This window comes from Lampetra planeri, chromosome 42 (assembly GCF_965212315.1).
Source record: "Lampetra planeri chromosome 42, kcLamPlan1.2.h2, whole genome shotgun sequence".
Classification (NCBI taxonomy): Eukaryota; Metazoa; Chordata; class Hyperoartia; order Petromyzontiformes; family Petromyzontidae; genus Lampetra; species Lampetra planeri.
The window spans coordinates 469,064-610,591 of NC_136148.1; the positions used below are offsets into that span (position 1 = coordinate 469,064).

The 141,528-nt window shown below is 55.0% G+C and overlaps 6 protein-coding genes across 10 annotated transcripts in view; 2 read left to right on the plus strand and 4 right to left on the minus strand.

The window, feature by feature from the left end:
• Window positions 1-745, plus strand: part of LOC144732257 (protein-glutamine gamma-glutamyltransferase K-like) — a 16,850-nt gene extending 16,105 nt beyond the window's left edge. The window contains exon 15 of one of the 2 annotated variants that reach the window (XM_078613679.1): window positions 163-745. In XM_078613679.1, coding sequence (XP_078469805.1) covers window positions 163-175 — 13 coding nt within the window. In that variant the 3' untranslated portion in view covers window positions 176-745. Of the gene's footprint in view, window positions 1-149 lie in introns of both variants that reach the window. The other variant, XM_078613677.1, reaches the window with a different exon arrangement.
• Window positions 746-6,106: 5,361 nt separating this feature from the next.
• On the minus strand, window positions 6,107-23,774 carry CNDP2 (carnosine dipeptidase 2). Of its 2 annotated transcripts, XM_078613680.1 has the most exons (12): window positions 23,583-23,774; window positions 22,017-22,109; window positions 19,883-20,026; window positions 19,238-19,400; window positions 17,488-17,576; window positions 16,442-16,642; window positions 15,223-15,307; window positions 14,711-14,871; window positions 13,182-13,346; window positions 11,025-11,166; window positions 10,064-10,211; window positions 6,107-8,649 (listed from the first exon to the last, which is right to left on the minus strand). In XM_078613680.1, the coding sequence occupies exons 1-12, from the start codon at window positions 23,658-23,660 to the stop codon at window positions 8,574-8,576; spliced, it is 1,545 nt and encodes a 514-aa protein (XP_078469806.1). In that variant the 5' UTR covers window positions 23,661-23,774; the 3' UTR covers window positions 6,107-8,573. The 2 variants fall into 2 exon arrangements, with proteins under 2 accessions (XP_078469806.1, XP_078469807.1); XM_078613681.1 differs by lacking the exons at window positions 17,488-17,576; window positions 19,238-19,400; window positions 19,883-20,026; window positions 22,017-22,109; window positions 23,583-23,774 and having other exon boundaries at window positions 16,579-17,316.
• A 127-nt stretch (window positions 23,775-23,901) lies between these two features.
• LOC144732260 (sorting nexin-21-like) lies at window positions 23,902-30,824 on the plus strand. Of its 2 annotated transcripts, none has more exons than XM_078613682.1 (5): window positions 23,902-24,269; window positions 24,538-24,980; window positions 25,826-25,983; window positions 27,373-27,798; window positions 28,250-30,824. In XM_078613682.1, exons 2-5 carry the CDS (start codon window positions 24,599-24,601, stop codon window positions 28,673-28,675), a joined length of 1,392 nt encoding a protein of 463 aa, XP_078469808.1. In that variant the 5' UTR covers window positions 23,902-24,269; window positions 24,538-24,598; the 3' UTR covers window positions 28,676-30,824. The 2 variants fall into 2 exon arrangements, with proteins under 2 accessions (XP_078469808.1, XP_078469809.1); XM_078613683.1 differs by having other exon boundaries at window positions 23,902-24,258.
• A 3,546-nt stretch (window positions 30,825-34,370) lies between these two features.
• CARMIL1 (capping protein regulator and myosin 1 linker 1) lies at window positions 34,371-83,894 on the minus strand. Its single transcript, XM_078613685.1, has 38 exons — window positions 83,671-83,894; window positions 80,111-80,205; window positions 75,489-75,539; window positions 73,865-73,924; window positions 73,204-73,325; window positions 72,106-72,203; window positions 71,197-71,267; window positions 70,575-70,648; window positions 70,283-70,358; window positions 69,964-70,052; window positions 67,874-67,968; window positions 65,542-65,628; window positions 64,617-64,720; window positions 64,011-64,088; window positions 63,190-63,266; window positions 62,150-62,254; window positions 61,177-61,246; window positions 59,689-59,770; window positions 57,725-57,824; window positions 57,242-57,296; window positions 56,085-56,257; window positions 54,591-54,659; window positions 53,629-53,722; window positions 53,308-53,406; window positions 51,273-51,401; window positions 50,710-50,841; window positions 49,501-49,679; window positions 48,436-48,523; window positions 47,138-47,317; window positions 44,875-44,941; window positions 44,496-44,731; window positions 43,775-43,890; window positions 42,622-42,879; window positions 41,461-41,680; window positions 40,068-40,281; window positions 39,309-39,404; window positions 38,859-38,972; window positions 34,371-38,628 (listed from the first exon to the last, which is right to left on the minus strand). Exons 1-38 carry the CDS (start codon window positions 83,708-83,710, stop codon window positions 38,360-38,362), a joined length of 4,362 nt encoding a protein of 1,453 aa, XP_078469811.1. The 5' UTR covers window positions 83,711-83,894; the 3' UTR covers window positions 34,371-38,359.
• A 3,793-nt stretch (window positions 83,895-87,687) lies between these two features.
• LOC144732263 (rho family-interacting cell polarization regulator 2-like) lies at window positions 87,688-107,633 on the minus strand. 2 transcript variants are annotated; one of them, XM_078613687.1, is made up of 19 exons: window positions 107,520-107,633; window positions 103,548-103,645; window positions 102,171-102,314; window positions 101,324-101,402; window positions 100,653-100,676; window positions 100,129-100,182; window positions 99,406-99,555; window positions 98,672-98,735; window positions 97,920-97,963; window positions 96,538-96,663; window positions 95,934-96,082; window positions 95,502-95,637; window positions 94,190-94,675; window positions 93,470-93,591; window positions 92,972-93,155; window positions 92,598-92,736; window positions 91,866-92,015; window positions 91,004-91,156; window positions 87,688-89,308 (listed from the first exon to the last, which is right to left on the minus strand). In XM_078613687.1, the coding sequence occupies exons 2-19, from the start codon at window positions 103,637-103,639 to the stop codon at window positions 89,262-89,264; spliced, it is 2,343 nt and encodes a 780-aa protein (XP_078469813.1). In that variant the 5' UTR covers window positions 103,640-103,645; window positions 107,520-107,633; the 3' UTR covers window positions 87,688-89,261. The 2 variants fall into 2 exon arrangements, with proteins under 2 accessions (XP_078469813.1, XP_078469814.1); XM_078613688.1 differs by lacking the exon at window positions 107,520-107,633 and adding an exon at window positions 107,042-107,339.
• Window positions 107,634-123,726: 16,093 nt separating this feature from the next.
• The window catches only part of CYP24A1 (cytochrome P450 family 24 subfamily A member 1), a 25,121-nt gene continuing 7,319 nt past the window's right edge, over window positions 123,727-141,528 (minus strand). The window contains exons 4-11 of the mRNA XM_078613689.1: window positions 137,982-138,078; window positions 136,270-136,361; window positions 133,130-133,241; window positions 132,330-132,472; window positions 130,646-130,812; window positions 126,263-126,341; window positions 124,712-124,912; window positions 123,727-124,288 (exon numbers count right to left, since the gene is read on the minus strand). Coding sequence (XP_078469815.1) covers window positions 124,172-124,288; window positions 124,712-124,912; window positions 126,263-126,341; window positions 130,646-130,812; window positions 132,330-132,472; window positions 133,130-133,241; window positions 136,270-136,361; window positions 137,982-138,078 — 1,008 coding nt within the window. The 3' untranslated portion in view covers window positions 123,727-124,171. The remainder of the gene's footprint in view (window positions 124,289-124,711; window positions 124,913-126,262; window positions 126,342-130,645; window positions 130,813-132,329; window positions 132,473-133,129; window positions 133,242-136,269; window positions 136,362-137,981; window positions 138,079-141,528) is intronic.

The following is a 141,528-nucleotide window of genomic DNA, read 5'->3' on the forward strand; positions in this document are numbered from 1 at the left end:
CCTCGGCAGAAAGGCTCTCCCGTCGGCGGCGTCTCTCCGCGCGTTTCATTTCGGGCGGTGCCTTCCTCCGAGCTCCGCTTGACCCCCCGCCCACCCCCCTACCCTGCGCGTTTAATTTCGCTCACTCACTCACCGCCGCTGTTTTCCAGCGACATCCGAAAGGGAGAGACGGTGACAGTGCGGGAGCGGCTCACGCCCACCCGCCCGGGACTCCGCAAGCTCGTGGGCAGCATGGTGTGCAGGCAACTCACCCAGGTGCTGGGCGACACCGACCTCAACGTGCACTGAGCTGCGAGGTCACGGCCAGGGTCAAGGGGATGCCGCGGCCGGTGCCGTCGACGCTGCCCACGGCCCGACTCTGCCACCTTGGGGTGCTGCTGTGGCTGGGAGATGTTAACTGCCCCGCCTGGTACACAGGAGGTCCTGGGTCTGATCCCGAACCCGACGCCTGCTGTATATTTAGGGGTTTGCATGTCTCTCTCTCTCCCCGTGGTCGCGTGGATTTTCCCCTTCCACATTTATAAACGTGCATTTAGAGTATTTGGTTTCCATAAAATGTCCACCTGATGACAAGCTACTTCGTTGAGCTATCATTTGTGGCCAGGTCGCTCCTGAAAAAGAACAAACGTAGCTCAGTGGGCCTTACCTGGTGAAATAAAAAAAGTTTTTAGATTAGTGTCTGATGTTAATCCATTAATTGATGCTTCGTTACACCACAAACATATTAAACATCCTTTATATTCGGTTTTTGTTTTTATATATACTATGTGCATTTTGAGAGGTCGGTATGTTCTATGAGTTTAGGTCAATGTAAAGGTTTCTTCATGCCTGTAGCTCGCTCGCTCGCTCATCACTGCCGGCTGTGGGGCCACCTCTAAGAGAGACGGAGCACGGAGAGCTCCTGCCAGAGGCCTTTGGCCTGCTCTTCCACGCTGGGCCAGATGCCATAAACAAGCAGCCACCCACACTTGACCCCACCACACGCCGCAACCTCCCAGTCGTCGGTGTGGTGAACCCCTTTACACTGATGGGTGGACGGAGTCAGTGGGGGCTGAGGGGTTTTTAAAAACGCGTTTCAACTGTCGCGCCGGGAGGTCAAACCGGCGACCTCTGGATGGCAAATCCTCTGGATGGAAAATCTACTCGGACATCTGTGAAGAAAGAGCCATCATAGCTCATCGGATTCCTCCACGAAAAATACTGATTCTGGAATCCGGTGGCGCTGACGGTGATCCCACTGTGGCAGCATCTCTTGGCAGAAGTGAGGGCTAATGATCCCGCTTCCTCCGAGATTGAAAAGCCCGGCGATGGGAAAACAGAGACACGGGGAGGGGAGGGGGGTGGACGCACAGATGGGCGTACGGAGCAACGCCCCAGCCCGAAACTTGGCGGCAGGAAGCCCGTGATAAGCTGAGGGGTTTTATTTTGGACCACGGCTCTGTCTAAGAGCACCACTGCAACCCTCGGTCAATTCGGCAGGAAAATGTAATTACAGTGCAGGGGCACCGAAGCCGATCGGCGCGCCGTTGAGACCGCGGCGGCACTGGGTGCGTTACGGAGTCTCAATGTCACCCCCGACTGGTGTGACACGGTGACAGAGCCCCGTTGTGACGGCAACCCCAACCACGCCTGGTTGTGTTCTAGTCATGCTATTGCGGAGTTGTCCGCGTAGTAAAAAAAAAGCTTTCAGCTGTTCGTTGGTAATGATGATGGTGGGAGATTTGTTTTAAACTCCGCCGCTGTGCCTGGTTACCGCAAATAAAAAAAAGAATTATACGCATGGCTAAGAGCCACCTACAAAGTGGTACATATTTTAACAAACCCAGAGCGATGATGGGGTTGTCAACTCTCGGCCAGGAAACTCTCGGACCAGGGATTGAGGGCAAACTTCTGACGACGAATCGTTTTCTCCACTACAGTGGCACGTGGCTGGGTACGGGATGGAAAGTGTGACGATTTTTTAATTAAATATGACAATTATAATTTAAAAATGTCGCATACATAGTAACTTTACATCGTTAAATTTAGCCCATTACCCAGTGAATGTCACGTTACCAAGAGGAGGCCATTGTGCGCCAGCGTCACGCTCCGAATTGACGGAAAAAAATTAGACCGCAAATTCCGACAATTGAAATCTTCATAGCAAATAGTGCCCCTCTAGTACGATCAATGAGCTTACGATCAATCACTCTTTGGTTCTTTCGGTAAAGTCACGAAGAAAATAAAATCAAATAATCGAATTAGACGTTTGGGTTGCAACAAGCAACCATCATCAGGTAATAATGAACACACAGACACGGAAACAACATAGGCAGACACACGTGCAGAGAGAGACACACACAAAGACACACCGAGCGAGAAACACACCAAACTTCTGTTTGTCTTGGCCAATATCGAGTGCCGGGCATGTGGAAGAAAACGGGAGAATCTGGAGAAAAGCCACTCACGCGAGGGGACACTGCCTTCTTAGCCATCGCGCAGTCCCGTGCCAATTTACAGCGCCTGGCCCGTCCTGCAGGTCACCCGTTCAAGTAACACATTCCTGCGGAGGGAGCTGGTAGGAACGTTGGGTTGCTCGGTCAATTGCCAGGTCAACGGCGGCGTGGTGTATTCCGCAAATATAGCCGACTGTGAGGGCGGGCACAAGCCGGCGTGAGTAGGTTAAACGTTGAGTTTTATAAGGGCACCAGAGGGTGACCAGCCCCTCCCCACCCAGCCCCACCCCTCCCACCCCCCACCCAGCCCCACCCCTCCCACCCCCCACCCAGCCCCACCCTCCCCTCTCCATCCAGCCCCACCCCTCCCATTTTTGGATTCACGACGGACGGACGGAGACAATAATCCCCCGTGGGCTGGTGGGACCAGGTGGTTCCTACCAGTATTAACCAAGCTCAATTCTGCTAAGCCTGTCGATATCTGACGAGAACGGGCAATATTGAGGATGCTTTGGCCATCATCATGGACTCGTGCCATACTAGGTGCACTTTGAAGTCACGTGGAGTGGGAAATAATATCTTTGGCAGGAGTACACAGGACGGACCCAGATGTTGTGGATTAGCAGAATGGTGGTGGCTGGCAGATGCACTGCCTGCACTGCCCACCGTGCCCGCTCGCTGGGGCGTAGCCGCCCGATGTCGTCTCTCGTTCTGGGCGTCGCTTCTTCGCTCCCGTTGTTGCTGGAGGGGCGGCTGCCTGCTGCCGTCCACTGGGATTATTCAACTTTATCTTTGGCAGACTTGTCCCGCAGCCAAACTCCTCGTAAAACCACGACTCCCCACACGCATCCCAAGACAAAGACACCACCCCCCCCAACAACACACACTCCAACACAATAGCGACACACACAAGGCAAATGTGCATTTCCACACAAACACAACGCAGAAACTTCACATAACAAGTACGCACACAGCCCAATAAACAAACCCCTTCAACAACATAGCAAAGATCCCCCAAGTAGCCTGTTGGAACTTTGTGCTGTTAGCGAGCACCTTTGAAGGCCAGAATGGCACATGAGGGTTATGGGTGGCCAGCACCAGGTACTCATTTGAGGCTGAGTCGACCTAGGGGAGAGGCCCAGGCCTGGTTCAGATAATCGTCACCGGTGTTGGCCGTGAGCGGGAATCGAACTCGGGTTACACAGAGTTCACAGCGCAGCGCTCTAACTGCTGCACCGCCGCTCCCCACGTCCAATCCAACACATACACGGTCCACTTTGCGTGCACACACAAACACCCACACACACAAACGCACACACATACACACTCCCCCAGGAACACACACGCCGACACATCTCGATCGCGAACACATCCCAACACGCACGGACAATTCAGCAGCAGCAGCAGCGCGCTCACGCACCCACGACACGTCGTGTACGTTCAGCGAAGTAAATCCCTTAATTCACGCCCTCGGGGTGCCCGGGGAAACCGCGTGCTTGGGGAACTTTAAAGGGCTTGCAGGAGGAAGTCGACCTGCGGTGCAACTTCATCGGCATCGGCACGCGGGAGCTCCGTGACGTTGACGCGGTGCCACGGCCTCCTGCCGTGACGCTCGCCTCTTGTGTGGTTGGTGGATCACGCAAGGGATTGGACCATGGGCGACACTCGTGGCTGCCATGGGTAGGTAAACTAAACTGTTTTAAACTCATGTTTATGTTACCCGGTAAGGCCCACTGAGCTCTTGTTCAGGAGCTGCGGGCAATCAAGTACATCTACAAGTACATTCTCAAAGTATTCGACTGTGCCAACATCGCAATCACATCCACAGGACAACCGGAGCTGCGATACAACGAGATCACCAACTTCATCGATTGTCGATACATCAGCGCACCGGAAGCAATGTGGCGATTGCTGGAAAGCAAGATGCATGATCGATCACATGCAGTTATGCGACTACCGGTGCATCTTCCGAATCGGCAGCGCATCACATTCGAAGAAGGACACGAAGAGAAAGCTTTCGATGCAGCGACTACCGGACACACAAAGCTTGAGTCGTGGTTCCAACTGAACGAGCGAGATAAGGATGCACGACAGCTGCTGTACGACAGCTGCTGTACATCGATATTCCGCTCCACTACGTTTAAGTTCGAAACGACTGGCAAAAACGTCAACGAGGAGGCAACAAGATAGTGTCGCGCATGTACACCGTCACTTCAAAGACGAGAAGCGTTTGTGCATATTGCTACTTCACGTTCCCGGGGCAACGAGCTGAGTCATTAGGAACATTCAATAACGTCATTCACGCCACATTCAAAGAAGCCGCAGCAGCACGAGGCCTTCTGGAGTCTCAAGCAGAATGGGATCAATGATGCACGGAAGCAGCAACTTATCAGATGCCGAAGCAGTTGCGTTACACTTTTTCCTACATCTGTTGTTTCGCTCAGCTAACAAGTGCTCGGGAATTGTGGGACAAGTTTGCGACGATGTGACCCTCGACTACATGTGGCAATTTCCCGGAACACACAGCGGTCAACAAAGCTCTGCACGACATCAACGCAGTTCTAAAGCAGCACGGACTCTCGTGTGCCATCATAGGTTTACCAACACCGACTGGGAATCCAACAGAAGAGCAGCCTTTCGATCCAGTCGCTGAGAACGAGGAAGGAGACCGGCAAGTTGCCATGCTTTACGACAAGCAGTTGGATGCATTGACCAAGATCGTGGCTGCAGTCGACGACGAGGAAATTGATAATCGCTACTTCTATCTCGACGGACCTGGAGGATCAGGAAACACTTTTCTCTACAAAGCTTCGATGGCATTCATTCGAGGAAGAGAAGAGGCTGTGCTTCCTTTTGCCATATTTAATATCGGCAGCTTCACCCAAAATAATCTGCAGCCATAGATTGGTCCGCAAGAGGGCGTCGCGAGCCTGTGCAGTGGTCACCGCAGGGCCAGGCTCGAGCAAATGTGCTAGAGTCACTGTGCTGAGCTAGCGTCCCATATCTAACGGAGCGGGTTCCTGCCAATAACAATTGGCAGTTCACCAGTGTCGGTTCAAGCGAGTCTGACTGCTGATGAGATAACACTTCAGTGTCAAAGTCTGTCTCCAGGGAATTGCTTGCGTTGAATCGATGCCGCTGATGAGATGCGCTCCGGAAGGTCGTGCGGCTGACGTGATGAGTCGAGCCACTCGCATTGTTCGTGTGGAGAGGCGGCGATGCGTAGACTGTCGTTCCTGCGCTGATATTTCGTTCATTGCAAGGCAGCGGCTGTAGCTGTGCGTTTGTCCGCAAGAGGGCATTATGTGACTTGTGTAGATCCAAAAGTGCATCGATAGCCACCTCAACCCCAGTGCCGGATTAAGCTAATGCGGGGCCTGTAGCATTGTTATACAAATAAAACCCACAGACTGAGTGAGACCCGTAGGCCACTGAGTTCCATAGACTGAGATATTCACAGAATAAATTACTCGGTCTATACATTCCCATAAACTCACAGAGATATATATATACTATTAAACAGACCCACTGACTCGTACAGCCTCTTATACCAGTCTCGGACTCCAGATGCCCATAGATTCGTAAAAAGAGCCATAGACTCGAGACACCCATCGGGCATAAGTGTCACTCGCTCAAATGCATTAACTCGTAAAGAGACAGACTCGGGAATATCCCAAAAAAATACTCGGATCTTTAATTGTAAGTCGTCTTCTTTTTACACTTTTATTTAAATCACTCTTGTTTGTTGTGGTTGTTGTCATTGTTGTCGTTGTTGTCGCATCCTCAAATATTGTGGTATTGCCTCAAATCTTGTAACTCAATTTTAACCCACTTCCCAATGTGGTATCGACTGAAAACTTGGTATACTTATGTCATACTGATGACAATACTATATTCTATCATAAAAAAAATGTAAACCATCTTTTTTATGTTATGTTTCGTCTTGGGTCTAATTGTCCACGCTCAACTCACGTTGGCTGTAAATCACCACGCTCACGTTATGGCAAGCCTCGGGGCCACTTGCTGGAGTCGTGGAGTTCTGCCATTACTCGTACGGTACATTTCATTAAAGCGTGTTTAAAAAAACATTTTTAAATATTACTTAAGTGCGAACTTAAATACACAATTCAAATTGTAATAAGTATAACTCTCGTATGCTTTTTCCCACTTAAACACAAATGGGCACAAAAAAGCTTCAACATTGCATTTACTTGGAGAACTGGGTTGTGTTCAAGTAATGCCTAGTTAAGAAAGTACAATTTGCATGCAAAACAAGTTTTACTTACTCATCCCCTACGGGACATGACGCAACAGTGAGCTCTCTCCATCTCTCCTGTCCATGGCTGCATGCTGTGATTCTCTCCATCGCTCCTGTCCATGGCTGCATGCTGTGACTCTCTCCATCGCTCCTGTCCATGGCTGCATGCTGTGATTCTCTCCATCGCTCCTGTCCATGGCTGCATGCTGTGATTCTCTCCATCGCTCCTGTCCATGGCTGCATGCTGTGATTCTCTCCATCGCTCCTGTCCATGGCTGCATGCTGTGACTCTCTCCATCGCTCCTGTCCATGGCTGCATGCTGTGATTCTCTCCATCGCTCCTGTCCATGGCTGCATGCTGTGATTCTCTCCATCGCTCCTGTCCATGGCTGCATGCTGTGATTCTCTCCATCGCTCCTGTCCATGGCTGCATGCTGTGATTCTCTCCATCGCTCCTGTCCATGGCTGCATGCTGTGATTCTCTCCATCTCTCCTGTCCATGGCTGCATGCTGTGATTCTCTCCATCGCTCCTGTCCATGGCTGCATGCTGTGATTCTCTCCATCGCTCCTGTCCATGGCTGCATGTTGTGATTCTCTCCATCGCTCCTGTCCATGGCTGCATGCTGTGATTCTCTCCATCGCTCCTGTCCATGGCTGCATGCTGTGACTCTCTCCATCGCTCCTGTCCATGGCTGCATGTTGTGATTCTCTCCATCGCTCCTGTCCATGGCTGCATGCTGTGACTCTCTCCATGAGAGGTTCATCTGACCAAGCTCTTTGGTGACAGTTCTCTGCCAGGTGGTTTTTGGCCTCCCCGGTTTTCTTTTTGCCCGAAGGCGTCCATCTCAGGTAAATTTTAGGGATGTGGTTCTGCTCTAATCTTAGGACATGGCCCAGCCATCGCAGTCTTCGTTGTTTTATCTCCTTTGTGATGTTCCGGCTTCGGATTCTCGAGTACAATTAGTGATTGGAAATTCTGTTTGGTCAAAATATACGGCAAATGAGGCATCCATTGTTGAAGGCCTCATCCTTTTTCACGTCTGCTTTTACGATCCTCCAACATTCAGAGCCATATAGCAGGATGTACTTGACGTTGCTCTTGTATATTTGGAATTTGGTTTTCAGATTTTTTTGAAATCAACAAGGTTGCTGAATAAAGGTGTGTTCCATTGTAAGCACTGGCTCCCATTCCAGTAAGGATCCGGCTTTCTCCTTAAGAGTGCCATGGCAACACCATGTATAGGAGTTCTCATGTCCTGAGTACAGCACCATCGATCTGTCATTCATCACAAGACGGTCCAGAGCCGGTCCAGCGACATTCCCTTATCCCCAGTATATCGAGATTGCGCCTCTTCATCTCGCCGAGGACTTCCGCGGTCTTGGAGGTCTCGTACAAGATTCTGACATTCCATGTGCCAAGGCGGATCTTGGTTTTAGGCCCCAATAGGCCCTCTTTCACACTCCTGGTTTCCGGTTGGCTTTCATCAGGAGTGATCATACTGCCACTCGAGGGGCTCGAGTGGCAGTGTGATCACTCGAGTCTACCAAGGGCCTGCTGTCAATCGTTTCGTTCATTGTCATTTCTGCAACATTCCGTTTTTTATGGGGTGACGTTGTTAGCGCCACGCCCAACCCCCAACCTGGAGGGCCAGTGTGCTGGCCTTCATCTGGCCTCTCGCCTGAAACCTATCCGGTATGGTTAAACCTGCCAGGGGCCAGAAGCTCCCACCGACATCGCTTTCAGGGGCTTTGGGGCACACAAGCCTCTCCACCACAACAAGGTCCACAGCCATATTTAGTGTTCTATAACATTGTGATTGAATAAGCACGTGTGTACAAAGATGTCCAATGCTGGTGGACGTTTGAAGCTAAGTAGAATTCATTCCTTTGGCAAAACAAGTGATAATTCCTCCAGATAAGACGCCATCACTTTCATTCCGTTCATGTAGTTTGAGCTTCAAAACACAGATACAAACAACAAATGCAAAATCATTAGTATTACTTCCATGAAATTACTTCATAAAAATATTCAAACATGTAATTGCAATATGCTAAATTGCACTTAGCTGCACCAGGATGGATAATAAAACACATTTTAGGTAATCGAATCATTTGCATACTATATACTTTGAAAGATGTGATGTAATATATATAATGCATATGTACTTGAACATCATATAATGTGTACGTGTAAAACATGCAAAAAAAGTCTAAACGTTAGTGAAGGAGGAGGGGGAGATGGTGAGAAAGGGTAACCAGGGAGCGGTAGGTGGGGGGTAAGTGGGGCTGCATCCCCTTGGACCGACGAACACGACTACAGGACTCTACAGAATGCATACGGAAGTACTTTTCTATTTTTGTTTATCTGGCTGGGGTTTCCTATTCCTTTTGGTCCGTGCTTCTTAACCTGGGGTGCACGGGCATGTATGTACAACTAATTTGTTCCATCCAACCGATGTATTTATTAATATTATAAATAGAAAAATACGATTGAGAACCCAAGGGGTGCAGGCTGCAGTGAAGGATAAGAACCACGACTTTAGGCCAACCTTTCTGAAACCCACGGACCACTGTCAAAATCCTCAAAACAAATGTTGTGGACCACCGTGCACCAATAACCCCTTGAAGATTGCGGGTTTATCGTTCGCGGTTTGGACCTATCGCGGACGACCTCTCTGTATACCAATTTAGCTTCAGTGTGGGTTGGTTTTGACCTATCGCGGGTACCCTGCACCTGGAAGCACTGCATCACTGGCTGGTGCCGTGGTGCGGAGCGTTGTGGGGCAGGGTGAGGGATGCGAGACGGTCAGTGGCACGTCAACCTTTGCGTGCAAGCATCTCAATGACAAAGACCCCCATACAGTCTATCAACAGACTGTTGGGGCAAGTGCTGTTAGCGAGTAGCACCTATGAACGACGGCACACAAGGGGGTGGGGGTGGCCAGCACCACGCCCCGCCCCCTTTGTCTCCCGAGTGGTGACATTTACACATCGCACCAGGTACTCATTTGGGGCTGAGTCGAGCTAGTGGAGGGCCACGACCGGTTCACATAATTGTCACCGGTGTTGGGCATGAGCGGGAATCAAACTTGGGTTGCCAGGTTCGTAGCGCAGCGCGCCAACCATTGCACTACTGCTCCCCACTCGCGGACAAACGACAACACCCGCCGTTTGCTGCTAAGTGGCGGTGACGTCACCACAGCGCCTGTACCAGGCCAGGTATTCACCACCCCCCCCCCCAAGCAATATTCAAGGGTCTCCTGTACTCGACATCATCGTATCTGCAACATGTATGCACACTAGAAGTTGGAAACCACTGCTTCAGAGAGAACAGCCAAAAGGAATTCGTGGCGAGACGCGTTGGCTTACAGATTGAACTTCTCATTCTGCGAGTGGGCGCCGTCGTCACATGCACCCAGTGAGAGTAGCAGCACATTAAGCGCAGTGTGGCGAGCGAAGTCAAGTGTCACCGGGATGCTGCACCCGTCACGGATGAGGTTTGGCTCGACGCCAAACACTGCACGCACGGCCACAAACAAAAAAACAGAACATCCATAAGAGGGTGATTACCTTTTCCACGGACCAAAAATTGGACATGCAGTATTTCTCAGTCGGCCTAAGGGCTATCGAAAACTGCGCATGACACCACAATAAAGTTCAACACAATACCACCAGAGATCTCTGTACAGATAAATTCCTGCCACATGAACACAACCGCCAAACTCCAGGACAATCCAACAGTTCAAACTAAGACAGCAGATCGCAACCCAATCTACATAGGCATTATATAAAATAAAATAAATCACAAATGCAGCAATATATATGCTTTTTCATCATCTACAAAGATTGGGCACAAGGCATACAGTATTCCGTTGATCCGTTGATGATATAAAATAAAAACGTGGATTTCAGAACAAATACAGATTAGAGACATCCTATTGACTTGCTGAAGAAATTCAGTGGCAATGGGGCACATTGTTAGAATGTATGATGGGCAAAGGTCAAGAGTAATGACAGAATGGGAACTAAAATAAGGGAACAAGTTTGAGAGGATGACCGCTGCGGAGATGAAGTAATTTAATCAACGAGTGTGCAGAAGGTTGGTGAATCATTGCACCGTGAGACTGCAAAGAATGGCGATGACTTAGGAGAGTGATCCGGCAGTAAACGGCACACGGCTAATGATGAGATGTTACGATACATGCCGGATATTCATACAGATACCTACAAACAATTGTGGCAATGCTTCACACGACTGTGTCAAAATCCAGTGATCAGGGGGACACTGTCCGTGGAATGCGCACGCACGCAGTTTGTGTGCGTGGCATACCCCTCCGCATGGCATTGCGTCCGGCGGTGTAGTTGGGGTGGGTGGAGTCGGCCACCCAAGCCTGCGATCCCACGGGCATGGTGATCCGGAAGCGATTAGGGCTTCGCAGCTCAGAAAATGTCTGTGCGACATAATCTTTCACCTGTTACAATGGAAGGGTACGTACAATTATCCCAACAACAACAAGAATCACAAGTGACACACTGTCCAAAATACTGTTATGATCTGAAAAACTCTGGAACCTCCTCCATTCATGCTCGGCACTCACTAAATATCTCCCTTCCTCTCAGGTGTGAATATTTGCATTGATTTTGGCTCTTAGCAGGGAGATAAATAACCATGTCAGTTTTAAATAGCACAATAACTTTACATCTATGTGTCTAAAATTTCAATGTTATCTTAAAACCAAAAATTCACTCACGCTTTCTGCCCTGTTCAAATGTGAAGTCTCAGCCGCACTCATGTCTCCTCCCCTGGCAATGTTGTGTCTATCTGAACTGATCTCGACACAGGTGACACAGATAGGTCAAACCTTTCTCCCCACCACCACAGTGCCGCCGCCTTCATGGTGCCAGCCCGTATGGACATTGCAGACATCAAAGTACTCATCATACTGTACAACATTTTGGTACGAACAAAGTGTCAACCAGTTTGCGAACATTTAAGCACTCAACATCAGAACTACAAACGTGAACTTGCATTGAACCCCGTGGTACAGCTTTAGATCACCGCATCGCTACAACTATGCGCCCACAAGTTCACTAATATGTGTGATGTGTGGTCAAATGTCCTCCATAACCTGCATGGCATAGGTAGGCTCTCATTCAGCAGTGGATTGACAGAGGGCTGTACATGTATCCGACCATGTTTGCAGTACAGTTGATCATCGATAACACTGTTCCTGGGTAGTAAGTGTTATTTCCTAATTGCTTATGCCTCAAAAGTACAGAAAATGGCTATTATTCCCCACAAACTTTGCTTTTGTGATCAGGACAGTGATATTTTGAAATATACCTATTTTCAATGAGAAAACGTGGTGTGCATTTGTGTCTTTCGTTCACATAAAGTCCTGGTCACAAAAGCAAAGTTTGTGGAGAATAAAAACCATTTTCTATACTTTTTAGGCGTAAGCAATAAAAAAAATAACACTTAATACCCAGGAACAAAATCATTATCCGGTGCGCGATTATCCGGCTTCCAACATTATCCGGCGAAATGGGCAAAACCGCTCCAAATGCTGCAAACAGTCCGGCGATCGGCTCCGTGTAGCGTACCTAACAGGCCGCTATGCTTGATTTCAGTGCCAAATATTATATACAGTACATTATACGCTGCATACAACTTAAACAATGACAATGCTGCACGTATGTACATTGTTCATGACTACTGACTGCAGTGATAACAACAGAAAAGATACAGTGTGATCTGGTGACAAGTGTGCGTGTAATTCGGCGTACCGGTCTAAAGGCTGCATTGGTCCGGTGATCGTCAAGCACATGGTTGTTGAAACAAGAGCATAGCACTACGTACATTACCCCATGCAGAGTCTTCGAGATTGAAGTGGTAAGTACGGTACAGTAAATACAATAACTTTTTACAATAGGAAATAATTTTTGTCTATTTGTATGTTTATGTATGCCAATTTCATATTGTAAACAAATGTAAAACACTAAAAAGCATATACACAATACATAAAACATGTTATTCAAGAAAGTGGAAAAATAAGTTATTTCAAATAATGATGTAGTGATTGTCCGGCGTTTTAGAAAATCCGGCTACCCCCTTCCCTCCCCCAAAGCCACCGGGTAATCAATCATCTGCTGTATTTACTCTAAAGTTATTTCCATCGTACAAACATTAAAGAAGAGGTCAAGCATGTTGCAACGTCATTTAGAATAACAATGGTAAAGATGGTGAGAATTTTCAAGGACACCGTGTTAAAATCTAGATGAGAAACATGGTCTCATTTGTCAGTGCGACCTGGGTCATCCATATGAAAAAAAAACAACAATAACATGACAAGGAATACAACAATAAAACATTTATAATGGCGCAAAAACATGAACCAATATTACAACGTAGATTTCCTGGAAACTACATTTTGCACCGTCAAATTACTTTAAAAAAAAGAAAGTTAAATTAAGTTACAGATCTCACCTGCCTCTCTACCTCATCCGGTTCCATATCTGGGACGGTCCGAATTGAGAACTTTCCCACCACGCGGCTGGGGATGACCGTTTTCTGACCGAGCTCTGAGAATGCTCCCTCAATGCCATGGATGGAGAGCGATGGCAAGTGCCAGCGATGATTTAAAATGTCCTCCTTCAATAAACACAACGCACACACAATAATGATCACACGCTAGAAAACTACACGTAACAAGTTAGAGAATTAAAAAGGGGAAACAAACACTTCGAATTTCAATGAAATGTTTAACTGGCACTGCGGCGGACACGATTTTGCACGGATCAAACCTGGACATATTTCTCAGTCAGCCAAGGTCTATCGAAACTGTGCAGTAAACCTTAATGAAGTTAAAAACAATACCAGTACCAGATCTTGCTACAAAACAATTACTGCCACCAATTCCCAGACTGTCTGGGACAAACACAGACAGATGCATTTATATGTGTTTAGAGTTCTGTGGGGAGCGCTGATGTGGCGGTTAGTTTGCTGCACTACGAACCCGGCGACCAGAGTTCGATACCTGCTCACGACCAACACCAGGTGACGATTATCTGAACTGGTCCTGAGCCTCCCATCGGTCGACTCGGCCTCAAATGAGTACCTGGCGCTCTGTGTAAACAGTCCCACTCGGGAGACAAAGACGGCTAGGCGTGGCGCTGGCCACCCACCCCTTCTCGTGCCGTCCCGGCCTTCGTAGGTGCTTGCTAACATCATTTACCCTCTTGTCTTTTTAAGGCTATGTGGGGGATATCTATGGGACCTTTTTTGACCAGTACCAAGACCATTAAAAATGAACAGGCTTTACCATTTCAGGCAAGAGTACAGTGTGGTTGATGCAGACTTGATGCCACGTGATGGGTGTCTATTTGGCATTTGAACATCTTAGCACATGTACTCTTGCCGAAAGGGTTAAGCCCATTATTTTTTTCATCTTGATACTGGCAAAAAAGGGTCCAACAAATCAAACTGCTCAACCCAAGCTATTGGTTTGATATCTGCATTGTCTTTGTACCATGCACCCTTTGACATTCTTCGGTCTGATGTATGCATGTTGAACTTCTTCCGCACCATACGTAGCCAACCGTGCTAATCAAGAAGTGGGAGGACAAGAAACTAGACACAGACTCGTGGAACAAGGCCATGAAGGAGCCTGTAGGCCAATCAGTTTCAAGGACAATGCATATGTCAGGGTGTCATAAGCACCCTTAGCAAACAGAAGATAGCAGAGATGACACTTCACGTGGCCTTAAAGTGCACACAGCCTGGCACAAGCACCGTGGTGATGTCACTGCTACTTAGTGGCAAATGGCGGTTGTTGAGTTGGTGATTGGATGAATGGAGGAGTAGGGGAGGGCGTGGGTGAGTATCTTCCTTCTCTTGCTTGCTCCTTCCTGTTCCCTCTCGATTTTATCCTGGTAATTGTCTGTGTTTTGAGACAATTGTTACGTTATGGATGCATTACATTTGTAAGCAGCTGTTGTTCACGGTGCTGTCTGTGCCTTGGTATGCTGCTGGAGGGTTGTGGCCCCGATTTCCAGCCGGTATTCCTCAGGACTGAAGTCCACGTTGGCGCACAGCTGTGCCTCCATCTCCGAGAGCGGCTTCACAGATTCATAGATCCCTGGCACCAGGATCCTGCCACTGCTGTCCACTAACGATGCTTGAACACAAAGGCACACATATATAGATGTACACATACCACAAATGTAACATGAGCAATCGGTTAAAGTATTTCTGCATTTGTGTATGTGTTAACTGGATTCGTGTATGAATGCAACACCAGTAATTGCAAGTACTGGTGTTGCATTCCATGGGAAGTTGCTCCTTCTTGGTTTCGGCTCCTACTGTCTGGAATTCCATTTCTCTTGAACTTTCTGCTGTTGAGGCTCTGCCCCGTTTCAAGCCAAGATTCAGACCAATATCCTCCCCCCACCACCACCCCGTAAATCATCTGAACAAGTGACTGCATTAAATACTAATTAGCTGTAAATTGTATTGCATTGTGACCTACCCAGAATCCGCGTGAGATCTGTCATCGCCTCGTGTACAGAGCCACCGTAAACCCCTGAATGGAGGTCCTTCTGGGCACACTGGACCTGCAATTCACATTGAAAAAACACAACAATCACACTGCACCTGCACTCACACTGCACATATAACATGGATGTTACACAAACACGATATTCATGTCATAAAATGTTATACAATGTATAACGAAAACATTAGCATATCTTAATTTTATATAAACCAGTAAATATATCAGGGGTATATGTGCCTCGAGATATTGGAAAAATATACGTATTTATACTTCGTATTGAGTAAAAAATAGTTAAATGACAATAGGCTACAAATTATATAAAAAATGTAAGATTGGTCAACTGTCTCGCTGCATAAATCAGTGGCGGCTCGTGAGATTTCCACTAGGCGGGGCTGTTTTGAGTGACCTCTGAAAAGATGGTGTTCTAATTAAGAAAACCCCGTCGTGTTATTGACCTTCCCGTGAAAGTGATGTAACTGTCTTATCGACCAATGGTAGGCGTTTATAAACAATACGAAACAAAACAACAAAGCACTGAAATGCTGTCCCCATGACCCTCAAGTCCACACGACACAACTCCAGTGACGGTGCCCAAAGCCTAGAGCGTGTAGGCCGTGAGCTGCTCCTATATTTGCACGGGGCCACCTCGCGTTGTGACGTCGTCGTTACAGCCACGGGCGCCTTCTTCACCGCCCTGAATGGGTCTCGAACGGCGTGGCTACAATACTAGAAGCTCGTCGCAATGAATGAAGGAATATCTCTCACTCGGACGCCTTCACAGCTGCCCCGAGACCTCCCCGAGGCACAAATCAGAGTGCAGTGTTACAGCGGTTTCTAATATGAACAATTTAAAGCGCTATCTTCATTAGGCAAGTCACGTGAAAATTTTAAACACAGCAAAACAATTTATAGAAAAGTTTTTTTTTATTAGAAAATAATTTCTCATCTACAGCTGCTTGGTGGATCGGTGTCCCAACACCCCTAGTGGACGAACCGTGCCCGGCATAAATACACAAATACTGCTCGAGTTGAGGAGGGAAGACAAATAGGGAAAGGTGGGCATGCCTTGACAACGTACAGGATGTTGCTTGTGGAACCGTAAAGGCTGCCCCACCCACGGGATATATTTACAGAAACACAACGTTCACGTGCCATTGCGCAGTCCGAGAGGAAACACCGAGAGGGCTCTGACCTCAATTTCAAAGTAGCAGAGACCCCGCAGGCCAAATGTGAGGCACGGCGTCTGCGTTCCCAACCAGTAACTGTCGGAGATGCACACGCAGTCCACGTTTCCAAAGAAGGATTTGCCCCGCTCAGCAATCAGCTCACCGAGCCCAATGGAACCCGACTCTTCCATGCCTTCCAAACACAGCTTCACATTCACCGGCAGGGCCTGCAGTGATACTCACACATCCGCACATTTCACGGATACATTCCCATTTCCCACAATGATTTGTTTCCAAAGCTGAAGAGCTTCGTCAGTTTAACACGTAAGCCACAGAGCTTATTTATTTAGTGAATCTATTAGGCATCTATTAGGCACAGTTACATAAAAAGTGCGTATTAGTCTAGATTATAAAGAAAAAACCAAAACCCCCCTTTGGTCTCACAGATTTTAAGATTGATCAACTGATATTATTTTGTAAAAATAAAAATTTTACCTGGAAAATCTCTAGAGATGGAATCTCTCTTTTTACAAGGGTGTCCGTGGTGTCAATTACTGCACATAATGAAAGGTATACCAACATAAAAAAAAAATCTCCAACTCATCCAGTGTGCTTGCATGCATTGTCCGTGCGTTGAGCATCACACGTCACACCCGTCAATTCGGCAAACACGGACATAAATAACTTTTTACATAAATATATGGTGCAAATCACCATTTCATATATAACGCACCCTAGCTGTAAGTCACAAATGTTGTGAACATGCGTTTTAAATTAGATTTAAATTTAAATCTGAATTGAAAACTAATTTCTTTCGAACTGCTTTTCGTGTTAAGTTTGTTACCCTTCTCCCGCACCTCCAATTAGCCCGGCTCGCAATGTACGGTGCGAAAGAAGTTCAGCATAGATATACACACGTACATACAGACTTGCAGCATATGTTTGTGTGTCTGAGAGACAGCTCCGTGAGGAAGAGGCTCTCTGTCTGAATGAGAGTGCCGTTCATACATTTTATTCTTGGGACATTAAATGTTTCCCATGAGCTATTCACGATGGCTACTGGTCTCTGTACCTTACTGACAGCTTGAAACGACTCAATGCAGTTCAGCCAAGACAGTACAGGACCCTTGTCATCCGTTGCACCACGGCCATACATCTTTCCTGTGAAAATTAACCAATTCAGCAATTTACACGCATAAACATAAAGCATATCACCATAGCTCAATCAGCAATTGTCCATCAAATTGAAAGGCTTGTCAAAAGACTGCAATGTTTGAGGTACTACAATATTAGGAAGCCACTGGAGCTATGCACTTTTAAATCTAGATTGAAAATATTTGTTTTTTAAACTGCTTTTTTGTGTTTAGTTTGTTGTACGTCCCCTGCACCTCTAATGAGCATGGCTTGGTTACGTATGGTGCAAAAGAAGTTCAACGTACAGGCGACCCCTGCACCTACGACCTAATTGGTTGCTGTCGATCCGTAGTAAGTCGAACCCTCGTTTCCCATCGGTGCAATGTTGTAAATTGGGGTTCCGTTCCTGGCAACCCATTACATACCATAAAAATACCAAAATTGACCACGAAAATAACAAACATTTATTGTAACTTAACACAACTTTTACAAACATATATCAGGTAAAAACAAACACTTACATTTGAAAATCCTTAAGTAGTTTTCTGCATGTGCATCACATTTCCTATTCTCAGACGTAGCGAAAGGAATTTTTCTTATTTGAAGAAAATTTACAAAAAAGTGAAGAGTTTTGCGAAAGAGATGCGTTTCGCTCTAGGCGCAGCTGCAGACTGTCGTGCTATACTCTACATACGCATATGGCGGAAGAGCAAAGCAGCGCCATCAGTCTGAGTCTGGGCATGTCATGCCTGTCATGCGCAGACTCGTCGACAATGGACTCGGCGTCGGCAGCAGTCATAAAGCAGTCGTAGAGTCGAGTTGTGGTCGTTACAGTGGGGGGGGGGGTGTTACTGTAAGGTCGTAAAAGCGGGGGGTCGCAAGTCGAGCCGTCCTAAGTCGGGGGTCACCTGTACATGCGGAGAAAGTCGAACCCTCCCAATGAACAGGTGACAAGGCCTTTGTCGTTGCAGCGTCAACGTTTCAGAAGAACCTTGTTTCTTTGATTAACATCATAAATCTTCCTTAAAACAATATTCTGAAGCAAAATATGGGTACAACCGCATTTGCAAATGTGATTTGTAACTTTGATCCTTACCCATGTAGCAACAGTTACATTTTAATGCGCAATTTAATTTAGGGATTGTGTTCTCTTGGTGTGGCCTGGGACTTTTTTTGTTTTGCTGCCTTGCCCAAGATTGTATTTGGTGTAGAAAAAGCGGCAGGAATGGATGTACTTATCATCAATTGATGTACTTATCCTGTATATCGATAGTTCAATGTTAATGTGCCACTTGATTGAGGGACTACTGGGTGTTATCTTGGCGTGGTCTGGGACTGTTTTGTTGTTTTGCTGCCGTGCTCAATCTTGATAAATCGGACTTATATTATTGATTAATTCATTATATGCAGTGACTTGCTTACCATTTTAGACTCCCATAATTTGTTGTATTGTTTGTTGTTGGAACATTCTGACCCACCCCTACTGGACATGTGTGAAAAAAAGAGCGTCATAGCTTATCGGATTCCTCCTCCAGACTAAATAAATATTCTGATTCTGACAAATATTGAGCTGTCAACGTCGGGTAATGTAATACATGGCCCAGTGGTGGCATGTTCACTGCTTGTTGCAGGGGTTCAAATCAACCCATCACTCCACTCTATTCACAATGCGCACGCGATGCCCTCACCATTCCGATGCGTCAGCGTGAAGGGGTCACTATCCCAGCCATCCTCAAGCTGGGCAGGTTGGACGTCCAAGTGGCCATACACACAAACCGTCTTCTTGGCCGGATCCCTCCCAATCTCTGCGAGAATTACTGGCGGTAGAGCTAACTTGGAGCCATCTGCTAGCTGTCAAAAACACGTACAATCCAGCGAGACATTACGATTTTTGTATTCCAGTACTAAATTCTACCGCAGATTACAAAGGTACACCCCTGCAAAGAAAGTATCTACACTTTCCCCCCACCACACGAGACTTTAGGGGAGACAAATTGTGACATATCCACTTACACTTCTGGGTAGCCAGAGACAGTGGGGGATTAAGAAACTTGCACCATTTATATCAACAGCCACACCAGGAGATGGAGTTGAACTGGTGACCTCTAGATTACAGGTGTGCTAACCAATATACCACAGTGACTGCTTTCATTTTCCATTAAAGATAAACACGTTGCGATTATTGCTGTAGACATTTATGACTGGTAACAATTTTTTTAAATACAATTTTTGGTAATGAATTACCGGTAATGGAAAACAAAACAAATGTAACAACTATGCATACTCTCAATCCACACATGTAAATTAAGTTCAACGTTGGTAGCATGGCCTACCGTCTCCGTGCCAATGTCCACCATCTCCACAGCTCCTCCTAGGCGCTCGATGTGCTGTGCTGTCATCTGCACCATGCGCAACACTTCGCCGCGCAGTTCAGGCTGGCTTGACACACTGCGCACAGACACCCACTCAGCCAGCCTCTGTGCAGGCACACAACACACGCGTATCGGCAAACACGTTACTTACTGCCCACATGCAGCGCTTACAGAATGACAACAAAGCCAAAAGATGTCTGACAAAAAAATATGAAACACAATTGCTGAGTCCAGGACTGAAGGTCCAAAAAAATCCGGCAGCCAAAACAGTCTGGGAGTCCTCAACATGCTGAATATATTTTTTTGGCACTATAAACCAGAGTAGAGTAAATGGTGGTTAATGCCTGCATTTTCCAATTAGAAAGTCTGAAAAACAACCACACCTTGACACCGCTGTACACTATTACAATATCTTACAACTATACCAGATTTAGAAACATACGTTTAGAGTATTTTGGCTGCTATAAATTTCCACGTGATAAGCCACTTTGTTGAGATATCATTTATGGCCAGGTCGCTTCTGAATAAGAGCTATATAGTTCAGTGGGCCTTACCTGGTAAAATAAAATGTTCACAAAATACATTACAGTAAAACAAGGGTGTTTTATGGTAGAGTTGTGGAAATATGCCGGTATACGATAGTACACTCATAATGGCACTTCTCAAAACACAAACATTCGTGTACCAGCACTTTTCACAGCGATTATTTTCCTGTACCCGCAATGTTTACACGGATGGGAATTATTAATGAGCGTGGGCTGCAGGATGAATAGGCCTCATACCGGCACTTCTACATTTAAATTTCCACCACTGGTTTTGTAAAATAAACGGTATGGATATCCATTGTAATTTATATGAATACCTTAATCCCCCCGCTCCCCCAGGTAATTGGCTCACAAGTTACGATATCTTATTTACCCCCTCTATTTAAGGCTGAAACACGCGAGTATTTTTCCACAATCCTGCCTGTCGCTTGATGAGGCTGGTTGTAATTACCGGCGCATTGCAAATGCTGTGGGTTCACTCTCCAACACACCGGTGTGCTGAACAAGCAACGAGTTGGCACGTTTTGTTTACGTGACAAACCTTGGTAATTGGCTGTGTTGGGTGGTAGCAGGTTTAACGACACATTTATATTATCGCGATCTTATCTTATAAAAAGTTTATGGATAAACGGGTAGTATCTGCAACAGTTCTGCGGATAATTTCCCACGGTTTTGTGGGCCACTGGTGGCTCACGCACCACAGGATGGCAACCACTGCCGTACACTTGCACTAGGGATACGTTCCCGATTATTCAGATGAATCCGAAGTTGGGCCTAGAGATATAAATATAAACAAAAAAAAAGTTTTGCATTACAAAAAAAAAGCGACAATAGCAACAACTGTCATCGCTCCCATGCCATCACTTTCGTGCTATTCTCATCCAAGCGTGTCATGTAACGTCATGTTAATGACCCACGATTGTCACAAGCGTATAAACTTAGTTTAAAAAAAATCCAAAAATGCTAACATTAATGTTTCTTTTTTTCCGGTGGAACTTTATATAAAAATGTATAATTTGATTAATAGTTAGAATTGTTTTTACTCCAGTGACCCGGCTGCTGCTGCGGGGTCCACTTTCTGCCCCGCCTCCTTCCCCCCCCTTCTCTCTCCCCCCCTACTGCCGAGGCCTACTATACACTACACTATACACTACACTATACACTACACTATACACTACACTATATAACCTCGTGCCACGGCAGGTCTCTCGCCTACTTCAGCAGTCTCTTCTTGCTGTGGTTGTGCCACCTGATGACAATTGCTTGTGTTGCGATCGAAATGTCGTGATCTATTATTTTCTACCTACGTGACTTTACCGAAAGAACCAAAGAGTATGGATTCCTGCAGTCACGAAAGCTTCAAATCCAGAATATAAAAATTCTTAAAAAAAAATGTTTAAATATGAAATTAAATCAGACATTGGGCCTAGAAAACAAAAAATGTTACATTAAAAACAAACAAAAAACAGACTTTGATAAATGTCCAAGATCCATTAATATCACATTCATGTATTTAAACTCCGAGTCGACGAGGATAAATGTGATCATACCTTGACAAACAGCTGCTGGTTGTTCTCAATGTGCGTGAACACATCTTGGATGCTGGAAGTCATCCGTCTGACAAGGCCAAACCCTGTAAGCCACTGGGGCACACACCACACAGCATAGATATTTTTTGTCATTACCCAACGCTTGCATTTGTTGATAATCGATTATCTAGCTGCGGTCCCGGGCCGATACGCCGAAACTGCTCCAAAGGCCGGCGATTGGCACCATTGGCTTAACAAAAAAATATACATTAGGTGAAAATCTAGTTTTTCAATGAACACATTTTTTTATTTCCTCTTAAAAGTATAAAATCAATTATTTTGACCCCAGAACTAATCAAATTTGATGTGCTGAATAAAACTGGGTGGCTTGCATAAAACAATTTACTTATCGAAAGGAAACCACCCACTTTTATTCAGCTCATCAAATTGTATTACGGTAGTTCTTAGGTCAAAATAGTATATTTTATACTTTTAAGAGCAAATAAAAACTGCATGCATTGAAAAGCTAGATTTTCACCTACTTGTTCTACTTTTGAGTGCAAATAAAAGTGCGTGCATTGAATAAAATACCTTTTACCTAATTTATTTTAAATCTTGAATGAAAGCTTTCGTGACTGCAGGAATTAATGTTCTTTGGTTCTTTCGGTAAAGTCGCGTAGAACCAAAAAAAGTGTTCTACGTGACTTTACCGAAAGTCCCAAAGAATATAATGTATTTTAATGCTAATCTTGTAAAATAATTTGTATACGTACATATTCATTCTAAGATCTCTAACAATTGTCCTGATAATTAAAATATATTTGAAATAGTGCAAGACATTTTTTAAAGAAATAAACAAACCACTAAGAGGCCCAGGATCGACGGGACCTGGACCGGTTCTTTAAAATAAATCTTGAATTGTCACGCGAGACGACCACGTGTGTGTGTGTACAAGTCTGTGTGTGTACAAGTCTGTGTGTACAAGTCTGTGTGTACAAGTCTGTGTGTGTACAAGTCTGTGTGTGTACAAGTCTGTGTGTCTCTGTGTGTGTACAAGTCTGTGTGTACAAGTGTGTGTGTGTGTACAAGTCTCTGTGTGTACCATTCTGTGTGTGTACAAGTCTGTGTGTGTATAAGTGTGTGTGTGTACAAGTGTGTGTGTGTACAAGTCTGTGTGTGTGCAAGTCTGTGTGTGTACAAGTTCAGCTCGCTAGGCTGCGTAGATCCGAAGACATCACACCTGTCACCCCCTTATCAAGGACCAATTCAAACATTATCGGTCAACCCGTGCCCTTATAAATCTCAACGTTCATCCCACAAAGTCCCATCAAAAGGGGAGAAACACAAAAAAATAAGACAAAGACAACAATGTTGTTGATGTCCGTATTGAAACGTCTGTTCGCCGTATGGAGCTGAAAACTCAATATCCCTGCACAACGATACGGCGCAAACCCGTATGGGTTGGCAGCTTTTGGATATTAAGAGATTCCACAGAACATAAACAGACAAAACAGGGCAAGTTAAATAAAAGTGTGTAATAGTAATAATAATAACAATAATAAATAGATGAGGGCCGTGCTTCGCTACCTCGCCTCGGCCGCCTCCCCCAGCCGCCGAGGCCGCGACGCGCATCGCCCGGGCCGGGCCCCGCAGGAGGGCAGCCATGGGAGCGGCTGCCCGCAGCCTCCTCCTCCTTCTCCGCCTCCTTCTTCTCCTTCTCCTCCGCCTCCGCCTCGCTCCTGTCACCCCGAGACGCCAAGGGCACCACTGCCCAGCAGCGACCACCAAGGGCACCACGGCGCCCCCCCCCCAAGCCCCTCCCCAAGCCCCTCCCCTCAAGCCCCCCCCAAGCCCCTCCCCCCCGCTCCCACCACGCTCTCGACAGCGCCCGAGCAGCGCCAGGCGTCACGAAGCCCGCGTGTCCGCTGTGGGGAATACAAAAACGGGAACACGGCCGTTGTCGCCCAAGAGCTGTAGGGAATACAAACGGCAAGCGCGGGGTGGGGCCTATTCGCTGTAGGGAATACAAACGGCAAGCGCGGGGTGGGGCCTATTCGCTGTAGGGAATACAAACGGCAAGCGCGGTGTGGGGCCTATTCGCTGTAGGGAATACAATCGGCAAGCGCGGGGCGGGGCCTATTCGCTGTAGGGAATTCAACCCCGCGTGTCACCACCCCCCCCCTCACGCCGCCTTTGGTGGAGTCGCGATGCGACTCGAGGACCCCGCGACTCCCCCCCCGCATGAGTAGCGGCAGCAGCCACGGTAAGGCCACGGTAAGGCTACGGGTAAACTCACTGCTGCTGCTGTTGTTGCTGTTGTTGTTTAGCGAGGGCAGTACCGGAATTGGCCTCTGCGTGTTGACCGAGCAAGTGGCAGCCGTGATGCGACTCGTGGCGCTGCCTCTGGCGGCGGCCTTGCCGGTGGTGACAGTCCTTGCCGAGCCGGGGGCCAGACGGAGACCCCCTGGAGAAGGTGGAGACCTCTTAGCTGCGGTGCCACGAGTGACCGCCTCCTGCCACCCCCTCCCTTGTGTCCCGTCAGTGGCTCTCATCCCGTACATCCACCGCCGCCACCAGCCGGTGAGCTCCGCACCCCGACAACCATGGCCATGGCCTCCAGGATCATTCGCAAGCTCCGGGGCGGCAGCAAGAAGAGCCGTGGCCGGGGAGGGTCCCCCGGCCCGGAGTCGCGGCCGGGGGACGTCGCCCCGGGCCTGGAGGAGGAGGACGAGGAGGAGGAGGAGGCGTGCCGCGTGGCCGCGCGCCTCGGGGGCACCCTGAGCTTCGACTCGCCCGAGACGCCGCGAGATCCGTCGAGCGGCGACTCGGACGAGTCCGGGAGAGCGACGCCGGAGCACGCCGAGTGCGGGGGGCTCCCGGCGGAGGTGGAGCTCGCGGCGGGGGGAGGAGGAGGACGAGGAGGAGATGGACGAGGTGGAGATGGAGGAGGTGGAGATGGAGGAGGAGGAGGCGAGCAGGCGGCGGGTACGCGCGCGGTTTGAGCGCAGCTCCTGTTGCGCCCACGACACCAACTAGCCGACTTTAGCGCACGGGCACTCGGCTTCCTGCGAAGCGCGTCTCATCGGCAGCATTGGGTCAACGCAAGCGAGAGCCGTGCGTGGGCTGGTGTGGACATTCAGTGTCTCGCTAGCAGGGCACAGGCTGCCTTGAACCAACGCTGTTGAACTTACACGGCTGCCAGCCCGTACGGTTTACCCCGTAGTCGTGTACAGGGAAATAGAGTTTTCAGGTCCATGCGGCGTAGAGCCGTTTCAATGCGGACAATTTTTGTTTGTCTTTTTGTTTGTCTTTCTCCCTTGCGATGGGACTTTGTAGGATGAACAAGGGGCACGGGGTGACCAGTAAGGTCTGAATTGGTCTGTAATAAGGTAGGCACTGGTAAGGGGTTGACAGGTATGAACTAAGAGGTTTATAGATATGGTTTCTTGAGAATCGTCAAATACCCCATGAGTCTCCTGTCCCAGGAGAATCTCCTGACCCGCGCTATACAGCAGCAGATTGGCTCACCACGTAAAGGTTGCAAATTCAATTTGGGATTGGGAGTTTACTCAGCCCGCCATCCGTCCGTCCGTCCTCCGTCTATAAAAGAAGTACAAATTGGGAGAAGTCAACACTTGTTGTCCTATGGATAGACTTACCCTCGTCATAGGAATGTGGAATTTCTACCACTCATTCAGAGCCGTAAACATGAGATTGAGCGCTGCGCGAATGCTCATTTGAGCAGGAAATCAATTTTAAATGTGAACATTGCCCTGGGCATTGGAGTAGTACTTTTTGCCGACAGACATGCAAATGTGCGTCACGGACAGGAGACGGAGCAGATGACTCGACACGGCTCACCAGTGCCCTGCAGGCCTCGTTCCGGTGCAAGCGCGACCAGCAGCGGCGGCAGCAGCAGCGCGGCGACTCGCTCACCTTCGAGGTTGTGGCAGCGAACGTGGTGCAGGAGTCCGGCTCCAAATACGTGGTGCGCAATTATACGTGTCGTCCAAGCGGACACCCTCATTTGCACCAGTCACTCGCTCGCCAGCGTTCAGTAGCTTCCTTATCACTTCGATAATGTAACTACCCATGGTTATACTGTTCCCGTCAACTTCACACATCGAATCCTCCACCCGTGTTGAGAACTCGGTCTACGAGACTATTTTGTCCTGTCGGGACAGTGTTCAACCACCACACTGCAGATCGCCAAACTTCTCTCTCTGCTTGTTCCCCCACAGTGCTCCACTTTGGATACCCTCCCAGCGTCTCCTTTTCCAAAGCTCTTATATAACAACATCTCTCAATTCAAGACGCGTATTAACAACCTAATTATTTCAACTTTGGTAGGACTGTTTGTTGCTGGGTGCTTAATGTGTTGGGCCTTTGCGCCTGTTTTCAGCCAACTGCATTTTAGCAATGAATCACAAAGGCCTTTCCCAAAACATGGCACGTTGGGCCAACGGTTCCAAACACCTGCCATTGACCCAATTTAGCTTTTTTATTGGTAGACACCAGAATCCGAGCCGCAGTGGAGAATATGATTACAATGCAGCATATTGCACCCAAGGCAATTTTCCGCGGTGTTATTGGTTGGCACGCCTTGAACTCTGTCAAGTGCAAGTGAGGTAGGAATTGGGGGCTTCACCCCAGATATGACAACAGCAGGATTCCAACTTTGGCCGAATGTATGCTTTGTATAGCAGAAGTAATAATTGTGCTGTGCAATGTAATAATTGTTTGGCGTTAAACAAGCTATGGCACGGAAAAGAAAACCAAGCTTCTTCGATGCCTCCTTATGCAGATTAGTAATTTAGTAATACCCCAGTGTACGTGGGGGATGTGTTCCTGAAAGTTGCAACGAATATTAAAACGACATAAGTCAAAGCAATTTGTCTCTAAAAATGGGTTTCCTGCAGAAGTGTGCAGATGTACAACACGATTCAAGCTTTATTCGGTCCCAGTATTATTAAGCCATTCAAGATTAAACCACTCGGTAAATATTTTCTGTAGAAGTGACTGCTGTTGTTGATCACCAATACCGGTGCGTGTATGTGCGCGTGCAACTGTGGGAGCGGTAGAGTAGCGGTTAGCGCGCTGCGCAACAAACCCGGCGACCCGAGTTCAATTCCCGCTCACCGCCAACACCAGTGGCGATTATCTGAACCGGTCCTGGGCCTCCCCTAGGTCGACTCAGCCTCAAATGAGTACCTGGTGTGGTGTGTAAACATCACAACTGGGGAGACGAAGGCGGCCAGGCGTGGTGTTGGCCACCCACGCCCTCGTGTGCCATGCCGGCCTTCATAGGTGCTTACTAACAGCACTTGCCTCAACAGTCTGTTTAGGCTATATGGGGGCTCTTTGTCTTTGTTTGCAGCTGTACACTGTGCTCGTAGTAGCGAATGGCTGTCTCGATGACAAGAAGGCGTCCATCAACCGTCGGTACTCAGATTTCTCCCACCTGCACAAGGCCCTCCTCCGCTCTGCCCCTGCAAATGGCGACAAATCGGACGACAACGATGACAACAACACGCGCTACCGCCGCCAGTGCGCCAGACAACTCTCTTCGGTCTCGTTTCCCTCCAAGAAAATCGCCGGGAACTTCACGGCCGTGACGATAGCTCGGCGAAGTCGGGCATTCGAGCAATACCTGTCACACATCACGCAGATACCCTCCGTACGTGGCACCCCCAGCCTCTGGGCTTTCTTCTGCCTGCCGGATTTAAAAGCTGGACACAGTGCAATCCGCGGAGGGGATTACGATGGAGCCCTGCAGAGCCTCACCAATGCCTTGCATCTGCAGGTACTTTTTTTATGTTTAACACTCATTTTGGGTACATATGTTTCACAGACAAGAGTCTGCAGTAAGGGGTGGTGATGCTGGTATATGTGATCGCAATTAAATAATATACGGGTAATTTTTTAAATTCGGCATATTTGTACCATAATTCCGGTACACTGTGAAGCACACAGCGTGTAGTATTTTTTTGTGTTTAGTTATTGTGTCCTTGTTTTTTTTCCCTGCACCTCCGATGAGCACGGTTGGCTATGTGCGGTGCGAAATTTACCATAAAATACTACGCAAAGAAGTATTAACCACGGTGTCCTGCAACAAGATCAACCAACATGGAACTGCTGGGTCAGCAGTTCCATGTTGGGCCATTTGTAAAATAGTGTACATTTTGGAACGTACATTAAGAGGCATGAAACCTTACAATGCGATACTTTGTGACATTTTATTCTTTCCTGTGCAGGAAAAGATCATTCCTCCTTCATCACACAAGTGGGAGCTTCCTCCCACGCTGTCTGCACTGGCGGCGTGCTGTCAAGCACTGGGCAGACGAAACGAAGCGCAGGGACACTGCCAGCGAGCCCTCCAGGTCATGGGCTCCGCTGACGATGAGGACGATGACGACGAAGATGCCAACACGGCCGCCGAAGATCGGGGTGGCCCCGGCGTCGAGGGCTCGGGTGGAGTCGCATCGAGGAAGGCGAACGGCGGGCAGTGGGGCGACCTTCTTGTCGCTCTGCTAAGTGCAAACGTGCACCTGTCCTGGCAGTTGGGCTTGGACAAGAGGGAGAGCGAAGCGAGGCTGCAGCGACTGCAGGGGCGCCGAGGTGCGGGGTGCCGCAGCCCACTGTCTCTCAAAGAGTGGGTCATCCAACAACATCTCCAGTGAAAAGCCAACGTCGTCGTCGTTATAATGGCTGTGCAGAGAACCGTGGACACCCTGAGCAGCTGCGTCCATTCTCTGCAGGTTACAAAGATGTCGTAGATTTGTGCAAAAGGTGACCGAAACATTTATAGAGGGGTTGTTAAAGTAATGTTTGTTTTGCCGGTGGTAACCGCATGAAACTTAACCCAGTATTAACATCGGTTATCGGTGTGCTGCACATAGACAGTGTCTCTAGCAAAACAAAAACATGTAACATGTTTACCTCTTTAACTGAGAAAGGGAGCTGCCATGGTATAATGGTGAGTGGCACACCGGACTTGCAATCCATAGGTCACCGTTTTGATTCCATATCGTGGCGCAGCAGTTGAAATAATTGGGAAAGTTGATTAATTCCCTCACTCCAATGCCTGTCCCCCACTTGCTGTACTGTTTGTATGTTTGTGCATTTGAATCGGTGCGCATTCATGACTAAAATTCCACTGAAATTGTATGGCCGTCCCCGACTTTCAGAACCGGTAATTTTGACAACGGTTTGCGGGTTATCGTTTGTGACAACCCTAGTTTATGAAGGGACACCACGCTCTGGCCTGGAATGAGATATGTTACCATAGTTGCCTACTTGAGTGGCTTGGCCATTTATAGTACAGCCAAAGGATGAAACGAACACGTGTCATCCCTCGGCTGCCGCTCCATTCAACACCATCGGCCATCATCCCTTCTAGCCGTGATGCGTCCTGTCCACATCCATTTGTTTCCTTAAATGTTTGGACGTCATTGACATGTGTATGTTCTCAACCCTATGTGTCTCTGAATGTAATTCTAATCAGTGGAAAACATCTCTCTCTGTTGATTTCCTCTCTCAGGAACTCAAATAAGCGCTACTATTGTGTTTGCAGCACTGCTACATGTAGGAGTGTAATACAAAAGTTGACATCCTCAGTCCGTGTAAGTGAAATGTACCAATACGAGCAAAACAAAATCTGTCAGTGGTTTAATGATGCTGATCAATTGGTGATGAAGTATAAATAACATGCAAAGGGAGGTCTATAGTATTAGTTTGCACTTTTGTAAATGGATCAAATCTTAAACCACACGTTAACAGACTTGCTTTGAATTTCGTAAAAATGCTGATTTGGAGATTTTGTGCTGATGTCATTGTATACATGAAAACGTCTAGTACATCACTAGATAGTGCAATTCATACCTATAATGCATATCTTATCCTGTCGTATCCGTTATATCAATGATTAATTTTAGTTGTACATGCTGAACTTCTTTTGCACCATACATAGCCAATCGTGACATACAAATTCCACCTCAAAACGCTGTAGGAATTTGTAACGTGATTTATTTTTGCGCGTGGTGAACCACGAAGGGGGGCGGCAGCCAGGAACCGGCAGTCGCAATATCCGAAGCGCTTGTCCTATCTTGGGACGTTGGACCAACTTCATTCATGAGTGTTTATCAATTGACATTATTGTCTTACCCAGGACGTGATTGAAAATGACTCTTCTTGGTCTGTTGAGTTCTAAAATTGATACGAAAAAAAGGCTTGCTTGGCGAACATACCAATGGAGGAATTTACATGACGGTTCACAAACAAGTTTTAGGCCAAATCAAGCAGCCGGATAATTCCAAGGAAAAACTGACACGGCTAACTGACAACTGGTACACTTGTAGTTTGTCATCCACGTGCTGCACCTCCTGTGGCCGTGAAAAGGGAAGACGGTATTATATTAATTTTGATCTGCTTAAAGCTGGAAACTTGTGCACCTCGTGTCAGTATTTGGAGCTGGTTTACTGAGAAGAGATGATCGCACTTGAAACCAGGAACAGCATTATGCGAGAGCTCTTGCACATTTTTACGAGTAAACGGTTTGATTGCCTTAACACTCAACGGTGCCTTTTACTAACATGAAGAGGTTGATTTTTGTGTGTTTATCAAACAAGAATTAGCAATAAAATGCAATACAACACGGAAATAATGCTGCCATCAGCTCTGCACTGTTTGTGCAAGTCGTGACATTAAGCGTCAAGAGTGAAGTGCCTGTTGGAACGAGCAGTTGAAGGTTTTTTTTATGCTGATATTTTGATCTAAATCAATCATGCGAAATATTCTCATGATCAAAATAAAATATATATTAAAACATGAGTACTGTGACTTTAAGTTTTACTTGTTGAAGAATGTGCAAGACGGGTGCAGGTAAAGTGCATCAAAACAGGCAGCACGAAAGATTGCCTTTAAATATCTGCCAGCCACCAACTCTGGTTCAAGCAAACCGAACTGGGCGAGGAGACACTGAATCTCGAATGCGGATCAATCGCCTGCTTTGTGTTGAACCACTGCTGCCACTGAGACACACTCCAAGTAGCTGATTGGATGTGTAACAAATACCTCCTCTACGAGTTAGGTAGAGTGTCAGGACATGTGAACGAGGCGGATTGCTTATTTATTGTGTTACATTCCCCACTGATGTTAATCAGTTGTGTTGCACAGTAACATTTGTGGAGTTTGAGCAGTAGTCTTACATTGCATCCTGCTCCGAACAACTTGAAAGCAGCTTGCTCCCAGAGTGCTTCGAGTACATATTAACATCTCGCCACCGTGGTATTCGCGTGGGCGAGATGTTCACTGCCTCGCCAGGTATACAGGAGGTTGTGAGGTCAATCTCGACACAGACGCCGATATATTTGGAGCTTGCGTGTCTCTCCCCGTCGTTACGCGGATTTTTCTCCGGGTCCTCTGGTGTGTACCTCCACATTTGGAATAATGTGTTTCGAGTATTTGGCTGCGATACATTTCCACGTAAGCCACTTTGTTGAGCTATCATTTGCGACCAGGCCGCTTCTAAAAAAAGCTATATAGCTCAGTGGGCCTTACCTGGTAAAATGAAATAGTTTAGTAAAATAGTAATAACAATTTCCTCTGTGACGTTAATACTCATTTTGGACTTACAATACATATTTTCAGGGACATATATTTTTCGTATAGCAGTCCCCGACTTACGAACGGGTTCCGTCTAACTGCTCATAAGTCGGGAACAGCAATGTGCCGTATTTAAAGGCACGTGCGGTCACCGTGTTATAAAATGTTATGGTTCAACAAGGGGAAGCATTGTTAAACTTATAAGAAATATTGTAGATCAGTCATCCACTTTCGAACCGGATTAGTTATTTAGATCTATTCGTACGTCGAAACAAAAAAGCACTATTTAAATGCCCATACGGTTAGTGTTATGAAATGTTATGGTGCAACAAAAAGGGAAGCGTTATTAAACTACACAGAGACACACACCAACGACAGCGATCTCCCTCGTGGCCTGCACAGACTGTTGGGGCAAGTGCTGTGAGCGAGCAGCGCTTATAAAGGCTGGAACGGCACACGAGGGGGTGGGTGGCCAGCACCACGCCCGGCCGCCTTTGTCTCCCCAGTGGCGATGTTTACACACTGCACCAGGTACTCTTTTGAGGCCGAGCCGACCTAGGGGAGGCCCACCGGTGTTGGCCGTGAGCAGGAATCGAACTCGGGTGATCAGGTTGGTGGAACAGCACGCGAACCATTGCACTATCGCCCCCCCCCCCACACACGCGCATGCGCACACAGGAGCCCCAACTTGGCGATGCGACCCAGAAAGGGCATCAGAGATGAGTTGAGGCAGAGAACTGGGTGAGAGGATAGATGGCAAGAGGTAGAACATGGATAAGTAGTAGTGAGATTGAATGATGAGGAAGTGACACTGGCTAATGAGTAGAGCATCATAGAGGATATTTAGACAAACCCTTAAACCATTACATTCCTATAGACCTGCACAGAAACCCATAGACCATACAGTACCAACACATTCCTGCGGAGGGAGCTGGTAGGAACGTTGGGTTGCTTGGTCAATGGCCAGGGTCAACGGCGGTGTGGTGTATTCTGCAAATATGGCCGACTGTGAGGGCGGGCACCAGCCGGCATGAGTAGGTTAAACGTTGAGTTTTATAAGGGCACCACGGGGTGACCAGCCCCTCCCCACCCAGCCCTGTCCACCCAGCCCCACCCCTCCCATTTTTGGATGCACGACGGACGGACACAATAATCCCCTGTGGGCTGGTGTATCCAGGAGGTTCCTACCAGTATAAACTTACAGACTCTCTTGTCCTCAAATTCGAAGGTGACGGAACGTGCCGTGCTCTGCACTGCTGATTTAAGGCCTCGCCAAGCAATTATTATTTTTCACCCACAGCCAATGATCTCTTCTCGCCATGGAGAGTCCTGCCCATGGGCGGGGTTTGGGGGGGTACGGGGGGGGGAATGCCCCCCCCCTAAACTGGGCACCTTTAATAAATTGTTTTCAGTAGTTTACAATTAAGATAAAACAATACATTAATCATATTCCTAATGTAAGGGACAAAGCGAACCCCCCCCAAACTGGACACGTTATTATAAAAGTATTTATACATTTGTAATGAGCGACTTCCACGACACGTCGTGTAGAGGGTGCTCTTCTTTATTCCACGTACGGCACGGCCAAGGCCAACGTGATCGGCTTCCTCTCCAGGTACACACTTAGGTGTGACGTTCTACAGACTACACACACGGCCGGTCACACGGCGGCTTCCGCCCGTCCGCTCCCGGTCTCGCCGCTGGCTGACGGCGTGCCGGGGAGGGCGGTGGAGCTTCGCCGGAGATCCGCCACGTGGCCGAACGACAGAGAGAGACGACGGCGAACAGCGACGCAGTCCGGACCCAATGATCCCCACACCGACCCCGAGTCCTCCTCCGCTTATATTCTCCCAGGCGCGCCTAGGCCACGCCCTAGGCCACGCCTCCGGCCACGCCCTCTCGTGGAACTTTCCAGCCGGTTCTGGGAGTTTCTCGGCCGGACCCACTTTTGGTCCAGATACTTTCCCCTTTGGGGACCCGTGCTACCCCTTACCAACCAGTAGATGTCACCATCTCATTACACATTGATTTCCAGGTGTTTACAATTAAGATTTAAAATGTATTGTATGCACCCGTGATTCCTACTATGAGGGACAAAACGAACTCCTGCCTCCCCCCCCCCAAATGTAGAAGTCGAACTCCACCTGTGGTGCTTCCTGCCCTTAGCCTACTCTTCCTCACAGCGTGGGTGACGGCACCAACAGGTGTAGGGGCCTTCCAATCCACGCGTTTCTCCCTCCCCTGTCTCTCAATTTCATTTCAAGTATGCATCTTTCCACGCTTCTGTGTACTTTAAACATTTTTTTGGTTTGTATTCTTCATGGATGACCCGTGTTGTTTCTGAAGCGTACAGACCGGAGCGGGGTAGTGATCCAACGATGAACGACATTGTTATTATTGAGGCAAATCAGGAATGTTTCTTTTCACGATCAACTTCAGTAAAAAAAACACTCCGACGTGCTCTTGTCCACCCTCCTTATTACATCATTTCCACCCTGGTCACATTCTGACCCGGGCACGAGCATTATCCCGTGTTTTCTAGTTCGGTCTCTGTAATTCTGCCATAACGGCTTCGTGATTAGTTTTGCGAGACTTACATTTCTAAAATAAATAGAAAAACCTGTTACCCATTCGTGTGATTCGCAGTAATAGTGCACATTATCCACCAACAACGAGGACGTCACGGCACTCTCCATACGACACACATGGCAAACGACGGGCCGCTGTGCAAGTGCGCTAAAGCACGGAGCATCCAGCAAACAAACCAAGCACTCCCAAGTGTATACTTTTATTATTTTACACAAGTTAATACAAAAAAAGAAATAGACAAATATGGCAGGCGATTCTTGTGATTATTGTACATTGTAAATCAACAGCGCAAAGACTTATTTCCAGGCAAGTGAAAGGGCCAGGCTTCTCATTAAAAGCGTTGTTCGCTTCAGTCTGCGTGTTTTCCTTTGTTATAGCAAAAACATGTGCATTTGTCTCTACCATCAACCATGGGGCGAATCGCCACCCAGGGTGATTGATCAATGGGTTTTGGCCATCGCTCTCACGATAACGTGGCCTGGCCCAAAAGTGTCTGACCCCCCTGCTCAAGTGGACAAAGTAGCGGCACTCACAACTCCCCCTACCGCGTCTCGATGTACAAATGACACAAAGATCAGGCGTGATACACCCACCGACTCGGGTCAACCTTGAATCCACAAGCCTCGGTTAACTCTGAAAAATAAAAATGGTTAAGAATACGACTGTCATTGTCACGAGTGGCATTAGTGGCGGTAACACCCAACAATAATATTGCCTCTGGACACATTTCTCCAAGTCAGCCTCGGTCGACTATCAAAGTTGTGCGGTTTGCCGTGATGAAGTTCAACACGATTCCGGTACGAGATCTCGGAACAAATCAGCTCCTGCCACCCGGACACAGATGCCAATTCGTGGTCTGTCCGGATCAAACCAGGGCGCGTCTGACAACTCTTAACCGATAACATCAAACACGTTTGAGTGCACAATCACTCCCTCTAAGACGACCACGCATGCGTCACCATCTATACGCAGTGCCGGATTATCCTAGTAGCACAAGTAGTTACATATGTAGTAGCTACGGGCCCCGCACTTTCAAGGGGCCCGTGCTAAATGCTTTCAAGCTATCAATTCCGCTTCAGTAATTCTGCACTTGCTCTATTACTATAGTACTATACTGCCTCCAACTTTTATGAACGACTTGGTGTTTAAGGTTAGCGATTTGTCGTATTATCTGGCTGTATAGCAAATGAAAAAATACGATTACTTTTCTATGCAAGTTGAAAATCTGTGTTTTAAGATTTTTTTTTTTCATCCGGCACTGTCTACACGAAACCTACAAAATACCTCCATTCGTCTGTCAGTCACTCGCAAGGGCAATCTGCGTCGCACCGGGTTCGGCCAGGTCTCATTCTGACCACAAGAACCCCGGAGATCTTTGGTATTGAACTTGACGTGTGTACAACCTATGACCTCTCACCCTGGACCTCAGAAACGATCACCGGCGTGGCAATCGCGACGAGTGCTGTGCCGCCGTTGCACGTCGTAACGTCACGTGCGACGCAGAGTTGATGGAGGATCGTGTCACGGTGGAGCGGCGAGTCTGGTGCGTTTCATGCTCAGTGGAATCTGGTGAGTGGTGTCTGACGTCTGTGATGTTATCAGTGTCAGGTCAGCGTTTGGTGATTGTCAGGTGAGTGTAAGGTCACCCTGCCCACAGACTTCCCGTACAGATGGAACCATGAAGGCAGCCAGATTATTGGAAGCTACAGCTGCACTGGCAGCCTTCCTGTGCATCGAGATAGCTCGAAGTGCACGAAGTATCGGACGACATCTTGACAGCAGGGCACAGAGCAAAGTAAGCCACCTTGACTGCGCGACGGAGACACACTTGAGATGTTGATGCGGTAGAACTCGATCGACCAGACTGACCGTTCCATCCGATCCAAATTGCACGTCACGACAACCCACTCGCACACCCACTCACCCCCGCATTGCAGGCTATAACAAAGACAAAGATCCCCCGTATAGCCTTAACAGACTGTTGAGGCAAGTGCTGTTAGCGAGCACCTATGAAGGTCGGCATGACACACGAGGGGGTGGGTGGTCAACACCATGACCGGCCGCCTTTATCTCCCCAGCAGCTCCCCAGGCTACAACTCCACCCACCCACACACTCGCCCCACTCACCCAACTCACTCACCACACTCGCCCCACTCACCACGCTGTCGTTCACGACGCTTCTCTTTTTGCGTCTTCCCTCGTGAACTGCTCCACTTTGGAATTCCCTCCGGTTGGCACTTTTCCTAAACCATTGTAACAACTTCGCCCAATCCAAGACGCGTGTTCATTATTATCGTAAACTCTCGACGGTGCCATGTGTTGTTGTTGGTCGCTTGTCTTTGTGGACATTTGGCCTTGTGCTCGGCAACTATTCATAAACTTTGTACAAGGACTCCTCTACTTACGAACGTGTTAGGTTCCAGGGGTCTGTTCGTAAGTCGATTTGTTCTTAAGTCCGACTTTACTCCTGTCGATTCCAAACGTGTTGTTATGGCATGTACACTAAACAAGGAGAATGGCTTTAAAATTTGTATAATCTCCCGTAGATGTAGATGCCACTGGTACTTCACGTTCTACAGACGTTTGTTCGTATCTCTGAAAGTTCGTAAGTCGAATGCTCGTAAGTAGAGGAGTCCCTGTACACGTATGTTACTGTGTCTTAGCATAGTGGTGGTGTGTAGGTGGCGGTGTGTGGAGGCCTGGCATGTGAGATGTGTACTTGGGGTGCAAGGTCGTTGTGGTGTGAGGTGTCTGGGTAGTGTAGCATGGTGTCGAGTGGTGTGTAGGCAGGGTGGGTGGGGGTGTGGTGTTGGTAGGGTGTGGTGTGAGTGGGGTGTGGTGTAAATGGGATGTGGTGTAAATGGGGTGTGGTGTGGGTGTGGTGCTGTGTGGTATCTGGGTATTGTGAGGTGGATGGGAGTAATTTGGCAGTGTTAAGAATGCTGTAATAATGTTTTGGTAATTTCCCATAAAACCTATGAGACCAGGTATAATTAAATCCATATTCCAAGCAATCACCTACAGAGTTAGTACCGGAAATAAAAATACGAATGAAATCATATTTTACATCATCCCACACCTTATTTGAACCCTTGTAAAATGTCAATGATAAAAGTATGGGCCCTCTTGGTCAAATTAGTCATTAAGATTTATTTGCATGAATAATAATTCTAATTGGCAATATCATTATTTACAAACTGCTTACTGTTGAGTAGTTAGACTGCTCATCTCATTTACACTACAGACTTGTGCAGTAGTACAATGCACACGAACGTAAGCGCAAGACATTCAAATCGGGTCACCGCCTTTTCCCACGGTTGAACAAACCCAGCGATATTTCTCAATGAGCCTAAGGCCGATTATCAAAAACTGTGCCATACACATTGTAATAAAGTTCAATACAACTCTAGTACCAGCCAGACCTCGGTACAAATCATTTACCGGCGCGCAAACACAGACACCCGATTCCCGGACTGTTTGAGTAAAACCCGGACACAGGTGGCGACCCTGCACTGAATCCCCGAGCGAGACACAAAACAGCAAGGAACATGAACTGCAACATAAAAATCAACCACAGAACGAGCAAACGATGTCAACGACGACCAAACCCTGCAATTTGATTGGTGCCTTCCCCAAGAAATGCTCCACAGCATGCAGGCATCTCTCCACTTGGGCATCCCTGTGCTTTTCCCGCGTAAACGCAGACACGTGCCTCCGGCCTTGCGTTGTAGTGCCGGCAATGAGACTGCCGTGTGTCTGTCACCGGCGGTGGGAACGTGAGTGCAGAGGCGCTGGTGTGAATCCGACCCATTGCTGCTGCCCATTGATCACTACCGTTTCTCCTGTGCGGAAACATCGCGGCGCGGGAATAGGAAACGGTTCCGAAAAGTGTCAGAACACGCGTGTTTGGTGCTCCGGAAGCGCCGGTATGGCATACCGGCGTATACCGGCACATTTCCACCACCATTTGTCACGTATAAAAGGCGGAGTCTGAAATAGACAAGAGATTAAACGACTGCAGAGTAACAGCAGACTGGGCTTGGCACAGAATCCAGAGGATACAAATGGTCCAGTGACCTTAAACCACCTCGGGGCCACCGATCAGCGGGCCCTGACGTGAGCACGGCGGAGTCCCTTGTCCCACATCCATGGCGTCCTCTCTCGAGCGACGATCAGCCCTCGTCCGTCGAGTCGCTGGACTTGTCGCGGTGCGTGGGGCCCCCCGCCCCGGTGCCCATCATCGCCCCGTGCGGCGTGCCGCCCCCCGATCCGTCCTGGCTCGCCTTCCGCCGTTGTACCACCTTCTTCCTGGCGCGGGAGGCCGCTGCCAGCTCGTCGCCATCGCCGCCCGCCGCCTCGGAGTGGCCGCGGTGCGCGCCGCCGCCGCCGCTCAAAGCAAGTTCGGCGCCAGGGCCCGGCGCTCCCCGCTTCTCGTTCGTGCCTGCAGCGCACGCACGCGCACAGATGTCATTATTATTTTTCCGCCTGTGTACCCAGCAAAACCTCAACGAGTCTCAAGACCTTTTTCAGGAGGCTCCTGCTGAGTATATTGCAGTTGAGGGCCGACGAGCGCGTTGCGTTTCCCAGCCGAGTGATTTGCGAGTAATTTCTTTTTGGGGAATTTGACAAAAAGACTTAAGACCGTGGCACCGGTCCAACCGTGGGCCTTACCCGGCAGGGGAGCAAGCTGCTCGTGGGCTGGGTTGGTGAGGTTGTTGTTACGTTGGGACATCTGCTCGAGCTCGTTGTCGGTGTCCGTCCTCAGGTCGTCACCGGAGAGCTCACCTGCTCGGCACACAATGCGATGGACCAAGAAGTCAAGTGGCGATGCCGTTGCACCTGGCCTGCAATGTGCTTCTGGTGAATGCGCATATTTGCATGCAAATATATTTGTATCAGCGAGGTTGCGCATGGTTGCATGTGATTGTGTGTGGGTTGCATGTGATTGCGTGTGGGTTGCATGTGGTTGCGTGTGGGTTGCATGTGGTTGCGTGTGGGTTGCATGTGGTTGCGTGTGGGTTGCATGTGGTTGCGTGTGGGTTGCATGTGGTTGCGTGTGGGTTGCATGTGGTTGCGTGTGGGTTGCATGTGGTTGCGTGTGGGTTGCATGTGGCTGCGTGCCCTCGGGGGTGGCAGAGCGACTGCTGTGGCCCGGAGTGGCGCTGCTCTCCGATGGAGACCGTCCCTGGCCCAGGGACACGGAGTCCCCACTCTCCTCTAGAGATGCACAGAGGCACACAGGGACACGCATGGACAGGCAGGGACACACAGAGCAAAATAACGACATACAGGGACAGACGGCGACACACCAGGACACGCAGACATTACCCCACAGACAATACTACACAGGCATTACCTCCCATACAATACCGCACAGACAATACCCCACAGACAATACCCCACAGACAATACCCCACAGACAATACCCCACAGACAATACCCCACAGACAATACCCCACAGACAATACCCCACAGACAATACCCCACAGACAATACCCCACAGACAATACCCCACAGACAATACCCCACAGACAATACCATGTGCAGCAGAGGAAATAAAAATGTGTAACCCATGCAGACGAACGCAGGGACATGTGCATCGATCACAGTACTGAATACGCAGGCAAAGAGCCTCCTTCCCATATCTGTCCCTGCTAATAAAAGTATTTTTAACACATCCGATCAGCAACACGACCATCTCAGGAGTGCGTTACGTCAGCAGCATTCCTTCAACGCCGGCAAAAACTACTCCGAGCTGGTCTCCACCTGCAGCGTCTCGTCAGCAGTCAGGCTCTCCCGAATCACCGCTGACGAACTGCCAGACGCAAGTCGTGGCCAATCGTTTGGAGGCATCATTCCGCAAGCTCGGCAAAGCCTCACCCGAGGTCCAGCTGGGCTTGGGCCGTGGCGAGAAGGCCGGCTTGCCGAGGGGCGACGGCTTGCTTGGCGGCGTGGGCGACAGGGGCCCGCGGGGGCTGGTGGGCCCCACGGGACACGACGGCGTGACCTTGGCGGCGGCGGCGGCGGCGGCGGCGGCGTCGCGCGGGACGGCCACGCCGAGCCCCAGGCCCTCGGCCTCCGCTGACTTCTGGTTCTAGAAGGGACGAGAGGGCGGAGGAGGTGAGGGCGGAGGAGGTGAGGGCGGAGGAGGTGAGGGCGGAGGAGGTGAGGGCGGAGGAGGGGAGGGCGGAGGAGGGGAGGGCGGAGGAGGGGAGGGCGGAGGAGGGGAGGGCGGAGGAGGGGAGGGCGGAGGAGGGGAGGGCGGAGGAGGGGAGGGCGGAGGAGGGGAGGGCGGAGGAGGGGAGGGCGGAGGAGGGGAGGGCGGAGGAGGGGAGGGCAGAGGAGGGGAGGGCGTTCTCGAACGACGGGGACCGAGGACGCCGCGACCGCGACGGCCAACGAGGCGCAGGCAGCCGTGCCGCCAGCGACGGCGCGGTCGCGCGCCGAGCGGTGGAGCGAGCTCGCCGCTCGTTGCAGAGGTTCGCAGGTTGGATCCGGTTTGCATCCCGCAGGCCACCCCGGGCGCATTTAACTGTGAAATACTGCGTGGCGTCCGCATACCTGCCAACCCATACGGTTTACCCCGTATTCTTGTACAGGGAAATTGAGTTGACAGGTCCACACGGCGTACAGCCGTTTCGATACGAGCAAAAGAATGTGTCTATTTGTTTGTGTTTTCTTCCTTGTGATGGGACGTTGTAGGATGAACGTTGAGGTTTATAAGGGGCACGGGGTGACCAATAAGGTCTGAATTGGTCTGTAATACGGTAGGGCACTGATTAGGGGTTGACAGGTATGCGTCCGCTTCACGGTTGACTTTAAACATCGCATAATGCCAATCGTAGAAGTGTACGCCATTGTGTTCCAGGACAGTGGTCCAAATTTGCTGAATTTGAACGTGTACTGGATTGGAATAACGTTACCTTCCTTCTTTCACATTTCAAGGAGGCTCCTACCATAGCGGGACATTTAAGCATCGACAATCATCTCCTCAATGGGCAGCTGCAGAAGGACTGAGAGCTTGAGGGCACAGGCCCGAGTCAAAGTGATTGCCTTCGCAAATCACTTCTGCCTACGGCCCTGGTGGAAATTTCACATTCCTGCGGCTGTAGCAAGTTTTTGATCGTCCTCAAAAAGCGGTGCTCATTTTATCCACATCGGAGGAGATTGTGGGCCGATTCGACACCCAACCAAAAATGTGACCTCGTGACCTTCCGACCGCAAGCCGCCCGCCCGCCGAGCCATGAGGACGGGGGTCGCGACCCCACCTCACCCGCTGCTGGATGATGGCGCGTCTCTCCTGCTTGGCCTTCATCTCGGCCAGGAGGCTGCCCCCCATCACCGGGTAGCCTGGCGGGACACGTCGCGCTCCCGGGGGGCTTGGCTTGCTCGGCTCCGCCACCGCGGCGCCTTTGCCAGGCTCGATGGCCACTCCCCCGGCCCTGGCAGGCTCCGCGCTTCTCACGGCGTCCTCGGCGAACGGGTGCGGCGACCTGGGGAGGCAGGACGTGGAGGAATATCGACGCAGCCGACCGTGCTCTGCGGAGGGCTGTCCCCGTGTGCGAGAAGCGGAGCTGCAAATCTTAAGCGCGGCGCTACGGGGTCGGGACTGCGCCTCCTTTCGAGCGTTCGCCCAACGCGCCGCTCGCTGCCGCGATCGGTGCGTACAACCGCAGCACCGCGCGGGGGAGAGTTTTACGGGAGGAAATGCTCAATGCGCAGGAGCAGCCCAGAAAACCACACTTGGGCTTACACGAAGCTTTCTCTCGCTCCCAACAATTCACAGCTCCTCCACAAAGAACAGGATTTGGCCGAAGCTGGAAACCTGTTGCTGTATCTGGGGTGGAGTGACCCGGTTTGTACCACACTGCATGTGACAGGATTCAGCGTAAAGCAGCACTCACCTATTAAGCTCCAGCCACTCGTGGTCAGTCGCCTCCACATCGCTCGTCTATTGCTACTACCATGGTCACTGTTCCCGTTAACTTTACTTGTTAATTCCTCCACCCATGTTGAGGACTCGGTCTGGTAAATCACCGTTTCATCTTATTGACCCCACTGTGTTCAACCACCCCACTGCAGGTTACAACAAACACTCACCCCCACCCACTCACCCACTCACCCCCACCCACCCACTCACCCACTCACCCACTCACCCACTCACCCACTCACCCACTCACCCACTCACCCACTCACCCACTCACCCACTCACCCACTCACCACACTGCAGGTCACAATGATAATTATCTTTCCACTCCCATCACACGCTCTGCTCCACTGTGGAATTCCGCGCCATCACCCTCGTCCTCCGACCCCCAGGCCCTCATAATAAAAAAAATCGACTCCAGCCACGGCTGGAGTGGAGCGACAGCTGCGGAACGAAGGGGGGAGGGGGGGGGGGCCTCTGCCCCCGCGCGCGGCGCCCCTCTCTCACCGCTCTTCCTCCTCGGGCTTAGCGGCGCTTGGCGGCGCTTCCATCTCCGCGGCCTTCACCTCCGTCCTCGGGGCCTCCGCTGCGGGCTCCGCGGCCGGACCCGGGGCCGCGGCGCCGGCCGTGGGCCCGGGGCTGGGGGAGGCCTTGGAGCTGCCCCGTGGCCGCATGAACCCGAAGAAGCTCCCCTTCTTAGAGTCGCGCCGCTGCCTCTCGGAGGCATCGGCGTCCGTGGACTCGGCCCTCCGCAGCGAACCCCTCCTGCGGGGCCGCACGTCACCGGGGTTCAATCGTCGCGAGCGCTCTCCTTGAGAATACGTGGGGGCCGCAATACATTCTCGGCTACTACGCCCTTAAAATGATGCACTCCTGGGATGTCTCTGCCTGATGGGATGTGTGACAAAATAATGAGTTGTTTTGTTTATGTGCGGAGGGACAGATATGGGAAGGAGGCGTTTATTGTCAGCCTATTTATTTTGTAAATGAATCATCTTGTATTGGCGCCGTTGTCACAGCACAAGGCTGTGTGTGACGTGTGGTGTGGTGGCTGTGTGTGATGGATGTTGGGTGGTGTGTGGTGACTGTGTGTGATGTGCTGTGTGGTGACTGTGATGTGTGGGGGCTGTGTGTGATGGGTGGTGTGTGATGGGTGGTGTGTGATGGGTGGTGTGTGATGGGTGGTGTGGTGACTGTGTGTGATGTGCGGTGTGGTGACTGTGATGTGTGGTGGCTGTGTGTGATGGGTGGTGTGTGATGGGTGGTGTGTGATGGGTGGTGTGTGGTGGCTGGTGTGTGATGGGTGGTGTGTGATGGGTGGTGTGTGATGGCTGTGTGTGATGGGTGGTGTGTGATGGGTGGTGTGTGGTGGCTGTGTGTGATGGGTGGTGTGTGATGGGTGGTGTGTGATGGGTGGTGTGTGATGGGTGGTGTGTGATGGGTGGTGTGTGATGGGTGGTGTGTGGTGGGTGGTGTGTGATGGGTGGTGTGTGGTGGGTGGTGTGTGGTGGCTGTGTGATGGGTGGTGTGTGATGGGTGGTGTGTGGTGACTGTGTGTGATGGGTGGTGTGTGATGGGTGGTGTGTAGTGGCCGTGAGTAATGGTGCTGTGGGCGTTGTGCACGATGGGGGCTGTGCACCCGCTAGAGACGTAAACGCACTTGGAGGAGACTCGCGACACCTTCTTGGAGAAGAACTCATCGACTCCCTCGTCCACGCGTCCCATGATGCCGTTCTGCTCGCCCTCCTGAGACTCCGCGATGCCGCCCGTGCAGGACTGCGGCCACACACACACGCGCGTACACGCACACACACACACGCGCGTACACGCACACACACACACAACGCGCACACGCACGCACACACACACACATGCACACACACATGCACACATGCGCGTGCACGACGGCTCAACGACCACGTTGAGCCGGCACAGACACAACGCGTGTTCCGCACACAGCACAACTCCGGCAAGCATTTGCTCACATAGCCGGATCCCACTGGGTCGGCGGTGGAGGGGGGGGGGGGCACAGGCGGTGTTCCGTGCCGTGTCTACCGCTATCACAGAGAGGATCCAGAAATGGAGCTCGACCGGCCGGTGCAGTTGACCGCGTCCACTGTCACACCTTCCCCCCTCCATAGGACAGGCGGTGGAGACCGATGCCACAGGGGAATGCCAACCCCCGAACGAACGCTTGAAATCTGGGACTTGCCATTTGGTGACGACGCATCTGCCTGCCGAGTCGTCCCCGGAAAAAAAAGGCTTCTTAGCTCGGGGGGGAAAAAACTTCCGGTGGTTCCAATTCTGAGTGTGGACGCCTCGCACGTGACATTTCCCACCCATGTTGCTACGAGGGGGCGACGCGGGGAATTGCCGCTCACCGCCAGCCGCCCCAGCGGTTGCTTCTTGGCCCTGCGAGGCCGCCCCTTGGTCACGTGCTCCAGCTTGCGGCACTCCTCGGACGGTAGCTCGGCCAACGCGGCGTGAGGGCTGCGGTCCGCGCCGCTGCCGCCGCCGGGACTCTCCGGAGTCGCGGCCTCATCCAGGAGCGACGTCGGGGTCGGGGTCAGGGTCGTCTCCGTCGTGCTCGTCATGGCGACCGGGTCGATCTCAAACTCTGCGGAGAATCGAAAGTCGTTCGCGGGCGTTTCCACGCGGAGAGCACGGCTTCATTTGAACGCAAATCTTATTTTGTTATTCGGTGAAATATTTCATCACCGCGTTGCACCACCACATGCACCATCACCACGTTGCACCTACCAAATAACTTGGACACGGGGCGTAGTTTCCGGCTGTAGATGCTTTTCCGTTTACTTTTTGGGGTGAGCTGTGGCATGGACAGAGAGAGGGGAAGAACGTCATCACATGGCTTGCACAAGTCGTTAGGCAAGTGACGTTAGCAAACGCCTATGAAGGCCGGCATGGTGCATCAGGTGGGTGGTGTGGCCAGCCCCACAGCCGGCCACCTCTGTCTCGCAGCCCCTGATAATTACTGCGTAATGCATCAGGTACTGCAGTCATTTTAAGGTGGATTCAACTTAGGGAAGTGCAAAGGGTCAATGCAGATTTCCGCCACTAGGGTCTGGATCTTGTCCTGAGCAGACCAAACCCACGGTTCTCAGTCAGCCGAGGCCTATTGTCAAGACGGTACAGTTACAACTAAAATGAAGTTCAACACAATACCGGTACCATATCTTGGTACAAATTCATTATTTGCTGCGCCCAAAACACAGAGGGCGCCACGGTGGCGATGTGTTAACTACCTCGCCTGGTATACAGGAGGTTGTGGGTTCGATCCCAACCCTGACATCTGTATACTGTTTGCATGTCGCTCTCCCCGTGGTCGTGTGGATTTTTCTCCGGGTTCTCTGGTTTTCCCCCCTCCACATTTAGAATGAACATCACGCGTTTACAGCATTCGGCTGCTATAAATTTCCACGTGATGTTAAGCCACTGCGTTGGACTGCCATTTGTGATAGGACGCTTCTGAATAAGAGCTATAACATAGCTCAGTGGGCCTTACCTGGGGAAAAAATACCAATTCCTGGACTTGTCCCAAGTCAAACCAAGACAGACGGCCACCCTGTTCACCACTGATTTTGGCTGTCCCTGGGAACCAAACTCACCAGGCTCATAGCACAGTGGCACTAACCACTACCACTACTGCACATTTACACAAACAGCGGTCGTACCAGCCGAGGTGCACTTTGAGGCTACCACGTGAATTGTGCAAGGCGACGCTGGTAGGAGGTCACGGGACAGAGCCGGGTGGTGCCATGGGTTGATTGAGGACTGGCAGATGCACCACCAGTGCTGCCCACTGTGCCAGCTTGCTGTGTTTTAGCCACCCGGGGCTCAGATCGTCGCGAGCAGTGTTGAGTCAATCACAGTAACACGTGCACACTGCTTATGGACATGCAAGGTCTCAGAATAAAGCGGCTGAAGTTACTTACACTCGGGCAACAGAGCGTCTTCAGTGCCGAGTGTGACAGGGAAGCAGTGAGAAGAGGGAAAGAGAAAGAGACACGGCAACACAACACCGTCCCCTTACAGAAGAGTTAGACCAGGACAGTGCCGGCATCCACCCTCAAACATAGTCATCATCGGCATAATTCAACAATTCAGAATGTGCAGCGTGCGTAGTTGTTTTTTTCACTCTCACGAGACACAGAACGACGATTCAGAAGCGCGGGACAACCCACAGGCAAACGGGAAAGCAGCCAGAACCCGGCACCGTCCATTTTGGGCGTGTGGTCAAACTCCATTTGCTTCTGCGTGCAACTGCACGTCATTAAAAGTGCCGAGGCCTGGCAAGCTTACGTGTCTACGATAATCGAAAAGCATCATCTGGCTTCCCATGTAATATTGCAATTGGACGGCGTTGATCATAAATTGGCAATGAGCGACCACGGCACTGGGCGCTTTGATGGCGCCGTCTTTACATGAGCTCTGACGACACTTGGCTCGACTGGCGTAGGGGTTTAGCGCGAGATTTACGGTGAGGGCCTCGCATAGGGTGAGGGTTAGGGTGAGGTTAGGGGCTATGTCTGGGTTCAGAAAGAAGTGTGGTGAGGGTTAGGGTGAGGTTAGGGGCGATGTCTGGGTTCAGAGAGAAGTGTGGTGAGGGTTAGGGTGAGGTTAGGGGCGATGTCTGGGTTCAGAGAGAAGTGTGGTGAGGGTTAGGGTGAGGTTAGGGGCAATGTCTGGGTTCAGAGAGAAGTGTGGTGAGGGTTAGGGTGAGGTTAGGGGCTACGTCTGGGTTCAGAGAGAAGTGTGGTGAGGGTTAGGGTGAGGTTAGGGGCGATGTCTGGGTTCAGATAGAAGTGTGGTGAGGGTTAGGGTGAGGTTAGGGGCTACGTCTGGGTTCAGATAGAAGTGTGGTGAGGGTTAGGGTGAGGTTAGGGGCTACGTCTGGGTTCAGATAGAAGTGTGGTGAGGGTTAGGGTGAGGTTAGGGGCTACGTCTGGGTTCAGATAGAAGTGTGGTGAGAGTTCCTGTGACTGTTGGGTGAGGGTTCGGGCACCGTGCAGCTGTCCGCGTCCTCATGCCGCTCGGCATCGTGCGTCCCCGTGGCCTCGTCGCCGCGCCGCTCTCTCTCGTCGCCGCGACGCTCGCGCGCTCCCTCCTCCGGCGCGTCGAGCTCCTCCGAGTCTCGCCGCTGGGCGCGGGGGACGGGGCGTCCCGAGCGGTGCACGTGCTCACCCTGACGCACGCACGCACAGACACGCGCAGGGACAGATACATCGGTGAGGCTGTGCACCGCAGCGCGAGCCGGTCACCCCACCTCTCCCCCCGTCGTGTTTTCTGGGCTCCCCCACCACAAAGACCTCAAAGAAATGTTCATAAACTGCAAACCTCTTCCTTGGGGAATCGGAGGTCACGTCACAATCCCTTGCGGATGGCGATGAGGTGCGGTTGCTGCAAGTTACCGTCTTGATGGAATTGAAGAATGATTTGTAAATTTAGCTTTGGTCGCCGAGACCAGGCGATGTTGTGCTTGAATGGGGTTTCTTTGGTGGATGTCTGCCATCAGTGGAAGACACTGTTCCCTCGGGACCTCCGACACGAGCATGGTTTGGTGTTCCCGCTGTAGTTTTGTGGTGAATGAGTTTAACGGTGGAGAGGTTCCAAGCCCCCCCCCCCCCCCATACCTGTCCAGCATCCCATTAGCCACCGATGTGGCTGTGAGTGCCCTGAGGTTACGAGCTGATGAGCATCGGTCTTTCAGCTTTCTCCCCCCAAATATCACTTGCTCTCAATACACCACTGTTGCCATCTTAGACCATCAAGGAGGCGGGAGTTATTTTGTTATAGGTGAGGGCTGTTTTGATGCCCACACACTAAAATGAACTAAATTGTTTTTATTTTACTCCTTCAGAAGCGACTTGGCCACAAATGATGGATCAACGAAGTGGCTTATCACGTGAAAATTTACTGCAGACAAATACCCTAAACGTACGTTTCTAAAATGTGGAGGACCCGGAGAAAATCCACACGACCACGGGGAGAGAGACGTGCAAACTCCAAATATACAGCAGCAGGCGTCAGGGTCGGGACCGAACCCACAACCTCCTGTATACCAGGCGAGGTAGTTAACATCTCGCCATCCGTGGCACCCATGCACAGCGACGCATGGCGGCCAAGAGAGACGACGGCCGATGCTCGAGACGGCGAGAGACATTCAGGCGAAGGAGCGAACACGCCAGGAAGGACGCCCCGCCGCGGAGACGGAGCGACGAGGTGGATGGAGACGCGGGGAGGCCCCCGCATCCAGCGGGCAAACAGAGAACGGCTGCCGACGTCACGCGAAGAAGAACTCACCAGCCGATGCTGCGAGGTGGAGAGGCTGCCCAGGATCTCGTCCATGAGACGGTCGGAGAGGTGCGACGCCGTGGCGAGTTTCACCTCGCTGAGCGCGCACGGCAACAAGGACAAGGATCACCCGCGTGCCACCTTAACAAGCGGTTGGGGCAAGTGCTGTTGGCGAGCAGTACCTATGAACGCCAGCACGGCACATGTCATGTGCGCCATGTGCTTAGTTGAATCAGAATCTGAATATTTATCCTGGAGGAATCCGATGAGCTATAGAGCTCTTTTTCACGGTTGTCCAGTTGGGGCACGGGGTAAGAACGTTACAACAACAAACAGTACACAAACACGATAGAAGTGTGAAGTACAAGAAAGGTGATCCAATCACCCAAAGGACAGGGTGCCCTCGAGGACAATAAAGTCTCGGAGTACGCAAGCTCATTGCACGCGACTCGCTCGTACGCGACCGACCCCGATTCATACTCACACTTTGACTCGTACTTTTGCTACACGCACGGGGCGGGAAGCGAGGAGTCAAATCACCGCCGCCATCGTGAACGTGCATTTGACGGAGTGTAACTCATACCTGTCAACCCATGTAGTTTACCCCGTATTCTTGTACAGTTAAATCGAGTTTTCAGGTCCATACGGTGTACAGCCGTTTCATTACGGGCAATTTTTTTGTATATTTGTTTGTGTTTCCCCCTTGTGATGGGACTTTGTAGGATGGACGTTGAGATTTATAAGGGGCACGGGGTGACCAGTCAGGTCTGAATTGATCTATAATAAGGTAGGGCACAGATTAGGGGTTGACAGGTATTGCAAACACATACAAATAAAGCTAAACCATCGCCATCCTACCAGGACAAGCCCACTTTGAGTCTGGGTCGAACTATGCTAGGGTCAGGGAAAGCACAGGGCCGAGTTCAGACAATCGTCACCGGTGTTGGCCTTGAGCAGGAATCGAACTCGGCTCGCTGGGTTCGTGGCGCAGCGCGCTAACCGCTGCACTACCGCTCCCCAGCACCACGCACGCACGGACACGCACGTGGTCAATCGTGACAAAGTGCGGGATACCTGATTTTATTGAGGATGTCGGCGGCGGCCTGCGTGAGGAGGACCTTGCGGACGAAGTCTTGCGGCACGGAGACCTTCCCGGCGCTGGACGCGCGTAGCTCCTCGCGCATCTCCCCGCCCGGCCTCATCACGTGGGGGCACAGCGCCTGGGCCGCGTCCAGCATCGAGTCCAGCAGCGTCTACCGGGCAGCCCCGCAATCACGCCAATCGTGCCGGCCAATCAGGGCAATCTCAGAAATCGATGAGCGCAATCTTGGCAATCAATCAGGACAATCTCGGCAATCGATGAGGACAATCTCGGATATTCAATCAGGGGAAATCAATTAGGGCAATCACGGCAATCACACAAATCATGCCAATCACATCAGGTCTCTGGGTTCGTAGCGCAGTGGGCCAACTACTGTGCCACCACTCCCCACATGAACTCGCGCACACACACGCACCGATACACATGCGCACACACACGCACCGATACACATGCGCACACACACGCACCGACACACATGCACACACACACGCACCGACACACATGCGCACACACACGCACCGACACACATGCGCACACACACGCACCGATACACGTGTCAGGACACCAAAGGAGGATGCTCGGTTATTAGGGCTGGCGCTCTCGCGGAGTAATTAGCCGACTCTGCTGTTTGAATACATCGCTGGGAGCCTGCTGCTACCTCGGCTGTGAGCCAGGCGAGCTCTGATTGGCCGATTTGTCAGCATATTTGAATAGCGAAAGGTGGGAGGATTCGATTCTGCCGAATGGCCGAGGGAAGATTGTGTGCGTCCACGTCATCTCAGACAATGCCCACCTGTGTCTGATGAAGACATTAACCACCTCGTCATGGCCCTATACACAATGTACATGTACATTGTTGCGTGCTGTGCTGTGGGGCTTAGTGGTGTGCTACGTGGTGTGTCTTGCATTGTGTGCTGTGGGCTTAGTGGTGTGCTACGTGGTGTGTCTTGCATTGTGCTGTGGGGCTAAGTGGTGTGCTGCGTGGTGTGCTGCGTGGTGTGCTGCGTGGGGCTGCGGGGCTGCGTGGTGTGCTGCGTGGTGTGCTGCGTGGTGTGCTGCGTTGTGTGCTGTGGGGCTTAGTGGTGTGCTATGTGGTGTGCCGCGTGGTGTGCCGCGTGGTGTGCCGCGTGGTGTGCCGCGTGGTGTGCCGCGTGGGGCTGCGGTGGAGAATCCCGCGTCACCTCCAGCTGCTTCTCGACAACCACGGTGAGCTCTCCGGCCATGAGCTCCAGCTTGGCCTGAATGGGCGACCCGCGGGCGCCGCTCTCTCCGTACCACGCCTCGGCACCCACGTGGTACAGGTTGGGCAGCAACTACGGGGGAGGGGGGGGGCGAGACACGCACGGCGTCGCGACGTGAGCGATCGCTACGCGGCAGACGCACGCGAAACGGAGCGGCGATCGCCGTTGTGGGGTCCGTGGGCCCGCGGTATCCGGCTTTGTTGTGGCAGTAGAGAATGGAGCAAGTCTTCCGTTGACTCCCCCCACAAAGAGGGGTTGGGTTTGCGCGTGCCCCGGCATTGCCGTGATTGGTGGAGATTTCCTGCCGCTCGAGTGGGCACCAAGATGGTGGTCACCTGTTCGCAGCCCTGAGCCAATGGTGGAAATTCCTCATTCCTATGGCGGGGGGTGGGGGAGATTAATCCGTACGACAACCAACGACCGAGGCGATAACCTCAGCAGGCGAGTGACGGCCGGGAGACTTGTGCCGGGCGGGCGATGAGGGGGGGGGGGGGTGAACTGACCGTGCGCGCGTTCTTGGCGTCGCGCACCAGAGACTCGGCGGTCCTGACGTCATCCCGAGCGCTCTCCGCCTGAACGCTGCGCAGGGAGTTGAGGTGATCTCTCACCTTGACGCACATGCGGTCCACCATCTGTGAGCCAACACCACGGCACGCGGGGGGGGGGGGGGCATGGCAGGGTTGTGCGCAGCGTCCACGTGTGTGTGCGTGTGTGTCATAGGTGCTGCCGCTTGCTAACAGCACTCGTCCCCAACAGTCTGCTTAGGCTATATGGGGCATCTTTGTTTTTGGCATTTACACTCGCGCGGACACGCGGACACGCGTGTCCGCGTGGAAACGTTTCCACACGCGTGTGCGCGTGGAAACGTTTCCACACGCGTGTGCGCGTGGAAACGTTTCCACACGCGTGTGCAGATCCGCGGGGGCGAGCGGGCGCGGAACTCGGCCACGCGCGTCGCGGGCGGCGATTGTGGCCGGGCGGGGGCCGCTGTTCGCGGGCCGCCCATTAGTGTTTGTGTTTCTGTTTTCATTAAACTTTTACAACACAATGGCCGAGCACGGGCTGAAAGGTCCGAAACATCGAATTTGCAACAGGAAACGAGTCAAGGTGGTGGTGTTTTATTGCGTGAGGGTACCGATTTATGAGACTGGGATAAAGAGACAGCGGATGGGGATTTTCCCATACTGCGGCGGTGCGATTAAACCATGGGAATCAGAATATTCATTGGGGGAATCCGATGAACCAAGAATCTCTCCGTGTTTTTTTTACGGATGCCCGAGTATTTTCACAGACGTCCTCTCTGCGTCCAACCGTGAACGCCGTCTACTTCCGAGTGGATGTTCAAGATCCCGAGACGTAATTCGTGAGGATTGGAGGCAACCCACGTGCCGGCGTCACGGTCCGAGGTGACGAAAATAAAGTTTCATTTACCTGGTAAATACACGACAATAGCGGAGACGTTGCATCGTAGTGCAGCGTCATGCGCGCAAGCGGCCATCTCGCACCGTTGCTGCAGTTTGCGGCACGCGCAGGGATTTTTGCACAGAGGTGCGGGGGGAAAACGACAGCGCCAGCGAGAAGGAAGGCAACCAGAAGCGGTACCAACAATTGCCCAAGCTCTGCGGTCCTACATTGGGTTGCAAGGCCAACTCCGTCAGTGAGCGCTCGTGCTCTCAATGTGCAGCGCACTGGCGGCGGCTTCCCTCGCGACAGCCTCGCGCCGTCGTTCTCGCGGCCAATCCGTGAACAGCGCCGACGGCACCGTTTGGGAATCAGGGAATTGTGATGCGGCGGACTCCGTTCCAACGGGACGAGCGACGCGGCGCACGGACAACAACCGCCGAGAGCAAGGGAGCTGAAGACGCGGTGAACATTGCCGAGAAACCAAGGGAGCTGCCACACAATCTCGGGTTAGCACAGTCGGCTACGCACGGCGCGAAAGAAGTTGGACGCACGCAGAGGTGTAACCGTCAGGAGCGCGCCGGACTTGCAATCCAGATGTAGCCGTTTCGATTCCATCTCCCGGTGCGGCAGGTGAAACAATGGGGCCACATTTTCATGAATCGACCCCAGCCACCCTCTCTCCACCCAGCGGTAGAGACGGTCAACAACCACAGTTGAGCCGATTGGCAGGTCGCGAGTTGTGGGGCAAATTGTGGCGACGGCCACCCCCCTCCCAAGCCGCATCACGTGGAGAGCAATCACCCCCCAGGTGGCGGCCGCTCTCCCCGGCGGCGGTGTGAGCGAGACATTGCAGGGGCCCGCGCGCCTTTAACCTCTCAGCCGAGACACGAGGGCCAAACGCACCACGACGCGGTCACCGTGCGGCTTGGCACGTTCGCGCGAGCCAGTCGGTTGCGTGCATTCGCTGCGACACCGCACTGGAATCGGTTACCGCTTCCTGGCCTTGGGAACCGGTAACCGATTTCCCAGGTTGCGGGTTGCGGTCGAACGCCGCCGCCGCTGCCGCCGGTGACGGTGAAGCCGGAGGAGAGGAGTGTGACGATGGCGAGGAAGGGGGGGCGGGGGGGGGGCGACCTGCTGCGACGTGCTCGTCACGATGCCCTGCTGCAGCCGGTACGCTTGCTCGGGGGAGAAGCGCCGACTCTCGTGGTTCCGCAGCAACACGTTCTCGATCTGCACAGACGCAAGCGCACACACACACACAAGTACATACACACACACGCACACACACGCACAAGTACATACACACACGAACTCGGGTCGCCGCCGGGTTCGTAGCGCTAGGTAGCGCTAGGTAGCGCGAGGTAGCGCCAGGTAGCGCTACCTGGCGCTAGGTAGCGCCAGGTAGCGCCAGGTAGCACCAGGTAGCGCTTGGTAGCGCCACCGCTAACCCACCTTCTGGAGGGCCTCTTCCGTTTTCTCGGGATTCGCTTTCAGGGCCACGGAGGCGTCATTCACCGGGGTCGGCATGTACCGCAGCGTGTAGTTCCTGCTCACATGCATGACGCGTGTACGCACACACACGTGGACACGCGCACAACAAAGACAAAGATCCGCCATATAGCATGAACAGCCTGTTCGGGCAAGTGTGGTTTGCGAGCACCTATGAAGGCCGGCACGGCACACGAGGGTGTGGGTGACCAGTACCACGCCCGGCCGCCTTTGTCTCCCTCTAGTAGCTTTATGCATCGCACCAGGTACTCATTTGAAGCTGAGTCAACCGAGGGGAGGCCCAGAACCGGTTCAGATAATCGTCACTGGTGTTGGCTACCGCTCATCACACACACGCGCGCGCATGGGCACACAAGTGCGCACGTACGTACGCACACGCATGCACACACGCATGCACACACGCATGCACACACGCATGCACACACGCATGCACACACGCATGCACAGACGCATGCACGCAAAGAGAGATCCCCCCTTATGACCCTACCAAGACTGTTTGCGAGCAGCAGCTACGAACGTGGACTTCCCCCCACTGGGAAGTGTGAGCACCGATGCCTCATTGCTCAAATGGCAGCGGCAGGATCTCGTGTTGGCGACGCACGGTGCACGGACATCGCGAGAGTGGCGGCAGAGTGGGGCTTGTGCAGGAGGGGGCCGGATGTGACACGGGCAGGGGGGGTCAGGACACGGATGTGACACGGGCAGGGGGGGACAGGACACGGATGTGACACGCACAGAGAAGACAGGACACGGATGTGACACGCACAGAGGAGACAGGACACGGATGTGACACGCACAGAGGAGACAGGACACGGATGTGACACGCACAGAGGAGACAGGACACGGATGTGACACGCACAGAGAGGGCACAGGACACGGATGTGGTACGGACAGAGGAGACGTACTTCTCCAGGGCTCCCGCCACATCCTGGAAGCCTTGTGCGGTCGTGTTGTTTTTATCCCAGATCACAGTCCTGCGCACAGGGCGACAGCGGAGCGAGGGTGAGCGCACCTCAACAGCAGCGGCACACTCGGTGGCAGAGTGGCAGGGCCCGAGTCACTCTCCGTGGGTTCTATCCATCGGTGGAAAATGTCAACGGAGAAGTTCCGGTATGAATTCGGCATCGAGTTTTGGGTTAGGCCACGTAAATGATCCGACCAAATTTGTGTCGTTAATACCCTCCACCACCCGACATGGTCAAACAAATTAAATGGGCAGGCAGTGAACAAGCGTTTGACAATTCGCCGATTATTATTTTTCCAGCTCAGTCACTCACTTAGTCACTTGCCTACTGACTAAAGTCATTCACTCACTCACTGTGGGAGAGTTGGAGAACAATCTTCACAAATAAATTTAGCAGCGGATTAGATTCGTGACGTTTTGCTTGAACCCGAATCAAACATGCTCAGGGAAATATCCAGGAAGTCAGAATAACCGTGTCACCTAACCCGGCTTTTTCACAGCAGGAATCACGAGCTCACATGAACAACCAATCACATTTAAACGGGACAATAATCCATTCTAATTAATAAACACCCAACGATACTGATTAGGACTCGTCGGTGTTACTGGTCTGTAGGACGGCGTCATTAAGTTTGACCGAATCTCAATAAACGAAGTGAGTGAAACCGATTGGTCCAGCGGCTCGCGCTTGCTGCCATTTTTTCCCCATCTGCAGAAAAAACATCTCGGTGCAGGGATCGGAACCACCCAGAAAAGTGTGCCGGTACGCACCCGTGGTGTTTTGGAAACGCCGGCACGGCGAACCAGCCGATCAAAGATGTCCGTTGCCAATGCCGCCAGGATTGAGTCTGTTTGGCACTAGAGCGGGAGACTGTTTTGCGAGTAGCAGGCAATGTCGGTTTGGCGCAGGCCGCGAGATGGCCAGAAGAGGGGGCAGCAAAGCAGCGGATTCTTGAATCTGTGTGGAGCTTTACTAAAAAAAATCAAACTAAACCATTTTTATTTGACCAGGTAAGGCCCACTGAGCTACGTGGCTCTTTTTCAGAAGCGACCAGGCCACAAACGATAGCTCAACGAAGTGGCTTATCATCGTGTGGATATTTATAGCAGCCAAATACTCGAAACGCATGATGTTGATTCTAAATGTGAAGGGAAGAACCCACATGACCACGGGGCGAACGTGTAAACTCCAAACATACAGACGTCAGGGTCAGGATCGAACCCACGACTTCCTGTATACCAGGCGAGGTAGCAAACATCTCGGCGCCACGCCCGCTTGTGAGTGTCGCCCCCCGCCCCCGCCCCCTGCCATGCGTGGTGGGGTTCCTCCGGGGCACCGTCGCATCGCGGCACATTCCCGCCACTGGCCGTAGGAAGAGCGGACGGACGCAAGGGGAGAAGGGGGACGCGCCGGCAAGCGCGCGAGAGAACGGGCCTCAGCTTGGTGTTGATCTGCAGGGCCTTGGCCAGCATCTTGGCCCCGATGTCGCCCATGCTGTTCCCGCTGAGGTCGACGCGCGTCAGCGACGTGTTACTTCCCAGGGCGTTGATCACGATGGTGAGGTCCGCCTTGAGCTTCGAATCCGCCAAGGACAACGACTGCAGAGGCTGCGGACGGCACCGAGCCGCAGCAGCAGCAGCAGCAGTAGTAGTAGCAGCAGCAGTAGCAGCAGTAGTAGTAGTAGCAGCAGTAGTAGTAGTAGCAGCAGTAGTAGTAGCAGCAGCAGCAGTAGTAGTAGCAGTAGCAGCAGCAGCAGTAGTAGTAGTAGCAGCAGCAGTAGCAGCAGCAGTAGTAGTAGCAGCAGCAGTAGCAGCAGCAGTAGTAGTAGTAGCAGCAGTAGCAGCAGCAGTAGCAGCAGCGGACAAAGGCAGCGATCGCCCGTGTCGCCTCAACAGGCGGCCGAGGCAGGTGCTGCTAGCAAGCACCTTTGAAGGGCCGGCACGGCGCACGAGCGGGTGGTGTGGCCAGCGCCACACCCCGGCCACCTTTTGTCTCATCATTACCGATGTTTACGCAGTGCACCGGGTACTCGTGTAAGGCTGAGTAGACATAGAGGAGGACCAAAACTGGTTCAGACATCCATCACTGATATCCAGGAGTGAGGATAAAAAATCGAAAGAGGCTCGTTAGCTTCATCGTGCAGTGCACCAATCACGACTTTCATGGTTCCCCACCCAAGCTACCACAACACCACGCATACACACACACGCACACACCACGGGTACACACACACACACCACACGTACACACACACACACACCAGGCAACACGTGTGTTGTGCGTGCACACACACCACACATGCACACACACCACACATGCACACACACACGCACACACACACACAAACACCACGCACACCGCGCACACACACACACCACACATGCACGCACGCACGCACACACACACCACACACACACACTACGCACACACACCACGCACGCACACAAACACCACACATGCACGCACACACACCACCCGTGCACACGACACACCACGCGTGCACACACACACACGCCACACACACATGCGCACCGCCACCCATACATACACACACACGGGTGTGAGGGGGTTGGGTCAAAGTTCACACGTACCGAGTCTTCGTCCTGGATCATCTGCACAATGTTATCCAGAACTGGTCCCACGTTCCTGCAAGAGACAAACACGTTGTACGTTTGATGCGGAGGAGGAGCAGACGTGGGCAGGAGGCACATCTGCCTGCTCAGCTTACGTATTACAGTCAACGTGTATTATGTATTATTATGTATTACTATGTATTAGTATGTATTATTACGTATAATTATGTATTATTATGTATTAGTGTGTATTCTTACGTAGTATTATGTATGAGTATGTATTATTTTGTATTATTGTGTATTATCATGTATTATGTATTAGGGTCTCAGAGTGCGCGGGGGTTGGGTTTCGTGTACCTCCGCGCAAGCGCGCAATTCGCCCCTGTCCTACGCCGAGTGTCTCATCATGAACAGAAGCACGAGAGAGAGATGTGGAAACTGTCCCGTCCTGTCAAGACGCGCGCCGCCCCGGGCTGAGACGACAAATGGGGAGTAACTCACTTGGGCTTCATGTTGCTGAAATTCCTGCCCAGCGCCAAATGCTTGATGGAGCGGTTCTTGCACAGCCAAACGGTTAGCGTGGCCAGGTCGGACTCCAGGCCTGCATAGCAACACGCAGCGACACACAGAGACACACAGAGACACACAGAGACACACAGAGGCACACAGAGACACACAGAGACACACAGAGACACACAGAGATACACAGACACACAGCGACACACAGAGACACACAGAGATACACAGCGACACACAGAGACACACAGAGACACACAGCGACACACAGAGACACACAGCGACACACAGCGACACACAGAGACACACAGAGACACACAGAGACACACAGACACACAGCGACACACAGAGACACACAGCGACACACAGAGACACACAGAGACACACAGCGACACACAGAGACACACAGCGACACACAGCGACACACAGAGACACACAGCGATACACAGCGACACACAGAGACACACAGCGACACACAGAGATACAGAGATACACAGCGACACACAGCGACACACAGAGATACACAGCGACACAGAGATACACAGAGACACACAGAGACACACAGCGATACACAGAGATACACAGCGACACACAGAGACACACAGAGACACACAGAGACACACAGCGACACACAGAGATACACAGAGACACACAGCGACACACAGAGACACACAGCGACACACAGAGACACACAGCGACACACAGCGACACACAGAGACACACAGCGACACACAGAGACACACAGAGACACACAGAGATACAGACACACAGCGACACACAGAGACACACAGCGACACACAGAGACACACAGAGACACACAGAGACACACAGCGACACACAGAGACACACAGAGACACACAGCGACACACAGAGACACACAGCGACACACAGCGACACACAGCGACACACAGAGACACACAGCGACACACAGAGACACACAGCGACACACAGAGATACACAGAGATACACAGCGACACAGAGACACACAGCGACACACAGAGATACACAGAGATACACAGAGACACACAGAGACACACAGCGACACAGAGATACTCAGAGATACACAGCGACACACAGAGACACACAGAGATACACAGAGATACACAGAGACACACAGCGACACACAGAGACACACAGAGACACACAGCGACACACAGAGATACACAGAGATACACAGCGACACACAGAGACACACAGCGACACACAGAGACACACAGCGACACACAGAGACACACAGCGACACACAGCGACACACAGAGACACACAGCGACACACAGAGACACACAGAGACACACAGAGACACACAGAGACACACAGAGATACACAGAGACACACAGAGATACACAGAGACACACAGCGACACACAGAGATACACAGAGACACACAGAGACACACAGCGACACACAGAGATACACAGAGATACACAGAGACACACAGAGACACACAGCGACACACAGAGATACACAGAGATACACAGCGACACACAGAGACACACAGCGACACACAGAGATACACAGAGACACACAGCGACACACAGAGACACACAGAGATACACAGAGATACACAGAGACACACAGAGATACTCAACACACAGAGACACACAGCGACACACAGAGACACACAGAGATACTCAACACACAGAGACACACAGAGACACACAGCGACACACAGAGATACTCAACACACAGAGACACACAGCGACACACAGCGACACACAGAGACACACAGAGACACACAGCGACACACAGAGATACTCAACACACAGAGACACACAGCGACACACAGCGACACACAGCGACACACAGCGACACACAGCGATACTCAACACACAGAAACACACAGAGACACGCAGAGACACACAGCGATAAAAGCGACATTGTTGTTTTACCACCGTGAATGGGGCTCTGACTCCCCCCGGCACGACGGGGGCTGTGCACACGGCTCCTCACCATTGTCGGACACGTCCAGGCTGCTGATGTTGTGGACATCGGCGATGCACCCTTCCAAAACTTGTGCACCCGCTGACCTCAACTTTAAAAAAAAAAAGTAGCTAGTTTAATGAACGAAACATCACGCGAATAAAAACACAGCGTTACATTAAAACCGGCAGCATGACGGAGCGATCATTGCGGCTACTCTACTGCTCTCACGTGCTAGGAGGAAGGATCACCGGCCAAAATATCCCCGATTATATATTTAAACTTTCAGGGTCACACCGTTACTGATGAATGCGTCGAGCTGTTTGTGTTGTACTTGATTGTGCACCACTGCCGAGGGAGCAGCATCACCAAATAAATGTTTTGTTATTCATTTAGTCACGGGAAAGGAAGACGCAAAATAATTCACAGCCTCCCTGCCAAACCACTGCCGGGTGAAGGCCTCCTCGGGGCAGCACCGTCTCCCACGGTGCTGCAGCGAGGAGCTCCAGAGAGCTTGCCCCCTGTGGGCGGAGTGGGCGCCAGCCCCGACTCGGCACACTTGCGCGCCGCTTAAGCGGCGGATCGTCCCCAGGCCGTTTCAGACATACAAGCAGCGGGGGGGGGGGGGGGGTCTCCGAATCCACAAAACGCAAACGACGATGTCGGGATACTCACACAGTGACCCAGCTGAGCAGTGGGGAGAGGCAGGCGGCAGGCAGGCAAAGTAGGAGGCACATGCGCACACACCCAGCGGCGGTTATCAGAGTGTCAAGTAGCAGGCACCGCACAGAGAGGCGGTTATCAGAGTACCAAGTAGCAGGCACCGCACAGAGAGGAAGAAGGTGAGGAGGGGCATTTTCTCCATGATTGGAACGATCAGGGACTCCACCAAACTGCAATAACATCAGCCGCACAACACCGATGGGTGCCCAATACAGCAGGCGCATTCCCGCAGACGACTTCACTCAGCTACCCCAATACCAAAAGGCGTGATGGTGGCTAGGAGATGTTCACTACCTCGCCTTGTATGCAGGAGGTCATGGGCTCGATCCCGACCCCTGACACCTACATTTTTGGAGTTTGCATGTTTCTCTCCGCGTGGTTGTGTAGATTTTTCTCCGGGTCATCCGGTTTCTCCCTCCACACTTAGAAACATGCGCTTAAAGTATTTATAGCTGCTATAAATTTCCACATGATAGGCCACTTAATTGAGATGTAATTTGTGGCCAGGCCGCTTCTGAAAAAGAGTTTATAGCTCAGTGGGGCCTGACCTGGTAAAATAAAAAAATTGTAGTTTAGCAGGAAAAAAATGGTTTAGTTTAGTTTTAGTTGACAACACGCAGACTCTGGTGGAACAACTACCCGGACGCTGCAGGGGAATGGCTCTCAACGGTAAACACGGACGTCGCTCGCCCTGATGCTTTTTTCAAACGCCATACGACAGGAGGAGCAGCAACTCCGAATTAACGGGGCAGGGGGGGGGGGGGACGCCTTGGGAAGCAGCCGCAGCCACCGCACCTCGGTGCTGCTGATGTCGAGCGAGACGTCGCGCGCGTGCTGGTTGCAGGTGAGGCCCAGCAGCAGCGCCCTGCGCACCACACGGCACAGCACGGCTCGGCGGCGGTCGCGCACGGCGGGAGCGGCGGCGGCGGCGACTGGGACCGGCCGTGGTAATGGGAGACGGCGAGAGCCACGAGCGGACAGGTCGCGCTCCCGCGCCGTGTCCGCTCGTGCGCACGCTACTGGCACCGGCAGCACGCTACTGGCACCGGCAGCACGCTACTGGCACCGGCAGCACGCTACTGGCACCGGCAGCACGATACTGGCACCGGCAGCACGCTACTGGCACCGGCAGCACGCTACTGGCACCGGCAGCACGCTACTGGCACCGGCAGCACGCTACTGGCACCGGCAGCACGCTACTGGCACCGGCAGCACGCTACTGGCACCGGCAGCACGCTACTGGCACCGGCAGCACGCTACTGGCACCGGCAGCACGCTCGTGCCGCGTGGCCATGGCCAGGTGCTCAGGGTGTGACGATGTGGGGGAGGGGGGGGGTGAAATTTCCCTGCCTCCGCTGGGAAATGTTATGCCCGGCACCGCACTCTGGGGATAGAAATACATTCATCCCCCTGGATGAAAGGCGTTGATCGGACAATGCCAGCTGGGCTGAGCCTGATTCGTATTTGGGTGGGAGACTGTTCGTGAGCAGCAGGCGCTGTGGGGGCTGGGACTGGCCGCCAGGTGACCAGCAGAGGGCAGCACAATGACAGATTCTTGAATCCATCTTTGCGGATTTTTCAATGTCACCCCCCTCCTTTATTGTGGTGGGTTTTCTCTGGGCTCCCGGGTTTCTTTCCACAAGAACCCTCCTCTCATAATTGGAATTGGTCAAACATCCCAATGTAGCCGGGCCCTGCTGAGCAAGAGGTAAATTCAGTATCATTATTCCCACGGGCGCGAGTCTGAGCCGTGCACGCGAATCCTCACTTGACGGCCTCGGCTGGCAGCTTGGTGCCGGAGAGGCTCAGGTGGCGCAGCGCAAGGGAGCTGCAGAAGAACTGCTTGCACGACGGGGCGATGTCTCTCGTTCGTCTGCCGGAGAATGGGAACGGTCAACGGTGGCAACCACAACCAAACCCTCATCGCAGTGAAATACAAGCATCTGGCTCCTCTCGCCCGTCACCACGTCCGTGTACCCAACACTTCATTCGCCACGTACTCACGATCGACCGATCGATGCAGTGCTCAGTGATGACACTTTCCTGCTCCCGCGCAGATTATTTGGCCCACTAAACGGACATCAGCAGAGCCACGCCAATCAACATCTTTCAAACTCCGCCCACTGTTGCCAAGATATGCAACTACTGTACTGTAGAGGCGATCACGTGGCTTTCCAATTAACTGGAGCAATGTATTTCTTCAGTATAAGCATGTAACTTGGAATAAACATTTCCAAGAATATCAATGTTGAACTGTTTTAAGATGTTTAATTTGGGCTTAAGGGAAAATCCACGAGTTGTAAATTTATGTCAAAATCTCAGGTGCAAATCCGTAAATCAGATGAACTGCACGCGGATAATGGAGTCTACTGTGCTGCGGTAATCACCATAACGGCACCACGCGGCCCTCTGCCTCACTCGCAACGGACGCCGATGATCCTGTGACGTCGTTTGATAAAGAGCATTTGTATTTTACTCGACACGTTTCGCCCGGTGGGGGGGGGGGGGAAGGTAAAAACGCTCGCTCGAGATGAACGCATGCCGCTCGAGATGAACGCATGCCGCTCGCAAAGCCCTCGGCTTGTCAATCCGACACACGCACGGCGAACGGGCGAGCCATTCGCGTGCCGACGTCACGGTCAAAATTTGGCAAATAAAAATATATGACAACGCCAGTGACTTCATTGGGCAGCGTGTCGCAATCGTCGCTCGACCCTCCTGAGAAGTCCCAAAAAGTCTTGAGACTCAGCGAGGTTTTTTTGTCTGGGTCAACAAAGAGTGATGATGATGATGATGATAAACACTCACCTCTGAGAAAACACGTTCCTAGAGAGGTTGATGTGCGCCAGGTGATGGCAGCAGCCACGCAGGAAGGGACCGAACAGCTGAAAACATCGTCATCAACATCATTGACATTATCATCAATATATGATTATTAATGTAACCAATGCCATTAAAATATGTATCAATGTCATCGATATCACCATCGGATTCACGTGTTCCGCTTTGCGCGAGCTGGCGTGTCACGAGGCTTCTCTCCCGCCCCATCCTCCTCCACCCAGAGTCCTCGGGGCGCTCGCTGTGATCCGGGGGGATCACCGGTCACCCAATCGCATCTCTCGCCGATCACGGCGGAGCGAGCGTGCCTCCTCCAAACACTGCCGGCAGTGCTGTCAGCACCGGGAGGCGAGGGTTGGTGGATCACGTGAAACTTTCTCCCCTACCCGCTGGGTGCCGTGAGATCGCCCATCTCCTGGCGTGCCAGGTAATGGCAGGAGAGCGAGCGGGTTGGTTTCCATCTCATTTTAAAAGTGGCGTTTTGTGAGAGACGCAGCTTGCGTGGCGAATGAGGCCGCTACATCTATTTACTCATCTGGGAGATTTGAGCACCAACTCCCTCGCAGACGTGGAATTTCCCCCTCGGGAATTCTGATTTTCCTCCCTCGTTCGTTCCATGGAGATGGCCGAACATCCCAATATTGGACCGCAGAGCTTAGACAATTGTCGGCGCCAGTTTTGTTGCGGATTTCCTCGCTTTGGCCGTGGTTTCCCCGTGAGGAGGGGGGGGGTCTGTGCGTCTGAAAATAAAACATCGTCGTCGTCGTCACCACCGCGAGGACATCACTCACCGAGTCCACGGCGCAGTCGGTCGCCGACAGGTCGAGGTGTTGGAGGGCGTTGGGCACCGCCAGGAAGCTGTGCAGATGCTGCGGCCACAAAGCAAAACACCGGAGCGGCATCAGCGCACACGTACGCGGGCGTGCACGTGTACGATCAACGTGTGTGTGCGTACGTGTGCATTTCTGTCGATGCGCACGAGTGTGTGGGGAGCGGTGGCGCAATCGTTAGCGCGCTGCGCGACGAACTCGTCGACCAGAGTTCGATGTCCGCTCGCGACCCAATGCCGGTGACGAGCATCTGAACCGGTCCGGGGTTTGGTCCCGAGGTCGACTCAAGGAGTACTTGGTACGGAGCGTAAACATCAGCACTGGGGAGACAGACGCGGCCAGGCGTGGTGCTGGACACCGCCCCCCCCACCACCTCGTGTGCGGAGTCGGCCTTCAGGAGGTGCTCGCTAACGGCGCTGGCCCCACAGCCCGGTAAAGGCTGTCCCCCGGGGGGGGGGGGGGGGGGGGGGGTGGGTTCTGTTTTCTGCTCGAGCGGCGGCGTTGGCCCGAGTGCGAGTGCTCTGTGTGCGCGTCTCTGCGGTGGAAGCGCGACGCGCCGGCACGTACGGTGAGGTCGTCTCCCCGCAGCGCGTTCCCCGACAGGTCCAGGTGGGTCAGCGTGGAGGCGGTCACCGGTGCGCTGGACAGCGCCTGGGCCAAGGTGTTGACGCCTGCCGGAGTGAGCGGAGCAGCCACCGGGGATTCTCGCTCAGACGACCAAGCGGACTCGTTTGCCTCCTTCCCCCTCTTACACATCCCATCAGTCCCACGGTCTTCTTTTGAGGACAGCATTTTCAGCAGCATTGGGTTCAACGCGAGCAAACAAACTCAGTTTCTCATCAGCAGAGTCAGGCTTGCCTCAATAAACGCTGGTGAACTTACAGATATTGTTTAGGCAAGGGCCCTCTCTGTTAGACACGAGTCCCTAATTTGCTCAAATGAGCACCGCAGCGGCTCCTGTTCAAAGCCCTGAGCTCGTGGTGGAAATTCCACATTCCTATGGTGTGGTGGGTGAGACGATCCATACAACAACCACTGCGGACTTCCCCGTGAAGTGGTTCTCATTTTATCAACCGCGGAGGGAGGGAGGGAGATCATGGGCTGAAGTCACTCAAACAAGGAATCACTGTGAGTAATCCACTGCCTCCAAATCCGCGGTTAGAGCTCCCTCGCGCTCCACCAGCTACTGCAACTCTACAGGTTCTGCATGGACCCAGTGGGACGAAAACATGTTCTTATTCATTCATGTGATTGGCCGGGCGTGGCATTCACTGTAAGTATGAACTGTGCACACTTACACAGTGAATATGTGGGCACGTGTCATTATACATTTGATACGTGGTGTGTGTGTGTGGAGCGATTTATGGAGCAATGCAAGTCTTGATTTGTGGAGTGAAGCGGGGAGCGATGCGTGGAGTATTGCATGGGCGATGCACGGGCGATGCGTGGGCGACACGCGGAGGATTGTGGGAGTGATGTGGGGTTGCGTTACCCTTGGCGGTGAGGGCGGTGCGGGAGAGGTTGAGCAGGGCGAGTCCTTTTCCCAGCTTCCCCAGGGGTCCACTCAAGCAGGCGGCACCTGCATCACGAGCAGCAGCGGCAGCGGCAGCGCCTCCAGCTCACGGCGATCGGCACGGGCGACGCAGTCACCGCGAGCAGCTGCGGCAACTTGGTGCCGCTCTTGTCGCAGAGGTTCGTGGTTCGAAAACCGGCTGGCCGCCCTGGTTAATACTGCGAGTGGTATTAAACCGGAAATGTACTGCACGCCGTCTTGCTTCACGGTGGATGTCAAAGGATCCCGTGACGTCGTTTGAACACACGTGGGCCGTCGTGCGGTGGCGGGTCGCGGTCCAAATTTGCCCAAATTGAAAATGACACCGCACAACCACTCGCTTGGGAAATGAATGTCAACCGTCGCACCCGACTGCCAAACAAACCCAGCCCCCCCGTGTCCGTGGAATACAGCAACTCCGCCCCCCTACAGGAACGGTGCAAATAAGAAATGTACTCGCGACGTGACGAGTTAAACGGCGGGTAGATTTACCCAAATGTTTTTCAACTAATTGTGCTCAACCTGCCCCCCCCCCCCGATTGCATCAGGGGGGCCCCTTTTCTGAATGTGCAGCAGCAGCAGCAGCAGCAGCAGCAGCGCGCAAGCGAACGGTGCGCGCTGCTCGCGCTGCTCGCGCTGCTCGCGCTGCTCGCGCTGCTCGCGCTGCTCGCGCTGCACGCGCTGCACGCGCTGCACGCGCTGCTCGCGCTGCACGCGCTGCTCGCGCTGCACGCGTGCACGCGCTGCACGCGCTGCACGCGCTGCACGCGCTGCACGCGCTGCTCGCGCTGCACGCGCTGCTCGCGCTGCACGCGTGCACGCGCTGCACGCGCTGCACGCGCTGCACGCGCTGCACGCGCTGCACGCGCTGCTCGCGCTGCACGCGCTGCACGCGCTGCACGCGCTGCACGCGCTGCTCGCGCTGCTCGCGCTGCACGCGCTGCACGCGCTGCTCGCGCTGCACGCGCTGCACGCGCTGCACGCGCTGCTCGCGCTGCACGCGCTGCACGCGCTGCACGCGCTGCACGCGCTGCTCGCGCTGCACGCGCTGCTCGCGCTGCACGCGTGCACGCGCTGCACGCGCTGCACGCGCTGCACGCGCTGCACGCGCTGCTCGCGCTGCACGCGTGCACGCGCTGCACGCGCTGCACGCGCTGCACGCGCTGCTCGCGCTGCACGCGCTGCACGCGCTGCACGCGCTGCACGCGCTGCTCGCGCTGCTCGCGCTGCACGCGCTGCACGCGCTGCTCGCGCTGCACGCGCTGCACGCGCTGCACGCGCTGCACGCGCTGCTCGGACACGCAGCCCTGGGCTGAGGAACTGTTCTCACATTGAAATGTCTCCCGGTAATCTATGGCCGTAGCAACCACACCCTTCTATCGCAACTAGTCGTGGTTTCTTGGTTACCGCTCGATGATGCCTCCGCCCGTGTTGAGGACTCGGTTGACACTCTCATCCACCACAGGTCACAATAATGCACCCACCCACTCACCCACACTCACCCACACTCACCCACACTCACCCACCCACACTCACCCACACACACAAAGATCCCCCGTGTAGCCTTCACAGACTGTAGGGGCAAGTGCTGTCAGTGAGCAGCACCTATGAAGGCCGGCACGGCACACGAGGGGATGGGTGGCCAACTCCACGCCCGACCGCCTTTGTCTCCCTAGTGGCGATTTTTACACACAGCACCTGGTACTAATTTGAGGCTGAGTGGACCTAGGGGGGGGGGGTCCAGGACCGGTTCAGATAATCGTCACTGGTGTTGGCCATGAGCAGGAACCCGGGTCGCCAGCTTCGTAGCGCAGCGCGCTAACTGCTGCACTAGCGCTCCCCACCCACTCACACACTCATCCTCTTACCCACTCGCTCGCTCCCGCTCACACCCACCACACTGCAGGTCACCGCCTCACTTCTCTCTCTGCTTCTTTCCCTCGAAATGCTCCACTGTGGAATCCCCTCCCAACATTGTCATCGTCATCTTCGTCGTCACCGTCATCGTCTCTTCTCCAATCTCTCACAATAACAATCTCGCTCAATCCAAGCGAGTCCTCGCGTACCACGAGTGACTTTGATAGTGCTGTTTGTTGCTGGCCGATCGGTGTTTTGGGCCTCATCTCAGCCAGTGTGTAGTCAACAACAACAACAACAAAAACCCCAGTAAGCAAGTCACATGGCTGAAGAAGCAATTTCATAAAAAGAGTAAAGAAAACGATTTAGTAGCATCGCACGGATGGTGATGTGAGGGTGCGTGCGGGGTCGTGACCTCTGTCCTCGAGCGCGTTGCCCGCGAGGCTGATGCTGTGCAGGGCCGTGCCGCCATTCTGCGCCAGGGCCACTCCCAGCTTCTGAGCAAAGTCCCTGGCACACAAAGACAAAGGTCCCCAGTGGGGAAAACCGCAGGCTGCTGGGGGCAAGTGCTGTTGGCGAGCGCCTACGAAGGCCAACAGCGTTAGAGAGACCAGCACCATGTGCCTGGCCGCCTTTGTCTCCGCAGTGCTGACGTTTACACACCTGGCCAGGTAATCATCTGATGCTGAGTCAAAGAAGTTCACAGAGTTCATTGCAAAAGTCACCTAATAAGTGCACATTATTATTATTGTTGAGGTAAAAAATGGTTGTACTGGATGTGACCCGTGTGCAGGATTAGGGAGGATAGGGTCAAGCAACTTGGAGGTTGTTGAAGAGAACGTGGCAGGCGAGTTGCTGAAGGTACGACTTGGGGACAAGTGTACAGGGTGGGGATGCAGGGCACACCACAGACTCGGTGTGGGCAAGCCAAAGCCTCGTCGAATGGGAGAGAAAATAAAATAGTCGTCAGAAACACACTGGGAGGGTGGTTATCACGACAGCGAGGAGGACAAGCGGAGAGCTCCGTCCTTGTGAGGAGTGGCAGCGCTTGCTGCTGCGGGGGGCAGGGGCGCTGTTCTAATGGTCAAGCGGCAATTCATTGACCGAGGCAGCAGCAGCAGCAGCTGTGTGCAGTCCACGGGCTGTGTGTGGTCTCTCGCCACCACCGAGCAAAACTTTAATACAACTGCAAGGCAAACTGGTTGTTCGTGTCATCTGTGGCTAATTTCCAGCTCTGGGAATTGTAACAATTGGTTTGACTGTCACGTGATAAAAACAAGCCAATTTGCATAACCAACGTCGCAGAAAGCGAGCGCCGGACACAACCTCGAGGCAGACCAGAAAACCCGGACCGAGACCCCACAAGCCAGCAGCCTGGGGGTCTACTCATTACTAAACACTGAGCAGCAGCTCAACACTAAACTGGCACCACGACCTCGCGTACAAGTCAGCCCCTGCAACCCGGTCACAGCTGGACAGAGTGTGTGGGACACGTGCGCCAAGATGAAAGGTTTTGTTCTCAGAAGCACTTCTGTGGAAACGTCTCCTCCACAGGAAGGGGTTAAATGGGTCCACGGCGCAAAACTCCACTGGGAGCAAGCCGGGAACCAGGATGGGCGTTTCCATAGTAACCGGTTGTCATGGAGATTTGAAAGAGCTGCTGCCACATTTACATATACGAGTAAAAAAAAAACACGTGGACATACGTCACACGCGTGTAAACATGCGTGGCGTACATTGACGCGTTATGCAACGCTGCCTCCGTTGCTGCCGATCCGAGAGAAATATCGAATTTGACTTCAGGACAGAGCGTTGCTTGTTTGAAAAATGCAGCATTATTTATTTATTTCTTGCAATAACTTCACCCGGAAAATGCCTCGCGACTGAGCGCCTTGTTTGCTTGGTGTCCGGGGCCCAATTGTGCGGTGAAACGGCGAGTCTGTTCGGAAATGTCATGGCACGGCGTGGGGAAGGGGGGGGCGGGTGGGTAAAGGGGAGGGGAGGGGGGGGAGGGGAGGGGGGGGGCGGGGGGGGGCCACGAGACTCACGGATGAGCTGCGAGCGGTGGTTGTGACCGTGCGTAACTCCCCTGCGTGTGCGCTGCCGTGCGACGCGTTACAGTCGTCAACAACACGTTTTTTGTTACTCACAAAGCCGGAATTTGGCCCAAATTAAGTGAAATCCCAAATATTTATCGCACCATTATTTAGATTTCATTTTTCACATTTTGCAATTTAAACTTCATCAATTCATCCCATCGGCATTTCATTTTTTGTTACCCGGTAATTATTTACCAAAGCCTGAGAACTTACACTTCAGATGCCAGTTTGAGGACCGGCGGCTGCCTGGTTACAAACCCTAGGATCTCAGCGGAGCCGCCAGCATGTGGCGCGCGACAGCGCACGGCCACACGCTGGCACTCATCGCTTGGCCGCAATAACAGCCGCATCGGTTGCAAGTGAGCGGTCGGCTATGTACGATGCGTCCGTGGCCGGTGGGTCTCACGTCTTGAGGCCGGCATTCTCCAACAGAAGTTCCTGGAGTTGCGTAGAGCGCGCAACGGCCCGGAGGACTTGCTCACTCACGTCCGAGCCCTGGAACAAGCATAGCAGGGAGCGGTGCGTCAACAAGTGAACCAGTAACGCGTGGAGCGGTGCATCAACAACTAAAGCAGTGACGCGTGGAGCGGTGCGTCAACAACTAAACCAGCGACGCGTGGAGCGGTGCGTCAACAACTAAACCAGTGACGCGTGGAGCGCTGTGACGCAACACCAATGTACAGCTCAACATGACCGGGAGGGGCGAGCGGGTGCGTGCTGCTCACCAACTTCAGGTCCTGTGCCAATAGTTTGGTGAACCACTGGTTAAACTCCAGCACAGCCACGATCGGTATCAAGTCCCTGCAAATAGATCGGCAACAGAGCGTCACAGGCCCACAGAGGAAGACCTCGCGCGAGTGAACGCGTGGGTGCGCCGCAACGGTTGACGCGACTGCAGAAGCGCCGCCGTCAACCCAAAGCGTCCCTTGCACGCCCACACGCCGCTTCCCTCCTCCCCCCTCTGCGGCGGAGGCGTCCGTGGCCGGGCCGTGCCGCCAGTGGCCGCGTGGTGCTCACCGATTGTCCAGGTGGCTGAAGTCCTGCAGGTTAAGCTCGTGGGTGTCCTGGGAGAGGTAGATGGTGTCCACGTCCTGCCACGCAGACGTTGAACAGAATGCAGATAATATAATAATTATAATACAAGCACTCCTCTACTTACGAACGAGTTAGGTTCTAGAAGTCTGTTCATACGTTGATCGTGAAACTGCAGTGCTTCTGCCTTCCCTGATAGCTGTGCGCTACGAGAATCGCGCAAAAAATATAATAATTATCATGATGATATTATCATTTGCATTTACACGGAATGTGCTTACAACACACCTCGGCAATTCAGGGTGCCTGACGTCTCATCTCAGGCGGGCGTTAGCCAAAGCAGGGGCGATGATGATGGCTGCTGTGCGTGTCATCCCCACCGAGTAACTCGCAGGTAACGAAGCCGGCAAAACAATGGGTCTAACTCGTCTCGAACGTGCTAATTAGTTGGTCAAACGGAGTGGGACTGAGTGAGCCACGGGTTCCAGCATTCGCGATCATGGGAGGGGTGCGTTGGCGAGCGCCTGCGAGTGAGGAGGAGTGTGTGGGCCTGCGAGTGAGGAGGTGTGCGTAGGCGAGTGATCGTGGGAGGTGTGGCCCCACGTACCCACTGCACCTCCTCGCGGTAAGGTAGGTTGTAGTAGTCGCACAGACACGCGTACATCTGGGAGAAGCCGCCTGTCGTTGGGAGGGGTCGGACACGGGGAGCAGGGTGAGCACGCATTGTTCGGGCATGGAGTCACAAAGACAAAGATCCCCCCCCCCCCCGTGTAGCCTTAACAGACAGTTTAGGGCAAGTGCTGTCAGCGAGCACCTGTGAAGGCCGGCACATAAAGGGGTGAGTAGCCAGCACCGTGGCCGTCCGGCCTTGTCTCCCCAGTGCTGATGATTTCCACATCGCACCAGGTACTCATATCAGGCTGAGTCCCTCCCTCGGGGAGGTCCAGGACCGGTTCAGATAATTGTCACCGGTGTTGGCCGTGAGAGAGGGAACTGAACTCGGGTTGCCGGGTTGGTAACGCAGCGCTCCAACCGCTACACTACCACTCCCCACAACGTCAACGCAGGCATTCGATCCGTCTAAGCAGACAATTCGCCTCCTTCCCGTCTGAAACATCCCATCTGCCACGCAGCGTTGTTCAAGAAAAACGCTTCACCAGTTTCGACATGCAGTGTCTCATCACAAGAGACCGATCGGGTGGTTAGCGCGTTTGTGCTGTGAACCCGGCGTCCGGCTTCGATTCCCGCTCACGTTCAACACCAGTGATGATTATCTGAACCAGTCCTGGGCCTCTCCTAGATCGACAGCCTCAAATGAGCACCTGGCGCGGTGTGTAAACATCACCACTATGGAGACCGATACATGCACGGTGCTAACCACAACCACCCTCTAACAGAATCGCCATGTCGGCCCTCACAGGCACTCGCTAACAGCACTCGCCTCGACAGCCTGCGTGAGGCTACGTGGGGGGGACCTGTGTTTGTCGCTGTGTGCGTGCGCGCTGTGGCTCCTCACCGCACGGGCCGGGCTCGGGGGGCAAGTGGCTCTCCCACACGGCCTGCAGCCGTGCCAGCCGCTCCTGCGGCTCCACCACCACCCTCTGCATCAACCTCCTGCATTCGGGACCGGTTCACAGACATCAGCGCGACGACGCGGAGTGATGATACTACGCGGAGTGATGAAACGACGCGGAGTGATGAGATGACGCGGAGCGGAGACGATGCGCACACACACCAGGTATTCCAGCTCGGGCGACGCTCCAGGTGGGACGTTCAAGTGGGTTACAAATGTAAAAGTAGACACCGCTAATAACACCGCGACCGCGGCTCGACAAGTCTGTCAATTACGCTGCGGCCGTGACGGTGAAAAACATACAGCAGTGGAGCAGTGGAGCAGTGCGAGGGAAGAAGCAGAAAGAGAAGTGTTGTGACCTGCAGTGTGGTGAGTGGGTGAGTAATTGGGTGGGTGAGCGAGTCAGTAGGTCGGTGAGTGAGTGATGGTTGAGTGAGCGAGCAAGTACATGGGTGAATGACTGAGTGGGTGAGTCGGTGAGGGGGTGCGTGGGTGAGTGAGTGGGCGAGTGAGTGGGCGATTGGATGAGTGAGCGAGCGGGTGAGTGAGTGGGCGAGTGTGTTGTTGTAACTGGCAGTATGGTGGTGGTTGAACAGTGTGGATGAGACGAAACAGTCTGTGTCTGGCAGACGGAGTCTTCACATCCGCGGAGGAGGAATCGACGAGGGACGTTCACGGGAACAGTCGCTGAGGTGGCGGTCATAGAAAGCGACAGGGAGGTGACCGACTGCCGGCGAGTGAGTAACCGGAGTGAAATGGCGACAGCTGGACCCAGCTGTCGCCATGGCCGCAGAGGGCGCAACGACAGAACCGCGACAAGCGCTCGGACACAACCGGCGGCACGGGGACGCGGTGGCACGTGCCGGGGTACGCCCCGGCGGCACCTCTCGCCTCCTATTCCTCGTTACCGCGCCGGCGCTGTACGCCCTCGCCCGCCCTTGCTCGCCCACCCTCACCCTCGCCCGCACTCGCCCTCACCCTCGCCCGCACTAGCCCTCACCCTCGCCCGCCCTCGCCCTCGCTCGCAGCCGTGCGACTCACATGGGGGACGCCCCGGGGAAGAGCTTCTTGAGGGAGCAGCCAACGTAGCCGACGATTTGATCAGTCTCCTCCTGCGACGCCAGCTTGAAGGAGAAGGACTGCCGATCCGTGTCGATCAGCAGCTGGGGGGGGGGGGGGGCGAGCGCGGTCAACGCGCCGGCATACGTGATCAGCGTGTGCACACATCACGACTCCAGGACATTGCAGGGTTGCCGACCGCTAACCCTGTTCCGAATAGATTCTCACGAGTAAAGCAATTTTTGTATTTTGTACATTATTTTTGTTCGCGACATTTTTCCTCCAGGACAAAGACCATATTCGATAACGGACCAGCAGCGTTCTTACGTAGCAAACGCACACACACACGTAGCAGACGCGTAATGACACGTGCGCACACATTATAAACCTATAACCGATACAGTTTGCATTTCTACAGTGAATATCACACCCAGTCAATCGTGTAAATAAATAGATGCCTCGCACGGCCGCTCCATGCAGAACGCACCCGTGGCTGCAACAGTGGACGTGTGAGTGAGGCGTCGCTCACAGATCTTACTCCGCCGAGAGCCGTGACGCCGCACGTGCAGTGCGCGTGCCGGGGGGGGGGGGGGGTCGCTCGGTGTGTCTGTGCGGTGTTCACTCGAGGCACGCGGACACGCACCTGGCACGGCTTCACACTCGTGAGCGATTCTATGTCCAGGAAGTGGAAAGAAGTCTCCACCTGGACGCCAGACAAAGTGACAGCACACACCGCAGCATTCGCCTGGCATACAGCAGCAGGAGGTCGTGGGTTCGACCCGGACGCTGACCCTGACGCCTGCTGCTGTGCATATGAAGTTTGCGTGTCTCTCTCCTCGTGGTCGCGTGGATTCTTCTCCAGGTCCTCCGGTTTTCCCCCCTCACATTGATAATGTGCATTTACGAGTGTTTGTCTGCTATATAGGTTCACGTGATAAGCCATCGTTGAGCTATCATTTATGGCCAGATTGCTTCTGAAAAAAAGCTACATAGCTCAGTGGGCCTTTCCTGGTAAAATAAAAACGAGTTCATAGTTTAGTTTATTCTGTCAGAATTGTCGGTTTCTTAACACAGCTGCAGAGTACAGTAGGCCCAAAGTGCCAAGTTCTTTCAACAAACAGCGCCGTCAAAGTTGACATAGGTGAGAGGTATTAAACACGTATTGTAAAGTTGAGCAAAGTCATGATTTTTTGTTGTAATAGCTTGGGACAAGAGACGGTGATGACGACGACGATGGGAGTGCGGTGACCTGCAGACTGGTGACTGAGTGGGTGAGTGTGTGAGTGGATGAATGAGTGGGTGTATGAGTGAGTGGGTGAGTGAGTGGGTGAGTGAGTGGTTGTGTGAGTAGGTGAGTGAGTGAGTGTGACTGGAAAAATGAGTGGGTGAGTGGCTGGTTGTGTGTATAAAGAAATAACCTTAAATATTCCATATTAATGGAGTATTTTATGTTATGTAGTTTTGTGCCAAACTAGGACTCATATCAAACAGAGAGGGTCCTTGACTGTAAACATCTGGTAGTTCACACAGCGTTGGTTTGAACAAGCCTGACTCTGCTGATGAAACCTGCCAAGGGTTTGCCTGTATTCTTAAAAACCAGTGCTGCTGAAACACTACACTCCCAGAAGGCCGTGCGGCCGAGGGGATGTGTAACGAACACGGAGCGGCAACCGTGGGACGGGGGGGGGGGGGCGGCCGCACCGTCCGCTCGTTCACTCGGCACGTGGTGGCGAGCACCAGGCATCGGCACTGCGAGGCACACGGCAACGACGGCCACTATTCGCCACTAAGTGGCAGAGGCATCACCACGGCGCTTGTGGCAGACTAGGTGCGCTTCGAGACCAAGCGAAGTGTTGAAGGATCACTGGCAGCAGGTCACAGGACAAGCTCAGGTGCCATGGGTCCCCTGAGATGACGGACAGATGCACCAACGTGCTCCCCACTGTGCCAACGTGCATTCTGCTCGTTGTTGTGAGCGTCGCTGCTCAGCCCTCCGCTGCTGTTAGCGGGCGACTGCATCCATCTCCCCCGGTAGCATCCTTCATTTGTCTTTTTCACAGAAGCTGGTCTTGACACTACTGGTACCAGTCCTCGGAAAATCCACTCAGCTCCACATCCTCCTCTCTTCTCCAGCCCCTGCCGTGCCCGTTTATCCCTCTCTAGCCGGCCAAACAGAAGCTGCTTGGGCATGCTGTGACTGGGCATGTGGGCTCGGAATCGCCCCGGTGACGAGACGTGTGCCGAGGTCTGGAGACGGTGGCACTCACCTTGGAAGGGACGCGGGCAGTCAGCAGAAACGTGCGGCACGCGGTCAGGATCTGAGGAGGGAACACACACACACGCCACACACGCACCACACACGCGCCACACACAAACACCACGCAGCTGTGAGTCGTTGCCGGGCGGCCATGCTGCACGTGGCGTGTAGAGCAGCACTGTGGAGGCAAGGGTTAGTGGATCACACACACATTGCTGGGTTTTTCTCCAGGCACAAATGGTTGTTCCTCCCCCGTGTATCCAAATATAGAACCGCAGAACTTGGGGAATTATCGGCACTGGTCCTCGGCCGCCGTCTCGCTCACATGGTCTCCCCCTCCCGTCTTGCGTGCCCAGCTTATCAGAAACAAATCTAGTCAACACTCCACCCGCCAACCCCTCTACCAGTGAATTGCTTACACCGCCACTGCGAGTCTATGATCGGCAAGTTGCGTGTGGCCGAGTAAGGTGCAGGTGCGCCCACCCCTTCAAAACACGTCTGGTCAGCGTGGAAGAGCGGAATGGATCCCGATGAGAGGTCCTCGAGGGGAGACATTGTAGGGCTGCGGAACCGAGAAGAACGCGAATTTGGCCGCCATAGGTACGGTCACGTGACTGCCGCTGGCCAATCAGGAGTCGCCCGCCCATGCGGTATGGAGGTCCGCGTGCACGCATGGCTGACATTCCACAAGGAACGGGCGCTGGTTAGTGACCAATAGTACCACCATCAGTTACTGGTTTATGGTCATAGTTTAACAACCCTAATGGGTATCCATCTGTGCAGGGATGTAGCATTTATCCTACCACCACCACCCCCACAATCGCACGTTTTGGACAAACATCAAAAACTAGCTGTTTTTCCCGTCCAATGACGGCTGTATATTGCAGTAAATCTGAAATATTCAATAGAAAAATTGTTCAGCTCATGATTATTAATGAGGGGAGGGGTGCAGCATGTGGCGTGCGCGACCTTCTTGTGCGGTAATGTAAATTTCCACGCGGACATGAATATTAATGAAGGGGGGGGGCTCTTTTGCAGTGACGTCACGCACGGAAGTAGCACTGTGCAACGTAGATTTATTTTTTACCGTCACTTTCTGTAAAGAAACGTCATATTTGAAGCGACTTTGCGTGAAAAATTATTTAATTCAGCTCGACCTTCCTCTGCGTTGGTGTAAAAATCCACCCACTCATGAATATTAATGAGGGGGGTGGGCCTCATGTGGGGTGACATCACGTGCGGGACGGACAGACATTTATGGGTAATTATAGTCGGTAATATAGGATTATAGTAGGTAATATAGGATTATAGTAGGTAATATAGGATTATAGGAGGTAATATAGGATTATAGTCGGCAATATAGGATTATAGTAGGTAATATAGGATTATAGGAGGTAATATAGGATTATAGTAGGTAATATAGGATTATAGGTGGTAATATAGGATTATAGTCGGCAATATAGGATTATAGTCGGCAATATAGGATTATAGTAGGTAATATAGGATTATAGGAGGTAATATAGGATTATAGTAGGTAATATAGGATTATAGGTGGTAATATAGGATTATAGGAGGTAATATAGGATTATAGTAAGTAATATAGCATTATAGTAGGTAATATAGGATTATAGGAGGTAATATCGGACCACTGAGCTTGGTTCTGGCTCCCTTTCCAGCTCATCTGTGTGAATTACCCAGAGCACACCGCTGCGAGCTGCTGCTGCTGCACAGGCAATGGTGCAGCAGGGCAAGGCAGGTGCACCAGGCAGGTGCACCAGGCAGGTGCACCAGGCAGGTGCACCTGCCTGGTGCGCGAGCCCCCTGCTGGCCAGAGCTGCTGCTCGACACGTTCTGGCGCACAGACTCCGCAGCGGGCAGACGCCAGTGAATATTTGCGGTGGGGGAGCCCTCTAAAGAAATACAAAGATCCCCCATATAGCCTTAACAGACTTTCGGGGCAAGTGCTGTTTGCGAGCACCTACGAAGGCCGGAATGGTGCACAAAGGGTTGGGTGGGGCCAGCACCACGCCCAGGCCGCCTTTGTCTCCCGAGTGTCATCGTGCCAGGTAGACATTTGAGGCCGAGTCGACCTCGGGGAGGCGCAGGACCGGTTCAGATCATCATTACTGGTGTTGGCCGTGAGCGGGAATCCAAGTGGGGCTGGTGGGTGCGTAGTGCAGTGCGCTACCTAAGGCATTGCCACACTTGGAACCCCTCCTCGTGATTAGAGTTTCACAAGCAATGGCTTAAAAAATAATGTGACAGCCAGCCTTTGTGGCAAGTCTTACTTGAGCGAGTGCCTTGCAGAGCTGCGTGGCTGTGGTGCTGCACAGGAGCACCCACACCAGTCAGGCACACAACGAGAGGCGAGACAGAGCCGCATTGACGGGTGCGGTGAAGTATGGTGAACCCCCACCACCCCCACACCCGCGTCATGACCGACGCACCTAAACCACGTCACGTCACCTTGGTTACACTCTGGGAGCCCGTGCTGCTCATAGCCGACAGGCAGTCACGCAGACACTCCCCTGCACTCCGACTGCACTGTAGGGCCCTACCCTGGCCTGCACGCAGCCAGATGAAACACACACGCAGCACAGCGGCTGTTTGGCTCAGCGGGACAGTGAGCCGCTCGCAGTAGGAAGGGTGCAAGTTCAAATCCTGGTCGGGGTCGATATAAAACGAGTGTCGCTATGATCCACAGCGGTCGTCCTTTAGAGAGACTCGCCCCCATCGTAGGAATGTGGAATTGCTACCACTGGCTCCACAGGGCTCCGCATACCCGAGATGTGCACAAATGCCTCGACGCCCATTCGAGGCGGAAGCCAGCGGCGGAATGTGGTGGTCTCCGCCGAGCGTTAAGAGAACTCGTCATGGCACGGCCGAGTCTCGGAGAAGGCGTTTTGTGTCTGAAGCTCGGGGTCACAGCAGCGGAGTCACGGCAGCAGTGGAGGGTGACTGCGACGGTGGAGGCGGCATGTCAGGGCACAACCGAAAAAAAGACCCCAAACTTTGGAACAGGACAAACTGGAGGCAGCAGCATTCCAGGACTGTAACGGATGTATGAGTGAGGGGATAGAGTGTGGGGGGAGTGCCGCTAGGTGCCGATTGTACAAGTTAAATGAAAGTTTCACCTTGCACTGATAACGCCACATTGATTGCAGCCACTCTACTTCTACCATGAGACCCAACCTGAACCCAATCTGGCTGAGTCGCGGTTGGCTGCGTGGCTGGGGGTTGGGTGGCTGCTAGGGTGGCAGGGTGGCTGGGTTAGTCACTGGAGGCTGGGTGCTGGGTGCTGGGTGGCTGGGTGGCTGAGGCTGGGTGCTGGGTGGCTGGGTGTTGGCTGCTAGGGTGGCTGAGTGGCTGGCTGGCTGAGGCTGGGTGCTGGGTGGCTGGGTGGTGGATGTCTGGGTGGCTCAGTTGCTGTAGGCCGCGTGTCCGAGTGGCTAGTGGCTGGGCTCTGGGGTGGCGGGGGTGGCAGGATGGCTGGGTGCCAGCTGACTGGGTGCTTGTTGGCCGTGTGCCTTTCTCTGGATTGCAAGTCTGTGGATTGCAGTGCATTCACCATGAAATGTACCACTGTGGCAGTTCTTCCTTTAATTGTCAGCAACCTGGCAGCCTATATAATGAAATAGCACCCATAGCAGAGGCCGTCCTGGTCAAAGAGTAGCAAACTCCTGTGCCAGCCGGTATCAGGAACTAAGTACTGTATCGTGAATTAGCATAGCAAACCCCAGGGGCACAGAGTCCAATAGGCTCCATCAACACAGCCGTCACCCAACGTTACCCCCCTCCACCCCCCCCCCCCCCAGTCTGGGCTCGGCATCGCAGCTCCGTGGGAGAGATGCGCGCCGAGCATCTCTCCCACGGTAGTAGGTGATTGGCCACGGGTAGTACGGTAGTACGGTAGTACATGACTTCGGAAGACCGAGTTCGTAGCTATCATCAAGTGCTACGTAGACGGTGCCGGTTTGCTGCTGGCCGCTCGGGTGTTGTGTGTACATGTGGGCCGCACTCAGCAGCTGTGTGTTTAGGGGTTAGCGGTACACTGTCAGATGGGAAGATAATACTTTATATTATAATAAATACATACAAACCTAATGCTTAATATAGTGTCGTTCATGCAAATTGCATTTCGCAATCACTCCTCTTTGAAAGTTACGTGACCACAGGTCCAAATGTTCTAAACGTCAAGCAGCCTGCAACAAACAGCACATGGGGTGAAGGGTGTGAGAGATACGAGTGGGTGAGTGTTTTTGAACCGAGCGAGGTGACAATAAGGGACTGGGATAAAGGGACAACGAGGGAAGGGAAGTCCAGAGTTTGGCACCGCGGTGCCGGACCGGACAACCCCACAGGATCGGGCTCCGCTCGCCGGGAAGCAGCGGCGCGCCGAGGGTGCGCGCCGAGGGTGCGCGCCGAGGGTGCGCGCCGAGGGTGCGCGCCGAGGGTGCGCGCCGAGGGTGCGCGCCGAGGGTGCGCGCCGAGGGTGCGCGCCGAGGGTGCGCGCCGAGGGTGCGCGCCGAGGGTGCGCGCCGAGGGTGCGCGCCGAGGGTGCGCGCCGAGGGTGCGCGCCGAGGGTGCGCGCCGAGGGTGCGCGCCGAGGCTGCGCGCCGGGCCAGTCCTCACCAGCACGCGGTGCTCCACGCGGTCGGCGCGCAGCTCCAGCCTCACCCTCCTCTTGAGCCCGATCTTCACGCGGCCCATCACCTCCTTGACACTGTCTGCGGGGCGCAACGCAAACAGGGTATGGCCACCGCCACTGCAGGCGCCTCCGGCGGCAAGTCGCCACCGCCGCTGCAGTCCACCAATCGTCAGGGGTTGCGAGTTCAACTCTCAGCTAGGGGGGTTGCCTCGGCCCATCATTCCTCCCTCCGGGGTCGACAAAATAGGTACCACTTTGTGGTGAAGTGAAAAGTGGTTGTCCTTTGGATAGACCTCATCCCGCCATAGGAATGTAGACTTTCCACCACTGGCTTTACAGAGCTGAAAATAGGAAATTACCGCCATCTAAATGCTCATCTGAGCAGCAGGAAATATCTCGGACTCGACTGTAATCACCACCAGTGTAATCACCACGACTGTAATCACCACCATCACAACATTCCAGAGCACGCACGAATCATCCCCTCTGGGGTCAAAGGACTACAACTCTCAACATGGCCAGGGAGGAGAGGGTGTGGGCAGAGGAGAGAGAGTGTGGGCAGGTAAGGGAGGGCATGGCCAGGTAAGGGAGGGCATGGCCAGGTAAGGGAGGGCATGGCCAGGTAAGGGAGGGCATGGTTAGGTAAGGGAGAGTGTGGGCAGGTAAGGGAGGGCATGGCCAGGTAATGGAGGCATGGCCAGGTAAGAGAGGCATGGCCAGGTAAGGGAGGACAAGGCCAGGTACAAGAGGCATGGCCAGGTAAGGGAAAGTGTTGGCAGGTAAGGGAGGGCAAGGCCAGGTAAGAGAGGCATGGCCAGGTAAGGGAGGGCATGGCCAGGTAAGGGAGGGCATGGTTAGGTAAGGGAGAGTGTGGGCAGGTAAGGGAGGGCATGGCCAGGTAATGGAGGCATGGCCAGGTAAGAGAGGCATGGCCAGGTAAGGGAGGACAAGGCCAGGTACAAGAGGCATGGCCAGGTAAGGGAAAGTGTTGGCAGGTAAGGGAGGGCAAGGCCAGGTAAGAGAGGCATGGCCAGGTAAGGGAGAGTGTGGCCAGGTAAGGGAGGGCATGGCCAGGTAAGGGAGGCATGGCCAGGTAAGAGAGGCATGGCCAGGTAAGGGAGAGCATGGTCAGGTAAGGGAGGGCATGGCCAGGTAAGGGAGGGCATGGCCAGGTAAGGGAGGGTATGGCCAGGTAAGGGAGAGCATGGTCAGGTAAGGGAGGGCAAGGCCAGGTAAGGGAGGGCATGGCCAGGTAAGGGAGAGTGTGGCCAGGTAAGAGAGGCATGGCCAGGTAAGGGATGGCATGGCCAGGTAAGGGAGGGCAAGGCCAGGTAAGGGAGGGCATGGCCAGATAAGGGAGGGCATGGCCAGGTAAGGGAGGGCATGGCCAGGTAAGGGAGAGCGTGGCCAGGTAAGGGAGGGCATGGCCAGGTAAGGGAGAGCATGGTCAGGTAAGGGAGAGCATGGTCAGGTAAGGGAGGGCATGGCCAGGTAAGGGAGGGCATGGCCAGGTAAGGGAGGGTATGGCCAGGTAAGGGAGGGCATGGCCAGGTAAGGGAGGGCATGGCCAGGTAAGGGAGAGCATGGCCAGGTAAGGGAGGGCATGGCCAGGTAAGGGAGAGCGTGGCCAGGTAAGAGATGGCATGGTCAGGTAAGGGAGGGCATGGCCAGGTAAGGGAGGGCATCGCCAGGTAAGGGAGAGCGTGGCCAGGTAAGGGAGGGCATGGCCAGGTAAGGGAGGGCATGGCCAGGTAAGGGAGGGCATGGCCAGGTAAGGGAGAGCATGGCCAGGTAAGGGAGGGCATGGCCAGGTAAGGGAGAGCGTGGCCAGGTAAGAGATGGCATGGTCAGGTAAGGGAGGGCATGGCCAGGTAAGGGAGGGCATCGCCAGGTAAGGGAGAGCGTGGCCAGGTAAGGGAGGGCATGGCCAGGTAAGGGAGGGCATGGCCAGGTAAGGGAGGGCATGGCCAGGTAAGGGAGGCATGGCCAGGTAAGAGAGGGCATGGTCAGGTAAGGGAGAGCGTGGCCAGGTAAGAGAGGGCATGGTCAGGTAAGGGAGGGCATGGCCAGGTAAGGGAGGGCATGGCCAGGTAAGGGAGAGCGTGGCCAGGTAAGGGAGGGCATGGCCAGGTAAGGGAGGGCATGGCCAGGTAAGGGAGGGCATGGCCAGGTAAGGGAGAGCATGGCCAGGTAAGGGAGGGCATGGTCAGGTAAGGGAGGGTATGGCCAGGTAAGGGAGAGCATGGCCAGGTAAGGGAGGGCATGGTCAGGTAAGGGAGGGCATGGCCAGGTAAGGGAGGACATGGTCAGGTAAGGGAGGCATGGCCAGGTAAGGGAGGGTATGGCCAGGTAAGGGAGGGCATGGCCAGGTAAGGGAGGGCATGGCCAGGTAAGGGAGGGCAAGGCCAGGTAAGAGAGAGTGTGGGCAGAGAAGAGAGGCAATGGGCAGGCAAGAGAGTGCATGGGATATAATAGGCAGATGAGGGAGAGCATGTTGCTGCTGCTGCTGATGATGACATGGGATAATGACTGGCGTGCCTGTGGAGGAATTTGACAAGAATCACAAAGCTGACGATCCCGCCTCCTTCCCACATATTCCTTTCCACACGAACATATTTAAAAGCAGGTTAATCACATCCCATCAGCCGCACGTCTTTCTGGGAGTGCACAATTGCGTCACCAGCACCGAGACGCTGAATGTCTAAATCGGGACAGTGTTGAACCAACGCTGCCGAAGTGATACACTCCCGCAAAGGCCGCGTGGCTGATGAGATGAGTAAAAATAAAACACGTTCAGCGCGTTTAGTGCGTTCAGCGCGGAGAGCCGCCTCTGTGCAGGAGGCGGATTGCCTGACGATTGCGATGACCAGGGTGGCGTGGGGCGCACCTGACCACGATCACGAGCACATGGGTGACGGAGAGGGGTGACGGAGAGGGGTGACGGAGAGGGGTGACGGAGAGGGGTGACGGAGAGGGGTGACGGAGAGGGGTGACGGAGAGGGGTGACGGTGATGTCGATATCGCGAGGTGGCCAAATCATCCTCAATGCGCCCGACGTTGTCGCATCTCGGAAGAGCAGGTGACGACGAGGAGGGGAGGTGTAGAGGAGGAGGGGGGCGGGGGCGCGGGGTGGATAATGAGATGAAAGTGGTGGTTGGTGGTGATGTTGATGGTGTTGACGATTATGACTGTGATATTGATAACTGTGATATTGATAACTGTGATATTGATAACTGTGATATTGATAACGGCAATGTTGATGAGGCACAGGATGACAATGGTGCGATGCCCATAATTATGATCGTCATGGTGTGATGATGACAGTGGCGGTGGCGATGATGATGATGATGTTGATAACGATGACGCAATTATATTTCCGATTAGAATGATTTGATTGACGATGATGGTGGTAGTGGTGGTGGTAGTGGTGGTAGTGGTGGTGGTGGTAGTGGTGGTTGTGGTGGTGGTAGTGGTGGTGGTGGTAGTGGTGGTGGTGGGTGGCGATGATGCACGTCGATGGCGGTGGTTGTGGATCATTGCGGACCTGCGAGCTCGGGAGGGATGTCCGTCGCCTCGTCTGCCATGCTGCTGCCCTCGTCTCGCCGATGATGCTGCTGCTGCTGATCTGCTGATGCTGCTGCTGCTTGCCGCTGCTGCTGCTGCCGATGGCGTCAACAAGAAGGCGATGGGGGACGGCGCGGACCAAGCGGAGACTGCGCCCAGAACAGCAGCAGCGATTGCGGGAGCGCGGAGAGCGTGGGGGGTGGGGCAGAGATAGGGGGAGGGGGAGGAGAGAGAGTGGGGGAGGAGAGAGAGAGAGGGGGAGGAGGGGGAGGAGAGGGTGGAGAGAGAGGGGGAGGAGAGAGGGGGAGGAGAGATAGGGAGGAGAGATAGGGAGGATGGGGAGGAGGGGGAGGGTGGAGGGGGAGGAGAGAGAGGGTGGAGAGAGAGGGAGGAGGGGGAGGAGAGAGAGGGAGGAGGGGGAGGAGAGAGAGGGTGGAGGGGGAGGAGAGAGAGAGAGGGGGAGGAGGGGGAGGAGAGAGAGAGAGGGGGAGGAGGGGGAGGAGAGGGTGGAGAGAGAGGGGGAGGAGAGATAGGGAGGAGAGATAGGGAGGATGGGGAGGAGGGGGAGGGTGGAGGGGGAGGAGAGAGGGAGGAGAGAGAGGGAGGAGGGGGAGGAGAGAGAGGGTGGAGGGGGAGGAGAGAGAGGGAGGAGGGGGAGGAGAGAGAGGGAGGAGGAGGAGGAGAGAGAGGGTGGAGGGGGAGGAGAGAGAGGGGGCAGAGATAGGGGGAGAGGGGGGGAGAGAGATAGGGGGAGATGGGGGGAGAGAAGGGGGAGGGGATCAATGAGGGAGGGGCGAGAGATGGGGGTTGAGAGGGGAGGAGACAGGCGATGAGAGAGAGAGAGGTGAGACAAGGGAGGTGACGGAGGAATGAGGGAGGGGAGCGAGGTAAGGGAGGAGAGTGGAGAGCGGGCAGGGGACAGGAACGGGACAGGCGGGTAGATGAGAGCGAGAGAGAGGACATCTGCTGGAACTCCTGGGGCATCACGGATCTTCCTCCCTCGAACTCGTCGCTACCAGAATCCCAGCGCGGCTGTGCCCGCTCCACTTTGAGCGTGTTTCTCTCTCCTCGTGCTGCTCAGTGTCTCCTTGTCCCCCCCCTGTCTTTGTCTCCCTGTGTGTGTCTTCGTCTCCCTGTGTGTCTCTCTCTGTTGTGTGAGTTTGTGAGAGACTGCGTGCTCACTCACAGCACTTGTCCCGACACTGCTGTCTCGTGTCTCTGTGTGCGCGGTGGTGCAGCGATTAGCGCGCTGCCCTAGGTCGACTCAGCATAAAATGAGTACCTAGTGCGATGTGTAAAAGCATTGCCACTAGGGAGACAAAGGCGGCCGGGCGTGGTGTTGGCCACCCACCCCCTCGTGTGCCGTGCCGGCCTTCATAGGTGCCCACTAACAGCACTTGCCCCAACAATCCGTGAAAGCTACACGGGGGATCTTTGTCTTTTGCGGCTGCGCAGTGAGCTGAGCTCTGCGTGAGCTGCACGAGGTGGACATTCAGTGGGGAGGGGCACCGAGTGGACGTCCACCCGAGTGATGGGCGACATTCGCATCGCTGCCGACCCATACGCTTTACCCCGTACTCTTGTTCAGGCGCGATGACTCTCGGACGACACGAACTGGAGAAGGGCTTTCTTTTATTTTGATTGGGGCGCTTCACGCAGATAACTTGGTCCAGGGATGACTCGCAAATAACGCCGATGCGAAGACGGCGACGATCCCGAGCCCACGGCAGCCCCGACCCCTTGCTCCGCGCCTCCTTTTATCCCCCGGCGTGGCCACGCCCCCCGCCCCTGGCCACGCCCATTTCTCGAACTCGGGCCCGTTCCCGAACTTCCCTGGCAATTCCCCCAAGTGAAAACTCTCCCTCTATTAGTCATCAACCCTGTAGCTTCTGCTCGTGATCGCTAGTCCACGCGCTGTCTCCACACACGCTGTCTACACACGCTGTCTACACACGCTGTCTACACACACACTGTCTACACACACACTGTCTCTACAAAGGGAATTGAGTTTTCAGGTCCATACGGCGTACAGCCGTTTAAATATGGGCAAAAAAAATATTGCGTCTATTTGTCTGTGTTTCTCCCTCGTGATGGGACTTTGTAGGATGAACGTTGATATTTCTAAGGGGCACGGGTGATATCTGAATTGGCCTGTAACAAGGTAAGGCACTGATAAGGGGTTCGCAGGTGTGCATTCACGACCTTCAAGAAAGGAGCTGTCGCGGTGTTCCGTGCCACTGGTTTGTCACGTGGGGCATGCAATCCAGAGAGGTGTCCCCAGATTAATTCCATCTAAATTAAAAATGTTTTAATTTTACCAGGTAAGGCCCACTGAGCTGTGTAGCTCTTTTTCAGACGCGCCCTGGCCACACGTGACAGCCCAACGAAGTGTCTCATCATCGTGTGGACATTTATCGCAGCAAAATGCTCTAAACGCGCGTCGATTCTACATGTGGAGGGGAAAAGTTCGGAGGAACAAGAGAAAAATCCACGCAACCACGGGGAGAGAGAGAGACGCGCACTCCAATGATACAGCAGCAGGCGTCAGGGCTCGAACCCACGACCTCCTGTATACCAGGCGAGGTCGTCAACATCTCCGAGCCATCGTGCGCCGCCGCTGCTGCCTCTGTCCAACCGAGCAGCGGTGTAAATTGGGGGTCAGGTGATGATGGTGTCAATTGGCTTCAACAGCCAATCGGCAATATCAAGAGTTACAAAGTATGAAAAATAAGAAATGGTTTTATCCGTCCTGCCAATAAAACAGGTGTTAAGATGTTAAAACACCAAATAGAAACGTTTGCGAGCAATCGAGTCTGCATGGACCACACGTGCTTGTGGTAGAACATGCGAGCAAAACCCGGTCTCATAAAGGAATCCATTGTCATTGACCCGCCTACACATTCAAGTGTGGGTACGCCCACCTCCCTTCCAAGACGTCTTGCTCGCCGTGTAAGAAGAGGGGGGGGGGGGTCCCGCTCACTGAGGCCCTTTCGCCAGCAGGTGTCGTGAGCGAGGCGTTGCAAGGGGTCCGCGTGCGCTCCTTTACCTTCTAGGCAGCGAGGGGCGAGGGCCACAACAAAAGTGGCCACGCGGTGAGTCGGGGCTGCCCGTGCCGTCGGTGTCCGTGCGGGCGAGTCCCTGGGTGGAGCCCGCAGGCTCGCTGGGGCAAGTGCTGTGGGCGGGCATCTATTGAAGCTCAACTCTTTGTTTTATTGTACGAGGCAAGGCCCACTTGCGCTATGCAATTATTTGTTCAGAAGCGACCTGGCTATCACAAATGATAGGTCACACGAAGTGGACTTATCGTCGTGCGGATATTTATAAGCAGCCAGATACTCTAACCGTGTGGTGTCGATTCTAAATGTGGAGAAAAAAAAACGGAGGACGCGGAGGGAAAATCCACGCGACCACGGGGAGAGAGACACCGCAAACTCCAAATAGCAGGTGTCGTCAGGGTGGGGATAGAACCCACCACCTCCTGTGCACCAGGCGAGGTAGTTAACATTTCCGAGCCACCGCGATCATGATGGTGAGAGAGAGACACGCAAACTCCAAATATACAGCAGGCGTCGTCAGGGTCGGGATGGAACCCACGAGCTCCTGTACACCAGGCGAGGTAGTTAACATCTCCCAGCCACCGCGGTGCCGTGTTAAGCCGACGCGGCTGGCCAGCACCACGCCCGGCCGCCATGGTTTACACGGCACCCGCTGCAGTCCTCGCAGAAGTCTGAGTTGACCTCGGCGATGGACAGAGGCCGCGTCAGATGTCCATGGATGTTAAAGGCGAGTGGACATCAAACTCAGGATACCGGGTATATAGGGCAGTAGTGCCAACCACTGCGCCACCGCTCCCCACATACACACGTGTCATGACACAAGACACACACACACACACACGTGTCATCACACGTGACACACACACACACGTGTCATCACACAAGACACCTACACACGTGTCATCACACAAGACACACACACACGTATACGCACACACGGCTTTATGAAAGTCGATTTAATTCAAAGGAAACATACATGTCACTTGTAAACACATCAACTCCAGGACGTGCCTCTCCATTTGAGTCACACGCTGCACCACCACTGTCCACATTGCATCACACACCTGCAAACAGACAAAAACACCTGTCCAGTGACACATTACATCCAGCATCACACTAACAAGCCTCGTCAGACACATCTACTTTTTTCAGAAACACTGGTATACCTATTGGGACGTGCGTACGTGCATACCTGTCAAGACCCGCGCTATCATCTGGTATGCAGAGTGCAGTACAGTAACTAAATAAACCGATGTTGGCACTCCCAGTGCCACACACACTGAGGAGGCCAGGAGCTATGAGGCTGGGTCCACACCCCTCACCCCCAGGTCATCTCCTCCACTCCATTTACAACTGGCACATCTGAGCCGTGCCAGCAGGCCGGGGCTAGCACGGCACGGGTGGTTTTCCCACTGGCATTTTACTTAGCCGGAAAATCAAGCCGCCGCTACGGCTGGCTCCGCAAGGAGACGTCCGAATCTGGCTCGGGGCCAAGCAGGGCCAGGGGTGGGGCACGCGACGCCTTCGGTTCGTCAAACGTCGGCCGCACACGCAACTCGGCCACGCCGTCAAGTCGTCGCCCTGCGAGCGTCTAGACGACGCGTCGGCGCGGGACGTCAACGGGCTCGTGCAGTGGAAAAGCAACGCGCGTTTTCCCCGAAGCCCGTGGAAAAGCGGTGCCTAGCGGATGGCGCGCAAAGTCCCGTTCACCGTACGGGCGAAGGGGTCGCTAGGACGATGAACCACGCGAGCTCTTCAAACGCAATTCGCCAGCGCAACCTCAAGGCGAGCACGCGGAGGTCGCGAGAGGCCCTTGCAGTGGCTGAGTCGCCAGATTGAACACATTCCCCTCCGGTGCACGATTAGTGCTGCCGACAAGCTCGCGGGGGCAGGTGGGCCAGCGGTATAGCAAGCTGCTCGCAGGAATCGGGAGGTTGAAAAGTGGGTGGGGGGGATAAAATAAGTACTATATTGCGGGGAAAATCGGCGGTGATTGTCGTCTGGAGAGGCTTAGCCCACGCCATAAGAATGTGGAATTTTCAACTTCCGTGAACAAGAGATGGGCACCCGCGAAGGCGCTCGCGGTGACGGACGCGTGTCGCCCCGTGGCCCACGCGCGCGTCCCCCTAACCGCGACCCGCGTCTGCGAGCGACCGGAGCGACCGCGCGGGCGCGGTGTTGAGATCGGCGGAGCGGCGAGGCCCGAGGCAAAACGAGACGGTGAAGTAAAAACGATGGAATTGAGTTCCCACGAGCGGGCGCCGTGGGGGCGGGCTGCTGCGTCGTGAGATCGGGAGAGGCGGCGGCGTGGGGAGGCCGTCACCCGGCAGCGGATCGGCCGCGGCTGACGCCGATCGTGACGGCGACGGCCCCCGTCGTATCGGCAGCGGAGCCGGAGCGGAGCGGAGAGCGAGGCCCCCCCCCCCCCCCGTGTGGGTCGCGCCGTGTCGCCTTCTCGTCGGCCACGGCGCCGATTCCGCGGTTGCTTGACGGCGGGCTTCCCGCGTAGTTCCGTCTAGACGGTGCCGTCGCCGTCAGCGGGGCTGCTGTCGTTCCCCCCGCCTGTGGGACACACGCACGTGCGCACGCACACATACACACACGCACACACACACGCGTGAATGTCGTTCGGAATAGTTACCAACAGCACTGCAGTGCTCTATCCACAGCGAGGCCAGTGATGGTTCTGTGCTGTGTATTACTGAGCTCATCGTCCGGTTAGGACCCGTATCTCGGGCCCTTGCCTGTAGACACCTGGCAGTTAACCAGCATTGGTTGAGGCAAGCTTGACTCTGCTGAAGAGGCAATGAATGTTGCGGCTGGTTCAGAGTTTGCTTGTGTTGAACAAATGCTGCTGAAACGATCCACCCCGAGGAGTGTGAAAAGTAATTGTCGGAGTGTGTTGTGCTGTCTGCGTCTTTGTTGTGTGACCCACACGGGGCAGTGCTCTGATAGGTGTGAGCGGAGGGTGTCAATGGGGGTGAGTGTAGGGGTGAGTGGCAGGGTGAGTGTAGGGGTGAGTCACAGGGTGAGTGGCAGGGTGAGTGTAGGGGTGGGTGGCAGGGTGGGTGTAAGGGTGAGTGGCAGGGTGGGTGTAAGGGTGAGTGGCAGGGTGGGTGTAAGGGTGAGTGTAGGGGTGAGTGGCAGGGTGAGTCACAGGGTGAGTGGCAGGGTGAGTGTATGGGTGAGTGTAGGGGTGAGTGGCAGGGTGAGTCACAGGGTGAGTGGCAGGGTGAGTGTATGGGTGAGTGTAGGGGTGAGTGGCAGGGTGAGTCACAGGGTGAGTGGCAGGGTGAGTGTATGGGTGAGTGTAGGGTGAGTGGCAGGGTGAGGGTGAGTGTAAGGGTGAGTGGCAGGGTGAGTGGCAGGGTGGGTGTAGGGGTGAGTGGCAGGGTGGGTGTAAGGGTGAATGGCAGGGTGGGTGTGTCACAGGGTGAGTGGCAGGGTGAGTGTAGGGTGAGTCACAGGGTGAGTGGCAGGGTGAGTGTATGGGTGAGTGTAGGGTGAGTCACAGGGTGAGTGGCAGGGTGAGTGGCAGGGTGAGTGGCAGGGTGAGTGGCAGGGTGAGTGGCAGGGTGAGTCACAGGGTGAGTGGCAGGGTGAGTCACAGGGTGAGTGGCAGGGTGAGTCACAGGGTGAGTGGCAGGGTGAGTGGCAGGGTGAGTGGCAGGGTGAGTCACAGGGTGAGTGGCAGGGTGAGTCACAGGGTGAGTGGCAGGGTGAGTCACAGGGTTTGTGGCAGGGTGAGTCACAGGGTGAGTGGCAGGGTGAGTCACAGGGTGAGTGGCAGGATGACTCACAGGGTGAGTGGCAGGGTGAGTCACAGGGTGAGTGGCAGGGTGGGTGTAAGGGTGAGTGGCAGGGTGAGTGTAGGGGTGGGTGGCAGGGTGGGTGTAAGGGTGGGTGTAAGGGTGAGTGGCAGGGTGAATGGCAGGGTGGGTGTAAGGGTGAGTGGCAGGGTGAGTGTAGGGGTGAGTGGCAGGGTGGGTGTAAGGGTGAGTGGCAGGGTGAATGGCAGGGTGGGTGTAAGGGTGAGTCACAGGGTGAGTGGCAGGGTGAGTCACAGGGTGAGTGGCAGGGTGGGTGTAAGGGTGAGTGGCAGGGTGAGTGTAGGGGTGGGTGGCAGGGTGGGTGTAAGGGTGAGTGGCAGGGTGAATGGCAGGGTGGGTGTAAGGGTGAGTCACAGGGTGAGTGTAGGGTGAGTGGCAGGGTGAGTGGCAGGGTGAGTGGCGGGGTGGGGGAAGCGAGGGTACGCACGGAGGGAGGCGACGCGCTGGATCTGGGCCTCCAGGGCGGCCGTGTGGCAGCCCTGCAGGAAGGCCTCCGCGTACTGGAAGAGGCTGAGGAGGCCGGGCCGTGGTGCCGCGCAGGCCAAACCGTCCACCATGTAGGCCACAGCGTCCCTGCACGCTGCTCACATCGAATCGATAGCGGGGATCAACGCGGCAGCGCCATCGGTGATCGATTCAGCAGCGAGGATCGGTATGGCAATAGAGCGGCCTGGTGCCGATTATACAAGCTGTGGTGGCTCCTCTCCTCTGTTGGGGACGTTCTAAACATTTGCTTATTAAAAAAAATATTCCGTAATAATTTTTCAATAAAAAAAAGATCTAAAGACACTGCCGCACACGTTAGTGCGCCTGCGCATGATATTTTGCTCCGATTTCTCGTCGCTCCGTTTGCCGTCCTTTATTTTGCACTTTTGCCGTTGTCATCTTGGTGACCCAGGCCACACAACACGACAGCCACACACCCACTGCACTACAGCCACACACCCACTGCTTTGAGCTCCCCACTGCACTACAACCGGAACCCTCACACTTGAATCAGCTGCTCACTCACACACTCATGTATGGATCTATCCATCCATTTATTCATCTATTCACTCCCTTGCCCACTCACCCACCCACCGTGGCAAGCTAAACGTCGAGCCCTGCCATGATGCGTAGGAGCGGGGGGGGGGGGGTGCGATCCTGTCAAGGCTCCCGTTGTGGTGGCGCCTCCCGTCACACATCACCTGCCCCGTCGCTCGTCACCTGCTCCGTCACTCACTACCTGCCCCCTCGCTCACCACCTGACCCCTCACTCGCTACCTGCCACGCTTCCCGTCGCTCGTTACCTGCCCCGCTTTCCGCGGGCTCGTCCAGCCGGCGCAGGAGCCGCTCCGTGGGGATGAGGTACAGGCAGCGTCCGGAGTCGCAGCAGCAGCAGCGGCAGCAGTCGTCCCAGAACGACAGCAGCCACGGCCTCGCCTTGAGCTCCGGGTAAACTGCAGCGGGAAATGCGAGAACCCGTCAAACACTCCGGACACTGTGTGAGTGAACGAGCGTGTGCGTGAGCACGTGAGCGTGTGCGTGTGTGTGTGAGCGTGTGTCTAGGCGAGTGAGTGGGCAAGCGTGTGTATGGGTGACGAGGCAAGCGGGTGAATGAGTGTATGTATGGGTGAGTGAATGGGTGAGTGGGTGTATGGGTGAGTGGGCAAGTGTGTGCGAGTCACTGGTGTTTGCCGTAGCGCAGAGTGCCAACCGCCACACTATAAATCACCATGCCAGTGACGTATATCTGACCCGGTTGTGGGCCTCCACCAGGTCGAATCAGTGCTGGTGCGACGTGTAAACATCACCACTGGGGCGACAGAGGCAGCCGAGCGTAGTGCTAGACACCCCGCCCCTCGTGTGCCGTGCTGGCCTTTATAGGTGCTCGCTAACAGCGCTTGTCCCAATAGTCTGTTAAGGCTATGCGGGAGATCTTTGTCTTTTTTCCGTGCGTGGGTGAATGGCGGCGGTGGTCGGCGTGCGTGCGTGTGTGGTGTGCGTGGTGCGTGCGTGCGTGCGTGGTGCGTGCCACGTGCCGTGGGCGGCCTGCGTGGCGGGGCGCGTGCCGTCGCGCCCACTGAGCTTGGCCACCTTCCTCAGCACCGGCGCCTGGGCGAGCAGCTTGCGCACCACGGGGTCCTCGTTGTAGCCCAGCTGCCGGCACAGTTCCAGCCTCTGCGGCGTGGCGAGAGTCAAGAGGGCGGCCGGCTCGGATCACAGAGAACACAAACCCGTCAGGGTCTCACGCGGACACACAATATCTAACGGAGGGGGTCCTTGTCTACCCGGCAATTTCCCAGCCTCGGTTTCAAGGCAGCCCATCGCTGCTGACGAGACGGATGAATATCCACAAAACGGCCGAAGAGCTCGCTGGCATTGAGCCAGAGAGACGCGCGGCGGCGTAGCTCACCAGGAGGAGTCGCAGGCACGCGCGCAGGTGCTCCGCCAGCGCCGCGTCCAGGAGCTCGTCGCCGGTCGTCACGGGGACGGGGCTGGGCTCGCGGCTCGCGCCCATGCCCACGTCCTCGGCGGTGCCGCTGCCGCTGCCGCCACCCAGGCCGCCGCCGATCGAGCCGCGGCGCTTCTCGTGAGGCCTGCACCGCCACGCGAGCCGGGCCGTTAACGTCGGTTTGACCGGCCCCAGGAGCGGCGATCGCAGAGCAACGCTGGCGCGGCGCGAGTGAGGTGCGAAGGGAGACGCCGCCACCGCCACCGCGGTGGTGGAGGTGGTGGAATGGTGTAGCGGTGCGCCAGACCTGCAACTCAGACGTTGCAGGATCGATTCCATCTCTCGACGCGGCAGTGGAACCAGCAATCGCCCCGGGATTGCGATTCCAGGTGTGCGAGCGGGGGTGGTGCCGCGCTAGCGGCGGCGGTGCCCTGCGAGTGGAGGGGTGGTGCCACTCACCCTCGGCTGTCCCCGCACTCGGACCGCTCTCCATCAGAAATGTCCAGGAAGTCGAAGCTGCCCAAGGCGCTCTCCACCGTGAGACTCGCGCTCGACTCGTGGCTCTTCAGAAATCGGCCCTTCTACAAGACAAAGACAAAGATCCCTCGTGTAGCCTTAACAGACTGTTGGGGCAAGTGCTGTTCGCGAGCGCCTATGAAGGCCGGTACGGCACATGGTGGGGGTGGCTGGCCAGTATCACACCCGGCAGCGATGTTTACACACCGCACCAGGTACTCATTTGAGGTTGAATCGACCTAGGGGAAGCCCAGGACCGGTTCAGATAAATGTCAATGGTGAGCAGGAATCTCACTCGGGTGATGGGGCTCATAGTGCAGCGTGCTAACAACTTCTCTACCGCTCCCCACACACACACGCACGTAGTGCTGGGAATACGATTTCAGCCGATGCTCGCTGCTATTTCCCCTCTGCGGAGACATCGTAGCGATAGGAGCAGTCGTTTCATTCAGTCTCACTTTGTACTTCACTGCTGCACGTGTCCGGCCACTGTACAAAGTCTCCATGCTATGTGACGGTATGAACAGCTGTTCCCATCTGGAGAAGCTCCTGGCGTTCGGGAAGACGCCGCCCACTCACAAATATCATTAACATCGTCGCAGCGGCTCGCGCCGAGCGGCGCTGCGATCGGCAACGCAAAGCGCAGCGAGCGGCGAGCGAGACCTGAGTGGCGTCCAGGAGGGAGAGAAACGCCGTCTCCATCTCCTCCAAGTCCTCCAGGCCGTGTCGGGCCGAGCGGGCCTCCAGCGCGACGCTCAGCTCCCTCGCAGCCTCGTCCAGGCCGGGCCCCGTCGCCGCGCGCTCGCCCGCGGCCGCCCTCCCCTCGCACGCCGCGCCGCCGCACCGCGCGGGCCCCGCGCCGCCATCCCCGGTCGTCTGCGGCGGGCGGGCGACGCCCTGGACGACCGCGACGGACGCGTCGCCCGCCGGGGCTTCCCGGCGCCCGGGCGACGCCGGCCCGGAGAAGGGCGACGTCTCGCGAGTGGCCGTGACCGCGGGCGGCGGGCGAGCCGGCTTCGTGGGGGACCACGGGGGCGAGGAGAGGTCGCGCGGCGAGGACGGGTGGCGGGACGAGCCGAGCGACGGCGCGGGGCTGTCCAGCGAGTCGGAAAACACGGAGGAGGCGTCGTCCGTCGGGTAGAACTCCTCCTGCCCGACGCAAACGCGCTCGTCAGCAGTGCGCGGCCGCGCGACCCGACGCCGCTGCGAGAGTGAGGGCGGGCGACGACGCCTGTGCACCGAGAAGGTGGGAGGCGTGCGGGTGGTTGAGCTGGGGATGCAGCTGGGGCCTGCTTTGCGACTGACGGAGGCGATTTGGCAGCGGGTAACAAAAACAGAAAACACGTACGGTGCGATCTGGTGCAAGGTGCGTTGTGTAATTCGGCATTCACAGGGGCACCGCTCTAAAGGCTGCATCAGTTTGGCGATCGGCAAACACATGGTTGTTGTGTTGAAACAAGAGCGTAGTAACTACGTACATCACCCCACGCAGAGTCGTCGAGATTGGACTGGTAACTACGGTACAGTGAATACAGTCACGTTTTATAGTAGGAAATATTTGAATGTTTATTCAAGCGCATTTCATTTCGGAAACAATTATAGAACACGTAAAAAAACACACACAACACCTACAAAGATGTTATACAAGAATGTACGAAAATAAGCGATTTTAAATGATAAGTGATTATCCGGCGTTTTTGAAAATCCGGCGCCCCCTTCCCCCTCTAAGCCGCCGGATAATCGATGATCATCTGTCTGTAGATAATCGATGATCTACTGTACGTTATATTTCTTGTATGAACAAACAAAAGGCCATAAAAGCCAAAAATGAAATACCAAAAAAAAAACACGCAATGAACGAAGCGACGTGCCGAATAACCGTGCATCTCTTCGGCTCGTTCCTTCCTATCCAACAGAAACAAGACAACTAGGGAGTGAGGGAGGGAGGGAAGGAGGGAGGGAGGTGGGAGCTCACGAAGAAGGCTTGGTCGGGTGTGCTGGGCGTGCTGGGGGAGCCGGGCGCCGTCCGGTGCGACGAGGAGGCGCTGGGCGTGCGGCGGTGGCCGCTCACGGAGCCGAGGCGAGACAGCGGCTCCTCGCGCTCCAACGCTCTGCGGCAGCGACACGCACGCACGCACGCAGGCACACACGCAGGCAGGCACGCACACAGGCAGGCAGGCACACAGGCAGGCGTCTTCCAGTCGCGCCGACACTGTAGGCGAGGGGGTTCACTTTGTCCCTCACATTACGAATTGCGGGCGCGTATATTTCATTTTTAAAAATCTTAAATGTAAACGACTGAAAATAAATTAAAGGTGGCCAGTTTGGGCCCCCCCCCAAACTCCGCCCATGGCGGACACACATGATGAGCACGTGGATGATGTCTGCGTGTGTGCGGCGCGCGTACAGCCAGCTGACGAGCAGCTGCAGCTTGACGGTGCCCAGGGGGTTGATGTTCATCTCCAGCTGCCGCTCGTCCTTGCGGTAGAGCTCCGCGGGCTCCAGGCTCACCTGCCCCACCAGCGTCTGCGTCACCAACCCCTTCAGTTCCACCACCTGCGGGGGCAGCCACGGGGCAACAACAGCAGCAGCCGCTAAGTGGCAGCGATGTCGCCGCGGCGCTTGTACCAGACTAGGTGCATTTGAAGGCTCGCTGTGCCAACTTGCTGTATTTTAGCCGGCCGGCACTTTGCTTGTTGTTGTGAGCATTGCTCCTTCGCCCTTCACTTTTGTTGGAAGGCGACTGCCTCCAACTGCCCAGTAGGGTCCTTCAACGGGCCTCCTCAATAGAGGCCGATCTTGACACCGCAGGTACCGGTCGTCGGCAAGCCCACTCAGCTCCACATCCTCCTGTGCCACATCAGCTCCATCTCTTCTCCAGTCCAGACAAACTCACACATAGCTATGCGCGCTTATGTGCGCGTGCGTGACGCACCCAACATCATCGTTGCTGACGTTCGAATATCTGGGCCTGTCAACTAAGCCTCAAATTCCGTGCTGTGAACTCCCACCTTGACGACGATCGGCTCGCCGATGAGCGGCAGCAGCACGGTGCCGTCGCTCGCCCAGCACTGCTCGCCCTCGGCCCCGATCCTCCCTCGCACCTTCCACCGCTGCCTCCCGTGACGCAGCGACACCTGCAGCAGCAACAGCCTCGTTAAGAGGGGGACAGGGGGGGGGCGTGGGGGTTGGGCAGCTGAGGTGGACAGGGGGGGGGTTCAAGTGGCGAGGGGGGTACTGGGAGACGGCTCACGCGGGCTGCAAGTTTGAGGCGACTCCTGAAATCACCGCAGAAGCACCGCGGCTTGTCGGACCTCCGAAGCTGAGCAAGGTTGGGCCTGATTGGCAATTAGATGCGTGACCATCAGGATTCACGGAGGTTTTTATGGGTAAATTATCTCGATGGTAACCCTGATGCCTCCTGTATATTTTGGAGTTTGCATGTTCTCCCTGTGGTCGCATGGATTTTTCTATGGGTTTTTCCTTCTACATTTAGTATCGACATGTGTTTAATAAGAGTATCTGGCTGCTATAAATGTCCACATGATGATAAGCCACTTCGATGAGCTATCATTCGTGGCCAGGTCGCTTCTGAACAAGAGCTCAGTGGGGCCTCACCTGGTAAAATAAAAACAGTTGAGAATTTATTAGAATTATTGTTGTGCTTGTTTACCCAGGGAAGCCTCGCTGAGCCTGCAGACTACCGTGTTTCCAAAAACGTGGGACCGTGACGCCAGCACACAATGGCCTTACTCGTCTTCAAAGGACCGACAGCTCGTGACCGAGAAGACGGTCACGAGCTGCGGTGCGCAGAGCGACTCGCCGCTGCTGTTGTGACGCCGGTCGGACACCGCGCGCTCGGTAACGACAAGCGTAGCGAACGGACTACGGCGAAGGGCACAGAGAAGCGCCGGAGCGGTGCATGCTGGGAATTTATGTGGAGAGACGGGGAGAGGAGAGGAGCACTTGGATTAGTGAACATCGCAATTGGATTAGTGAACACCGCACGCAGATTAGTGAAGGCCGCACGCGGATTAGTGAACACCGCACGCGGATTAGCGGACACCACATGATTAGTGACTGCGCACGGGTAAGTGAGCATGCAAGAATGAGTGAGCGCGTGCGGATTAGTGAACACCACATGATTAGTGACCACACATGGATAAGTGAGCATGCAAGAATGAGTGAGTGCGTGCGGATTAGTGAACACCGCACGCGGATTAGTCCCAGAGGACGTCTGCAGAAGAAGATGGAGCGACGATTAAATCAGTTTGTTGCATATCATGGATCGTGGGAGGTGGTGGCGCCTTGGGCAGGCCTTCATCCAGCGGTGGATGGAACACGGCTTAATGATGCACGCAGCGAGCGCGGCAGCTCATCGTCGCGGGCTCACCTCGTAAGTGTCCTTGGGGCAGAGTCGCGCGAAGCCCACGAGGCCTGGAGAGAAACGGAACACGGACAGAGAGAGAGACAGAGAGAGCGTGGGGCTCACACGCGACTCACAGAGACCCCGAGCACGGCGGTGAGCACGGTGAGGGTGGTGAGGATGGTGGGGATGGTTGGGGGGGGGGGGATGAGGGTGGCGAGGACGGTGAGCGCAGTGTAAGCGGTGGGTGTGGTGAGAGTGGTCAGGGCGGTTGATGTGGTGAGAGCGGTGAGGACAGTGAGGAGGATGAGGGTGGTGAGAGTGGTGAGGGTGGTGAGGACGGTGAGGGTGCTGAGGGTGGTGAGAGCGGTGAGGGTGGTGAGAGCGGTGAGGGTGGTGAGGGTGGTGAGGGTGGTGAGGACGGTGAGGGTGGTGAGGGTGGTGAGAGCGGTGAGGGTGGTGAGGGTGGTGAGAGCGGTGAGGGTGGTGAGAGCGGTGAGGGTGGTGAGAGCGGTGAGGGTGGTGAGAGCGGTGAGGGTGGTGAGGGTGGTGAGGGTGGTGAGGGTAGTGAGGACGGTGAGGGTGGTGAGGGTGGTGAGAGCGGTGAGGGTGGTGAGGGTGGTGAGAGCGGTGAGGGTGGTGAGAGCGGTGAGGGTGGTGAGAGCGGTGAGGGTGGTGAGAGCGGTGAGGGTGGTGAGGGTGGTGAGGGTGGTGAGAGCGGTGAGAGCGGATATCACGGAGCTACCTCTGGTAGTTTCAACTGCGAGCGTTCGACAAACCTAGAATCTTCACGTGGAATTCTCCCAGGAAGTTCTCCATTTGGCCTTCAAGCTGAGCCATGGTCTGAGTTTGGTTGCGCGCACGTGAAGACAAATGCACACACGCACACAGAAACACACGCACGTGCAGACACGCACGCACCACACACACGCGGTTATTGTTAGTGAGCACATAGCAAGGCCAAGACAGCGCACGCAGGAGTGGGGTGGCCCGCACTGTCCCCCATCACCTTTGTCTCCCCAGTGCTGGTATTGACGCACAGCTCGAAGGCCGAGTCGACCTAGGGGCAGCCCCGGACGAGTTTTTAAACCAAGCTGCCACTGAGGTTGTCCACAGTCAGGAATCAAACTCGGGGGGAGAGGTTCATTGCCGAGCAAGAGGCTCACCGCTGCACCACCGCCCCCTAGCGCGAGGGTGCGTGCGTCGGGGCTTTGTGTGCGCGCGTCTGGGCTGGACGTAGCTGCACTTGTAAGTCCATGTGGTTTGTCTCGGGGGGGGGGGTGGGGGGGGGTTGTAGGGAGCGGTAGTGTAGCGGTTCCATTCCCGCTCAAGAAAAAAGGCGGGCCGGGCGCCGTGTTGGCCACGCACCGCGTCGTGTGCGCCGTGCCGGCCCTCGCAGAAGCTCGCTAGCGGCACTTGCCTCCCGACGGTCTGTCAAGGCTACACGGGGGGGGGGGGGGGTCTTTGTGTAGCGCGTGCGTGATAGGTGGGCGAAGGGTGGGGGGGGGGGCACCTCGCAGCACTCGCGGGCGCTGCGCTGGGCCTGCGCGAGGGCGTCGCGCGCCCCGCGGGTCGAGGGGGAGCACGCCAACGCCCTGCTCAGGTTCTCGGCGCCGCCGTGGAGACGCGTGTGCACGGTGTGCTCCTCCTGCAGCGCCTCCACCTGCGCGCCCACCGTCACGAGCGTCGGAGTTAAACGTCGAGAGCCAGCGCTCGCTGTCGACAACCCTCGAGCGAGACAATTTCATCCGAACGTCGGGGTCATCGCCCTCCCCTGCACGATCGCACCATCACGTCACCGTGGGGTGCGAAAGAAGTTCAACATACATCACCCAGTCAACGCGTGTGTGAGAGTGCGCGTGTCGGCGTGTGTAAGAGTGCGCGTGTCGGCGTGTGCAGGTGTGTAAAGGTGTGTGTGCGCAAGTCTGCGGGGAGTGAAAGAGTGGCAATCCGTGTACGGTTCCCGCTCACGGCAAACACCAGCGAAGATCGTCTGAACCAGTCCTGGGCCTCCCCAAGGTCGACTCATCCTCAAATGAGTACCTCGTGCAATGTGTAAACATCCCCACTACGGAGATCAAAGCCGCCTGGCGTGCTATTTGGCTTTCATCCCCTTGAGTACCGTTTCATCCTTCATAAGTGCTCTCCAACGGCACTTGACCCAACGGCCTGTATAAGGCTACAAACGAGGATCACCTTTGTTTTTGTGTGCAAGTGTGTAGAGAGGTGTGGTCACCTTGCTCATGTGAAACTCCAGCCGCCGTAGGCTTCGCTCGTTGGCTTTAATTTGCTGGGAAAGAGATGCGGAAACGTCAGGGCAGAACAACGGTGTCACGCGCCGGGAGCGCAGCGCGCATCGCGACAGCGCCATATAATCACGAGCGGACGTTCTGTCCCATTCCCACATCTGTCTGGACCGGACATCCAACGTTGTCACATCAGCGGTGGAGTCCGGCTTGAACCAACGACGTAGTCTTACAGGCCAGGGCGTCTCCGCTGGACGTGGCCCGCAGTTCGGCGGAGCACTCTGCGGCACCGGATCTACCGTGCGGGGCAGGGAGACGTGGACCGAGGCGAATTGCCTCCCTGCTTCTGTCAGCTCTTTCCCACGCAGGATGTGCGCGCGTGGCCATGGTGTCGCGCGCGATGAATTACGAACGCTGTCATGCCACCTGCTCGCTATGGAGCACGTGCGGATTAAGCAGCGAACGATTTAAGGGGCCGTGGTGCTTTAAGTGCGAATCAAATGCATCTCCTTACCTTGTCCAGCTCGTACAGCATTCCCTGAAACATACAAACACGTCGTCGTCGTCGTTAATACGTAACCGCGCCGGTGATGGTGATCTCATAATCACACTCGCATTTAGAATGTGCCCATATTGTAACGAAGCGTCTAGGGGATCACCTGCTGGCAGCTGTCCCTGTGTGGCACAAGGTGATTCAGCACCTGCGGGCCCAGTGGGCATTCGTCTGCCAGGAGGGGCCACCGATTGCTGTGGATTCTCCCAACTGAGCCATTTGGAAGTATTTTATTTATTTTATTACAAAATTTGGATCGCGACGCCAGCACACAACGGCCTTCTCTTTTTTGACGACCCCGTCACGGGGCCTTTAAATGTCCACCGTGAAGTAGACGGTTATATAACGTAAACTTGCTATATATATATACACCGTAAACTTGCTACAGTTATATACGCACGGTGTTTACCAGGGTGACCTGCTGGATCCGACCCGTGAACCTCTGCAATAAGTGGCAAACGCGATGGTCACAGTGACGATGGGGGCATGATGATGCTGATAGGTGGAGGTATCGTCATGGTGATGGATAGATGACTGCAGACGTATGATGATGTTGAAATGGATGGAGGCATGATGATCGTGATGGTGATGGTTGTGGTTGTAAGATGACGACGATGATGACGATGCATTACCAGGCGGGAGTCTCTCTTGGTGCTGTTGATGGCCATGGCGAGGTCACGATGCTGTGCTTGGTACCAGGCGAGGTACTCCCTGAGGGATGAGGGTGGAGGTGCGGGTAGGGGGGGCGGTTAGGGGAGGGGCAGTCTCTGTGGGTGTTTGATAGTCACCTGGACATACATGGGGAGCGGTGGTGTAGCGGTTGGCGCGCTGCGCTACCAGCCTGGCGACCCGGGTTCGATTCCCGCTCATGGCCAACACCAGTAACGATTATCTGAACTGGTCCTGGGCCTCGCCTAGGTCGACTCAGCCTTAAATGAGTACCTGGTGTGATGTGTAAACATCGCTACTAGGGAAACAAAGGCGACCAGGCGTGGTATTGGCCACCCACCCCCTCGTGTGTCTGCCCCGTGACCTCCTGCCAGCGGGCGTTCGACACTTCACATGGCCTCAACGTGCACATAGCCTGGCACAAGCGTCGTGGTGATGTCACCGCCACTTAGTGGCGTATGGCGGTAGTTGTTGTGTGTTCAGGTGTGTGTGTTCAGGTGTGTGTGTTCAGGTGTTTGTGTTCAGGTGTATTGTGTGGTCATGTGTGTGTGTGTTCAGCCGTGTGTGTTCAGGTGAACGTATAACGCGCTGCGCTTCGAACCCTGCGACCCGATTATTTGAACCTAGCCCTTGGCCACCCCTAGGTCGAGTCAGCCTGAGATGCATAAACATTGCCATTGGGGAGACAAAGGCGGCCGGGCGTTGGTGCTGGCCACCCATCCGTGCCGGCCTTCACAGGTGCTCGCTAACAGCACTTGCCCCTACAGCCTGTCAAGGCGACACGGTGGGAGTGGGGGGGGGCGTGCTCACTGCAGTCCGGAGCGCAGCGCTGCCAGCGTCGTGCGGAACAGCTGCGGCTGGGCGACACGTGGGGGCGTGGCCGGGGGCGTGGCGCCGGGGGAGCCGATGACGCGGCGCGCGCGCTCAGGGGAGCGACACGAGGACACGCGGGACCTGGGACACGGGGGGGGGGGACAATGGGCACGAAGTTGGACAAGGGAGACAGAGGCGGGGTCCAGAGACACCGGGAGACGAGGGTGAGACAGGCGAGGGGACAAGGGGGGGGGGGGGGTGTGCCCCCCGGGACACGGGGGACACATCGGCAGAGGTCGCAAACGGGTTTTGATTCCTTACCCGTAGCCGGCCGCACCCGCACCCGTACCCTACCCGTACCCTACACCCGTACACTACCCGTACCCTACCCGTACCTGGCCGGGTACGGGTAGGGTACGGGTATCGGGTACCCGATTGCGACCTCTGGGATGAAGCCATGTTGCAGGCGCGGGTGGGTTGATTCTAGGAACTTGAATTGTGAGAAGAGACAAGACATTGGGAAACGAGTGACAAACGGTGACTCACCAGTGACTCACGGCCTACCCGTACCCGGCCGCACCAGGGTCGCAAACGGGTACCTGTACCCGGCTGTATACAGGTAGCCGGGTATCGGGTAGGGTACGGGTATCGGGCACCCGGTTGCGACCTCCGCACATCGGTGATGTACATCGACAAAGGAGACGCACAGCCTTCCTCCCCACCACCCCGCACATCTGCGTGGTTCTAGATTTGAAGCTTTCGTGACTGCAAGGATTCATACTCAGTTTTTTTCGGTATAGTCACGTAGGTAAAACAATTAATAAAATAAAATAAATGAAAACAACTAAATTAAAACTGTAGCTACAGTTATTTTGCTGTGTCTTTTTACACCTGACGAGGGAGACTTGTGTTGCCTCCGAAACGTCGTGATTTAATTAAGTTGTTCTCATTTATTTTATTTTATTAATTGTTTTACCTACGTGACTTTACCGAAAAAACAAAGAGTATCTGCGTGGTTATCGAGGTGCCCGAGGCTCCCGTCACAGGCCCGGAATGTTGTCTTTCTTTCTGAACACATTTCACTCGAGCGGGGGGGGGGGGGGGGGGGGGGCTCGTGGTGGCGGCCGCGTTTGCCTCTCGCCGGCGCTGCTTGGCTCGACAACCCGGGACTGGGAGTCTAACCCGGTCCTGGGAGTCTAACACGTGACTGGGAGTCTAACATGGGGACGCAGCTGCGCCGCGGTTTCCGCTGCAGGCGATGCAATCTCACAGATCGACAAACCACACGGGCGCAGACTGCGGCCATGAGCCCAGAGTGAGACAACCTCGACAGCCAGGAGAGAGTCGGGGGTGAAGGAGGGGGGGGGGTCTCACCTGCCCGTGGAGTCCTGCTGACCCCTGAACCCATGGAAGGATCGACTCCTCGTCACCGCGGGATGCAGCTTGGTTTGACCCCCAAGGGGCATGGTGACCTGTGGTGGTGGGGCAGGAAGAGAGACCACACCCTTACTCACTCACTCACTTCCTCCTTGCTCCAGCCTCACCCAGTGCCCCCTCCCTGACATCCTCCTGATGTCCCCATCCCCGCTGTGTTTCTGCCTCAATGTCCCCGCAGCCTCCAAATCTTCCTCGTCACCCACTCACCCCGTCTCCCTCCCTCCCTGTCTGCCAGGTCGCCTCCGAAAAATAAGTTCAAACCGAAGTGGGATTTGCCCGGTAGGATGGGGATGGTTAGCCTTCATTTGTTTGTGTTTGGGGTGATTTGTTTAACTTTGCTTGTACTTCGCACTCCTATCGTGTTTGTGTACTGTTTGTGTTGTGACGTTCTTACTCCCCCCCCCCCCACAGGACATCTGTGAAAGAGAGCTTGATAGCTCATGGGATTGCTGCAGCATGAATAGACATCCTGATTGTTAGTTGAAGCCGCCACTCAGACAGGAGCGTGGTGATCGAGACCCGACGCGAGTTTTATTTATTTTTCTCCCTGCACGAACCTCGCACGCTCGCAACACGCAAACGCTGCCACAAACACCCCCCCACCACACCACCACCCCCCACCCCACCACCACCACTCTCGGGTCTCGTGGAAATAAATCTGCCGAGCCGCCCAGACGCAGGAAAGCGACGATTCCCATCTGCAGCCGCCTGATCGTGACTCAATGGGGTCCCCCCCCCCCGGCTCAAGTTGAGACGCGGCGTGCCACTCCGGACTTCTGGCTTCGTCAGCGTCCAGGACGCCGGCGACAACCGCAGGGCCCTCTGGCCTGCCGCCTCTGCCATGCGGCGACTCGCCCTCTGGCCTGCCGCCTCTGCCATGCGGCGATCCGCGAACTCCCGATTCAGCCCACGGACTCGGAATTCCGCGGCAAACGACCACAGTGCCCATTTCGGACTCTCAGGACGCGGCGCTTGGGATTCAGGAAAAACGGTTACCGGTTTATGGGTGAACGGTTTACCTTCACTCAGGATGGAGGAGGGAGGGGGAAGGGAGATGAGTGAGGGGAGGGGGCCTTGCCTCCTCTGCACCAGCAGTGGTTCAAGCAGCCGCCACACTGACTCTGCCGAATGGAGACAGCGAACGTTGACACTGGCCCAGAGTTTTTCCTGTGCTCGACAACTTGCTGCTGATTCCATGCACTCCCAGAAGGCCACTTCGACTGCCCGTGAAGGCGGGGAGGCATTACGTGCCCAGCCGGGCCGTCTTGCGCTGCCCTCTGCGCCCCGAACCGCATCGCACCCCGACTCCCGCGAGTGACATCGACGATGCCGCCATCATCACCCGACCTCGTGGTTTCGGGTGGGCACCCTCGCTGTATCCCACCCGCTCGTTATCGTTAACTCAGCGTGTGCGGCAGGGTGGCGCTGGAGAGGTCACAGCCGTGTCTCCTCACCCAACCCCGGGTGATGTCCGTATGGAGAGGTCACAGCCATGTCTCACCCAACCCCGGGTGATGTCCATATGGAGAGGTCACAGCCGTGTCTCACCCAACCCCGGGTGATGTCCGTATGGAGAGGTCACAGCCGTGTCTCCTCACCCAACCCCGGGTGATGTCCGTATGTTCCTCCCCCCTCCCTCCCTTTTATGCACGGGGTTGTATCCTCTAGATTCTCCGGGTTTTTACTCCTGCGGGCCAAATTAACACCGTCCAACATAACAACTGGAATCGGAAAAAAATATCACTGCAAGGCTGACAGGCGAAACAACAAAAATCACCCCCATATTTATAACTCAATTGGGATGACACTGCACCAGCAACATTGACCACCCCCGTAGCTGCGAAAAAGACTTGGCAAGACCCCTCCTGAGAGTGAGAGAGAGAGCGGGCAGACGAGGCAATCGTCGGTAAAGCGGCCGAGGGAGCGAGAGACTTGAAGCGAGCGGAGCTGGGCGCTGTGCCGCTGGCACGCGGCGCGCGATGCACGACGGGGGCTGCCCCGGGGACGTGGGGAGTCACGGAGTGGTTCTTGTTTTACTTTCTCCTCCGGGAAAGAAAAATAAATCTTCCAATGAGTTCAGTGGACACCTCAGGCGCGTCGCCTCTGTGATGTTTGCAGAAGGAACGCGCCAAGTCAAAGTCGGCTCGGTTATTCGGCACTTTGCTTCGTTAATGGTGTCGGGGTTTTTACGGGGGGGGTGGGGGACGTATTTAATGTTTGGCTTTTATGGACTTTTTGTTTGTTTGTTAATACAATAAATGTGACAGAGTCGATCATCGATCATCCAGCGGCGTCGCGGGGGTTGGGGAAGGGGCGGGCACCGGATTTTCAAAATAAAGATTTAGTCACTGACCATTTAATTACCGACTAAATAAATAAATATTTTACATAGCTTACTTTTGCACACTCTTGCATAACGTTATGTTTTTAGGTTTCGCCGGATAATCGATGATCAATTGTCATACCTGACGACCCTTATCAGTGCTATACCTCATTACAGACCAATTCAGACCTGATTGGTCATCCCGTGACCTTACAACTCTCAACGTTCATCCTACAAAGTCCCATCACAAGTTTGTTTGAGAAATAAATAGGCAAACTTCGTTTTTTGTTGCGCGCACTGAAACGGATGTACGCCGTATGGACATGAAAACTCAATTTCCCTGCACAAGAATTGCATTTATATTTGTGCCGCGAGAATTATCATCATTATTAAAAGCTGAGTGCAGAACGCGATTACGGTAAACCACCACCACCAGCACCACCACGCTTCGTGCTGACAGCAATTGGCGACCACGCGTGGAACCACGCGGCCCGTTGCAACAAATGCCGCCTTCAAGATCCGATTTCTATAAAAACAACAACTAACCGCATAGCCGCAAGTATTTTTCATTCACGGATATTGTTTTACATCCCATCAGGCAAACACGGGCTATTATTCAGGCGTGCATCGCTTTAGCAGCGGTACTTCGCTGAACGCAAGCCAAACTCCGGAGCGGCTGTGTGTATCAACGCCAGGCTCACTGCTGTGTTCGGTGATGTTGCAGAAGCCTGCGACTGTTTTCTAGGAAGGCGCCCCTGGTGGTGTGAGACCGCGGCTCTCTCGAGGGGTCCTTGTTACGCCAGTCTCAAAACAAATGTCCCATGGTGGAGCTGCTCACCACCCCGAGCTATAAAATGCCCTGAGGGTGCATTGCCCTTGTGCTGTTCGCCCTTAGGCGTTCTCTGGGCTGACACTTGCGAGACAAGGCCCTACAGAAGGCTGTCTCTGGTGTAGCACAAGCAGTTCCAAAGGCAATGCCAACTATTCACCACAAGTCCTGTGTGTGGTTAATGCAGTACTCGATTCCTTGAAAATGTTTTATATTTGCTCTAAACATCCTGTCTCACTGCCAGAAATGGTAACATCTACTATTATTATTGTGTCTTACTCTGAGCTTGAGCTCGCGTGGCGAGGTGCGGAGTCAAGAGAGCCCAGGAGAAGAGGGAGTCTCATTCGCACGAGTGGACTGGGTCGACGACATGGCAACAGCGAAGCCCTAACGCCAGAAAGAGAAAGCTGAGCCACCCGCATGCACTGCCACGGTATTCTGCAGGCGTGCCGTGAGAGAGAGGGCTTGCTACACAATCCCGGCGACCAGAATTCGATTCCCGATCACGGCCAACGCCAGTGACGATTATCCGAACAAGTCTTGGGCTTCCCCTAGGTCGACTCAGCCTCAAACGAGTACCTGAGTGCGATGTGTAAAAAAAAACATCGTCGCCGGGGAGACGAAGGCGGGCGGGCGGTGGTGCTTGACCACCCACCCCCTCGTGTGCCCCGCCGGCCTTCACAGGTGCTGCTCGCTAACAGCACTTGCCCCTACAGCCTGTTACAGGCTATCCCCGGGGGGGGGATCTTTGTCTCACCTTGTGGGAGAGGCGTGGGAGGAGAGGCGCTGGGGCGCCTCGATCGGCGCTGACGGCGAACGAGAAGGGGGACTCCGAGACTCTGGAACCAAACCCCAGCAGCGTCACCGCGCCCCGTCCGGCCACAATGCCCCCCCACCCCCCACTCCCCCCACCCCTCCCGCCCTCACTCCCTCCCGCACCCCCCTCGCCATGCGGTCAGCGCTCGGCGTTGCGAGTGAACGCCCCCCCCCACACCCCCCACACCCCCGTGTAGCCTTAACAGACTGTAGGGGCAAGTGCTGTTAGCGAGCACCGATGATGAAGGCCGGCACGGCACGCGAGGGGGGTGGGTGGCCAGTACCACGCCCGACCGCCTTTGTCTTCCCGGTGGTGATGTTTACACACCGCACCAGGTACTAATTTGAGGCTGAGTCGACCTAGGGGAGGCCCAGGAGCTGATTCAGATAATTGTCATCGAACTCGGGTCGCCGGGTTCGTAGCGCAGCGTAGCGCTGACCGCAACACTCCCGCTCCCCACAGACTGTTGGGGTAAGTGGAGTTTGCGAGCACCTATAAAGGCCGGCACGGCGCACACACGGACTCACCAAGCAAACAACAACTGCCATTCGCCACTAGGTGGCGGTGATGTCACCACGACGCTTGTGCCAGGCAAGGATCCACTTTGAGGCCACGTGAAGTGTCGAAGGCTCGCTGGCAGGAGCTCACGAGACAGACCCAGGTGCCATGGGTTGACTGACTGAGATGACTGGCTGATGCACCACCTGTGCCCCCCACTGTGCCCCCCACTGTGCCCCTTACTGTGCTTTAGCCGCCGGGCGCTCCACTCGTTGTGAGCATCGCTCCTCTGGGCCCTCCGTTATTGGAGGGCGACTGCCTCCAAATGCCCAATTCCTTATCTTCTCCTGCCCGTTCTGCGCCCATTTAGCCTCCTCTATAGCGTCAAACAAACTCTGTTTGGGCATGCGGTGGATAGGCAGGCTAGCTACATGCCCCAGCCAATGCAGCCTCGATTGCAGGATGAACTCACCGTTGGGACTGTGTCCAGATCTTTCAAGGATCTGTGAGCTCCTCACACAATCCAGCCTGGTTAAACACAGGATGGATCGTAGGTAGGCCAGCCTAAATGTTTCTAACCGGCGCAAATGTTCCATTAGGGGAGATCCGCGTTCCGCAAGCGTAGAGAAGGGAGGGCATGACTGCAGAGTCAGACCAGGTAGCTTCCACAGAGCCTTACGCAGTCGATGAAAAGATACTGCCGCCAGACTGATTTGGAGTGAGACCTCTGCCGTCAAACTGGAGCTGGTCACAAGCACACTTCCCGGGTATAGAAACCTCTCAAATCTCCACCACTGCACTATCACCAATGGAGAGTGAGGGAGTTGGAGTGTTTGATGACACAGAATACCCAGGCAGGTGCTTAGTGTTTTGGTGGGGCTGATGGTAAGGCCCCACCTCTTGGCAGCACTCTCCAGCTTCAGAGCAGCGCCTCCAACTCCTTCACTGAGTGACCAGCAATCACCAGATCATCAGCAATCACCAGATCATCAACAATCACCAGATCATCAGCAATCACCAGATCATCAGCAATCCCCAGATCATCAGCAATCACCAGATCATCAACAATCACCAGATCATCAGCAATCACCAGATCATCAACAATCACCAGATCATCAACAATCACCAGATCATCAGCAATCACCAGATCATCAGCAATCACCAGATCATCAGCAATCCCCAGATCATCAGCAATCACCAGATCATCAATCACCAGATCATCAGCAATCACCAGATCATCAACAATCACCAGATCATCAGCAATCACCAGATCATCAGCAATCACCAGATCATCAGCAATCACCAGATCATCAGCAATCACCAGATCATCAGCAATCCCCAGATCATCAGCAATCCCCAGATCAATATACATAAAATGGCTGACCACGAGTGAGAGAAGGCGCTGGGTTTGGGAGGTCAACATCATCGCCATGATCAATCAACTGCTGGATGATGATGGCCTCCAAAACCCAGCGCCATCTCTCACCTGTCCTGCAATGTAACAATCTTCCCTTTTGCATTGTAATTTCCCAGCATGCAATTGTAACGACTCTCGGTGGCACGGACTGTACAGGGTTTCTTCATTTCAACTTAGTCGCTTCACAGCGATGACTTCAAGACAGCGACGATGCGAAGACAGCGACGACCCCGATTTCCACAGCAGCCCCGAACCTCGCCCCTCGCCCCTTTTTTTTATCCCCGGCGTGGCCATCCCTCCGCCCCTGGCCACGTCCTTACTTCTCCTTACTTCTCCTGGAGATTCCAGATCGTTCCCTTCTCTGTCACCTAGCCTGTTATTACTGCTTGTGACCGCTAGCCTTCTAGATTGCCTTCACACCTGTAATTACCACTCGTGACCACTAGTCCCCGCACTGTCTTTACACACGCAGTCTGTCTTTACACACGCAGTCTGTCTTTACACACGCAGTCTTTACACACGCACTGTCTTTACACACGCACTGCCTTTACACACGTATTCCCAGGAATGTTCCTCGTTTGGCTGCCACTCCGTTGTGAGTCCTGACCATCGGCCATCATCCCGTCTTAGCCACGAAGCGTCCTGCCCAAGGTCCACTGGCATTTTAACAGTCGCGATGATGAGTTTAACTCTTTAAATCGCAATACTATTCTTGCCTATAGTGGCAACATGTTCAGGGGCTTAATGGCAATGTCGAGGTCTGCTGGCTAGGAGAGGGCTTTGCTGTTCCTGCTCCGTTGAAGGAGCGCAGACTACCGTGGGTTACCATTCGGCCCATAGCTGGAGTTGCATGGCCACGATCGCACTCCATGTGCCTGGTGTCTTTTTAATTTATTTTCAATTTGGGAAGATGTGTGCATCGGTCTGGCGATGTTCTGGCGAGGTTGATGGTTCACACCACCGGTGTCTTGGAGGACTGTTAAAGGCAGGGGTGCGATGTTTGGGTCTGCAATGGTGTGTTTATTCTTGGAGGTCCAAGTTGCGCCCTTCTGTTCACCAGCGTTCCACCAGATCTGGGTGAGATTCTAGGCTGGTGGCAGCAGCTCAATCACAGAATGTTTGCCATCATCATTTGGCCGTGTTGCTCCCAAAGGCCGAATTGCAGGGATAGGTGACTTTGAAGTGCAGGACAAAACTTCCGTGCGTGAACATTGTTCCATTGTTGTTGAGTCCAACGGCGCCAACTCCGAGCTGCCTTTACGATGACTCCACAAGGGCAGTTTCTCGATTTGAAATGTTATATAGATTTAAACAAGGAACCGTTCAAACATCCTGTAAACAATCAAATTCATTTAAATAATCTTGTTTGCTTCGTCTGAACTTACGATTGAGAGTCTGGCAAAGATACGAGCCGACGGGTTAAACAGCAGTCCCCTCCCGCACGGGGTGATATCTCGACTCCGCAGCCGCCACCACCGTCCTCTCTTCCTCCCCGCAGCTTGACCACAGCCCCTGCCGCGCCCTGCGCAGCAGATGGGCTCCACAGCCACGAAAGAGGAACCGCGACCGTGGGAATCGAGCGCTCGCCGCACTCGCGGTCCCTGCGTCCCACGTGGCACGGCGGAGGTCGCTCTGGCGAAACTCGCGCGGGTTTTGTAAGCGCCCGGTTACTGGAAACACGCGCAGAGAACTGGGGGCGAGTGACTTGAGCGAGAGAGAGAGAAAAAAGAGGGGCATTTAATTTTCAGACCGTGAGCGTAACTTAAGAAGTGCCGTGACGTTGGTCGGAAGCAGGAGGCACCGTGGGAGAGGGCTGCGACCCCCTCCCCGTGACCGCATCCGAATTTCAAAAAAGTCAAATTTTAGGTGAATAATGTTTGGAGCACCATGTAGAGCCGGTGGGTGGATATTCCACGTTCTTGTGGTGCGGTCGAGTTTCTCCATAGCACGCAGGGCGGCCGCTGTTGGCTTGCCCAAAACAAGCGATTGTCGTTGTATGGGTCCCGGAAGGAGGAATGATGTGCCGAGTTCACCTCCCAATCAGGATTTGAACTCGTGACCTTCCGATTGCGAGCCGCTCGGTCTGCCGCTGAGCCAGTCAGACAGAGGGTCGAATCCGCTCCGGAGTTTGTGTTCAGCCATTGCTGGCGAAACGATGCGCTCGCGAGAAGGCCGTGTGGCTGATGGGATGTGTGAAAAAACAAAACGTGATTTTGTTGCGAGAAGGAGAGACGTGGGAATGAGGAGGCGGATTGTCTGACAGCTCAACGATTGTAGCGGCTCGAGCCTGGGCAACAACCGCCAGAACGCAACGACAATGGAGACATCAACATCAATTACCCGACATGCGCCTGGTCTTGAAACGCGAGCAGGGCTGGACAAGCAGTTGGGTGGTTGGGCCACCATGCATAACAGGTGCTATAGGCTTCCGGGGGAATGTGTGGTGGGTAGCAGAGGGCACTGGAGCAATATCAAGTGTTGTACCGTACTGATGAATCAGCTGTGATCAGCATGGTGGAGTTTGGTAAATTAAAGTCCCAACTCAGCTGTCAAACTGAATAAACACTCATAGACAACGACTGTACGCAGCCGCTCAGCACCACCACTCGACAAAACCACTCAGCTGCCGTCTCTCACCTGGTGTTTAACTCAGCTGGTGTTTAACTCACCTGGTGTTTAACTCACCTGGCGTTTAACTCACCTGGTGTTTAACTCAGCTGGTGTTTAACTCACCTGGTGGTTAACTCACCTGGTGTTTAACTCACCTGGTGTTTAACTCACCTGGCGTTTAACTCACCTGGTGTTTAACTCACCTCGTGTTTAACTCACCTCGTGTTTAACTCACCTGGTGTTTAACTCACCTGGTGTTTAACTCACCTCGTGTTTTACTCACCTGGTGTTTAACTCACCTGGTGTTTAACTCACCTGGTGTTTAACTCACCTGTTTTTTAACTTACCTGGTGTTTAACTCACCTGGTGTTTAACTCACCTGGTGTTTAACTCACCTCGTGTTTAACTGACCACGTGTTTAACTCACCTGGTGTTTAACTCACCTAGTGTTTAACTCACCTGGTGTTTAACTCACCTCGTGTTTGACTTACCTGGTGTTTAACTCACCTGACACTCTTTGGTTCTTTCGGTAAAGTCAAGTAAGTACAAAAATAAAATAAAAATATCACGACGTTTCGATCGCAACACAAGCGGTCGTCCTCAGGCGGAAAACATAATCCAGCAGCCCTCGACCGCCGTCCCCTCGTGAGCCGGCGACGCGTCCTGCCCCGAGCCCCACGCGCTCCTCCTCCTCCTCCTCAGCACCTGGGGACGATGCCTCCATCCCCACGGAGCCCCCAGCGTGGATCTCTCCGCGCCTCTCCACGCACCCTTCGGCTTCTCTCCCCGTCTCTTTTTCGTGGCACCCCTCTGGGTTCACCGCCAAAAGAACACCTCCGCGGCCACCACGGCGTGGGGGTGGAGCCCTCGAACACAATCGCCCAAGGTCACTGTCGTGCCCTCCCGTTGATTCAAATCTCCACTCAGCTCCTGTGATTCGCGCACGATGCGATTCTCACATCGGTGAGCCGAACCACCACTGGTGGGAACATCGCGCTCGCCCCTCAGAGCCCCGAGGGTGGAACTGAGCCTCGACTTCGTGAGCGAATTCAGCGGCTGCCGCTACTGCCCCCTCTGTTGGCGATACCGAGCCGATGTCTCAATGCAGTACCGTAATTTAACATTCAGGTGCCTCATCCAGCAGTGGAGTGATTGTGGCTGATGATGATGATGAGACCAGGTGCCTCATCCAGCAGTGGAGTGATTGTGGCTGATGATGATGATGAGACCAGGTGCCTCATCCAGCAGTCAAGTGATCGTGGCTGATGATGATGATGAGACCGAGTGCCTCATCCAGCAGTCAAGTGATTGTGGCTGATGATAATGATGAGACCAGGTGCCTCATCCAGCAGTGGAGTGATTGTGGCTGATGATAATGATGAGACCAGGTGCCTCATCCAGCAGTCAAGTGATCGTGGCTGATGATGATGATGAGACCAGGTGCCTCATCCAGCAGTCAAGTGATCGTGGCTGATGATGATGATGAGACCAGGTGCCTCATCCAGCAGTGGAGTGATTGTGGCTGATGATAATGATGAGACCAGGTGCCTCATCCAGCAGTGGAGTGATTGTGGCTGATGATGATGATGAGACCAGGTGCCTCATCCAGCAGTGGAGTGATTGTGGCTGATGATAATGATGAGACCAGGTGCCTCATCCAGCAGTGGAGTGATTGTGGCTGATGATGATGATGAGACCAGGTGCCTCATCCAGCAGTGGAGTGATTGTGGCTGATGATAATGATGAGACCAGGTGCCTCATCCAGCAGTGGAGTGATTGTGGCTGATGATGATGATGAGACCAGGTGCCTCATCCAGCAGTGGAGTGATTGTGGCTGATGATAATGATGAGACCAGGTGCCTCATCCAGCAGTGGAGTGATTGTGGCTGATGATGATGATGAGACCAGGTGCCTCATCCAGCAGTGGAGTGATTGTGGCTGATGGTAATGATGAGACCAGGTGCCTCATCCAGCAGTGGAGTGATTGTGGCTGATGATGATGATGAGACCAGGTGCCTCATCCAGCAGTGGAGTGATTGTGGCTGATGATAATGATGAGACCAGGTGCCTCATCCAGCAGTGGAGTGATTGTGGCTGATGATAATGATGAGACCAGGTGCCTCATCCAGCAGTGGAGTGATTGTGGCTGATGGTAATGATGAGACCAGGTGCCTCATCCAGCAGTGGAGTGATTGTGGCTGATGATGATGATGAGACCAGGTGCCTCATCCAGCAGTGGAGTGATTGTGGCTGATGATAATGATGAGACCAGGTGCCTCATCCAGCAGTGGAGTGATTGTAGCTGATGGTAATGATGAGACCAGGTGCCTCATCCAGCAGTGGAGTGATTGTGGCTGATGATGATGATGAGACCAGGTGCCTCATCCAGCAGTGGAGTGATTGTGGCTGATGATGATGATGAGACCAGGTGCCTCATCCAGCAGTGGAGTGATTGTGGCTGATGATAATGATGAGACCAGGTGCCTCATCCAGCAGTGGAGTGATTGTGGCTGATGATGATGATGAGACCAGGTGCCTCATCCAGCAGTGGAGTGATTGTGGCTGATGATGATGATGAGACCAGGTGCCTCATCCAGCAGTGGAGTGATTGTGGCTGATGATAATGATGAGACCAGGTGCCTCATCCAGCAGTGGAGTGATTGTGGCTGATGATGATGATGAGACCAGGTGCCTCATCCAGCAGTGGAGTGATTGTGGCTGATTGCAATCGTGGTGGTTGTGGTGACGGTAGATTAGTACTTATGGGCATGTGTTTTAACTCCCGTGATGTAAGACATCCCAGAATAATTGCCCTGTCCTCTCACCTGGCTATCCACCACCACCACCACCACCATCCGTCTCGTCACCCATGCTCACTCTGCTGCTGGATGATGAGGCCTCCGGGCTCCCTGCTGCTGTTGGATGCCGGCAACTGGTTGCGACTTTGACGTTTTGGCTCCAGATTATCGGACGTTCCCGTATCTTGCCACCAGAGGCCGCTATGATCTAGGGAAGGTGAATACACCACAAGCAATGCACGATGTAACACGCTTTTTGTTCCTGAGTAGTGTTATTTCTAATTGCTTACGCTTCAAAAGTATAGAAGATGGCTATTATTACCCACACACTTTGCTTTTGTGACCAGGACTTTATGTGAAGGAATGACACAAATGCACACCACGTTTTCTCATTGAAAACAGGTACATTTCTAAATATCACTCTCCTGGTCTCAAAAGCAAAGTTTGTGGAGAATTAATAGCCATGTTTTGTACTTTTGAGGCATAAGCAATTTCGAAATGACACTTACTACCCAGGAACAAAAAAGTAAACACGTTTTTGTTACGCAGTGATATCAGTGTCATCACAAGTTTCACATCAGTGGTGCTTACAACCTCGACAGCAGCCTTGCACAATGTACAACGTTAATAAATACTGCGGGTTTGATGAAACAAAGTAAGTTGTATTTGCGTGCCCGTGTTTAATTTGTGTTTTAGATTACAAATCTGTTTAGCACGCAGGAGGCGTTCACAACCAATACCATCCGTAATGCGGGTGTTGTGGGTTCGATCGCGTTAAAATAAAAATGTGCCGTTAAACCCGCCACCACCCGACACAGCCAACTAGTAAGGGTTGTCACGTCAACAGAACGTGGCTAATTCGTCACTAGTACAGCACTAGCCGGTACTAGTTTAACGACACGTTTATATTTACGCGATTTAACCCAAACACCTGCATCACGGATTATTCACCTTCTAAAAACACCTGCGCAGCGTCTCGCTCCCCCAGGAAGGGCATCTCGCTCCCCAGGGGGTGCGTGCATGCCAGGTGAAGAACCGCCGTTCTACATCAGCTCCACTGCTGGATGAAGCCTTCGCCACCCCCCACGGTGTCGCGGCGCGGCCACCGTGCACGGTTGACGTCACGGTCGCTCCGTCTCCTCGGGAAGGGCCCCGCCGCTCTCTGGACGCGTTCCCTCGCCTTGAGCCGCCGCTCCGTTGCCGCCCTCGACCGCCGTCCCCTCGTGAGCCGGAGACGCGTCCTGCCCCGAGCCCCACGCGATCCTCCTCAACACCTGGGGACGATGTCGCGAACCTCTGTCCTCCATCCCCACGGAGCCCCCAGCGTGGACCTCTCCGCGCTTCTCCACGCACCCTTCGGCTCCTCTCCCCGTCTCCTCCTCCTGATCTCTCTGCACGCAGTTGTCAGTTGCCACGATGTCTCTGCCTGTGGTCACGATGTCTCTGTCTGTCGTCACGATGTCTCTGTCTGTCGTCACGATGTCTCTGTCTGTCGTCACGATGTCTCTGCCTGTGGTCACGATGTCTCTGTCTGTCGTCACGATGTCTCTGCCTGTGGTCACGATGTCTCTGTCTGTCGTCACGATGTCTCTGTCTGTGGTCACGATGTCTCTGTCTGTCGTCACGATGTCTCTGTCTGTCGTCACAATGTCTCTGCCTGTGGTCACGATGTCTCTGTCTGTCGTCACGATGTCTCTGCCTGTGGTCACGATGTCTCTGTCTGTCGTCACGATGTCTCTGTCTGTCGTCACGATGTCTCTGTCTGTCGTCACGATGTCTCTGCCTGTGGTCACGATGTCTCTGTCAGTTGCGACGATGTCTCTGCCTGTGGTCACGATGTCTCTGTCTGTCGTCACGATGTCTCTGTCTGTCGTCACGATGTCTCTGTCTGTCGTCACGATGTCTCTGCCTGTGGTCACGATGTCTCTGTCTGTGGTCACGATGTCTCTGTCTGTCGTCACGATGTCTCTGTCTGTCGTCACGATGTCTCTGCCTGTGGTCACGATGTCTCTGTCTGTCGTCACGATGTCTCTGTCTGTGGTCACGATGTCTCTGTCTGTCGTCACGATGTCTCTGTCTGTGGTCACGTCTCTGTCTGTTGTCACGATGTCTCTGTCTATGGTCACGATGTCTCTGTCTGTCGTCACGATGTCTCTGTCTGTGGTCACGATGTCTCTGTCTGTCGTCACGATGTCTCTGCCTGTGGTCACGATGTCTCTGTCTGTCGTCACGATGTCTCTGTCTGTGGTCACGATGTCTCTGTCTGTCGTCACGATGTCTCTGTCTATGGTCACGATGTCTCTGTCTGTCGTCACGATGTCTCTGTCTGTGGTCACGATGTCTCTGTCTGTCGTCACGATGTCTCTGTCTGTGGTCACGATGTCTCTGTCTGTCGTCACGATGTCTCTGTCTATGGTCACGATGTCTCTGTCTGTCGTCACGATGTCTCTGTCTGTGGTCACGATGTCTCTGTCTGTCGTCACGATGTCTCTGTCTATGGTCACGATGTCTCTGTCTGTCGTCACGATGTCTCTGTCTGTCGTCACGATGTCTCTGTCTCTTGTCACGATGTCTCTGTCTGTGGTCACGATGTCTCTGTCTGTGGTGATGATGTCTCTGTCTGTCGTCACGATGTCTCTGTCTGTGGTCACGATGTCTCTGTCTGTCGTCACGATGTCTCTGTCAGTCGTCACGATGTCTCTGTATCTTGTCACGATGTCCCCCCTTCTCTCTCTCTTGGCGCTTTTGTTTTGTTGCTTTTCATTACCGCGTTCAGTTTCCCTACACAAGCCCAACTCTCTGTTTACTTTTAATGCCGGTCAATAACGGCCACGTGTGGATTCGTTCCTCGGATGCGTGTGGCGTTGGTTTTTATCAGTCGACAGAGTCGCGGTTAGCAGCGCTACGCGGCGCTACGATTCCCGCTCACGGCCAACATCAGTGGCGATTATCTGAACCGGTCCTGGGCCTCCCCTAAGTCGACACAGCCTCAAATGAGCACCGGGTGCGGTGTGTGAAAACATCGCCACTGGGGATACAAAGGCGGTCGGGCGTGATGTTGGTCACCAACCCCCTCGTGTGCCGTTCCGGCCATAATACTGTAGGTGCTCGCTAACAGCAATTGCCCCAACAGTCTGCTAGCACTATACAGGGGATCTTGTTTTTCATGTCTTAGCAGTCCTGTGTTCGTCCGGGACTTGCCATCAGACGGTCAATTGAAGACGGAGACTCTCACGAGCGGCATCATTAAAACAACGACATGTTGGGGTCGCGTCGCGTGAGTACGTTTCTGGCATCTGCCCGATGATCCTGGATGTAGCTACCCGCGAAACGTCGGACTTCCCGACGGTTGAATGCTGCGTGTATTCGCTGCCGAGGCGCTACGAAATTGGCACGATTGTTCGCGCGACAAACGTGACGGACTGGCGGTGTGGGCGTGGGGTGGGTGTGACGCCTCGCGTGTTGCTCACGCGAGCACAACCACACGCCAGGTACGACAGCAGCAAATTGAAAGTGCGCTTAGACCTTGACAAGCTCCAAAGTGGGGTTCAGGTGAAGTGTGAGCAGGCGTCATCGTTCAATAAACAGCCTCGCGAAACTCGTAAAATGCCATTTAAACTGCATACAGGTTCATGTTTCTTGGTGGCTGTTGTATGATCCAATCTCTGCATCGATCCGCATGCCCCGCTTCTGTATAGGACTGCTCGACACGCAGTCGGCTTTCGCGACCATTATTATGCACGATGATACAGGGGTTTGGGTGACATCGCACAAATAAACTAGTAACAAACTGGCACGTTCTGTTTAGGTGACAAACATTACTAGCTGGCTGAGTCGGGTGGTGGCGGGTTTAACGACACATTTATATTTACGCGATCTTACCCAAAACTCTCTATTATGGATAGCACTGCTTGTTTAAGTGTTTCATCTCATTCGTATGGCATTGCTTTCGTCACCCAGATCTCCTTTAAAAAATCCGTTAAGTCTATCCTGACTCTCCCAAGCAGTGGATAGACCATTGGCTGATTTGGAAGACGTTGATGATGATAGTGACAGTCAACCAAATACTTTTAGCTCTCTGAGCTTGACATTTATCAGCCGAACAAAGTGCAGCACCGCATTAACCACGATTCGTTTGACGTTGTGTGTGGTCCAGTGGTGGCCGGGTGAGAAGATGAAGTGACGGCACACGAGAGGCCGATGCAATGACGAGCACCGACCTGGATCCGAGCCCCGCATCTCACGGGGCGCTGACTGAAAGCTCTCACCTCGAACCACACGGCCGCCTCCAAAAAATAATTCAGAAAACCCATTGAAGTGCCCATTGTGTGTCACGTGGTAGCCGCGCTGCGTGTCACGTGGTGGCCGCGCTGCGTGTCACGTGGTGGCCGCGCTGCGTGTCACGTGGTGTGTGTTGAGTGTCACGTGGTGGCCGTGCTGTGTGTAACGCAGTCAGCTCAGAAACTCGCACGGTGTTCCACGCATGAGGTCATTGCACGTTTCAGTGGCTTTCGGGGGAGGGGGGGGTCCAGCCATGGCTCAGCTTAGACCCAGCTCCTTTGATGGGTCGCGGGGAGGAGGTGCCAGGCACGAACAGCCTGGAGACGAGTTGACTTTGCTGCGCCACGGTGTTTTGAGTGGTCACGCGAGGTCGTAGCCACAGCTCATCGCAGAGGGGGGCCCCCCTTGCCGACACACACAATCTGGCTGTTCACCTTCACTGGCTCAAGTAAGCCCCACCCTGCTGATGAGACACGGAGCGCCGAAACCGGTTCCAGAGGTTGTTTGCGTGTAAACAATGCCGCTGAGGAAAAACAACCCAGAAGGGCGTGCGGCTGATGGGATGCGTCAAATGCGCGTGTACCTCCTGCGCGGAGACAGCAGACCGTCACTGGCACGTTTGGTCCCGAGGGTATGAAGGTGGAGGGGGGGTCAGGTGGCCGTGCTCAAGGCTGTTCTGTTGCTGGACGCGACTCCGTGCGCCAGTGTCGAGGTGAGCGCCTGAACTTTGCCCTCCAGAGGTTCACCGCTTCCGTTGGACCTCCCGGTGCGGCAGTTGAGACAATGGGCCCCGTTTCGTATGGTGCCCCCCCCCCACTCCTCACCACCATCCTCACCTGCGCGCATCCTCCCCTCGCCTCTGTCTCCACTCAGTGGCGAATCGGCCGGTTGCTGCGTGTGGTGGCCCAGAGTGTGGCTAATGGAGGGAGGTTCGCGGAGGAAGCCGCCCCTCCGCTCCAGCCAGCGGCGGAGGGCGAAGAGGAGCGACGCTCACAACAACAACGAGCAGAGCTGCCGGGCGCATAAGACGTAGCCTTTTGGCCACAGCTCGGCAGCACAGACGACACATCATGGGCCAGTCATCTCAAGTCAGTCGACCCATGGCACGCCCGGGTCTGCCCCGTGACCATCTGCCGGCAGCGATCCTTCGACACTTGGCCTCAAAGTGCACCTAGCCTGGCACAAGCGCCGTGGTGAGGTCCCACCGCCAGTTGGTGGCAAATGGCGGCTGTCGCTTCCGTTGTTGTGGGGACGGCCAAGACGCCTGGCAGCTGGCGTGGGAGACTTGGCTCCAAATAGCGTCCAGTTGAGGCTCTTGCACCAGCAGCGACATGATCAGGACATTCCAGGGCTGCGCCTAAAGCCTCTGAACTCTAAAGCTTTGTGTGTTCGCTGCACCTCGGCTCCCACAACACCACGGCGCTTGTGCCAGGCTAGGTGCACTTGAGACGACTGGCCCATGATGTGTCGCCTGTGCTGCCGAGCTGTGGATGCGCCTGATTTATAGCGTTGGTAACAGAGCGGAATAATTGTGATGGTGCTCTGCACAATACAATAAGTTACCGAAATCAGGTCGATTCGTTTCAGCTGCCTGGTTTTATTATTCCAAAAGGTCAGACTTGTCACAACGACCCGATCATCACAGAAACGTCATGTAAACGGTCAATGCACACAGCCGGTGGCATTTTAACCATTGTGCCCGGTCAACAGCACGCGTGATTTACAGTATCACACAGAAGACTCACACACAACACACACACAACACACACTCGCATAACACTCTCACACGGCACACTCGCACAACAAGACAAAGATCCCCCCGTATAGCCTGTAACAGGCTGTAGGGGCAAGTGCTTTTGGCGAGCACCTACGAAGGCCGGCACGGCACCCGAGGGGTTCGGTGGCCAGCACCACGCCCGGCCGCTTTTGTCTCCCCAGTGGCGATGTTTACACACCGCACCAGGTACTCATTTGAGGACGAGTCGACCTAGGGGAGGCCCAGGACCGGTTTGAATAATTCTCACCGGTGGTGACCGTGAGCGGGAATCAAACCCGGGTGGCCGGGTTCGTCACGCAGCGCAGCGCTAACCCCAACGCCACTTTCGTTGGGCTATCATCTGTGGCCAGGTCGCTGCTGAAAGAGAGCTGTGTAGGGCAGTGGGCCTTACCTGGGCACATACATTGTGCTCACCTCGTGTTAGATTTACGTCGCGTAAACACACGCACCACGATCACACATCGCACACACACGCGCGCTCACGCTCACACAAACACACCTAATTTAAACAACACACACACCCGTCTCACTCACACACGCTCACACAACACATTAACACACACACCACGATCACACACACACGCTCACACAACACATTAACACACACACCACGATCACACACACACGCTCACACAACACATTAACACACACACCACGCTCACACACACACGCGCTCACACATACACACGCGCTCACACACACATTATCACACACACACCACGCTCACACACACCACACCCACACACACACGCGCTCACACAACACATTAACACACACACCACGATCACACACACACGCTCACACAACACATTAACACACACACCACGATCACACACACACGCTCACACAACACATTAACACACACACCACGCTCACACACACACGCGCTCACACATACACACGCGCTCACACACACATTATCACACACACACCACGCTCACACACACCACACCCACACACACACGCGCTCACACACATTAACACACACAACACGCTCACACACATTATCACACACAACACGCTCACACCCACACACACGCGCTCACACCCACACACACGCGCTCACACAACACATTAACACACACAACACGCTCACACACTTCTTTCTAGATTTGAAGCTTTCGTGACTGCAAGGAATCATCTTCTTAGGTTTTTTCGGTAAAGTCACGTAGAAAGTAAAATAAAATAAAACATTATCACACACAACACGCTCACACCCACACACACGCGCTCACACCCACACACACGCGCTCACACAACACATTAACACACACAACACGCTCACACACACGCTCACAAACACACACACGCTCACACAACACACACACCACGCTCACACCCACACACACGCGCTCACACAACACATTAACACACACACCACGCTCGCACATTCATCGTGTCCATTGAGCCGCGCGCAAGGGGCCGCTCGGGGCAATCGGGTTCGGGGAGTTCTCGTGACGCCACCACCGCCACCACCGCCACCGGGGAAGGGACAATCACGCAGTGTCAGGAGGGCCTCGTGGGGGGGGGGGGGGGGGTCACAGGTCAGCAGTGGAGCGCTATCATCCACGGGGCGCGCTCCGCACAAACACGTCGCTCTCTCGCTCCCTGGGCCACTCACGCAAACAGATGCGGGGAGGGCGAGCGGGGGGCGCCGGTGTTTGAGATGTCCCCACGGGGGGTTTGTCTCCCCGTCAACAAGGACATCGGCCGTGTGTTTTCGTTTCACGCTGCACCCAGGCCGGGGTGAACTGCTTGACCCCCCCCCCCCCCCTGTGAGTCACCGGGCTGTGCCGCAGCAGAGAGCACCCGGGAGGAGGGAGTCGAACCGAGAATTTCACAACTTGGGGGGGGGGGGGGGGGGGCAGCGGACGGGGAGGGGAGGGGGGTGTGACAACTACGGCAACGGAAGACTCCGCGAAAGTCGAGCCCCCCCCCCCTGCCCCCCCCCCTCCCCCCACCGGGGTCATGAATTGATGGCCCCGAGCGCAGAGGAGGCATTGGGGAGTCCGTGCCACTTGCGCCCTCTCCTATCGCAATCTGACCCGCGGCCAAATCTAATCCAAAACTATTTTGTGCAGATAAGGCGCGCTCAGAGGTCCTTACGAACAACAACGTTTGATGACTGTCCCGGAGAGGACCGCGATGACCCACGTACAGAGCCCAACACGACGGCTCCGCCTGCCGCTGTCGCTGCTGCGGTCGAGAGCAGTTGGATTAAGTGGACGACTTCAGCATTAATGATCACGTCAACTGTTCCACGACAATAATACAACACGGGAAGTGGTTTGTGCGGCGTCTGAATGAGGTTAGCCGCGGGTCGCGCCACGTGCCGCTCGCGAGACACCGACACGCTGACGACGTCGCACAGCCTCGCCCGGCAGATCCAACGCAACCGCCACGGTGCTCCTGGCGGGGAGCAGCAGGCCCCCTGGTGTGGCGGTAAGCCTCCTGGTGTGGAGGGGGGGGCCCTGGTGTAGAGGGGGGGGCCCTGGTGTGGAGGGGGGGGGCCTGGTGTGGAGGGGGGGGGGGGCCCTGGTGTGGCGGTAAGCCTCCTGGTGTGGAGGGGGGGGCCCTGGTGTAGAGGGGGGGGGCCCTGGTGTGGAGGGGGGGCCCTGGTGTGGAGGGGGGGGCCCTGGTGTGGAGAGGGGGGCCCTGGTGTGGAGGGGGGGGCCCTGGTGTGGAGGGGGGGCCCTGGTGTGGAGGGGGGGCCCTGGTGTGGAGAGGGGGGCCCTGGTGTGGAGGGGGGGGGCCCTGGTGTGGAGGGGGGGGGCCTTGATGTGGAGGAGGCCCATTGGTGTGGCAGTGGGCCCTCTAGTGTGGCGATAGGCTCCTTGGTGTGGTGGGGGCGCCCTGGTGTTGTGGGGGCTCCTGGTGTGGTGGGGGCCCCCTGGTGTGGTGGGGGCCCCCTGGTGTGCTGGTAGGCCCTCTAGTGTGGTGGTACATCTCTGGTCTCGCGGGAGGCCCCCTGGGGTGGTGGTAGACCTCTGGTCTCGCGGGAGGCCTCTTGATGTGGAGGAGGCCCCTTGGTGTGCCAATAGGCCCCTGGTGTGGCGGGAGACCCCCCGATGCACGGGGGGCCTCGTCCACAGGTCCCCGAGCTGCCTCCACGAGGCCCGAGACTCGGAATGAGCGACGCAGCGACGCAGCGACGCTCTCCGCCGCGGGATTGGAGTTTGCGGAAGCGCTGGAAGCTGCGGGTGGCCTGCGGTTACCTCCTCCTCCTCACGAACGCCACCGGGATCTTCCTGTCCGGAACCATGGTGCCCGAGTGCAGCGCGGTGATGGGGCCATCATCCGTGGCCACGATGTTGTACGTCTGGACGATCTGCAGGAGGGAATAAAGTAACCGAGCTTACAATTCGTATCCTTCCCATAGCTGTCCTTCTATATGAAAAAAAAACATTCCGTCAGCGACACGGCCGTTTGGAAGCGCATCATTTCAAAAGAAATTGGCTCAACGCGGACAACTCTGGACTGGTTTCGACACTCGAATGCCTCATCAGCAGCGGCATCCAGCCAGGCAGCTCGGCGGTGGGCGAGCGGCTCCAAGTCGCTGGAAGCCCAACACTGAACCGACACACGGCACACGACACGCGGACGGGACGTGGGGACGCGGGGACGCGGGGACGTGGGGACGTGGGGACGTGGGCACGTGCTTTCACTTTCAATGTGGGGGGACGACGCGGGAAGGAGGAGAGGGCGGCGCGGCCCGAGACCGGAGGCTCGCTGGGGAACGCGGCGCGCTCACCGTGGCCAGGGCCAGGTGGATCTCCAGCTCGGCCAGGCGGCGGCCGATGCACATGCGAGGCCCGAAGCCGAATGGGATGTGCGAGAAGGGCTTCACCGTCCCCGGCGGGTCCTCCAGCCAGCGCTCCGGGCGGAAACTCATGGCGTTCGGGAAGTAGTCCTCGCTCCAGGCGAGCGCGTGGTTGCTCACCATCACCACCGTCTGCGGAGTGAGACGCGTCGTTCATTAGCATCTCTGTAGCTCCCAGTGACCCTCCCCCCCCCACCCCTCCGTGTCTCAAAAAAAAGAAAGATGCATCCCAGTGTCTATCTACGTCTCCTGGTATGGCATCTCCCTCTGCGTTTCAATGCTCTCCCAGTGCCTCCCACTGTCAACGGCCGAATCCCAGTGTCTCTCCGTCTGTGCCGCCGCCGCCCATGGACGCGCCGTGGTTCGGCGTCGTCGAGGCGCGGGTCACCGCGCGCCGGACTGGACACGCCGCGGGCGTGGCGACGACGGGGCCGTGGGAACGCGGCCGCGGGCCCTGGTGTCCCCCACCACGGGCTCCCTCCCTCCCCGCCGCCCTCACCACGCAGGGCCACCGTGGGGGGGGGGGGGGGTGAACGAGGTTCGGAGCCGAGAGGAGGAGGCCGTCGGCGGAGAGGTTTTAATCGCCGCGCACGCTCGGTCTCGGCGGCGATGAGGTCACGCCGCGTGACGCTGCGCGACTTGGCCGCAAAACCTCATTCAGCGATTACGGCGCAGCAGCAGCCTCGCTTCAAACGCCGCTGCTCAATAATAATGATGAGAAGTCCCCAGCTCGTGCACCCGTTGCCCTCGCCCCACCCCCCCACCCCTACGCCACCGCGCTGGCATCACCGCGGCGGCGGTGTCGCTTGCAGGAATTGGCAGCGGCACGATGAAGAAAAACAAAGTTGCTGATGAGAGCCTCGCGTGGGACGTGATGACTGCGGGGAAAACGCGGCGGTGGGGGCGACTGTTGGCTCGCGCGAGAGGAGGGGGTCGCCAGCGATGGGGGCCGGGTCATCGGGTTCAAACCTCGGGAGTTGCCGTTACGTAAACTGACTGTGGCTGCAGAGCTACGCTGACTGTGGCTGCAAGGCTACATTGATTGTGACTGCAGGGATACGCTGGCTGTGATTGCAAGGTTAAGTCTCAAGGCTTAATCTCAGCTGGCTGCTGCCTTCAATGCTGTGCGCGAAGACATTTGGAATACCTGGAAGGCAACCCCGGCATGCGAGGTAACGTCACAAACAGCTGTCGCACAGGAACTACTCATCGCTGCCCAGCCTTCTTCACAGACCCGTGCCTCCACATACAACGTGGGTACACCGGCATTGTTTTTACACATCCCGTCAGCGACACGGCGGCGTTGTGGGCGTGCATTACTTCGACGGCATTAGAACAATGCAAGCAAAACTGTGGAGCAGTTTCAATATTGATTGTCTCATCAGGCAAGGGCCCTCTCTGATGCGACACGCTGTAGTCAGGTGAATGCCCCCCTTACGACTGCCCGCGTTCGGAATCGACGGCGTTTGCGGTGAGTCTCACGTCTTTGGGGAGGAGGTATTCCCCGATCGGTGTCTCCCGGCTCAGGGTGCGGCTCGTGAAGGGGATCGTGGGGCTCAGCCTAGGGGACACGGGCAGAGACACGTGCCGAGTTGAGCGCACACACACGCACACACACACACATACACACGCACACACACAGATACCCCCACGAAGCCCACACAGGCTGCTGGGGCAAGTGCTAGGAGCGAGCGTCTGTGAAGGCAGGCGAGGTGGATGAGCGGGCGGTGTGGGCAGAGGCTGCCTGGACGCCTTTGACTGCCCACTGTCGATGTTTCACGCACTGGACCAGGAACTTGAAGCCCAGGACCGGTTTGGATATTCGCCACTGCAGTTGGCTGTGAGCGGAAATCAGAATCGAACTCGGGTCGCTGGGTTCATAGTGCAGCGCGCCAGGCATGCGACCACTCCTCAGGACACACAAATGCACACAAAGATAAAGATCCCCCGTATAGCCTTAACGGACTTTCGGGGCAAGTCCTGTGTGCGAGCACCTACGAAGGCCAACGCGGCACACGCACGGCCGCCTTTGTATCCCTAGTGGCGATGTTTACACACCACACCAGATACTCATTTGAGGCTGAGTCGACCTAGAGGAAGAGGCCCAGGACTAATTCAGATAATCGTCACCGGTGTTGGCCGTAAGCAGGAATCGAACTCGGGCCGCCGGGTTCGTAGCGCAGCGCGCTGACCGCTACACCATGTGTACGTATGTTGAACTTCTTTCACACCGTACGTAGCCAAAACCGTGTTAATCGGTTGGCCCAGTGCCATGTTTACAGACAGCACCATGCACTCATTTAAGGCCGAGTTGACCTTGTGGAAGGCTTAAAACTGGCTCAGATATCCGGTGTCACTGACGTCCATCCGTGACGGGAATTGAATTCGGGTCACTGGGTTCACTCGTGCAGAGCGCTCGTCACAATTAGCACGAGAAACGAACCCTGCCCTCGTCAACAACACCGCGGCCTTAGCAGCAACATTGTCGACAATCGGCGACGTTTTGGTCATTGTCCTTCTCCATAGCACACGGACGCGCAATCACAAATATTGACTTGTGTACACACACACGGCCATACCCGGCACGCGCACACATACACGGCAACACGGCTACCGACAACATCTCTCCGTGCACGCACACGTGGTCACATACGAGCACACGTGGTCACATACTAGCGCACGTGGTCACACACTAGCACACGTGGTCACACACTAGCACACGTGGTCACACACGAGCACACGTGGTCACACACTAGCACACGAGGTCACACACGAGCACACGTGGTCACACACTAGCACACGTGGTCACACACGAGCACACGTGGTCACACACTAGCACACGTGGTCACACACGAGCACACGTGGTCACACACTAGCACACGAGGTCACACACGAGCACACGTGGTCACACACTAGCACACGTGGTCACACACGAGCACACGTGGTCACATACAAGCACACGCGGGCAGGAGCGGCGGCACACCGGGGAGAGTAACCCTCGTCCCGTGAGCTCCAACGACGCAGGGACGTGGTCGATGCCTGAACGTGCGGCATCGTGTGCAGTGGCGGCTGCCCACGGGGTAAACGCCAGCGCTGCTTGTCCCCCCCCTCCCCCCGCCTGCAGCCCTGCTGCTGGAAGCGTGTTTGCCCGTGTCTATGATTGATCACAGAATGTGATTGATCACAGGATGTGATTTTAGCTTTTGCTTCAACGCTGCCCAGTTGAATGGTTGTGATTTTCTGTTGAGCCATTCCTGCACCATGCCCCCCCCCCCTCTACCCTCCGCCCCCCTCCATGGACTCTCCCCCGCTCAGAAGCATTCACGGCGACAGCTCGAGGTGTCGACGATTCTGCGTCTCGTCAGCGGAGTCGAGTTATCACACCTGTCACAACCCCTCCTCGTCAGTGCCCCACCTTGTTACACACCGACTCAGACCTGATTGGTCTCACCCCGTGCCCCTTATGAATCTCAACGTTCATCCTACAAAGTCCCATCACGAGGGAGAAACACAAACACAGAGACACAATTAGAATTGTGTTTGCCCGCATTGAGACGGCTGTACGCCGTGCGGACCTGAAAACTCAAATTCCCTGCACGAGGAAACGGGGGGCGAACTGGATGGGTCGACAGCTGCGAGTTTATGCTCGAACAGAATGAGGGTGAACTTCCGGCTTCGCAGCGCGATGCGTTGACCACTACACTACCGCTCCTTATCACACACCACACACACACCAACCACACACACCACGCACCCACACCACACACACACCACACACACCACACACACGCCACACACACACCACACACACGCACACACACACCATACACACACCACACACACCACACACACACCAATCACACACACACACCAACCACACACCACACACCGCACACACACACCACATACACCAACCACCCACACACACACCACACACACAGCACACACACACCACACACACACACCAACCACACACACCACGCACACACCACACACACCACACACACACCAACCACACACACCAACCACCCACACACACACCAACTACACACACCAACCACACACACACACCATACACACACCACACACACCACACACACACACCACACATACCACACACACACACCACACACACGCCACACACACACCACACACACACACCCCACACACACCACACACACGCCACACACACACCACACACACACACCCCACACACAGCACATCCTCTCGGCCACGGCCCCTGTCACGGCGAGTTCCCCGATGAATGGGGGAGCTTGTGTTGACGGCTCGCGACGAGCCCATATCCAGCACACAGTGCCAGCGAGAGGGCGCATACATTACCCCGTGGGGGAGCGGTGGGGGGGGGTCACCCGGGTTCATTTGTGAAGGCGAAACGAGTTCACGCATGAGCAGACGCGATGGCCAGTGATGTGTGTCCGTGATGGTGCGGCAGAGGCGATGTTCGTGATGGTGACGGTGGTGTGATGACGGTGTGATGTGTCACGTGTGGTGACGGTGTGATGTGTGATGGTGACGGTGTAATGTGTCACGTGTGATGACGGTGATGCGTGAGTGATGTATGATGTGTAATGGTATGACAGGGATGGTATGATGCTGATAGTGACCCAAGCTCTCCTTCCCCATCCTTGACACCGTCCCTCCTCATCACGTCTCTACCCATCATCATAACCACTCATTGTCACTTTCATCATCATCGTTTTGTCACACGTAATCATATTCATCATCTACTACCATCATCCTCAGCAACTCACTCTGCACCATTGCTAATTCTCTGTTCAGTGCTTTGGTTAATGCGCTAGGAAAATAATTAAGATAAGATGGTGATAATGATCATGGTGGCATGATCGTATGACGCTATGATACGAGGACGATGGTAATAGTATGATGATGATGATGGTGGTGTGATAGCGTGATTATAGTATGGTATGATGGTATGCTGTTGTGATAGAATCGGAAATGGGATGATAATGATGAATTGCTCATGATGATAATGGTATGATGATGATGATGACAAATGGCATGGCGACAATGCTGATACTGGAATGGTGATGACAATGTTATCTTAATGATGAATTGATGATCATGATGACAATGGTATGTTAATGATGAATTGATTATCATGATGACAATGGTATGTTAATGATGAATTGATTATCATGATGACAATGGTATGTTAATGATGAATTGATGATCATGATGACAATGGTATGTTAATGATGAATTGATTATCATGATGACAATGGTATGTTAATGATGAATTGATGATCATGATGACAATGGTATGTTAATGATGAATTGATTATCATGATGACAATGGTATCTTAATGATGAATTGATGATCATGATGACAATGGTATGTTAATGATGAATTGATTATCATGATGACAATGGTATGTTAATGATGAATTGATGATCATGATGACAATGGTATGTTAATGATGAATTGATGATCATGATGACAATGGTATGTTAATGATGAATTGATGACCATGATGACAATGGTATGTTAATGATTAATTGATGATCATGATGACAATGGTATGTTAATGATGAATTGATGACCATGATGACAATGGTATGTTAATGATGAATTGATGATCATGATGACAATGGTATGTTAATGATAAATTGATGATCATGATGACAATGGTATGATAATGATGAATTGATGAGCATGATGACAATGGTATGTTAATGATGAATTGATGATCATGATGACAATGGTATGATAATGATGAATTGATGAGCATGATGACAATGGTATGTTAATGATGAATTGATGATCATGATGACAATGGTATGATTATGATGATGGTGGTGGTGGCGGTGGCTGTGAACCCGCACCTCATGGATTCCTTGAGGCAGGCGCGCAGGTAGCGCAGGGAGGGCATCTCGGCGGCGCTGGGCGCTCGCCCCGGCGGGAGCAGCGCCTCCATCTCGCCCCGCAGCCGCTTCTGGGCTCGCGGGCTGCGGGACAGGTGGAAGATGGCCCACATGAGGGTCACGGCGGTCTGCGGAGACACGGGGGTCGGGGGGGGGAGACACGCGGGAAAGTCTCCGCTCGATTATTATGACAATAAAAACAATGTCCCCTCCGACACAGGGTGCCCCCCCCCCCCTCGACTCGCTCTCCACGCGGCCGCTCGACACAGGCCCCCCCCCCGGCGGCACCCGACAAACGTCGAGCGGCCGAGGGTGGCGGTGCCATTGGAGGGTGGCGGTGCCGCGTCCCGGGAGATCGGAGGCCACGGTGGCGGTGGCCGGAGGGGACTACAAAAGCGGGGGGGGGGGGGGGGGGGTGCGGGGTAAGAAGCGGACAGAGAGGTGAAACCCGGGACTCTGTGATGGCTGCTTAGGCAGGTAACAGGAACCTCCTTCAAACCCAGACGTCGCCACAGACACACTCACACACGTGAGAGAGAGAGAGAGAGACTCCCTCCTGCCCAGAGCTCACGCACGCTGCTGGGGCCAGTGCTGTTCGCTCGCCGCATCTACGGAGACCGGCACGGCACACAACGGGGGCTGTTGGCCAGTATCACGCCCGGCCGCCTTTGTCTCCCCAGCGCCGATGTTTACACACAGCGCCAGGTACTCATTTAAGGCTAAGTCGACCTAGGACAGGCCCAGTACTGGTTCAGATGATCGTCACTGGTATTGGCCGTGAGCGAACTCGGCCATGGAATTGCACTCGGGGTTCGTGGTGCGAGGCACCAACGACTGCTCCACACCACAGAGCCATGTGTCACTTTACCAGCTCAGGCGCACTGGGCGATGTCGCGCTGTTTAAGAAGCGGCCTGGCTACTACAAATGATTGGCCGACGAAGCGGCTTTTCACGTGGAAATTAATATCGCCCAAATACTAAACGCAACTTTCTGGATGTGTGGGGGGGGGGGGGCCGGAGGACCCGGAGACAACCCCAGGCGGCCACGGAGAGAGAGAGAGACACACGCAGCCTCCACGTGCACAGCAGCAGCAGCAGGCGTCAGGGTCGGGATCGAACCCAGGCTCTCCTGTAGCACAGGCGAGGTCGTCAACATCTCCGAGCCACCGCGCACCCTCACACAGCCGCAGGAGGGGGTGGTGGGTGGGGGTGAGGGGCGGGGTTGGTTGAAAGGGCGGGGGGTGGGGGTGGTGAGGGTGGTGGGGGGTGGGGAGGGGCGGGGGTGGTGAGGGGTGGGGGGTGGGGGTGAGGGGCGGGGTTGGTTGAAAGGGCGGGGGGTGGGGGTGGTGAGGGTGGTGGGGGGTGGGGAGGGGCGGGGGTGGTGAGGGGTGGGGGGTGGGGGGTGAGGGGCGGGGTTGGTTGAAAGGGCGGGGGGTGGGGGTGGTGAGGGTGGTGGGGGGTGGGGAGGGGCGGGGGTGGTGAAGGGTGGGGGGTGGGGGTGAGGGGCGGGGTTGGTTGAAAGGGCGGGTGGTGAGGGTGGTGGGGGGTGGGGGGTGGGGGTGAGGGGCGGGGCGGGGGTGGTGAGGGGTGGGGGTGGGGGTGAGGGGCGGGGTTGGTTGAAACGGCGGGGGGTGGGGGCTCTCACCGTCTCCACCCCCCCGATCTGCATCTCGGCGACGCCGGCGTAGAGCTCCTTGGGGGAGAGGACCCCTCCCCGCGCCACCTGCGAGACGAGGTCCTGGCCCGGGCACTGCGCGTTGCCCAGCCGCGTCAGCACGCACTGCTTGGCTGCTCAAGCACACACACACACAGATACATACACACAGACACACAGTTACATACACACAGACACACAGATACATACATACACCCACTACATACACCCACTGCGCGTTGCCCAGACGCGTCAGCACGCACTGCTTGGCTGCTCGAGCACACACACACACAGATACATACACACAGACACACAGTTACATACACACAGAAACACAGATACATACATACACCCATATAAATACAGATACATACATACACCTATACACACACCCACACACAGATACATACATACACACAGATACATACATACACCCACACACACACACAGATACATACACACACACATACACACTGACACATACAAATATCCCCCCGCATAGACTTAACAGACTGTAGGGACAAGTGCTGTGAGCAAACATCTATGAAGGCCGGAACAACACACGAGGGGGTGGGAGGCCAACACCACGCCCGGCCGCCTTTGTCTCCCTAGCGGCGATGTTTCCACACCGCGCCAGCAACTTATTTGAGGCTGAGTCAACCTAGGGGAGGCCCATGACGTGGCTAATTATATCGAGGCCGAGGGCATCGGCGGCTTGTGGCCGGGAATCGAACTCGGGGCGGTCGCCGGTCCATCGAGCGGCTCGCCGGCGTGGGGAGAGCGCGACGCACCGATGCGGAAGATGTTGTCCCACGCCTCGGTGTGGACGCGCCACGTGCGCGTGTTGAGGCTGCGGTGCAGCCCCACGGGAGTGACGAGCATCGTGCCGAACGTGGCCATCATCTGCGACAGGCGCGCACGTCCATCATTGCAGCAACACCACACACAGCATCACCACACAGCATCACACACAGCATTGTAGCAACACCACACACAGCATTGCAGCAACACCACACAGCATTGTAGCAACACCACACACAGCATTGTAGCAACACCACACACAGCATTGTAGCAACACCACACACAGCATCACCACACAGCATTGTAGCAACACCACACACAGCATCACCACACACAGCATTGTAGCAACACCACACACAGCATCACCACACAGCATTGTAGCAACACCACACACAGCATTGTAGCAACACCACACACAGCATCACCACACAGCAACACCACACACAACATTGTAGCAACACCACACACAGCATTGTAGCAACACCACAGCAACATCACACACAGCATTGTAGCAACATCACACACAGCATTATAGCAACATCACACACAGCATTGTAGCAACACCACACACAGCATCACCACACAGCATTGTAGCAACACCACACACAGCATCACCACACACAGCATTGTAGCAACACCACACACAGCATCACCACACAGCATTGTAGCAACACCACACACAGCATTGTAGCAACACCACACACAGCATCACCACACAGCAACACCACACACAACATTGTAGCAACACCACACACAGCATTGTAGCAACACCACAGCAACATCACACACAGCATTGTAGCAACACCACACACAGCATTGTAGCAACACCACACACAGCATCACCACACAGCATTGTAGCAACACCACACACAGCATCACCACACACAGCATTGTAGCAACACCACACACAGCATCACCACACAGCATTGTAGCAACACCACACACAGCATTGTAGCAACACCACACACAGCATCACCACACAGCAACACCACACACAACATTGTAGCAACACCACACACAGCATCACCACACAGCATTGTAGCAACACCACACACAGCATTGTAGCAACACCACACACAGCATCACCACACAGCAACACCACACACAACATTGTAGCAACACCACAGCAACATCACACACAGCATTGTAGCAACACCACAGCAACATCACACACAGCATTGTAGCAACATCACGCACAGCGTCACCACGCACAACAGCATCACGCACAGCGTCACCACGCACAGCGTCACCCCGCACAGCGTCACCACGCACAACAGCATCACGCACAGCGTCACCACGCACAGCGTCACCCCGCACAGCGTCACCACGCACAACAGCATCACGCACAGCGTCACCACGCACAGCGTCACCCCGCACAGCGTCACCACGCACAACAGCACCACGCACAGCGTCACCACGCACAGCGTCACCCCGCACAGCGTCACCACGCACAACAGCATCACGCACATCGTCACCACGCAGCAGCGTCACCACGCACAGCGTCACCACGCACAACAGCATCACGCACAGCGTCACCCCGCACAGCGTCACCCCGCACAGCGTCACCCCGCACAGCGTCACCCCGCACAGCGTCACCCCGCACAGCGTCACCCCGCACAGCGTCACCCCGCACAGCGTCACCCCGCACAGCGTCACCCCGCACAGCGTCACCCCGCACAGCGTCACCCCGCACAGCGTCACCCCGCACAGCGTCACCCCGCACAGCGTCACCCCGCACAGCGTCACCCCGCACAGCGTCACCCCGCACAGCGTCACCCCGCACAGCGTCACCCCGCACAGCGTCACCCCGCACAGCGTCACCCCGCACAGCGTCACCCCGCACAGCGTCACCCCGCACAGCGTCACCCCGCACAGCGTCACCCCGCACAGCGTCACCCCGCACAGCGTCACCCCGCACAGCGTCACCCCGCACAGCGTCACCCCGCACAGCGTCACCCCGCACAGCGTCACCACGCACAACAGCATCACGCACAGCGTCACCCCGCACAGCGTCACCCCGCACAGCGTCACCCCGCACAGCGTCACCCCGCACAGCGTCACCCCGCACAGCGTCACCCCGCACAGCGTCACCCCGCACAGCGTCACCCCGCACAGCGTCACCCCGCACAGCGTCACCCCGCACAGCGTCACCACGCACAGCGTCACCACGCACAGCGTCACCACGCACAGCGTCACCCCGCACAGCGTCACCCCGCACAGCGTCACCCCGCACAGCGTCACCCCGCACAGCGTCACCACGCACAGCGTCACCCCGCACAGCGTCACCACGCACAACAGCATCACGCACAGCGTCACCCCGCACAGCGTCACCCCGCACAGCGTCACCACGCACAGCGTCACCACGCACAGCGTCACCACGCACAGCGTCACCCCGCACAGCGTCACCACGCACAGCGTCACCCCGCACAGCGTCACCCCGCAGCAGTGTCACCCCGCACAGCGTCACCCCGCACAGCGTCACCACGCACAACAGCATCACGCACAGCGTCACCCCGCACAGCGTCACCACGCACAGCGTCACCCCGCACAGCGTCACCCCGCACAGCGTCACCACGCACAACAGCATCACGCACAGCGTCACCCCGCACAGCGTCACCCCGCACAGCGTCACCCCGCACAGCGTCACCCCGCACAGCGTCACCCCGCACAGCGTCACCCCGCACAACAGCATCACGCACAGCGTCATCACGCACAGCGTCACCACGCACATCATTGCAGCAAGACCACACACAGCATCATCACACACAGCATCATCACACACAGCATCATCACACACAGCATCATCACACACAGCATCATCACACACAGCATCATCACACACAGCATCATCACACACAGCATCATCACACACAGCATCATCACACACAGCATCATCACACACAGCATCATCACACACAGCATCATCACACACAGCATCATCACACACAGCATCATCACACACAGCATCATCACACACAGCATCATCACACACAGCATTGTAGCAACATCACACACAGCGTCACCACACACAGCATTGCGGCATCACCACACACATCATTGCAGCAAGACCACACACAGCATCAAAGCAAGATCACATGTGCGGGCCCGTCTCCCGCGGTGCGCAGCTCACCTGCTTGATGGAGGTGATGAAGATCTGCCCTTCCTCGCCCATGTCCTGGGAGAGGAGGCCGAAACGTTTCCCGTAGAGGATGTAGGAGATGGCTGCGTGACACAGATCGGGGATCGCGCCATCAACGAGGAGGCCGCTCTTCTCTCATTTAGGCGCCGCGTGGGGCCGTTCCCGTGAACTTCAATCCCCGACTCGTGCACCCGCGTTGGGGAGCTACTGGCGCCCGACGGTGCTGGACGTAGTTGCCAGCGAAACGTCACGGGACTCAAATTGTTTACTCTCCAACACACCGGTGGGCTGAAGTAGTAAACGAATTGGCCACGTGTTGTTTGCATGACAAACCTTCCTGCGGTTTAACGACGCGTTTACGTACGCGATCTTACCGCAAAAAAAGTTTTCATTCATAAAATTGGTCGCGAAAGTCTCTCACGTGTCAAACTGAGCTACCACTGTGTTGAACCACGACGCTGCAGGGCACAACAATGCACACACCAACTCATTCACTCACCCACTCACTCACCTACTCACCCACTCACACACCCACCCACTCAATCACTCACTCACTCACCCACTCACTCACTCAATCACCCACTCATTCACTCACTCACTCACCAACTCACTCACTCACCACTCACTCACTCACTCACCCACTCACTCACCCACTCACTCACCCACTCATTCACTCACTCACTCACCCACTCACTCACTCACCCACTCACCCACTCACTCACCTACTCACCCACCCACTCATTCACTCACCCACTCACCATTCACTCACTCATTCACTCACTCACTCACCTACTCACCCACCCACTCATTCACTCACTCACTCGCCCACCCACTCACCCACTCACCTACTTACCCATTCACTTACTCATTCACTCACTCACCCACTCACTCACCTACTCACTCACTCACCTACTCACCCACCCACTCATTTATTCATTCACTCGCATCTATCATAACTCTCACTATGTGCTGACTGTTGCTGGCCGTTTTACGTTGTGTGCCTTTGGGCCTGTGCTCGGCAATTTCGTGTACATTTAAAATAATAATTCACCAGCAGCAGGAAGAATTGGACTCCCTGCCGGATCTCCCGAGGGGGCTCGCCCAGCCGAATATCTGAACCAGTCTTGGGCCTCCCCTAGGTCGACTCGGCCTCAAATGAGTACCTGATGCGGTGGCGTAAACATCGCCACGAGGGAGACAAAGTTGCCACTCACCGGGCGTGGTGCTGACCACCTACCCCCTCGTGTGCCGGGCATACATACGTGTATTGGTGCTCGCTAGCAGCACTTGCCCCAAGAGTCTACTAAGGCTATACGGGGGATATTTGTCTTTATCTTGTCTTGTTTCAATGTGCACTTTAAGTCACTGGGGGGGGGGGGGGGGCAGCAGGAACCAGGCAACGCGCGTGCGTCTTTGTGTGCGCGCGCTGGGGGAGGAGGGGGGAGCGAGGGGGGAGGGGAGGGAGGGGGGTGCACGGGCTGGTGGTGGAACTTGGGAATTGAAAGTGAACTGAGTGGGAGGGGAGGCGTGGGTGGGGGTTGTGGCCGGGACCCCTGGCAAGGCGGTGGTGGGTGGCGCGGTGGTGGGTGGCGCGGTGGTGGGTGGCGCGGTGGTGGGTGGCGCGGTGGTGGGTGGCGCGGTGGTGGGTGGCGCGGTGGTGGGTGGCGCGGTGGTGGGTGGCGCAGTCCGAGTGGGGTTCCTACTTTCGAACGACCACTTGTGCAGCTCCAGGCACAGGTCCCGGATGCCGCCCTGAGCGTCGCGAGTCGCGTCCAAGTGAACCACGAAATCTGAGAGCACCTGGGGAGGGGGGAGGGGGCAGGCGGGGGGTAGAGGGAGAAATTCCGGGGGCGGCGGGGGAGGAGGAGGGGGGGGGGGCAAAGTATGGAGGGGCGCGGAGAGGGGAGGGACGCATTGCCACGAGTTGGCTCAGAGCTGCGCGTTGCGTAACGCGCCCGTGAGGCACCGCCACTCTCTAGGAAGGAGCGAGGTGGTGGTGGTGGGGGTGGTGGGGGTGGTGGTGGTGGGGGTGGTGGTGGGGGTGGTGGGGGTGGTGGTAGTGCTGGGGGTGGTGGTGCTGGGGGTGGTGGTGGTGCTGGGGGTGCTGGTGGTGGTGCTGGGGGTGGTGGTGCTGGGGGTGGTGGTGCTGGGGGTGGTGGTGCTGGGTGTGGTGGTGCTGGGGGTGATGGTGGTGGTGGTGCTGGGGGTGGTGGTGCTGGGGATGGTGGTGGTGCTGGGGGTGATGGTGCTGGGGGTGGTGGTGCTGGGGGTGGTGGTGCTGGGGGTGGTGGTGCTGGGGGTGGTGGTGCTGGGTGTGGTGGTGCTGGGGGTGGTGGTGGTGGTGCTGGGGGTGGTGGTGCTGGGGGTGGTGGTGGTGCTGGTGGTGGTGGTGGTGCTGGGGGTGGTGGTGCTGGGGGTGCTGGTGGTGCTGGGGGTGGTGGTGCTGGGGGTGCTGGGGGTGGTGGTGCTGGGGGTGGTGGTGGTGGTGCTGGGGGTGGTGGTGGTGCTGGTGGTGCTAGGGGTGGTGGTGCTGGGGGTGGTGGTGCTGGGGGTGGTGGTGCTGGGGGTGGTGGTGGTGCTGGGGGTGGTGGTGGTGGTGCTGGGAGTGGTGGTGCTGGGGGTGGTGGTGGTGGTGGTGCTGGGGGTGGTGGTGGTGCTGGGGGTGGTGGTGGTGGTGCTGGGGGTGGTGGTGCTGGGGGTGGTGGTGGTGGTGCTGGGGGTGGTGGTGGTGCTGGGGGTGGTGGTGGTGGTGCTGGGAGTGGTGGTACTGGGGGTGGTGGTGGTGGTGGTGCTGGGGGTGGTGGTGGTGCTGGGGGTGGTGGTGGTGGTGCTGGGGGTGGTGGTGCTAGGGGTGGTGGTGCTGGGGGTGGTGGTGCTGGGTGTGGTGGTGCTGGGGGTGATGGTGGTGGTGGTGCTGGGGGTGGTGGTGCTGGGGATGGTGGTGGTGCTGGGGGTGATGGTGGTGGTGGTGCTGGGGGTGGTGGTGCTGGGGGTGCTGGTGGTGCTGGGGGTGGTGGTGCTGGGGGTGGTGGTGGTGGTGCTGGGGGTGGTGGTGCTGGGGGTGGTGGTGCTGGGGGTGGTGGTGCTGGGGGTGGTGCTGCTGGGGGTGGTGGTGGTGCTGGTGGTGCTGGGGGTGGTGGTGGTGCTGGTGGTGCTGGGGGTGGTGGTGGTGGTGCTGGGGGTGGTGGTGCTGGGGGTGGTGGTGCTGGGGGTGGTGGTGCTGGGGGTGGTGGTGGTGCTGGGGGTGGTGGTGCTGGGGGTGGTGGTGCTGGGGGTGGTGGTGGTGCTGGGGGTGGTGGTGCTGGGGGTGGTGGTGCTGGAGGTGGTGGTGGTGCTGGGGGTGGTGGTGGTGCTGGGGGTGGTGGTGGTGCTGGGGGTGGTGGTGCTGGGGGTGGTGGTGCTGGGGGTGGTGGTGGTGCTGGGGGTGGTGGTGCTGGGGGTGGTGTTGCTGGGGGTGGTGGTGCTGGGGGTGGTGGTGCTGGGGGTGGTGGTGCTGGGGGTGGTGGTGCTGGAGGTGGTGGTGGTGCTGGGGGTGGTGGTGCTAAGGGTGGTGGTGCTGGGGGTGGTGGTGCTGGGGGTGGTGGTGGTGCTGGGGGTGGTGGTGCTGGGGGTGGTGGTGCTGGGGGTGGTGGTGCTGGGGGTGGTGGTGGTGCTGGGGGTGGTGGTGCTGGGGGTGGTGGTGCTGGGGGTGGTGGTGCTGGGGGTGGTGGTGCTGGTGGTGGTGGTGGTGCTGGTGGTGGTGCTGCTGCTGCTGGTGCTGGTGGTGGTGGTGGTGCTGGGGGTGGTGGTGCTGGGGGTGGTGGTGCTGGGGGGTGGTGGTGCTGGGGGTGGTGGTGGTGCTGGGGGTGGTGGTGCTGGGGGTGGTGGTGGTGCTGGAGGTGGTGGTGGTGCTGGGGGTGGTGGTGCTGGGTGTGGTGGTGGTGCTGGGGGTGGTGGTGCTGGGGGTGGTGGTGGTGCTGGGGGTGGTGGTGCTGGGGGTGGTGGTGGTGCTGGGGGTGGTGGTGGTGCTGGAGGTGGTGGTGGTGCTGGGGGTGGTGGTGCTGGGGGTGGTGGTGGTGCTGGGGGTGGTGGTGGTGCTGGGGGTGGTGGTGCTGGGGGTGGTGGTGCTGGGGGTGGTGGTGGTGCTGGAGGTGGTGGTGGTGCTGGGGGTGGTGGTGGTGCTGGGGGTGGTGGTGCTGGGGGTGGTGGTGCTGGGGGTGGTGGTGCTGGAGGTGGTGGTGGTGGTGCTGGGGGTGGTGGTGGTGCTGGTGGTGCTGGGGGTGGTGGTGCTGGGGGTGGTGGTGGTGGTGCTGGGGGTGGTGGTGCTGGGGGTGGTGGTGGTGCTGGGGGTGGTGGTGGTGCTGGGGGTGGTGGTGGTGCTGGGGGTGGTGGTGCTGGGGGTGGTGGTGGTGCTGGGGGTGGTGGTGCTGGGGGTGGTGGTGGTGCTGGGGGTGGTGGTGCTGGGGGTGGTGGTGCTGGGGGTGGTGGTGGTGCTGGAGGTGGTGGTGGTGCTGGGGGTGGTGGTGGTGCTGGGGGTGGTGGTGCTGGGGGTGGTGGTGCTGGGGGTGGTGGTGCTGGAGGTGGTGGTGGTGGTGCTGGGGGTGGTGGTGGTGCTGGTGGTGCTGGGGGTGGTGGTGCTGGGGGTGGTGGTGGTGGTGCTGGGGGTGGTGGTGCTGGGGGTGGTGGTGCTGGGGGTGGTGGTGCTGGGGGTGGTGGTGCTGGGGGTGGTGGTGGTGCTGGAGGTGGTGGTGGTGCTGGGGGTTGTGGTGCTGGTGGTGGTGCTGGGGGTGGTGGTGGTGCTGGGGGTGGTGGTGGTTCTGGAGGTGGTGGTGGTGCTGGGGGTGGTGGTGCTGGGGGTGGTGGTGGTGCTGGGGGTGGTGGTGCTGGGGGTGGTGGTGGTGCTGGGGGTGGTGGTGGTGCTGGGGGTGGTGGTGGTGCTGGGGGTGGTGGTGCTGGGGGTGGTGGTGGTGCTGGGGGTGGTGGTGCTGGGGGTGGTGGTGGTGCTGGGGGTGGTGGTGCTGGGGGGTGGTGGTGGTGCTGGGGGTGGTGGTGCTGGGGGTGGTGGTGCTGGGGGTGGTGGTGGTGCTGGAGGTGGTGGTGGTGCTGGGGGTGGTGGTGGTGCTGGGGGTGGTGGTGCTGGGGGTGGTGGTGCTGGGGGTGGTGGTGCTGGAGGTGGTGGTGGTGGTGCTGGGGGTGGTGGTGGTGCTGGTGGTGCTGGGGGTGGTGGTGCTGGGGGTGGTGGTGGTGGTGCTGGGGGTGGTGGTGCTGGGG

What these genes read in the sequence shown, in the direction of transcription:
- CNDP2 (XM_078613680.1), bottom strand. Translation starts at nt 23,660, where the DNA reads ATGGCTGCCCTCCTGCGGGGCCCGGCCCGGGCGATGCGCGTCGCGGCC. An exon ending in ACCAGCAGCTGTTTGTCAAG is followed by an intron (nt 20,027 to 22,016) that starts GTATGATCACAT and finishes GTGCCTGCACAG; the next exon opens with AGGCTGGCTGAGTGGGTGTC. An exon ending in CAGAATGAGAAGTTCAATCT is followed by an intron (nt 8,650 to 10,063) that starts GTAAGCCAACGC and finishes TGTGTTTTGAAG; the next exon opens with CTCAAACTACATGAACGGAA.
- LOC144732260 (XM_078613682.1), top strand. Translation starts at nt 24,599, where the DNA reads ATGGCCATGGCCTCCAGGATCATTCGCAAGCTCCGGGGCGGCAGCAAG. An exon ending in AGGAGGCGAGCAGGCGGCGG is followed by an intron (nt 24,981 to 25,825) that starts GTACGCGCGCGG and finishes CGTCACGGACAG; the next exon opens with GAGACGGAGCAGATGACTCG. An exon ending in CCAATGCCTTGCATCTGCAG is followed by an intron (nt 27,799 to 28,249) that starts GTACTTTTTTTA and finishes TTTCCTGTGCAG; the next exon opens with GAAAAGATCATTCCTCCTTC.
- CARMIL1 (XM_078613685.1), bottom strand. Translation starts at nt 83,710, where the DNA reads ATGGCAGACGAGGCGACGGACATCCCTCCCGAGCTCGCAG. An exon ending in CTGCCCGCGTCCCTTCCAAG is followed by an intron (nt 73,925 to 75,488) that starts GTGAGTGCCACC and finishes TCTGGCGTCCAG; the next exon opens with GTGGAGACTTCTTTCCACTT. An exon ending in GTGGCGGGAGCCCTGGAGAA is followed by an intron (nt 53,723 to 54,590) that starts GTACGTCTCCTC and finishes GCATGTGAGCAG; the next exon opens with GAACTACACGCTGCGGTACA.
- LOC144732263 (XM_078613687.1), bottom strand. Translation starts at nt 103,639, where the DNA reads ATGCCCCTTGGGGGTCAAACCAAGCTGCATCCCGCGGTGACGAGGAGT. An exon ending in TGGAGTTTCACATGAGCAAG is followed by an intron (nt 99,556 to 100,128) that starts GTGACCACACCT and finishes GTGGGCGCGCAG; the next exon opens with GTGGAGGCGCTGCAGGAGGA. An exon ending in CGCCACGCAGGCCGCCCACG is followed by an intron (nt 92,016 to 92,597) that starts GCACGTGGCACG and finishes TTCCCGCTGCAG; the next exon opens with TTTACCCGGAGCTCAAGGCG.